Source organism: Mya arenaria, chromosome 6, assembly GCF_026914265.1.
Source record: "Mya arenaria isolate MELC-2E11 chromosome 6, ASM2691426v1".
NCBI classification, from domain to species: domain Eukaryota; kingdom Metazoa; phylum Mollusca; class Bivalvia; order Myida; family Myidae; genus Mya; species Mya arenaria.
Window position 1 is genome coordinate 52,393,472 of NC_069127.1, and position 144,179 is coordinate 52,537,650.

The 144,179-nt window shown below is 34.7% G+C and overlaps 8 protein-coding genes across 10 annotated transcripts in view; 2 read left to right on the plus strand and 6 right to left on the minus strand.

Annotated features, from left to right (window-relative positions):
* The first annotated feature begins 14,302 nt into the window (after positions 1 to 14,302).
* LOC128238511 (uncharacterized) lies at positions 14,303 to 20,421 on the plus strand. The gene is made up of 7 exons (XM_052954499.1): positions 14,303 to 14,439; positions 16,173 to 16,292; positions 17,653 to 17,715; positions 18,018 to 18,183; positions 18,382 to 19,201; positions 19,373 to 19,580; positions 19,996 to 20,421. The coding sequence occupies exons 1-7, from the start codon at positions 14,404 to 14,406 to the stop codon at positions 20,233 to 20,235; spliced, it is 1,653 nt and encodes a 550-aa protein (XP_052810459.1). The 5' UTR covers positions 14,303 to 14,403; the 3' UTR covers positions 20,236 to 20,421.
* Positions 20,422 to 20,956: 535 nt separating this feature from the next.
* Positions 20,957 to 50,127, minus strand: LOC128238510 (uncharacterized). Its single transcript, XM_052954498.1, has 30 exons — positions 49,935 to 50,127; positions 48,593 to 48,785; positions 46,250 to 46,371; positions 44,955 to 45,140; positions 42,844 to 42,999; positions 42,419 to 42,541; positions 41,765 to 41,959; positions 41,121 to 41,333; positions 38,409 to 38,582; positions 38,010 to 38,132; positions 37,034 to 37,249; positions 35,743 to 35,885; positions 35,142 to 35,388; positions 34,426 to 34,659; positions 33,618 to 33,782; positions 33,245 to 33,373; positions 32,298 to 32,477; positions 31,920 to 32,059; positions 30,561 to 30,741; positions 30,098 to 30,271; positions 29,228 to 29,371; positions 28,815 to 28,955; positions 28,164 to 28,349; positions 25,986 to 26,173; positions 25,670 to 25,773; positions 24,296 to 24,527; positions 23,367 to 23,600; positions 22,995 to 23,215; positions 22,452 to 22,682; positions 20,957 to 22,223 (listed from the first exon to the last, which is right to left on the minus strand). Exons 1-30 carry the CDS (start codon positions 49,984 to 49,986, stop codon positions 22,079 to 22,081), a joined length of 5,172 nt encoding a protein of 1,723 aa, XP_052810458.1. The 5' UTR covers positions 49,987 to 50,127; the 3' UTR covers positions 20,957 to 22,078.
* A 3,937-nt stretch (positions 50,128 to 54,064) lies between these two features.
* On the minus strand, positions 54,065 to 60,762 carry LOC128237003 (uncharacterized). Its single transcript, XM_052952174.1, has 3 exons — positions 60,627 to 60,762; positions 58,948 to 59,829; positions 54,065 to 56,212 (listed from the first exon to the last, which is right to left on the minus strand). Exons 2-3 carry the CDS (start codon positions 59,816 to 59,818, stop codon positions 55,365 to 55,367), a joined length of 1,719 nt encoding a protein of 572 aa, XP_052808134.1. The 5' UTR covers positions 59,819 to 59,829; positions 60,627 to 60,762; the 3' UTR covers positions 54,065 to 55,364.
* A 2,157-nt stretch (positions 60,763 to 62,919) lies between these two features.
* Positions 62,920 to 77,526, minus strand: LOC128236497 (uncharacterized). Of its 3 annotated transcripts, XR_008261377.1 has the most exons (7): positions 77,418 to 77,525; positions 75,705 to 76,631; positions 72,203 to 72,296; positions 70,751 to 70,857; positions 70,449 to 70,562; positions 69,656 to 69,735; positions 68,093 to 69,323 (listed from the first exon to the last, which is right to left on the minus strand). XR_008261377.1 is itself a non-coding variant. In XM_052951383.1 (3 exons), exons 2-3 carry the CDS (start codon positions 76,618 to 76,620, stop codon positions 64,530 to 64,532), a joined length of 1,764 nt encoding a protein of 587 aa, XP_052807343.1. In that variant the 5' UTR covers positions 76,621 to 76,627; positions 77,418 to 77,526; the 3' UTR covers positions 62,920 to 64,529. The 3 variants fall into 3 exon arrangements, 2 of the variants coding, with proteins under 2 accessions (XP_052807343.1, XP_052807342.1); XM_052951383.1 differs by lacking the exons at positions 68,093 to 69,323; positions 69,656 to 69,735; positions 70,449 to 70,562; positions 70,751 to 70,857; positions 72,203 to 72,296 and adding an exon at positions 62,920 to 65,377 and having other exon boundaries at positions 75,705 to 76,627; positions 77,418 to 77,526; XM_052951382.1 differs by lacking the exons at positions 68,093 to 69,323; positions 69,656 to 69,735; positions 70,449 to 70,562; positions 70,751 to 70,857; positions 72,203 to 72,296 and adding an exon at positions 62,920 to 65,377.
* Positions 77,527 to 80,489: 2,963 nt separating this feature from the next.
* On the minus strand, positions 80,490 to 90,173 carry LOC128236498 (uncharacterized). The gene is made up of 3 exons (XM_052951385.1): positions 90,068 to 90,173; positions 88,421 to 89,302; positions 80,490 to 82,298 (listed from the first exon to the last, which is right to left on the minus strand). Exons 2-3 carry the CDS (start codon positions 89,289 to 89,291, stop codon positions 81,451 to 81,453), a joined length of 1,719 nt encoding a protein of 572 aa, XP_052807345.1. The 5' UTR covers positions 89,292 to 89,302; positions 90,068 to 90,173; the 3' UTR covers positions 80,490 to 81,450.
* Positions 90,174 to 101,076: 10,903 nt separating this feature from the next.
* Positions 101,077 to 103,263, minus strand: LOC128239274 (uncharacterized protein MAL8P1.12-like). Its single transcript, XM_052955846.1, has 2 exons — positions 103,199 to 103,263; positions 101,077 to 102,919 (listed from the first exon to the last, which is right to left on the minus strand). The coding sequence occupies exon 2, from the start codon at positions 102,730 to 102,732 to the stop codon at positions 102,034 to 102,036; it is 699 nt and encodes a 232-aa protein (XP_052811806.1). The 5' UTR covers positions 102,733 to 102,919; positions 103,199 to 103,263; the 3' UTR covers positions 101,077 to 102,033.
* Positions 103,264 to 105,182: 1,919 nt separating this feature from the next.
* LOC128237024 (uncharacterized) lies at positions 105,183 to 116,236 on the minus strand. The gene is made up of 7 exons (XM_052952199.1): positions 115,958 to 116,236; positions 112,125 to 112,259; positions 111,700 to 111,834; positions 111,030 to 111,231; positions 109,401 to 110,208; positions 108,893 to 109,103; positions 105,183 to 108,234 (listed from the first exon to the last, which is right to left on the minus strand). The coding sequence occupies exons 1-7, from the start codon at positions 115,994 to 115,996 to the stop codon at positions 108,022 to 108,024; spliced, it is 1,743 nt and encodes a 580-aa protein (XP_052808159.1). The 5' UTR covers positions 115,997 to 116,236; the 3' UTR covers positions 105,183 to 108,021.
* A 22,187-nt stretch (positions 116,237 to 138,423) lies between these two features.
* LOC128238545 (ras-related and estrogen-regulated growth inhibitor-like) overlaps positions 138,424 to 144,179 on the plus strand; it is a 17,495-nt gene continuing 11,739 nt past the window's right edge. Inside the window, exon 1 of the mRNA XM_052954578.1 lies at positions 138,424 to 139,487. Coding sequence (XP_052810538.1) covers positions 139,346 to 139,487 — 142 coding nt within the window. The 5' untranslated portion in view covers positions 138,424 to 139,345. The remainder of the gene's footprint in view (positions 139,488 to 144,179) is intronic.

Below are 144,179 nucleotides of genomic sequence, written 5' to 3' on the forward strand. Positions count from 1 at the left end.
TTGTAAAAGGCGTTTGTGTTACATATACAGAATGACATGCTGTAAATAATGCATGTATGGTTAAAATCAGACACTAAATAAGATTTGAAATGTAATGAGTGAAATACGATAACCAACATCCTTAAATTACACAGGTAAACAACTTTACGTACATGTTTCGTCCGTATCTGCATGGCAAGTCGTTGAATGCAGATTGAAACTATTCTTAATATTGGTAAAAGGTTGTATTTATATACACAAATAATGGTTTGATGCGAAGTAGTTGCATTACCAATGTGTTTTGTGCTAGTACGTACTTAAAGCCTTGAACCTTTTAGTGGTCTAAACTACTAACTTAATGGGGCAATAACTGTTTATAAACTTTATACCTATTGCTTCCCCTAATTTTAATCAATAACGGCTGACTGCCGATTTACTGAAATAAATGTATTAGAATACATGAGAAATCATATATTGACCACTTATTATGAATGAGAAAAATGCATGTAAATAAATGTATATCTTTCATGTTAAAGTCCCGATCGTTTTGCTAGCACTGAACTATTTGACTGACTTAATAAATACGTTACATAACTGTACAAAGGAACAAGTTCATTTGCATATTAAGTTCTTTTTCTGAATATATGCCTACTACTATAAAATAACTTCAGCTAAATTCCAAATACTTATTGAGATATTGTTAAGAGATCGAAAGTTGTATCTACTTTTGTCTATCTCAGTATTATGGTTTATTTGAAGCTAATGGTAAAATGGCACATCTTGCAAAACTCCATATTCTTTAAAGTCTCTTTTGACAAATAGACCATTTTGCCCCCATTTTGTATCAAATGTGAAACACCCTTGTTATCTATATAAGTTGAGGATGTTTGTGAATTTAACCTACCACTTTATTCAAATTGGTTTTATAACAGAAATGACCATATCTGAGAGAAATAAATTAATGTAAAATTTATTCATTTCTATTAAAATTTCAATTGCTATTTTTGTTACTCAAAAGGTTTAACATAACTATGTTTAATACTCCAACAAACATTCCTCCGTAATCTTCACCACACAGCCATCTAGCTTATATTATCCCTACGCACCAGAATGTTCTTCGTAATAAAACCGACTGTTGATGCATGTTTGGGTTTAAAAACTATTTTCGAGCATTCTGGCACATTTGCTTCATAGTTTGCTTACATACAGTCCAAAGGCCGATAATTTAGGAATGTCGTTTAAGTGCCTCGGTGTATACAACTTTTATACAGCGACAGTTTTATTCTGAATGACTCGACATGAATAAATAAGCGATATGCTATTAATAAAAATGAACCCGTTCGGGATTCCAATCATAATGAAATTGAGTTAATTACGCTACAATTGATTAAACAAAACAGTCAAACACGTAAACAAAATTTTGTCAAATTTGGGTATATCTGTTCATGGTTAAAAAACGTATGTGTCATTTGAAACCTTTCACATATATATATGTATAAGCAATAGTTTTGTATGCTTGTTAATGGGCCCTTGCACCAGGGATATTTATATGAAATCCTCACATGGCATAAGGACATATTTGCCAAATAGAACCTTTTCAATGTACATTAAAGTGTGATAGGCATTTGGAAAATGATCGATTATATTGATTGACTTATTAGAAAGTTTCAAACTATGTTCTCATAAATGTTAATATTTTTTTCAACACATACACCCTCAACCTTTAAACTCAGTTTTCTCGGAAGTATGAAACTTTAAGATTTAACGTTTTTGTAATGTTGTATGTCATCACCGGAGGGTGCTGCATTCCCCACTTCGCTACGTGCACGCGGCAGTGGACTGAATAAGAAAAGCCACACTCTCTTTTTTAGGTTTTATCTTAACATAAGGGCGATTTGCATTTATGATTTTCATACCATTATGGCACACTATTGGGCTGTTTCATTTCCTCTTTGTAACGCTAATGTACACTTTTAAATTGTAAAGCTAATTTAGACGTCTAAGAAGTGCCGTCTCATATTAATGGAGCTTTTTTAGATGTTAATTTTCTATAGCTGTTCAAGTCTTTAATATTCTTATATAGTAGGAAAGTCCAAGTTAATGATATTTTCTTAAAAAGGCATGTCCGAGAACCCAAGTTGTTATTATTTCTCTATAGTCGGGAAGTCAATGCTGATATCTATATATTGCCGGAAAAGTTGTTGATATATTTCTATGGCTAGAATGTTCCAGTGATTTATACTTTCTATAGCCGGGAAGTCAAAGTTGTTCATTTTTCTATAGATAGAATGTTCCAGTGATTTATACTTTCTATAGCCGGGAAGTCAAAGTTAATCATTTTTCTATAGCTAGAATGTCCAAGTGATTTATACTTAATATAGCCGGGAAGTCAAAGTTAATCATTTTTCTATAGCTAGAATGTCCAAGTGATTTATACTTTATATAGCCGGGAAGTCAAAGTTAATCATTTTTCTATAGCTACAATGTCCAGGTGATTTATACTTTATATAGCCGGGAAGTCCAAGTTGTTCATTTTTCTATAGCTAGAATGTCCAAGTGATTTATACTTTATATAGCCGGGAAGTCAAAGTTAATCATTTTTCTATAGCTAGAATGTCCAAGTGATTTATACTTTATATAGCCGGGAAGTCAAAGTTGTTCATTTTTCTATAGCTATAATGTCCAAGTGATTTATACTTTCTATAGCCGGGAAGTCAAAGTTGTTCATTTTTCTATAGCTAGAATGTCCAAGTGATTTATACTTTATATAGCCGGGAAGTCAAAGTTGTTCATTTTTCTATAGCTAGAATGTCTAAGTGATTTATACTTTCTATAGCCGGGAAGTCAAAGTTAATTATTTTTCTACAGCTGGAATGTTCCAGTGATTTATACTTTCTACATCCTGGAAGTCAAAGTTAATCATATTTTCTATAGCTGGAATATCCCAGTGATTTATACTTTCTATAGCCGGGAAGTACATGTTGTTGATAATTTTGCTGATATATTTTTACAGCCGATAAGCCTAAGCTGTTGATTGTTTCTACAAATTTGGCCTAATCAAACCCCATAAAGTATTTCGCAATTCGGAGTTGGCTTTCCTGCTCTACTAGATGACCGTATTGGTCAGGCTACCTTTCCCCATTAATAAAATATGTTTATTTTTTACTTAATAAATGAATAGAAGATAGTGCGGCCGCCTTTGGGACTACTTTTTTATTTTAATCTCCCTTGATCAACCTACTATTACTCATTCAGAGGTTTTTGATTTTAGCTATCTAAAAATTCGTAGTACACATAGAAACCAGAGACAAAACACATATCTGCAGCAAGCACGCATTATTTGACATGTTGATATCTGGAAGTAAAAACAAGGCAACACACCCATCATAACATCATCAGTGAGTTCTAAGAAACAGTTTTATTGCCACAGAATACTGGAAATAATTAGTTTCCTAAAATATCATCTAACAAAAACAAACTATGAGGGGTGTTTTCTCCATTATTTTCAAGGTTAGTTTGTTTCTAGTTGCTATTTTTAATTGAGTTCTATTCCAAGTGTACCAACATCTTAAAGAAGGTTTTCCTTCTCCTTTGTTAATGAATACAATTATCATACATGTTGGCCTGCTAGCCTGTATAAGCTATGGAGGTCGGGCTTAAATTATTGACCTGTTATAAATGTATTGAAGTTTGATATTTATAATATTTTTCAGACATTTTTACTATCAGTGATTGGCAATTTTTGATGTCCAGTTATTTTGTTCGTTATAAGGCATTCTGTGGTAATAGAACTCTTAAAATTGATTCCAAAATTCCATTTTGGCTGGTATTATATTGTTATTCGGCCTTGATCTTGACAAGCATGTCAGTCATCGGCCCACTACCAAAGCCTCTGTATCAGTAACCTTTGCCAACAGCTACTTACCTTATTTGTTTCAAATACATCACTTAAAGTTAAACTTAGCATTCCCTCTTTAAGGTTGGCCGGAGGAGAGAAATATGGAAACGAAGGAAGCATCAGCATCAATGATTCCGGAAGCTCATTCCTTTCGTGTTTAGCGAGGTACAAACCTCACGTGATCGCTAACGTTGCTGTGGTTTATTATACACAAGACAGCCACTTTATCCTATTTTGAAATTGAAAAAAAACGCGCGGCTTCCTATAAAACCGGTATATCTTTGTTAAAGACACGTAAAGGCATATCTTAAAAGTACAGTACTTCTACTATTTCAAAGATGTTAGCATGCGCTACACTCAGAAGCTGAAGAATCTGTTTAAATAAAGGAGTCCGACACACAAATCAGCCCAATCTTTGAAATATATAGAGCTGTATATAAAGTTTACTTTAAAAATGGATTGCTAATGAACCATTTATTTTGGTAGCAATTGAAAGCATTTGAGGGCTGATAATATTTTAAGTTCTTAAAGTTTGAATCATTGGTCCTTATTTCAACCAACTGAAATCGATCTTTTTAGCAGTCTTTGACGACCAAAAATGTTAGACGATTGTTTTTGGTGAAATAGTTTTCATTTTCCTGTTTTTCTATACATAATACCCTTTAAAACGTCACCAAAACATATGGGGTCATTGCCATCCATAATTCAAATATGTGTTGGTCGAATTCCTTAACCTGGCAGTGCCCTTTGACCCTTTTAATGAAATATTTTGTTTTGTAACTATACGAAGGGGCAACATATAGTCGCCGCTTTGTTCATCTATCTGCTCTCCGTCCTTCCGACCGTCCGGTACACCATTGTCTGTAGAATAACTTCTTATAGTATATCAAATAATCAATGCTAGAAACGTGAAGAGATTTGCAGTGCGAAAAAACCATAATCCTAGCTACAATCTCTGCTGAATTATTTCACCCTTTTTACCGTATGCTGTCCGAAACCTTGGTATATATATATATATATATAGCACAGAGGGGAAGTGCAGTGTACAAGAGCTTTAATCCTACCATCCATGTTTACTGGATAATATCCTTTTTACCATATTTTTGTTTTAGGATGCGTGCTAACTGCTGATGTGATTTCAACAAGACATAACACATAGCAAGAGGGCAATTTCATAAGAGCAGTGCGCAAAAAACCCATAACCATACCTTCAGTCATTGCTGAATTATCATTCCCTTTGACTTTCATTGTATGTAAGAACATTGCTTGTATTACCATAATTCATAAAGTACTAAATATATGTAAATGAATCTACATACAGAAAGCAATTGGAAGCAAATTCAGTGCGCGAGAGCTTAATCATAATGATTTCAAACTTAAAAAAACAAAAAAACAAAACAGATTGATTTAACGGAGGGGAAGTGCAGTTCATAGAAACCTTAACTCTGTCTTTGTTTTTTTTTAAGATAAACTGCGCGTTGTTTTCTTTTATACTGATTACTTGTCCAGGGCAAAACCCCGAAATTCTTTGAGGTATTGCCTTTAAACGTCATATACAGTTATTTCTTTAAGAGAAGAGTAGTGTATATGACATAAATATTTCATTGGTATCATGTTTATCTTCTAGTATCTTAACATTGATTGCATATATGATAAATGACTTTTCCCTGCTCTTGCAAACTCGCCAGATTTTTGTGTTCTATTTCAGTCCTTGACTAATTCTTGTCCAATTTGCACGTTTCTTTAACTGTCTGCTATTGATAAACATTATTTAAAAATCACTTGACACAAATCCGGTCAGCATTGATCTGAAGTGTCTATGATAGTGTTTCTTTCCACAACCAATTTCATTGCCATATGTTAAAATGTTAGTTTCAATAAAGAAACACACTGAAAAACATAAAAATGCTTACACTTGAACTCTACAATATTGAATGGACATCAACCAAACGATCATAATACATATGATTTGGTTGTTAACATCAACATTTGTATCCCTACCACAGAGAACTTTGCAAAGTTGTCAACACTTCTGACACTAGGCGAGTGAATCAAACTTTGATATATTGTATTGCATTGCATGGTAAGTCACTGAACACCTCATGGGCTTTTGATTATATAGCATAGAATTAAAATCAAATGATTTACCGCGCAGAAGAAATACACAGTAACTGTATAACAGGGGCGTAGCTACCTATAGGCCGTGTAGGCCGCGGCCTACACATTTTTCAGAAAAACCGAAAAAATAAAAATGCCAAATCTGCAATAAAAACTGAAGGCAAAGAGGGCGGGGGGCTAAAATATGAAATTCCGACAAATGAGCTTTAATATATCGGAAACCGGGTATTTTAAATATTCAAATATATTGTTTTCTTTGCTCTAAAATACATTTTCAGGCGACATTAATGTTTCGTATATAATTTATCGAAAGTTGCATATGGTCAGTACTCTGCGCGTTGACGCCGTTCATTAAACATTTCCAATCGGCTTGGTAAAAGTTTGCTGGCGCTTTATTTTTTTGAAATTGTAAACGGTCCGGCGCCAATATTGCCGAACATAGTCCTACGTATCCTGATTTTGAAAGTCTCACTTTGACTTCAATAAATGAAGATACCAAACAAGAACTGCTAAAAGAAACTTGGCAATCATGTCTCCATTACCAGTTTCCACCGAGTGTCCGAACTATGATGGCAACAGTTCAGGACATCGGATTTTTATTCAATTATTCAGCAAATCGTACCAGCGTTCCAGGACGAGCTTTCTAGAGACGTCGCAACGAAAGAGAAATGAACCGGTGCGATAAACTTCGCTCGTTATGTGAGACACGATGGTTCAGTCGTGCGGACGCACTCGAAACGTTCTAAAATGAGTTCCCCGTAGTGGTACATGCACTTGAAACTATTAATGGAGACGGAGACAAGAAGGCCGGCCAGTATTTGTCCGCTGTACTGCCCTTTGAATTCATAATCACACTTGTATTGGCGCAACACATATTGGGTACTACCGTGAACCTGACAAATCTTCTTCAGGAGTAAGGCAATGATCTACTACACGCTGTTGAAGAAACAAATGGCATTGTCAAATTGTGCAATGACTTGACGGCTGATCCTGATGTGTGGAATGGACTGTTCATAAAAGCACCGGATATAAGCTCAGGCTCAGCTAGGCTTCGACATTCAACCATCACTGTCAAGAAGAGTTGGTCAATAACAAAACCAAGCAAATCCTAAGGTGCAAACACCAACTGACTACTTAATAACCTTGTACAATGGCTTAAAAGAGAGAAACAATGCACACCATGTATTGCCTTCAAAACTGGGCATTCTGCAAGACGACACGCTGCCATCAATTTATGCTGCTAAAGCCCCTGATCTCCACGAAACATTTGACACATTTCAAACAAAAATTGAACAGTGGAATATGAGAGTGAGCTATCTAGACTACAAGAGACCATGAATTAGACAAACAAGGACCTGTATCCGTGCATATTTACAATATTCGAGGTTCTTCTTACTATGTCATCTACATCAGCCTCTTGTGAAAGGTCGTTTAGTGGAATGAAACGAATATTCTTATTCATGCGAACGACAATGAATAGCGACAGGTTGTCATTCTTGGCCCTAATCCACAGCCACAAGAGTATGATCATACATGTTGACCACGTCATCAATGTGTTTTCGTAGCAAAAAATGCCGAAATCTAGAGGGTTTTTTAATGATCCCGGAAAGTCAAATGTGATGTAGAAAGCGACATAAAATAAATATGGCATTGTTTGTGCAAATACACATATGATTAACTGTCATCAAAATGCATTAATATTGAGTGAAATTTAATTGATAAAATTGTCAAATTTTTATTTCTATGACCTGTCTTCTTTAACAAAAATGTGTACAAAATTAATTTAAGGTAAAACAATGATATTGTTGCTCTCATTAATGATTTAACAACAACGAACTATACGCTAAAACGCACCTACGATTACCCAGCTAAACAAAATTTCCGGGGGCGCCCCCTGTCCCCCCAAAAAGTGGCCTACACTCATATTTTCGTCAAGCTACGCCCCTGTATAAGTGTTGTATCTTGTAATGGACATTATTTTATTTAACTTATTGATAGATGCGCTTCGCTTGTATTACATTCACGTTATGTTTAACTTAGTAATATAAAGTTATATTCGCAAAACTAAACTCCATCAATGTGAAATAGAATTGACATTAAATTCAAATGTTTCACCACGGAAATTTATAGATATATAAAAAACAGTTGTTCAACCTTATAAACATATTCAGTACACAATTTCTTAATGCAATTTCAACACGGATGCAATATCACGAAATACTTTTAGGTCGTTTTAATATCAATATCTGCCTCGCCAGGTTGTTTCCTTTTACGAACATGACACGGCATGATTGCAATCTATGTAAATTATACTCTCTTTCTGATCGCATTCGGTTAAGTTTTATGGCAATTTTATATTATATTATACCAAAAATTCCATATTTCGAAGTTATTTCTGAGGTCCCTACGACTTCGACATAATGATTTTTAATGTATCTTCTAAATGCGGTATGGCAAAAACCTCCTTACCGCCCCTCGTGTCTTTTTTTCTATCCAGTCCGGTGGCAAATATCATACATTATCATGCTCATATTTCATTGGTCTTGGTTTTCTCCTACTCATGTTCCTGGTATATAACTTGCCTCTCTTGGTACTCGTATAAGCAGTAACAAACAAACGGTTTCACTGAGAAAACTGGGGAAAATCCAGTGCCGTCATTACCGACTTATCATTTCGGTGTGACGTAAGAAATAATTTTTCCATTGAAAGAAAATATTAAAGCAGACCAGTAGCGCGTCTTTGTAGAAAAAAAACTTTTTGCCAAAGTTGAAACACAGCCCTTACGATTTAATTGATTTTAAATGACGCACAAAAGTAGTGAAAATTCTATTTATTGCATTTTAAAGTATAAAAATGACATAAAAAGAGCGGAAATAAACAATGAATATTATAGATGAAAAAAGAAACAAGCGATCGAAGTCATCAACGACTGGCTCTGTTCAAGTCTGCCTTGTATTCAATAAACATTTTATTACTTAGTTTTGAGTTAAACATGCCATTAATGGGAGTCTTTCGATCCGAAAACAAATCCACAAATGGTTATTTCGAAGTAAATTTAGTGCCTAGTAAATCATTGTAGCTCCAATAAAACTCATATAGTGTCAAGCCCTAGAAAAGCCTACACAGTGCCAAATAGACCACATAAATATTGACAACCATAAAGCCCCTTAAGCGCCAAACAAACACATATGCAACTCTTGTTCAGACAACTCAGTGTCTTACATACCACATGTTGGCACCATAAAAGCCATTTAGAGCCAAACAAACACATACACTCCTACGCACAGGGTACAGAAGGTATAATATTCAGCTCTCTATAAGCTTATCAAATAATGCTCACAGTGAGCCAATTTCTGACCACTGTGCGCAAGAGTGCATATGCAACTCTAGTTAAGACTACTCAGTGTCTTACATACCACATGTTGGCACCATAAAAGCCAATTTAGAGCCAAACAAACACATATGCAACTCTTGTTCAGACAACTCAGTGTCTTACATACCACATGTTGGCACCATAAAAGCCATTTAGAGAGGTTATGTGTTATCAAAGTAAGCCTTATTAATCGGGTCTTGGTCGCACATTGTGGCACCAACATTTGACAACATGTAGTGGTATTGCACCAGTTGTTTAAATTAAATCTTGCACTTTTCTCCGATTACTGAAATAATATAATGCACATATATGACGGCCAGCTCTGTAATCATATTGTGAATGAACATGCCATGATAAACTTTTAAAAAAAACTTCTAAAAAAGAAGATATAGACACGAAAACGCAACTCTTCGCGAATCTTACAGCTATAACAATCGTGAGATCACCATTTGCACTTTGTAACGTTACAAATCAATGGTGATTTAATAAATATAAATAAAAAGATACTCTTTAACATTATATTAAGTGAAATAACATACAATTTACAGTTTTTCAACAACTGTTCATCGAAACTAAACACAAACAACTTTGAAAGAAGAAAAGTATACAGAAAGTTTTGGTTTTTCGGTTCTTCCATCTTGAAATGACCTTGACCTTAACATTGAATAGGTCAATGTCATATTTCACTTTTAAGTAAATCACGGAAGAAGTAATATCCATGTAAACATTCACTTGTATCCTTTGAAGGATAATTGGCATATTCAACTATAATATTTAATATGAATATGCAATTTATGGTAGCAATCTATTATCTTGAGCGCCATCTTGGGTGCCATCTTGGATTATTTGGTCAGCACCGAGTTTTTGAAGTTTAAAGCACCAGTTTTAAAAAACACAGAATTTTCTGAACAATTTGGAATATAACACCGCTTAATCTACTTTTGTTGCCTTTAATCATCTTATTGTCACTCAGGTTTTAATGCCTATAAAAGTTTTAACATTCAGGTGGTATGTAACCTTTAGATGACCTCAATAGTGGACCATCTAAATTTCAATGATACATACATGACCATGATCACAATAATTAAATAAGGATTTGAAGCATCAATGTAAATTGACTTAAACATCAAACTACTAAATATCCTTTAAAGTCTATTGAAATATGTTACTTGTATTATAATATTACAATTAGAACATTTTTCAGCAAAAATCAGAATAAAGTGGTGGTACGTAATTGGCTGGTTTTCATTACCATTACACCATATGCGGTCCTCTGTTGGATTATTATGATAGGAATTAATTACATGTTACAGTACTATGCACTTTGAATGGAAGATTTCATTAATTTGTATATTATTAAAAACAATTTGAGGTAAATAACTGATATTTTAGCACTTTTCTCAATTCGACCTTGAAATGACCTTGACCTTCACCTTTGCCGACCTTAATGGTCTGTGTGTTAGAAAGCTTTGCACATGTACATAACTTACTTCGAACATTTAAGTCAATATATGTTTGTGTTAAATAGTTATAATAAATATTGTAAGACTAGTCATTTGCTAAGAAAACGGCGGCCATCTTGGCTGTTGTCTTGGTAACCATGGTAACCTGGGGGATGCCAGCTGTCCACCCTTGCTAAAAATGAGCTTCAGACATCCCCCAGCACAAATATACCAAGATACGCTCTGGACAAAAAATGCACACAAATACCTCTAGGGACTGTACTATTACGGCTCGTCTAGCTGTTTACGAGTCCGAATGTACCCCGTATTATTCAGGACAAAGTTAAATAACCTATTTAATGTATAATTACAATATTCCAAAAAAAAAAATGATTTAATGACAACATTTTGACGTTTTGACATTTGATTATGGTTATAATAGAGGATTTATGTCATTCTAACTGTAGAGCTTCTGTCGAACTCAATTTTCTTTCGGAACCTTTACACGCGTTCCGGTCTTTATCGTTGATTTAATGCACCAGTCAGTTGTAACCATGCCCACCCCCCACCAAGGTCCGGGGATATACGGGGGTCCGGGGATAGCGGGGAAAATGTGCCGTGTTTTTACCTTCCAGGTGGCCCTGCGGTGCCGATCGACTGCAGTGTTTTTGATTTCGCGCCAAAAACAGCGGGGAATGAGCCTAACCTAGGATGACCCTGGGGTGCGGGGGCTTTTTGCAGGGATTTTACCAGCACTTTGTCCCAGCAGGACGGGGTTTTTACTGTGGGTGGCTAGAACGAAAGTCAAAGTCCCCGCTATTCCCCGTGGGCCGTGGTTCCGATTGACTGGTGCATAACATGGGGTGTTTGAATCGTACGATACGGAAACATATTAGATATTTGTACGCGAATTTGAGATTAATTATACGGTAATGATTTTAAAATGAGAGTCTGCGATTGGACGTATAAATTAGGTACAGAATAAAAAAAAACATTGTTTTGTTTTGTTTTGGGGATTTTCTCTGTCAGCTTGTTCCACAATATTTCTACATGGTTTCAATCAACAGTTTTATATTTTAATAGTGCGAAATTGGAACATTAAGCTCAACCCAGAAAAAGAGTATAATCATGCCGGTAAACAGGCGGTTATTTTTATTCCCGACAAAATAAAAGCACTCGATAATACTGGTTTTATCTTAAATGTAAGCTTCTTGATTGGTATTCAGCTGAAAATTGGTGAAAATGTTCTACTTTTGTTTATAAACAAGCATTTGTTTGATGGGAGAATCGGTTTTATAACTCCATAAACAATATGTTTACAAAATAACCGAAATACGTGTGAAGATTAAACATATTTATATGGCACTGCATTCCCCGATTTCTCAAATAAGCCCTCATAATTGTGATATAAGATAAAATAACGAGTCATACTTACGTTTTACGATGATATCCGTACTTTTGCTCTAGCTCGGAAGTGGCATTGGCTCTTTTTTATACACAGCTCCTAAAAGAGCACCCGTGTAACAGTGAGAAATCGCCGTGTGGCGTTCATTAAGGAAAGGAAGATGGTCACAACAGATCCTGTCATAACATTTAATTCTAAAAATATGCTATCAACATCGAAAAATAATACTTTAAAATGCAATAAATAGAATTTTCACTACTTTTGTGCGTCATTTAAAATCAATTAAATCGTAAGTGCTGTGTTTCAACTTTGGCAAAATGAAGTGATGACTACGTGGCCAATTAGGATTGACAGTAGACAAAATGTGGTTGATTAAGCTCTGGGTTTGCCTTAGTAGAACCTGGGGTTTTAATAATAAGTAGGCTTGACCGAACAAATTAGAAGGGAGTATTGAGCTCTTAAAAAAGTTGTTGAGTACCCATTGTATCTAAAATAGACAATTTGGAATTGGCTTGGCACTGAGAAGGCACTCGGTTAGCTTAGGTAGAAACATTTAATGGTTTGCTAAACAGTTATACATTAAACATTAGCCAAAATACTTTGGGGTTGTTGGTTCCAAACTGTTTACAGACTAGGTCGTTAAAGCACTGAAAAGCCTCTTTGGAGCAGCCTGTCTTTAACATATAAATTAAATCATTTAATTGCCAAAAAAACTTAAATGAATATTGTTTGTTGATTAAAAATACAATTAGAAATTGTTCAGAAAAGTCGATATAAGTAGGTGGTACGTAATGGTCTGGTGTATCTTACCAGAATATCTTATGCGGTTTTCTTTTGGGTTATAATGATTTGAAATGATAACATATTATTTAAATATGCTCTTTAAATGCAATATTGCATTAGTTTGCGAATGATTAAAAACAATTTGAGGTAAATAACTGATATTTTAGCACTTTTTCAAATTACGACCTTGAAATGACCCTGACCTTTGCTGACCTTGATGGTCAGTGTGTTAGAAAGCTTAGTATATGTACATAACATAGTTAAAACATTTAAGTCAATAAATGTTTTTGTTAAATAGTTATAATAAATACTGTAAGACTTGTCATGGGCTAAGAAAACGGCGTCCATCTTGGCTGTTGTCTTGGTTACCATGGTAACCTTGGGGATGCCAGCTGTCCACCCTCGCTAAAAATGAACTTCAGACATACCCCGACACAAATATACCAAGAAACGCTCTGGACAAAAAATGCACACAAATACATATAGAGACTAGACTAGTAAGACGTTAAATAACCTTTAATTGTTTTTTTACAAATAAAAAATACAGTCCAACGGGAAATGCAATTTTAACCATATGTATCAACATCATACTATTGATATCATTGTAACCAGGCAAATCATCTACTTGCTACTTCCATTCTGACCATTTTTCATTTCAAACCTTTTTTTTTTTTTTTTTGAATAAAAGAAGAAGAAAGATTGCCAGTTAAAGCATCAAACATACCAAAAAACCAGCATTCGTTCATTCGTTCCGCATGGCTGCTAGATCATCGATTTAGAATTTTGCGACACAAAATTCTCATCATTTTAAGTATATAAATAATAAAATGCACCACTTTAAATTATTGACAAAATATCTTTATCTACGGTATTTCAAAACTTATTTTGAGTTATGCTCGGATCTTTTATTTCACTGCAAGTTAAAACGTATTATCACTTTATTATTTTTTTTGTAAACAATGACATTTACGACAAGGGGTTATGCCTACTTCTTGTCTTATATAAGTTTGTGCAGATTTTTCAAACTAGTTTATTCTCGTTATAATGCTAAGTAGACACGGGTCAACGCCAAGTAGCGTTAAGTTACGCAGGTCTTACGCTCTACATATGTCAGGTTTGAAACCCCTATATAAAAATGAAAATTGGAAAAGTTTTCTGCATTTGATATTCGAGTTGATTAATGTGTTTTCTGTTTGTGGGATTTGCTCTGACTATTGGCGTTGATGTATGTTTTTTACGTTTTATGCCAAGAAGAAAGTCTTTAAGCAATACTGGAAAACTGCCACACGTATCATTTTGCTTGAGAAGTAAGCAAACAATTATAATTACTTTTCCAAGGGCAAGGGCATGTTTCTTTCCTATTTTTCCACCATCGACAGTCAGAAATATTCGGATATCTGTGAGGATGAATCTAGGATACATTAAGATATTCTTTTTACTAGTGAGTATTTTATTCATTGTCACTGCAGAATCTTAACATGCAATACATATTTATTGATAGCATAAACATTATTTTCGTCAATTTAATATTGTGTCTGACATTGCACAAACGAATCACTTCTCGATTAAGGCTTTTTTTTGACAAGGTCAGTTCATGAAAGATAATATCTTAAGTGTATGCTTAATTGTATTTATGAATTCTTTCTAGTTTATTTGATCATTCGAATTCTGAAACACAAATATTTTATTTGTGTTGATTTCTGTCCTTTATTTGTTTAATCCTGGCTGTGGTTTTCTTGACAACAAAACATTTTTTAAACCTCAGGTAGGTTTTTGCCCCGTCTGTCCGTCCGTCCGTCCGTCCGTCCTGTGAAATCGGACAAGTGTACTCTATCCCATAACTCCATATCTTTTTAAGATATTGACTTTATATACATATTGACTGTGTTAAGAGAAGTACTGTGCAAAAATAAAATAAAATGGTACTTTGAATGTTATTGCCCTTTAATTATTTGTAAACTTATATTTTTACCTCTTTCCTTCGGGTAATCTTGTCCGGAGCATAACTACAAAATTTAATGTCGTTAATGTATTGACTTAATATACATTCATCTCATTTAGGAAAAATGCAGTGCACAGGAACCTAACTCTGGCTGCAGTTTTCTTTTTAGTTATTGCCCTTTGCTAATTTTCATACTTTTTGTTCGGATTAAACCTTTGTTATTTAGGAGCAGTTTAGTGGCCAAGAACCACAACTCTGGGTGCATTACTTTTAAAGCAGTATCTTTTATTGCTCTTTGGTATTTTAACTCTTATCTTTGTCCAGACGATAACTGTCTTTCAAGTATTGACTACAAACTTCATATAGAGATATAGCTCATTTAAAAAAGTGAAATATAAATAGTTCATTACTCTGATTGTTGTCCTTTTGAGTTCTTGCCCTTTGTTAATTTTCATATTTCAGTTTTGTCCGGAGCATTTGAGGAATTGGCTTCAAACTCCATGTACAAATATATCTCATTCATTAGAAATGCTGTGCACAAGAATCATAACTTTGGGTGCAGTAGTCTTTGAACTATTGCCCTTTGTTAACTTTCATGCTTATTTTGTCCGAAACATAATTCGTAAAACATTTGTGGTATTTACTTCAAACTTCATATATAGATATATCTCATTTAGGGAAAGTCAAGCGCACCTATCTTTGAGTGCAGTTTCTTTTTAGTTTATTGTACATTGTTAAATGGTTATTCTTTGTCGAAAGGCGAAGTTGATACTGTTCGTAAGCGGGGGTGTGGCAGTCTGTGACTGCTATTGTTAAACATATTTTTTTTTTATTTCTCTCCAAAACTCTATATGTTTTTGAGGAATTGACTTCAGATGTACAAAAGAAATATAATTTTGTGTTTGGTATACTCAATGAAAAACTCAGCTATGCTGTTAAAAACTAAAAACAAAACTACATGCATTATTTTACAGATGTTACAATCCTTATTTCTATACAGTAGAATTAATTTGGGATGCAAGAACACAATATTTTTTGAAGATATAGTTCATGGCAGAAGTTTGTTATCAAAATATTTAGTCTTTGTTTAACTAAGATCCTTATGCCTTTAAAAAGAATATTTGAGGCTACTGAGCTTGTTCTTGTTGCATCCATTGTCTTATCAGTAAAATGTGGAATAATCTTTATATGTTTACAATAGTTGATATATTTTGAATGATATCTTTGACTAGGTCGCTAGTCGTATACAGCTGAGTTTTGGAGATCATGATAAGGCTAATGAGGACAAAGCATTATGGGGAATTCAACAAGAAAACCAACGGATACTGAGGCAAAATATAAGATTCCGTAAGGTAATTTGTCAAGTAACTTTTAATTTGACTTAACTGAACTCAGTTTATTGGATAAAACATATACACATGCGTACATCAAAAACAACGTATTTAAATACCATTAGACGGGAAGGCATAGAAAACCTGACCCCAATATCACGAAAAATTTTTAATTCAAATCTCAACTCATTTTACCATATGTTTTTACAGATTTTTAAACCGCATTCTATCGCTGAATATGTTGATTGAAACCTTTGGTCTAAATTCCAATTGAAAAATATCCTACAGCAAAAAATGTACTTGATTACAATTCATTGCCTTTTAACAATTACTCAACTCTATTTTTTGCTCTAGAATAAGTTTTCTTTGAAATATTGTCAAAATCTCTGAATAACACATTCTATGAGAAAATACTTTTTCAAAAAGTATAAAAACATTCTAGATTTTGAAAAATACTATGTTTTTATGTGGTAAAATGAGTTGAGATTGAGATCGAGATCGAGATTTGACTTAAGTATTTTTGTGATATTGGGGCCTGGTTGTTTTAATACACACAAGAAGTACCGACCACTGATTGACACATTTATCAACTGGAACCGGATGTTCAAACTCATTTATTTTCTTTCAATAAAAAAACAAACCCTTATAATTCCAAACTAAATATAATGATGCCACGAAACATATTTCTTTCATCAATATGCAATTTGTAATGTCTATATATTTTTGTGCGTGAGTGTATATATATACAGTACAAAGTGCATATGTATGAAAAACTTAAAAAACAAACAATTGGAATCGCTATTTTTGGTTTGAAATTTTAATATTTCTTATCTTTAAAAAAAGTGATTTGAGTTTGAAAATCCGATGCCAGTGCATTTTTCTTGTGTAGAAGGTATGAAGTTCATGTACAAGGCGTTCGTTTAATACTGTAATGTGATAATTTATCAGCTTTCAGAATGATTTTATTTTTTTTATTTTTCCAAATAAAAATTCATCATCAAATTCTTTATCCATTTATGTGTGGTAGAAGTGTCCATATTTTCTCATTATAGTTTCTGTATACTATGTTATTTAATCATTAAATTATTCTAGTTTGAAGTATTGTCTAGTATATGGTATAAGTGCAGATGGATTATCTATAATTGCAATCCGATAGAAACCTTTAAATTGTCGTACGTATCTATTTTCCTTTTTATGAACTTTAACTTTATATAAGCAAAACATGACTTCTTATGTTAAGGGTATTTAGATAAAAAGACTACACGAGGTTCTCTAACTTCTTACTGATGTAAATCTAGATTCAGTATGTAAGAATGGCGTAGTTTCAAATGTGTTTACGTTCGTACTGCATGATGATCTATCAAATTTGTTTAACCCATAGGTATTCGCGGAAATGCTGAGTGTCTGCCAGTCGCTTTCAGTGAAGACCTGCAAATGTGAAAAGGTATTATCCATTTGTGTTTCAATTTATGGCAGTTGATCGAATGATTATTTTCACAGGTCGATATTGAAACATAAATGAATAGCGTGATATATTATTATGTGAACCAAAGGACGGAGAATGTGTATTACATATATCTTAATTAGCATATCAGGTACATTGTTCGGAAGTTGATTTACCTATATATATGAGTTGTTCAATCACTTTTCATTATTACAGTTAATGTCTGGATTAGGATTGATATTGAATGAAAGTACGAACGTCGTTTAATTTATCTGAACCATATACATTGTTTGCGTGTTTAGGACAGTTCAAATGAAGAGCACGCCTCGTTATCCCTTGTGTCGATTGAATCGTCAGGCAGCGATGACAACATCACCACAACAAATGTAACAGTCACTTACCTGGCCCCGAAGGACCATACACTTTTCTTCGTAGTATTGTTTTCTACATCTGCTATATGGCAGACAGGTAGGACGATCATAAAAAGGTTTCCAGCACATGTCAGTACTTTTCCTTAATGTACATAGTTCAATACGAGTTAATATATTACATAAATTGCGAATGTGAAAGTTGTGAAGGTGTAATGATAGTTCTCTTGTAGCGTGAACGTGAATGAGTAAGAATACTTATGGCATTCCAATGGTCAATATTTGTTGCCCCTTACAGGTGGACAAGAACGGGAGACTTCAGATGATATTGTCAATCAATATGCAAGGACTTTGGTGTTGTCTCGTGATGAAATTAAAGATATTGTTCACATTGAAACCAGCATCACAGGCCACGGTGAACAATACAAATTGATTCTTGACGTTGAAAGTATCAAATACAAACATATTGACCACTTCGCTGATGTGCAACCCTTCGTGGTAGACTTACAGTACAGTAATTTTCATTTGGCCGAAGAGGGCTTGAATGTGACAGGACTTATACGCGCGGATTGGAATAAGTACGAGAGAAGTATAGATTTGACTGAGTTGTGGTGGTCTGGGTATGATTTGTCATCAACACCACCATCTGTTGTTGAATTTGTGCATCCGTCTTTTGATAAGCAGGGAAACAGTATGTTGAAAATCGCATTCTCGTTTGTAGATGATAGCGTTATGCAATTTAATGCTGTCATTGATAAAGAAGTGTCTAAGTACGGGGGTTATTTCGCTGTTCGTTTGACATATAAACAGAGCTCCTATTTGATAAAACATTTCTATGTTGGAAAAGACCATATATTAGAACCAAGAATGACAGAAATACCCGACAACCTACTGGCCCTTTCCCCTCTTCCAAAGGATGTCTTTATATGGAGCCAAAAGTATTCGTTTCAATGTTTAGCCAATGGAAATCCTACTCCAGAAGTATCGATTGTACGAGTGACGAAAGACGGAAAGGAAAAGAAAGTAAAGACTGAGAGTTTTGTGTTTGATAAAATGACAAGGCAAGAGACTGTTACATTTGAAGAAGGCAATCAGAAACCTGGGACATATATATGCAGGTAACGTGAACAATACCAATTTATGTTATAACCTGCTGTTTTAATAAACATATATGCTTAAAGGACATACACATAAATTAATATGAAGCTTTATTTTTTAATTCCATAGATGTGTTTCATGTGACACAAATGACATGTATATTCAATGTATTAATATGGACACATTTGCAGAGCAACCAATGGGAAAACAGTCATTAATGCGACGACTGAGGTTACGTTTTTTAAACACGCAACTTTTGAATACGAGAGGACAGGAGTCATAAAAAACTCGAGTAAGGAAATAAGAGTTTCTTGCAAAGCATCAGGGAACCCACGACCAACACTGAACTTTCTTCTTTACGAAAAAACCGGGCCAGCTCTGCTGCCTCCAGATTTTATGGTAAAGATACGGATTTACTGAAAAACAGATACATTTGTGGCGAAGCTTTTGAATTTTAATAAAACAAAATGATAAATTATTATGTTTTAGTTCGCCATATCGGATAATGTTGTAATTTGTTTAACAATGATATACATGTTTGTTAGTTATTTATTGTGTTTAGTACCTAAACATACCAAACACTCCATGTAAAACTACCTAATAATCTTTCCGCATGTCATATTAAGTCGAAAATTATTACGAATTTTAAAATTGAAACAAACTCAAAGCGATATAACTCTCATATTATTAGACTATAGTATTTCCGCCGAAAAGTACAAGAAATACGTATTAATAATGTACCTATTTTAATTATTTTGTAAGTATTGTGTGTGGAAAATTCTAAATAACCTAAGGATATGGCTTTTGATTTTAGGTTGCAACAACGAGGAAAAGTGAAGGCGTGACCCGCAAAGTATTAACACTCACTGTCGAGGAGAGCAAGAAACTGCATACTCTTGTTTGTGCAGCGGAGCAGAATTTGACAAACGCAAGAAATGATGCGATTGCTTTGACTACCATTTATTTGTATCCTGGGATGTCGCTCGACATGGATTGGCAGTTTTATAACAGACTTGCAGCGACGGGCACTAACTATACAACAGACTTGCCGTAGCGTTCTTGTGTAGTTAGTAGTCTTTAAGATTGAAACTATGCTTGTTTATATCGTTAGTCATATGTGCGGCGATTAGCATAATTGGATCATCTAGTTAATAGTTGAAGTTGTCAGTTTTAGGCATGATTTTAAATATGCTGTACATAACATATGATGAATTTAACGGTAAATAAATGTCAACGTATATACATAACATTTTACCCAATGTGTGCCGCAATTTTGTTGCAGTCACAGCTAGATATGAAGTCAAATTTTCTGCGCATGTCCTGTTTACGACAAGATTTCTGCTAGACGCTGTTCGTATGATAGTTAGAAATGGCTCCATAATTGTAATGTTTAGCTTTGTACATGCATTTTATATGGAACTGAGACATTCTTTTTCAAACACGATTAAATATTGATAGTGAGTTTTATAATAATATATTTTATTGACGTGTGGCATTATAATTTTGCATAATGATTATAACTCAATAAGTTCCTTCGTGCTTGCTGAACAGTAAAAAATGTTGGCGACTGCGAAGACATCTTTAACTCATTCCCCTTGTCCGTGCGACCTTGGTCAATAGAGTTTTCAACATTATCCTGGTACGCGGGACAACTTAAATGCCTCGATGTTTTTAAAAAAAAAATGTATAATACTTTTGTCACGGTTATATGTACCATCCTTTTCTAGTCTACGAATAATAACTTGAATATATAAGCTTCCAATTCAATACATGTATAATAAACTGTTTTTTGATTTCCATATGTAATGCATCTAAATAGTCAGTCACTATGCATAATCAATCAGATTCTTTTTTGAGTTTAGACTTAAGTTATAAAAATGGAATGGATATGATATTAACATAGATATAAAGCTTATGTCAAAAGCGGCCATAACTCCTCCATGGAAGCATTTACCACATCAAAAAGCATAATAAAGTGAGAACATAATACAATATTCAATATCCTAAAATAATAGTGGAAAGAAATTAGGATTAAGCATAATAGCAAAGTTATTATTAAGAATATGTCCGGCAGAAAATATTTATATAAGAAATGGGTTGGAGGGAGGGAGAAAACAAACGTCCGAGCCGGATTATAACTAAAGAACAAATGAAAAGGGGCCAAATTAAGGAGGAACAACTTAACCGACGGCAATGAAAAAGAGTTCCCTCCTTGGTAATTATGAAATTTCCTCAAAATTTCGCAATTTTAAAAGAACTGTCTGAAGAATAAGCATTAAATTTTAATACAAATGTTTCAAGTATATTGTTTGAAGTTTCGCAAGCTTTCAAAATTTCAATTGAAATATAAACATTCGAAAACACTGAAATTATTTAAGTAAAAACATCAACACTATTATACATTCGAAATATTATTCAAACTGTTTCAAGTATAACATTCTGCTTATTAATATAATTCGTTCACGTATAAGTGATGGGGACATTACTTGAACCTTTTAAATATATTCCTATAATAATTATTTTTTAATAGAATTGCTTTAAGTATACTCGAATAATACATTCGAAATTTTTAGATGACTGTTTCAAGTAATGAATACTGATACATTCGACCTTTTTTATAGAATATCTAAAACTAAATTTATACCATACAACACTAGTTAAAGTGCAATCATTTGGAGTATAAAATGAACTGCTTCAGGTGTAAGCACTCGAATTATTAACAGAAACGTTCAATGCAAATGCGTAAAACGTTTTCATGTATTAAAATATACATTCAAAATATTATCGAAACAATCAATAATGATAATATTTAATATTGATACAAAGTTTGTTTTAGGCAGTATCATTCGAAACAATTATAAAATTGCTTCTAGTTCATTGAAAAGCATATTTAAATATTAATATAACTGTTTTACGTCCTCAACCGAACCGGGCAGACAGCCTTGCACGTCTGATGAATACAATGGCATAGGAAGGTCTGAGAACATTTGGTCAGATGGTAGATTAGTGAATGAATGTCTAGTACCACCTTGTAACCGTCTTCTGAAATAAATATAATAAGTTTTCGATTATTTAAAAATATATTTAATTGTTCTTGAATAAGTTCGAGCATCCAAACTTTCTAAGCTCTGGCTCGTTCTCTGTCGCTATCGATATCAACGCGGAAGAATTTACTGAATTTTGACTCCCTTTGTCGGTAGGAACAAAAAAAAGGCATACTTTATTTTAATTATATATAGAGAGCACCAAATGCTTTGATCTACAATTAACCTTGAACGTTGCATTCTGATCTCTGGTTCGTTCTCTGTCGAGCTGTCACTATCGGTATCAAACCGGGATAATTTACTGAATTCCGACTGCCTTTGCCGGGAGGAAGTCTGTAGACGTTTTTGGTTTGTCATAAAATTCGTTGTTTCCAAATCTGGCTGTCCTTCTATCGCTATTTTGAACGACGGTCTTGTTTTAAATCTGGTGTTATTTGGCATATTTGTAACCCTTGATCTGAAAGATAAGGGTAATTCTACGAGCCATTCTTTTAATAAAGACTTTTAATGATCTGCTCTTTTACATATTAATAAACTCGTGCACTATGTTAACATTTTCGTATTCATCAACATACTTTTATTGTGCTCATAAAGCCAAAGTTTCCAACATAGTCACTGTTTTAGTTAAACATAAATTATTTGATAGTGATCTGTTAGAGGTATGGGAAATAAATAATTACAATGACTATTCCACCTAGCATTTATATAATTTGTTTATTTCCGCAACTTGTCAACTCGAACATTCCAAACAAATCAAACGTTTACATACACTGTTAATCGCCGTCCTCTTGTTACGGACCAAACAAAGTGAATCGCAAGAAGAAAAACAATAACACATTCAGTTATCAGGACACCTATGAGCGTTCTTCCAGTCTTCGATGACGTAAGGCTTGATGTAACGTCTGCAGCTTCAGGTGCAGAAACTAAGGCTGTGTAATTGACAGTGATTGCCAATGCGGAAAACAATGATTGTTTAGAGTTGTCTGTTACCTAGAGAGTAAAATCGGTTCATATACAATAATCAATAAAATAACATTGCAGTGATGTTTTCCATATTGATGATTCCTATGCGCGGTAAAATACATTTAAACCATTACTACTTTCATAGTCATTCAATGTCAATACCGCTGCAGCTACTTACCTTAATATTAAACGTAAACTCTACGTTGTAATTAAAATCCATTATTTGTCTCAGATACAGACTCATTGCGTTTGAAGTTGATCTCTTCCGTTTTGCATCTGCCCGAAATTCAAATAGTTTCTTCCCCAGTCCATTGCCGAGAATGTCTGCCCTGCATTGACCATCATCATCTGCATCCGCGTCGACACATTCGACGGTTAGAAATTTCGTGCTGAGATCTGTAGTTCGGTTGATCTGAAGTTGTGTGTTTGTAGGGTCAAGTGGTTGAGATGTTCAGCACATAATTTATTGATAAAAAAGGTGTATAAAGAAATATTAAAAGGGAGAATGGAATATGTACTAAATGCAATATGAACTGTGTTGAAAATGAATTCCACTTCCTACTTAAATGTCTATTATCGTGACCTTAAAGCACCTCCCTTGCCTAAGAAGTATACACGATGGCCATGTTTATCCAACTTTGTAACATAACTGTCAACAACAAACGTAAATATCATGAACAAAATTGCAACTTATTTATATCAAGCTTTTTAACGGCGAGAATAATAATCTTTCATGTTGATAAACTACTGAAATAATAAAACGTTTAATTTTGAAGATGATCTCATTACCCATATAGTTTGCATACTTTTTTCCATAATATTATGCTATAATTATGTTGATTTGTTGTAAATTTCACAACCATGCTTGCTTGTTCAGTGTTATGGCAATGTATTTACTGTATTTGCCAAGGACTTAACTTTTTTGTTTGTCATGAGCGTAGTAAATAAGAATTTTTCGTCTCAAGTTTGTTAAAATGCCCTTTTATAAAGTTTATAAAGTCTCGATACCACGGTTATTCTTTTTTCTTTGTCATGTAAAGACATTTAACTGTTTGTTTACAAAATGTTTAAATTTTAATTAAAACCATCTGTCCTATTTCAGCTTACCTTTAAAAATGGCTTTCCGGCACTCGTTGTTTCAGACTCTCCAAGAGTAAACGTAAACGTCGGTTTCATGTCATTGACGTGTTCGACGTTAACGACTATATCATGTTCAGAAAATAATCCACCGGCGTCTGTGCACCGAAAGGTTAGCGTTGTAGTAGATGGTAGACCAAGCGAAGAGTCATCGAGATCCCACTCTTTTGTCAAATACAGTCTATTGTCTGACACGTTGTAACTAAAAAATCAATTATTAGAAATGTATAATAGTGTTTGGAATCAAACTTCGTATCATAATAGACTAGTTCGTTTCCCGGTTATTCAACAATATCAAAGAACAACACATTTGCCAAGACCGTGACTATGTCTCAGAATAATCAGACAAACGAACTCATTCAGCGATGTATAAGGCAAGGCAGTATTTAAAGAATGTCTATATATACATTACTGTATATTGTACGAATAAACACAGGTTGTTTAATGTCTCAGAGAGTATGTGATTTGCAGCCCCGATTGGTTATAATTATTGTTTTGCGGCCCGCCTGTGAACCTCTTTCGTTTTCATATACAATAGTTTCCAGCGAAATCATTGGATGCAATATTATTTTTTGATCGGGGTATGAACGCAATTGGGCTGGTCTAAGTGTGTGGACTCCGAAGGACTCCACGCGTACTTTGACCAGCCGAATTGCGTTCATATCCCCGATAATGACATCAACCCCGCAATTCATTCCTTATATTTACACCATTAATTCATTATTTTATTCAAGAAACGTTAAAAAATACTTCATTTCATTTCGGATTACCTTTCAGTAATCCTTTCTTACCCATTCTGTAAATAGGACGACCCGACTGTTACCGGAAACATTTTTTTTCAAATGACGTCACAATAACGCGGGAAAAGATCAACCACTTGAAATTACTTTTAAACGTAAAATTGAAACACTTTTGGCAACAAAATGTTTAAAATATAATATCTTAGCACTTTCTAAAATGTTGATTGATATTTTACGGGACCTGCTGACACATTACAAAGACTTACAAGATCAATAGTTTTCATGTATATTGTTATGCGATGAATTTCGATGCGAACATATCCGAAAATGTCGCGTTCATCGATTGATAAACGCAATTGCCGAAAGGCAGTTCATTTAGGGAATGGAAGTTGAGGTGTAAATATATGGAAATGAAAACAGGAGATTAACTTTAAAACTCCTACTAAACTTAAAAAGGTATAAAGACTAAAGTATTTATGAGATGGAAGCATGGTGGAGCGGGGATATTACGTGATAGTTGGCCCTAGAGTACGTATCGAACCGTGTACGCCATGTATTAACCTGTTATTAATAAAAAAAGATCAAGCTTTCAATTAATACATACACGAAGTAGTCAACGTGTGTGCCACTTGCGAGGCTTATTGTGGTTGTATCTTCATGATCAACATCGCTGCATGAAAGTCCTGTCTTGAATTTTCTGCCAACTTTCTAAAAAAGACCAGTAAACAAATATATTTTATTATTTTTCAAAATTGATTTATAAATAGCCTTCATATTTTGAGAACATTTACTTCGAAGTCTAAATTATGAAAACACTAAAGTCATATCATGCACTAGTGTAAACGTTTTATGTTATAGGCATTCTTTGAAGAGATTCTCATAGAATCAACTATTTGGTTAATAATAAACAGTATATTTACCGCGCTCTCCTTAAAGTTAATGCTGGAAACAGAAGACGTTAGAGTATTGCCTTCGTTAACGTTGGTAACGTTGATAAGTAGAACATACGATTCTTTGCTTGACAAATAATTGTCACGTACAGTAAAGAAGAGGGTGTACTTGTTCAATGTCTCGAAATCTAAGACCTTTGTCAAAGTCACAGCTCCACCTGAAAAAAGTTATTTATATTTTGACAAAAAATCAAACAAAGTCCTAGGCAGTCATCTCCCCTTAGAAGTAGATATGAAATCAGCCACCATGTACGAAAAAATACAGTACAGCTATACAAACTTTTGTTGTTTTTTCTTAAATATTTGCTATAAACAACAAGCAATAAAACGCGGTTTTCAAAGTTAACAATATTTGTATCAGTACCCCCCCCCCAACAACAACAACAAACATTTTGAATGACGTCAAGCAATTTTGATCACCACCTGCAGTGATAACTGTACGACAAAAAGGAAGTAGCCGCTATTTGCAGTTTGTACGCACACAGGTATTCCAATTTTGTATCACTGTTTGATTGATTTATTAGGAAACGACGTGGAACAATTGATTTTGTTTTGTTTTTAAAGATGCCCTATAAAACTTAAATATAAAAAAAAAAAAAAACATTCTGGGTACTAGCAAAAAGTAGAAAATAGGCTGTACCTCCAAAAATGTATATTAATTATATTTACTCCGACAAAATGTAAGTTTTCTTTATATATTATTCTTATTTGTAAATGTACTGCACCAATTCAAAAATCTTTTTTTTTTTACTTTAACCTTTAAATATGAATATCATTATTTGTATCTGTTCATTTCATCAGCGGCAAACACATTGCATTTCTACATGTTAATTTTCATAGAGGCATTATCAAAGAGTTTAGGAGTCGATATACATTTAAAGTTCTTTGTTTAATATCGTATTGAATAATACAATAAAGGTGAAGGCATATGCTTACTTAAAATGCCATGTATGCACAGACTGAAGTGGTGTAAAAACAACAACATTTGCCTTATCTTTCATAATTACTACCTGTGTCTCGATATTTGTTCGAAATGGTTATTTCTTGCAGTATTAGGTCCCAGACATAATTTCAGACAAAGCGATGTGACATTTTTCTCAGGGGTTACCATGTTACTGTTATATTCCAGTACCGTTATATTCTACATCACCCGTGGGTCATCAGGTCAAACTACTATTTTTGCTTTAATCAAATAACATCATAATGAATGAACACTTGAATAATTGATTTTAACCTTAAATAATTGATTTAACCCTTGAATGACTTGAGGCCACGTGAAGGCAAAATCTTACACGCTGTATTCGTTTTAAAACACTAAGTTTTGCTGCAGAATAGAAATGTTTGCTTACATATGGAAGAAACTATGGTCAAGTCTTTAAACTGTTATAATTATCGATATCTATATTCAGACCGGGGTTGATCATTATGCACACGTCTTCATTAACTTTGTATCGTATTCTTTGTGTAGGTTCTTACATCACAAACCTGTATATGTTTTCTTTATAGCGAAATTTTTGTAAGTGTTATTGGCTTATTTGTAAAACCATACATGCTGTATTTGTCAATCATCGTTCTATTAAATTTGGATTGTTTTTGCAAACGTGAATAAGGGGTCGACAACCATAAAGGTTGAAACGGTTTATACACATGCTGCCCCTGTTTCATATTCAGTGAATCTCCACACAACGGTAACTTCCCTTTAAAAGACAATAATACTAATTTGTAAAGGATAGTCACTGCGAATGAAAACTTCTAAAATATTGGAACTCAGCCTACGTGCGGTCGCCATTTTTTTTTTTTGCATTTTGGAAAATAAGTAGGTACAATAAAGCCAACGAAAGACTTTGGTCCATGGTTAAAAAGTCTCAAGCTCGAGTCAATACTCAGACTCAAAATAACAGTTGAATTTATAATATAACAAAGAATCATCGTTTTTGCCTTAATTATAACAATAAATGTTTATTCTTGTAAAATTATAAACAGTTATAAGATTCAGCAAATATCATCATCAATACTGATCTACAAAACATGCTACAATAAAATTCAGATTTGCAGTTTTGCCACTTGAGTCTGAGCTCAGACTTGAGACTGTTCGTTATCATGGCCTCTGACCTAGTTGTTGTCACCTTGTGTGATCAATGTATTTACTTGTTGGGTCCAACGTGAAATGTCCTATTGAGGTAGACGGCACTACAGACATTGAGAAGACGTGGCTCTCATTCGGGAGGTCATCGTCAGCAACAATTGCGGTAAACAACACTGTACCGATCGGTGTACCTTCGCTGACGTTCTTTGTTGCTGGCAAGTTGCTAATGCTTGGGTATGCGTGCGTAGCTACAATTCAAAATACATGTTAAGGGTAAAATGGAAAGTAGATAAGCAGTAGTTGAAACATACGAAGACACTAAATACAAACGCACTAGTACAGTTTAACACTCGCATTTATAAAATAACAGTGGTATCGTATCTGTATACTCGTATTTCTCGACAGTGTTGACAGATAAGAAACATGGGTCTCGAACACAACAAACAAAAACTAATGCTGATAGTATTGCAAACAATATTGCGAACAACATTACCAACGGCGACAACAAAATTATACAATTTAATGCATTCAGTTCTTCAAGAGAAAGGCAATGAATAAAGGAAAAACCGTATTGAATTGAATTTCAGTATATTCGATTCAACTAATATACATATGGATCAACCTTTACCATCGTAATACAATCAATGTAAAACAGATACATGTATGTATATCATTACTTGTTAATTTAATTATACAATACTATACAATCTTACTTTCAAATGTTATAACAAGTGTTCCACAGTCGTTATTATAGTGTTTTTCATCACCGACACAAACACCAATGGAAAAAATAAGGCCGTTTTCTCTGTCGATGCTAACGTTTCGTCGTAGTTGTATCGTTATAATGTTGCCCTCTGGAAGGCATAACAGTAGCAAAGTTATCGTACCTAGTAAACAATAGTATAATACCCGATACATGATTTAAGGGGAGAGTAGGTCTGGGTGATTAAATATCCCTAAAGTAGGCATTGGCAATATTTATGTTGTGAAAATTTCCGATACACTGTATTTATTTTGTACTTTTCTTTTAAAAGTTTATATTTAATGTCTACAAAAACCGAAACGATTGTTTTTTACAACCTATGTTCTTATAAACAGGTAGCAGCCCCAGTAGTAGTTAAATTACCTATGAAGCAGGTTAAAGGATTATTTGTCGAATCTACAGTGCATGTGTAATTTAATGCATCGTTTTCCTGGTCCGATGCCTCTTCTGTTAGAAGTGTTGCTCCGGAGAACACCACTGATTGATCCACTTGTTTGTTTACAGTACCTGAATAATGAATAAGCATACATTTGACTGTGAGTAAGCGTTTGCACCCCAACCCCTATTCTAAATGGTTGGTACAAGAGCAAATACGACTGATAAAGGAATATGAGTCCCACTGCCTAAACGGCAGATGGATCGTTATACCCCTAGATAACATTACATTTACATTTCCTCCCTAAACTGACCTTATTGGTATGTAAAAATTAGTACCAGTTATTTAATATTGATAAATTGAGATCAATTTTGAGATTGTGTACGTGCACCTTTATAGGTAATCATTATTCATTAGAATATAGAAGTGAAAGCACTTTTATTCATTATTCTATATCGCAAGTGCATGAATGAACTCGCGTCTTCATACATTATCATATATCATATTAAGTAAATGCACGTACAACCAAATGAAATCCTTATCCGCAAGTACGTAAAAGTGCGTGCATCTTTAAACATTATCATTTATCGCAATTCAGATCTGAGTTTATAAGAACAATTCTAAAAGTTTGTTACCAACAATAGTGTACGGGTTTGTCATGTTTTAAGAATGATGCACCTTCAGAAATGATCTCATCTCGCAATTAAGATCGTAGTTTATACTGACTTGTACTAAATGTACGTTACCAACAATTGTGTGCGGGTATGTCATGTTTTCAGAATGATGCCCCTTCAGAAATTATCCCATCTCGCAATTAAGATCGTACTTTATACTGACTTGTACTAAATGTACGTTACCAACAATCGTTGTGAGGTTAGGTCCTGTATTCAGAACCACGTTGATAGTAAGTGTTCCTGTGTCATTGACTCCCAATCGATCTTCACATGTAATGTCAATAGTGTATGTGGTCTTTGCCGATGAAAGCTGTCTTGAGGAGTCCGTACCCGCTACGTGATTCTTTATAACGTAGACTGAAGTAAAACGAATATCAAGACATACTTCGTGATATGAATAACCATTCAATTTTTATGTACATTTGTAAGCGTTGCTGTTGCTGATGTTGTTTTGTAAGTAGAAAATGCTTTAATACCCCCTATCCGATCCCCCCCCCAAATTTAAAGTCATGAAGTGGAATTAACATTTAAGGTATGGATACACTATGCATATTTGACGTCGTCAAAGAGCATAAGTCCTGTTGAAGTAGTGAACACATTATAAACCAAGAGAATGAAAAAAAAAAAAAACATATATCATACGCACCTCCCGAACCTGAAAATGTTTCCTCTTCATAGAAAGGTAAATTATCGTTAGGATTCGTAATATAACACGTGATCTCGTCGTCAGCATTTGAATCGAACGTCTCAACAGTGAATAGCGTCAAAGGGGTGTTTTCGTCCTCATGTATGGATACATTTGCCGGTAGGTTCCCAATTGTCGGAGCCTGTAAAACGTTAATAGTTCGAAGTTTTCTTTAGTGATCCTTAAATTAGAATTACTAAGAGTAATCGTATTTCAAAACGTAACCGAAGGTTTCTTTAAACTCATTTTCCGACATATGGCTTTGCATATTGAGTGTATAATGCAAAATTGAACTTTTGTTGTTAAATTATTATTGCAATACACAGATTGAAGACCTTACTACTTTTTTCTATCAATAAAAGAACTATTCTCTTACAAGGTCTGAATAAATGTTTATACTTTTTAGTTTTTAATAATACGTAGGTTTACTTCTGTTGAAGGCTTCCAATTATCCGCTTAACCAGATAGCGAAATGATTTAAGGAAAAAGCGTTTGCCCTTAAGTAGTTTTATACAAACACGTATTTGGTAATGTAAATGTTGACAAGAACCAATAATGGGACTGTACTCCGTATGATGAAATAGCGAAAAAAGAGAATATTTTCGAAAACTGACATAAACTTGATATCGATGTGTACAATGCATTGAAACTTACTCACTGAATTTCCACATAGTTAACCATTAATTTATTTTTTCGCAGTTTTTTTCATATTTTTCCATTAAAAAAGATAACTAGGTATGTCAACCTAGTAGAATTCATTCCTTATACTTGATCGGCTAGTCGATGTTATCACGTGATATTACCAAGTTAGGTATAAAGCTTAAATATTTCAACCATTTAAGGTAAGCCTTCGTAGTACAGTGGATACAACACTGGACTGCAATTTTGGCGACACCGGTTCGAACCCGGTCTCAGACTCGATTTTTATTTTACATTTTGGTATTTTCTTTACAATTATGATATCAAAGAGTAAAACGTTTTATCAAATAATTGTCCTGAGATTCGTTACAGAACAAAAACTTTGTTTTGGTGCCAATCTGATGTACAGTGCCTTTAATGAGCAAACATAATCAGTACAACTTAACTTGCTATGTTAATATATAAATGATTAGAGAAATATAATGATGATGATTTCCATTTGTTCAAATCTATCAAAATCAGGGTTGGTGCCACAGCGTAAAGAAAAATCAACTAACAGCGGTCTACAGTACGTCGTTTATGGTATTTTACCATTTTGCTTCACACATTGCTTATTCGCTCAAAATTATCTATTAAATGACTTTTTAATCTTTATATTTAAAACACAAAAAGGTGTCTTACATAGTTTACGTATGTGACGTAAAGCTTTAGAGGGCACACGGAGTATTGTTGGCATGAAAATTTGTCAGACACAAACCCGTTTAAAGAGTATGCCGTGGATGGATAACTTGCTGGTAGCTTGGCCGCTGTTGTGACTTTGCCTGAAGAAAACAATTTTGAAAAGACATACTGGAATGAAACATTATACAATTCAGTCATATTTTAAGCTTTCGCGATTGTCGCTTTTATTACCTGGCTTCTCAGTTCCAATCGAAATAACATTAAGTCTTACATAAAAAACACATTTTTTGTACATTATTCGGTCATTAGAATAGTCTTCATCATATATTGATATATAGAACAACATATATTCACTGAAATACATTATAATTTAATTACCGTTTGCTTGGTCAACAACAAACAAATCCAAATGCTTTGCCGTTAAGCTGTATGTGATTTCCGAAAAACTGTCTAAATTGGTCACAAACGTAGAAATATCAAAGATTTCTGATCCAATCGGCGTTTCCTCAGTTACTGTCTTTTGTTTTCCGGTACAAACTGGCACGCTACCACAATAATCTATTTTGAGTAAAGATAATGCAATGTTACTTAAATCGTCAGAAAATAAAACTTGTACCGGGAATATTGAAATGACATACGTATCCTAAATCAATACACACTATAACAAACATATATTTTGAGTGATAAACTTAAAAGGCCTTCTCAATAGTGCAATTGTAATGCATTTATGGAAAATATTGATTACTGATTTCAAGACTGTAGCCGTGTATTTTATAACTGAAAACGCACACGTATAATATGACTGGCGGGTCCTAAAAAATACAGTGATCAACATAAGGTAGAAATGCCGTGTTTTCTGCACCCTTTTACAATTTAACATGGTATCCTTCATGAGAACCTTTGTTTTCGATATTAATTCGTCCTTTTATGTAAATTAAAACTAGTCTATTGTTTGTCTTCCATCTTAATTGGTAGTAAGAGTGCATATTTAATATATTTTCCTGTTCAAAGAACAGTCCATGAGAAGTGAATGGTGAATAAGAAAACAATGGACTTTTAAATCTAAATCAAATACGATTACCTGGAAAATCAAAAGGGAAGGTATAACTACCTAAATAAAGTTTAAATCACATCAAAATTATGCAGTGGCAAAGCTTCTTAAAGTTACTCAATTTATTAAGCATTAGGGCGGTAAAGTCAATGGGATTAAAAATAATTTTAGCATTTAGAACACAACAACCGTTGACATTATGTTCGTGTATGGATTGACGGTATGGCAATGGTAAAAGTAACAAGGAACTGAGTTAGTAGGTTTGAAACTTTACCTTGAAGTTTAACGGTTAGGATCTCACAAATTTCATTCCGTCTATCGTGTCCACATATTTGTATGTGATATGTGGAATTCTTTGGAACATATTTTAAAAAAGTTGTTAAAGAAATGTTTCCAAGCTGATCTGAAATTGAATTATGAAAGTAAGCAGAGCTATTAGTTTTATTCCAGTCCGTACATCTGGCGAAAGGTTTTAATGTAAAGCAACACACATCAATATACATACAATCATTGATTCGCATACAAGCCAATTGCCAGTACATTAATGGAAATTAATCGGTTAAACCCTACATTAATTAAAGTAGTTACAAACATACACCTTTTGCTATGTAAATCATGATATTAACATAATTGAAAATGATTACAACCGTAATAATTTCCACTAGAGTCTCCTTTGAAATACGTAACGGCGCTTCCGTTGTCCATCAAAAATTGATATTCATAAGTAAGATTCTCCTTTTCTGCGTCCTGATACATAGTTGAAAATATGACGTCATGTTCGCTTCCAGTGTTCAAGTCAAGTGTAACTTCGTCTGAAAGTTATGAGCCATACATTAATGACATGTCGCATTTCAGTATAAGGTATCCATGAGTTGAAATATATTGTAATTGGAGAGTAATCGCTCAGAGATGGAATACATAAGCATGTTATCTTGTGATTTCTTTTCAACGATGTAAGTAGATGCGTCTTCGGGCATATCGAAAACAAAATTATAGTAAGTTGAGGTCCGAGCCTAAAACTTGATAGATGCCTACTTTTCCTGTGGAAAAGTAACAATTAATTGAAAATTCCATCGAAAAAGGCTTATATATTTCATCTTTACACAAATCAATGTTTTATTTTGTTTTGATCATGTAAATCATAAAAATGCATTAAAATAATACGGTTTTTTCATCTTTAAGGGAAAACCTATATATCGTGTCCTTTTAAAGGATCTACGTACAGTTAACTGTGCTTCAGCTTCTGTTTACATTCCCCTGGTCCTTTGAGTATTATATAGAGAACACTTGATCGAAAATCATGGAAGTTATTTGTATTTTCATGCTGTATGAATTCACAAGGGCATGCAAGTAAAGTCCAAGAAGCGCGCTAAAATTTGCATCATAAAATTAAACAAGAACAAAATGCGAGCAATGCTTCCACAAAATTATTGACAAGGTGCATAAAATACCTACTTGGTAAATTTCTCCAGGTAGGAGCTTCGTTGGGTAACGGAAAGAAAGTGAAGTTCTTATTGTCCGTTTCCCCATAGCCGTCCTTGCATGTAATCGACACGTTATACCACTGAGTCACGTTGTGAGTCATGCAGCCAGAGTGTTTGGGACACGTGTAATTATCTCGCTTAAAACCGCACGGTGGCGTGAACGGCGAATTTTGTACGGTACACTTCCGTTTCCACAAAGAATACGCTTAAAATAGGATGTATATATATATATATAGAGAGAGAGAGAGAGATCACACCTACAACATAAATGATGCATCGCCATTGGTCCAGGATTGGTCACGCGGTGACCCCATATTTCTCCATATTAGGTCACCAAATCTATATCGTACTAAAATGGCGTCTGTTTTCCGATTCCGATGAATAAATGAACTATTTAAACATGTTAACAGGTTTTCGACGTGATATGAACGTTACGTGGTTAGTAGATGACCCGATATGGCATATACGGGGCGCAGGAAACCATATTCGGATTCGAGCTTTGCGATTTGCTATACGAGCCCGTTTATCCCATATCGGGTCACCTACTAGCTCCGTAACTTATTATATCTACAGAAATGCAAAATAAACAAATAGTTTTACTTACTATTAATCACTGAAAATGGGAGAATTCAATCATCTCTCTTCATATTCAGATATAAAAGAGTTTTGAAATGAAATCAAATTTACCATCCCATTGATGTGGCTTTGCTGAGTTCATTTTAAGTTCAAACAGTTCCGTGTCATTGTCACCCCACTGATCAAACACTTCTTTTATCCAGCACGTGGCATTATCCTCGATATTATGTCCATCTGAGCTACGTTCGTAGTTGTAATCGTAAACCTTTAGCTCGTGTAAAAGGGTTTCTTCGTCTACGTCTTCATGGAGACTTATTTCACGTTCATTCTTATCCAGTAGGCTCGCGATGTGTAGGGGCTGAGTAAGTCATTAAAGAAAATTTAGTTTCTTAGGCATATTTTACATACTACATAACAGAATGGTAACTGCAACTTAAAAATGTAGTGTATATAAGATCATTGCAAGCCGACGTTGCTGTTTTTTTTTCTTTCTGGATCATATGTCAGTGTTTAATCTACGATCAATGAACAACAATAAATATTTGCATACATATGTATACTGACAACAAATACACACGGCACACATGAATGCGGCGATGAATAAGAAACAAAACCGAGACTGCTGTTAACATACTTTAAATATAATCTGTACTTTCGATGGAATGTATTATTCAAAATAATACTTATAGGGAACAAATAGCATGGATCGTACCCAGTTCGTATACAAGATTGTAACCTCCATATTGCAGGTTGAAGTGTAACAAGACTCAGTATTTTCCACTGTCACCGTCATGTTGTAGTTGCGGCTAGGATACGATGGCCAAATACTGATATTCGTAGTCAGATAAATCTCGCCTACAATAAATTATAGTATATTTCATTTTATTTTGCATACATTTCTGCACGTGTTCAGAAGTATGAAAAAGGCGAAAATTCCTTGTTATTTCAGTTGAGTATCTTTTTCTAGGCATTTGTGATTTTCATCATTTGCTTAAGACAGATGATGACAAAGAAAGCAAACATAGCGAAATAAATGGAATGTAAAAACATGTTATAGAAAAAGTCACTTAAGAGCTTTGCCTACATTCTCTCTCTTTAAAGGGGCTGTCTCACGAATGATAAAATAGCGAGAAAAAAAAGAAAATTGTCGAAAACTGTCATATACTTGGCATCGATGTGTACAATGCATTGGGACTTACTAACTGAAGTACCACTTAGTTTATAATTTATTTAAGTTTAGCAGTTATTTCGTATGTTTCCATTAAAACAGATTACTGGGTATGTCTACCAAGTAGAATTCATTCCTTATGCGTGATTGGCTAGTCGGTGTTATCACGTGATATTACCGAGGTAGGTGTATTAGCTTAATTATGTCACCCGATTTGAATAAGCCTTTGTAGCTCAGTTAGTAAGACGCTGGACTACAATTTTGGCGACGCGGGTTCGAACCCGGTCTTCGGCACATTTTTGTTTTACATTTTGGTACATTTTTTTTTACAATTATGATATCAAAGCGTTACACATTCTATTAGATTATTATCCTGAGATTCGTTACAGATAAAATATCTAATAGAATGTAGATTTAAGGACGTTGGTTATCGTATTTCACTGATTTCATTTCAGATCTTATATAGTGTCTGATTTTAACCATTCATGAATTATTTACAAGATGGCATTGTGAATATGTAACTCATACGCCTTCAGTGAGATTCGTTACAGAAAAAACATTTTTGGTGCCAATCTGTGACACAGCCCCTTTAAGTTGTGAGCGTGTTTTGTTTAGTAATATAAAGTGTTTCAGAAGGCCACATTGTAAATAAGGCGTGTGTTATGTTTATTTATAATATGTTACCTATGTGTTACCTTCTTTAAATAAAGTTTTTTTTATTATTATTGTTATTCTTATTATTATAATTATTATTATTATTATTATTATTATTATTATTATTATTATTATTATTATTATTAACAGTTGTGACATATATAATGAAATACGTTATTACCACTAGTCTTATTTATTGCTGCTTCACCAAAGTTCCCATTGTCAAGGTACCAATTCAACTGTGCCCATGTTGGTCGGAAATCTGTGAAATGACCGGTTGGAGGAGGACTCTCATTTTGGAAGAGGGAATTGTTAGATTCATGGCCATCGATACCATGGGTGTCCTTCAAATCCAGAATCACCTGATTAGAACAGTTCGGTGTCTGGTAACAGCCCCCTGAAGTATAAATAATGCTGTGGTTTTATATCTTTCATATCAGGTCCATGTTGTTGGTATTTTTCGGCCTTTAAACTGCCTGAAATCACAGATGAAACTGAAGGAAATTAACTGAATACAAATAAGATTTACATTTTTCAATATAAACTCTAACTAGAAATCTCATGGATTCATGTAAACTAAATCTTATAAAATAAAGGACTACCGGAATCTTGCTCTTCAGATCTCGAATTGCTTAAACAAATGAAGAATTACAATTCACCGCGAACTATTTTTCCAGAAAAGTCAGACATATCATCTTTTAAGGTCAAACAAAACTAGTAAAACGCTGAAAATAGTATACACATTGTTTACGGACTTAATTGTTTTTGTTTAAAAAGCTGTATTGACTCTGGAATTACCCAACAGCAAATTAACCAAAAACAATCTATATTACAAGTCCAACATTCAAACCATTCGGATACTTGACATCCCGATAGTTTACCACGGCGGAGTACCTAATTTACAAGAAACCTTTTGTTCTTTTTAGGTTATCATAATCAATGAAAATGATCTAAATAATCTTGAACATAAGGCTAATGCTTAAGCTAGAATGCGTTAAAACAGTTAGACACACATCACCCATGCTGTCAATTAAACCGGTGCTTTCATTTATTATTATTTATTTATTTGTGTTTCCAAAAGGATGTTTTCCTTTTCACTGAATTTGCTCACTATTATCTATATTAACTAATGAAGCATAATTAAAAACTCTACGTACACAATGTTATGCTTAATTTTTTACAGACTTTAAACTGCCGTCTGTTAGTAATGCATGTTTCCATTTCAAACGTATATGAAAACTCTTTTTCCAGGGATTGATTAACTTTTATTTCTCCAGTGACTGAAAAGGAATGTAACAGTATTAACAGAAAAATACTACTTTACTAAATAAGTATATACTGATAGTTTGAACAATAACATGCCAGAAATGGTTACCAATTTTGTTGAACATTTACATTCCTCAAAACTATGACATTTGTTTACTTAATAACCGAATTTGAATTCATGACAATCAATTTTCTTAAGCAAACTTGATTAAGCAAAATAAACACACAGCTTCATTTGAAACAAAACTGTTTCATTATAAATGCAGTAAATGCTTTGTCATACTACCTACCTCTATCTAGATCAAATAGAATGTTAGCATGTATCCAAGAGGGTCGTGGTGGGGTTTTAAGACTGTAATTCAGCCGATCATTGTCGTCCGGCTCATCTACGGGGTCGCTAACAATTTTGTTTATCACCGTTCCTTCAACTGAATTATTCTTGAAAACAATGGTAGCATTTCCCTCTGGAAAAGGCCAGGGTGTATAAATGGTTTGTAAGTTAGTTCTTATAGTAGTTTATAATACCTGCATCAATTGTATGTTTTTTCTTTATCTCATTTCTACATGGTTGCAACTTCCTTTGTCATTTATTAATCCAGCGGGTCATTTTCAGAGAGTTTTGTAGTCTTGAAGTCCCAGTGCCATTTAGGAATAAATATTTAAAGGAAAATATAAAAGTGAGTACACCATCGCGGAAAATTGCGGCGATATATTCCGCAGTAACCAAACGTGGTGGTGCGCGTTATCGCCGCGGGCAAGATTGTGTCATCGCGGAAAATTGCGGCGATATATTCCGCAGTAACCAAACGTGATGGTGCGCGTTATCGCCGCGGGCAAGATTGTGTCATCGCGAAAATTGCGGCGATATATTCCGCAGTAACCAAACGTGATGGTGCGCGTTATCGCCGCGGGCAAGATTGTGTCATCGCGGAAAAAATGCGGCGATATATTCCGCAGTAGCCAAACGTGGTGTTGCGCGTTATCGCCGCGGGCAAGATTGTGTCATCGCGGAAATTGCGGCGATATATTCCGCAGTAACCAAACGTGGTGGTGCGCGTTATAGCTGCGGGCAAGATTGTGTCATCGCGGAAAATTGCGGCGATATATTCTGCAGCAACCAAACGTGGTGGTGCGCGTTATCGCCGCGGGCAAGATTGTGTCATCGCGGAAAATTGCGGCGATATATTCCGCAGTAACCAAACGTGGTGGTGCGTGTTATCGCCGCGGGCAAGATTGTGTCATCGCGGAAATTGCGGCGATATATTCCGCCGTAGCCAAACGTGGTGGTGCGCGTTATCGCCGCGGGCAAGATTGTGTCATCGCGGAAAATGCGGCGATATATTCCGCAGTAACCAAACGTGGTGGTGCGCGTTATCGCCGCGGGCAAGATTGTGTCATCGCGGAAAATTGCGGCGATATATTCCGCAGTAGCCAAACGTGGTGGTGCTCGTTATCGCCGCGGGCAAGATTGTGTCATCGCGGAAAATGCGGCGATATATTCCGCAGTAACCAAACGTGGTGGTGCGCGTTATCGCCGCGGGCAAGATTGTGTCATCGCGGAAAATTGCGGCGATATATTCCGCAGTAGACACACGTGGTGGTGCGCGTTATCGCCGCGTTCATCTCCTGCTACTGCGTGATTCGAAAACGTGCACGTGGCATATCGCCTCGATAAGGCTTACCGCGATTTGCAGGTATTTAATTAGGTATCATACGTACAAATATAAAAGTGTACACGTAAATTGAACCGTGCTCACAGAATAAATTTCATTCGATTGCTAGGATAAAAATCTCATCCACAAAACTTGATAAATATGTCGCTGGAATTTTGACTGTTTGTTTAAAAAAATAATAATTAAGTATTTTTAATTCAGAACATTGCTCTGATATAAATACTTAATACACAACCAGGACATAAAGCAAAGTTAAACGATTAAAAACTTGCTCAGTTTTATTCACTACATTATTTCTTCACAGTCACACAAGTTTAACGAAAACATTCGAAATTTTGATTTTTGCGAATAAGGTGCGAAAGCGTCTGAATACTTTCACAGTTACAAGGCACAAATTTAAGGGATCAATACTACGAATCAAGATTTGTAGATTACGTGTCGAGTTTGTATGAGTTTAAAATTGACTAGAATTATATTTATTGGACGGAAACAAGAAAAAGCCTTCAGAAATTTGACAGCTACCTTAGTTTCCTACATTACACTTATTAATCACTTCGCAACGACGCGCAAACGAGAGTTGACGCGGTTGCACGCGGGTAAAATAATAGAAATATACGCAGTGGACATTATGCTTCAATCGCGGCGAATAGCAAAATGTAGATTAATATTGAGATTATACTTTTTTTTTATTTAATTATTTTTTATTGCATGAGCACACTTTTGACAATGACAATATCAATACAAATTTCAACACAGTGTTAAGACCGACATTATAAAATCAAGCATGCAAAAGGATTGGGCCATACTTTTATGCTATTTTGTATTAGCAATAAATACATTTTTATCGTTCAGGGAGTTGAAAAAGGTCCAAAAGGTAAAGAGAAGTCATTTGGATAAACATGCACAAACAATAGTATACATTATTAAATCATAACGGGACTTAAACATTATGTTTTTATACCCGTACCGAATATTAATTGCACATATTTCCCTCGTTTTGACCACGCATTTCGACCCTATTCTGTAATACAATTCTAAACCATATTATCGAAAACAAATAGCTAACATAAAATGATTATATTATCCTATGATTGACTTCTGCAGAGCGCAAAATTTCAACTTCGTCTACTGCGAATGTAAAAGCTCCATACATATTGAAACTGAATCACTGTTGTAAATTCAGTTGTGGTTTAAGTATTCCAACACAAACGTTGTGAAATACGAATGTAGTTACAACAGTCATACGACGCAATTCCAGTTTTAAAATAAAAGTAGAGTTCAGAACAAGAGACTGTATCTGAGAATACGTGTCAATGAAACTTTACTTACTTTCGTATTCAAACGAAGGAGCTTTATCTGCATAGAAAGTCACACTTGCTGACTTCGATGCAAATCCAGTTGTAAAACCAGGGTAGTTGTTGTCGTAGCTTTTGCTACAGGTGACCGTGTAGGGATATGTTTCATTTTTATCAACACAGTGTTGGGTAATGTCGCATTCATCACACAATTTGTCCTTGCATTCACGTTTGAAAACTCTTGATCCTGCAGTAATAGTGTTTTGAAGTTAATTGGAATATGGCAACAGTAGAATGATATTGAAACCTGATATTTGGTTTAAACAATATTTATTTCGATATAATATTAACAATTAGTATAGTTCAACATATTATAGCATAATCAAAATTAACAAAGACCAAATATGTATTGCATTGAAACAAAGAACATGTAACTAATGCACAAAACAATAGTGTACACAGAATTGAGAAGAAAGCCTTGAGGCTAATACTATGTCTCGCTTCTGTTTACTATGTCTCGCTTCTGATATTTAATACATGACCATAAAAGAAAACCAAATGCAATGTCTTCATCACGCGATTGTAGTTTGAAGTGTCCTTACCTCAACGTAACCATATGTTAAGCGTAACCCTTACCTTAGCATATCAAAATTAACGCAATTGTGAACGCTTACAAACCTGTACTAGTCACGAGGTCTACACCGCTATCGTTCACCAAACAATGGTCAAAAGCAGATAGTTCCGAACAAGTATAAATATCGAAGCACGTGTAAGTTACATCAACTGTACCATTAACATCCCACAAATCCTTGGCGGCGTCCGTATTCTCGTGCAGTGAAACGTTATATGGTGAATTTGTGATTTCGGTGCCATCTATAAATATTGATATGAATGAAAAAGGTGTTGAAAAGCAGCACTGGATTGACTCTTACTCCCAATTAAGATTTATCACAATTAATACAATTGTATTATATACCAAAAAGGATGAATAAATGTCGAAAACAATGGTACTTATGAAGGATACCGAGTTTATTTTGAAAGAAACGTGCAGAAAACACGGTATTACTACCGTTTGAGGCGATAGTAGATCGCACAAAATCTTGTAGCATTTACCGATCAAATATTAGTTATGCGTGTTCAGCTATTAAATACAAGGTTACAATTTTGTTATCAGTTATTAATATTTTACATAAATATATTTTCTAGGAAGTAGTTAATCACTCAAAATTTAGTTTGTTATACATGAGCATGTACTGATTTTGAATAAGAGTGTCAATTTAAATTGTTATTTTAGTCTTGAACTCAAATCGCTGACCAGTTCAATAAACTTACAAATTGTAATGGACATTGAGGAGCAGTTGGTCAAATTTCTCCTGTTTTGTACGCAAAACTCTATATTATGTGATGTTTCTGCTTCTGACGCAAGTGTTGAATTCACTGTTATTGCACCGCTGGCTGGAAAGACATAACCAATGAAAAACATCAATGTAAAAACTATCATTTTAATCCAAACAACTGGTTTTATGTGCGCCATATGTCTTTTAAAAGTAAGTTAACGAGTATTTCTGATAATGGAGTTTGCATGTAAACACTACAATTCTGATATTGCTCCTTATGGGTTGAATTAAAAACAGCATTAATTTCGATACCGTACATCGAAACAAACAACAAATAACATAGGCAGTTTCATCAGAATATACTTTAGCATGAATATCACTTCACAATAATAAGCATACTATACAAATAAACATTCCGACCTGTATTTAACTCTAACCAGCTTGGGTTGGCACTTGAATTGAGAAAGAAGGTAACAGAGTCTTTGTCATCCGTCTCATCAACGTATGTAGAGTTAATCATGTTGACCAATTGACCGGTACCGGCTATGCTTTTGCCGATCGCAATACTGGATCCGCCTTAAATTAATACATGTAGACTTTATCACGTTGACCAATTGACCGGTATCGGCTATGCTTTTGCCGATCGCCCTACTGGATGCGCCTTAAAATAAATACATGTAGACTTAATCATGTTGACCAATTGACCGGTACCGGCTATGCTTTTGCCGACCCCAATACAGGATCCGCCTTAATATAAATACATGTAGACTTAATCATGTTGACCAACTGACCGGTAACGACTATTCTTTTGCCGACCCCAATACTGGATCCGCCTTAAAATAAATACATGTAGACTTTATCATGTTGACCAATTGACTGGTACCAGCTATGCTTTTGCCGACCCCAGTAAGGGATCCGCCTTAAAATAAATACATGTAGACTTAATCATGTTGACCAATTGACCGGTACCAGCTATGCTTTTGCTGACCCCAGTAAGGGATCCGCCTTAAAATAAATACATGTAGACTTAATCATGTCGATCAATTGACCGGTACCGGCTATGATTTTGCCGACCTCAATACTGGATCCGCCTTAATATAAATACATGTACACTTAACCATGTTGACCAATTGACCGGTACCAGCTATGCTTTTTCAGACCCCAGTAAGGGATCCGCCTTAAAATAAATACATGTAGACTTAATCATGTTGACCAATTGACCGGTACCAGCTATGCTTTTGCAGACCCCAGTAAGGGATCCGCCTTAAAATAAATACATGTAGACTTAATCATGTCGATCAATTGACCGGTACCGGCTATGATTTTGCCGACCCCAGTACTGGATCCGTCTTAAAAGAAATACATGTAGACTTAATCATGTTGACCAATTGACCGGTACGGCTATGCTTTTGCCGACCCCAATACTGGATCCGCCTTAAAATAAATACGTGTGGACTTTATCATGTTGATCAATTGACCGGTACCGGCTATGCTTTTGCCGATCCCAATATTAGATCCACCTTAAAATACATATATGTAGACTTAATCATGTTGATCAATTGACCGGTACCAGCTATGCTTTTGCCGACCCCAATACTGGATCCGCCTTAAAATAAATACATGTAGACTTAATCATTTTGATCAATTGACCGGTACCGGCTATGCTTTTGCCGAGCCCCATATTGGATCCACCTTAAAATAAATACATGTAGACTTAATAATGTTGACCAATTGACCGGTACCGGCTATGCTTTCGCCGACCCCAATACTGGATCCGCCTTAAAAAATACATGTAGACTTAATCATGTTAATCAATTGACCGGTACCAGCTATGCTTTTGCCGACCCCAATACTGGATCCGCCTTATAAAAATACATGCAGACTTAATCATGTTGATCAGTTGATCGGTACCAGCTATCCTTTTGCCGACCCCAATACTGGATCCACCTGAAATAAATACATCCAAAATATTGTTAAATATTATACCTTAAATAAATATATCCCTTCTTTGTGTATATAAAGTTGATCGGTATATCAATGAATTTTAATAAAAATCCAGTTATTTATGACGTCAGCGGTCCATTTCAGAGTTTGGCCGGTCCGGCTAACGCCTCGGTCCATAAACACCTTCAGGGGCTGGCTGGCCGGTCCTTATAATGTCATATGACCCTCAGTGGTGTGGAATATTTATTGATAACGTAACTGATTCTGCCTTTATGACAGCGATGATAATGGCGATATGTAAGAAATAAAACCTTTAAAGATGCATTCTTACTGCCAAAAAAGTTTACCACAATTAATACAATTGTGATAATAGACCAACAAGGATGAATAAATATCAAAAACAATGGTTCTTATAAAGGATACCGAGTTTATTTTGAATGAAAGGTGCAGAAAACAAGGTATTTCTACCTTATAAAACGATAGTAGATCACAGTAAATATTTTAGCACTCACTAATCATTTAATACATTTTCATTTACAGCTATTAAGTAATAGAATACGTAGTTTTAATCAACTGCTTATACTTACGTTTATAATATATGGATGGTGTACTGTCGCGTGCGACATTCAAAGTCACTGTTTTATTAACGGAATCAGATTCGAAGTTCTGTCGATCCTCTGTATCAGTATGCGTACATGTGACTCTGTAGCTTATTGGAGTATCACCGGTCAGGCATGCGTTGCTTGTGCAATTCTTCTTATAGATGGTGTTCCCTGAATTAAAAGTCGAATGCAATGTAGCATTTAAATCAGTGTGTGTATACCACGTGATAAGTTACGTCATACATGCAAAGTCGGAAGGCAATATATTATTCGAATGAAGACTTTAAACAGGATACCTCCACTATTTCCTCACAATTTTAAATGAAACGCCGCTAACGGAGTCCCACCTTCGGTCTATAACCAGAGTTTGATTGAGAGTTTAGTTTCTTAAAACACTTCGACAAAGATTTTCACAGTACGGCCGTCTGACGTAGCACTGTCAAATCATCATTTTGGAAACAGGTTTGTCGATGTGTTTGATAATACTAATCACCTTATCAATTTTAGGTAATAAAAAATGCGGGGCTCTGTAAGCGGCATAGACTGCCTTTTGTTTTATATGAAATGGTTTTGTTAATGAAAAGTTATTTCTGAATTAACTCTTTATTTTAAGCAAATTATTACCTTCAGACGTAGCATATATGACTTAACTTATCACGTGGTATACACACACGTTTTAAATATCTAGCGCCATATTGCAGTGGTCGTTTCGTTGACACTATTCGAACGAAATACAAATATTGAATAGATCATTTACATTGTTTTCGTCTATATTGCTTTTGATTAAAATCATACAGTATCAATAAAGTTTACACCATTTTCAGAGCTGCACTCTCACAGATTTTCCATTTTTATTTTTTTTTTTTTATTTTTTTTTTTTTTTTTTGTCATGGAAAGAGCAAATTTTGCGTACATATCTGCAAACCAATGATATAAGATTGCTGACAAAAAATCAGATCTTCGATTTTCATATTTCCGTTCGAAAATAAATGTTTTAAGGTTTTAAACCGTTTCTTACGGTTTAAGTAAAAAACATAAAACATCAATTTTCGAACAGAAATATAAAAATCGAAGATCTTTGTCAGCAGTCTTATTTAACTGGTTTACAGAGATTTTCGCAAAAATTGGCTCGTTCCAAGACAAAAAATAAAAAAAAAAGTTGTCAAAAGGTTTAATCTGTGAGAGTGCAACTTTAAAGTCAGAAGTTCTTTTCTAAAACTCAATAGTTGATCGTGTTAAATTGAATTGACGAATGAATTCTTGAATTGGACAATTTTTACCCTCCATGATCAGCACGTCCGGGTTGTTATCAAGGGTGCAAGAGTTGCAAATCACAGTTTCGTTACAACGTCCGTCCAATCCATCCGGACACGTCATATTCGAAACGACAGCATCGTTGCCACTACCAATAAAAATACCTTTGAAGACATCGGCATTGCTGTGTTCAATGTTTCACGTGGTCAGAACTAAACGCGACCAATACTATAATACGATCTTGAGTTTTAATAGCATTGAACTATTAATATCAAAAACGTTTAAAACCGTTAATTGCAAATAAATAACGAAATTCTGATCAGATTTGATAGCAATTGTAAATGGTTGCATCATTTCTAAACTCTTTTAAAAATGACTTCGCAAATGTTAAGTACGGTAAACACCAATAAAAAATACTAAACAGTCTGAACCCGCTATGTCGAACTTTGGACTCTCGTGTATTTTGAGTCAAGTAAGACATTTGTTTCGGTTATATCGACCGTTCGTTATCTCGAAATATTTCTCGAGGTCCGAACGACTTTGACATAGCAAGTTTTGACTGTATTGTAAAAGAAACACACATTTTACCGAAAGGTACATGAGTTATTGAACGAGTCCGTATTATATGATACAATGATACAATGAAAACTACAGGGACAAGCCTGTAGTCACACATTCAAGTATAAGCCCTGATTATTGCGCTCAGGGAGAACAAAGACAAATGTAAAATTAAAATTTAATTTGGCCGAAATAATGGGCTGCTAGATTGGAATTAAAATTAACATAGATATAAAGCTTAGGCCTAAAAAAAATATGTCCGTTTCGGGTAACCCGACCCTACCTATAAAAATGCGCCGACCCTAACTATTTTTTTCCGTTTCTGAGCAAAAAAATATACGTTAGCGAATAGAGAGTTACGAAGGGCGGATAAATGCAGATTTTAATCAGAATTATTGTTTATATGATAAAACAAAGTCAGGCAATGACAGTAATGTAGGAAAGACTGCCATGTGCAAGAAAACACTCTGAACTTACGACAGATTTTGATTTTTAAAAAAAAAAAATCCCTACCTAGAACATAATACAATATTCAATATACTAAAATAATAGAGGGAAAAAATGATTAATCATAATAGCAAAGATATAATTGAGAACTTGTCCGACAAAAAAAATATTTTAAGAACCGGGCGGGAGGGAGGGAGAAAACACACGTACGAACCGGATTAAAACTAAAGAACAAGTGAGAAAGGCGCCAAAATAAAGAAGGGCGGACAATTGAAAATTCGGCAATGACAAAGATTTCCCTCTCTTAATAATTATAAAATTTCCTCAAAATTTGTTAGATTAGAGCCACAATGTAACTGAAGTCACACATTCAAGTATAAGCCCTGATTATTGCGCTCAGGAAGAACAAAGACAAATGTAAAATATAAAATTAATTTGGCCGAAATAATGGGCTGCTAGATTGGAAATAAGATTAACATAGATATAAAGCTTATGACAAAAGCAGGGGCACAATGCAACTGATGGGATTAAAGATGCACTCTTATTTCTGATTAAGCAGTACTAATAAATACACTTGTTTTAATTTACCGAAAAAGATGAATAATTATCGAAAACAACGGTTCTTATGAAGAACACCGTGAAGCTGCAGAAACACGATGTTCCTGACGTTTGAGATGATAGTTGATCACAGTAAATATTTTAGCACTCACCAATCATTCTATATTTTTTGCGTTTTCAGCAAATAAATACACGGTTACAATCTTGTTATCAGTAAATCTTATCTGGGAGTAAGAGTGCATCTTTAAAGGTTTATCACTCAAATTTTATGTTTGTTATACATGTGAATGTATTGATTTTGTAAAAGCGTGTCACTGTAGAGACAAGAATTCATCAGTACAATTATACAAACATCTTAGTGCCATAGCTTATCAGTTTGTTCAGTAAATTATTCTACGGAAACTCATACATTATTGTAAAGCTGCACTCTCACAGATATACCGTTTCTACAACTTTTTTTTAATTATTTGTCTTGAAAAGAGCAATTTTTGCGTAAATATCTGCAAACCAATGATAAAAGATTGCGGACAAAAATCAGATCGCAGATTTTCGTATTTCTGTTCGAAAACTAATGTTTTATGGCTTTAACCGTTACTAACAGTTTAAGAAAAATGCATAAAACATTAATTTTTGAACTTAAATATTAAAATCTGTGATCTAATTTTTGTAAGCAGTCTTGTTTAACTGGCTTCCATGGATTTTCGCAAAAATTGGCTCGTTTCAAGACAATTTATTTTGGTCAAAACGTTCAATCTGTGAGAGTGCAGCTTTCAAAAAAGCAATGTAATTGTCTATCGGATACGTACTGTTCTTCCTTCAAATTTTCCAAAGTCGAACAGTTATTGCAATTTACATATGTATCATTGCCCTCGGCGTAACATGTTTTCGTGCAGTCCCATTCTATATAACACGTTGCCGAGACTGTCCATATCAGTTTTTGGTCATCGGCGTTCTCGTGAATAGACGTCACGCTAGGGGAAGTCGTGAAACTTGCTGCCCCTTCAAAGAAATAAATTCTAGCATTTATGAATAGACTAATGATTGTACAGAATATTAAGTATTCTAAGAGCAAAAATGTCAACTTCGAATGTGTGTAGACCAAATATTATTATGGTTTCATTTAAAAGGTTGTTACATCTAAGGAATGAACATGTAAACATGTATCCGAAAATAATATAAAAACATATATTTTTGGTTATCAAATATAGCCAAATAGGGTTTTCCATTTCGATCTTATTTATTATAAAAAAAACAGAACTACATAATTGCCATAATTTTGTATGAACAATCAAAACTCGCTATGTCGAAGTCGTTTGGTCCTCGCGAAAAACTTCGAGATAACGAGCCTTCGATGAAACTGAAATACAAAATACGAATAAATTTGCCGAAAGTATTCAAAAAAGTTCGGAATAACCGGAACTTCGAAAAAGAAGACTTCGCCATAGCTTACTTCGACTATAGTGTAGTTTCGGCTGAGTATTGTTAATTTAAGTCATCAATCAGCAAAATCTTTTCAAATCATAATGAAAATTCATTATATGCTTTCCTTTGGTTTATACAGATTTACCGGTAAAATAAAATTGATATTTCACTGTTTCAAATAAATACACGTTAAAACGTTACAAGTATCTAATACTTTTATTGTCACGGGCCACAACCAATGTTGACAAACAAGTAAGTGATGTTAACTTCTGAATAACATTTCTTAGCCAATAAAAGACTATACTAGTTTTTGCTTCTCGAGATAACTATTTTAGATTTGCTTTTATTTTAATGATGCAATTCATGGCCAATTTTCAACTTGACGGAAAATTGTAGAACGATGCAACGTTGAAATTTTGGCAAAGGATTGCATCATCGCGCCAAATTCTATGCGAACGTAACGTCATCTCCAAAATGACGTTGTTTAAATTGTGTCAAAGTCTTGTGCGCGATGACGTTTGATTTCGATATGAAAGCGGGCTAAAATTTAAAAACAGTGAAAAATATCAAAATTTTATATCACTGTTTTAAAAAGTGAAATATCATATTTATTTCACTGATAACGCTCTAAATATCACCGGAAAACATATCGTACAAATATATTTTTGTATTACTGATAGTGACTCATTATGATTAAATCCATCCACCAAGCACACGTATACTTACAGCATGGGTTCAACAATATTGAAAATATAGCAATTATACTTTCCAATAGCATACTGCGAAATCTTAATTTTCATTTATATAACATTTAACCAAACCCTCTTTAAAACACTTTCATTCCCCTCCGTCGTTCTTTCAAAACGATACTAGACGAAGGTTACTTTCCTTTGTTTTAAATGTTTCCAATTGCTTGCAAGGTACAATGCGCTCGTACTTTTTCGGTTGATCAAATTTCCCACACGAGAGTAATTTGCCGATATGCAGTATTGTTCTACCTGGATATGTTTTCGTTTGTAAACCAATAAAGCAATATTCAACGAATTAAGAAGAGATTACGTTTTCAGAAAATGATCAAAGTAGGTGATAGGTGACACTTTTGTTTTTTGTAGTTCTTTAGACAATGCGCCGTTTATGTTTGTAAACCAATATGCTAATAATCAAAGATTTAAGAAGTGATAACGTTTTTAGGAAATGATCGAAGCAGACAATATCTGACACCTGTGATATGTCAAGTGCTTTAGACAATGTGCCGTTTATGTATGCTAATGATCAAAGATTTAAGAGGCGATAACGTTTTCAGAAAATGCTAGGCAAAAGCTGACACCTTTAATATGTCAAGCGCTTAAGACAATACGCCGTTAAATAAGTATCGTTTTTGTTTTGCAGACGTTGCAAGTTTACAATTAGATTACAATAACAAATTATTGTTTTTCCGTTGTCCGTAAACAATAGTATCGATTTCATTTTCTTATTGTTCATGTACTGCTTGTTGTACGTTCGATTGACGTGTATATAAAAAACAACACAAAAAGGTATTTTTAAAGCTCCACTCCCAAAGATTCACACCTTTTTACATTTTTTTGTCGCAGCATAAAATATGTATATATAGAATAACACACAGTACGAGGGAGCTGCATCCGGCTCGAGCCCCCCCCCCCCCTCCTCTAAAATCTTCAAAGTTTACTTATAATTTCAGAATAGAAGAATAAGATAAAGTTAGCAATAAAATACGCCCATTTAGAATTGGAAATTGTTGAAGAAAAATGCTGGAAGACCCCCGAACCCCCTATCTACACTTTAATCATACAAATTTCGGCTTTGAGGAAATGGCGCATTTCAAAACGTTACGCCCCTCAGTTACACACACTTGATTCACCCCTGATATACGATTTTAATCAAAGAATTAACCATTTGAGACGTCGTCTGCAAACATGAGTACTGTAAAGGAAATCGTATCATATGTTTTGTTTGCGCAATGTAGTTTTGAGCTTATTCTTCACCCTATCATATCAAGTTCAAAAGCATATGTAATCAAAGCTCATTCAAGTCCTCGGCTCGCGGTATCAGATTATTTGTTTGCGACCAAGTGGAGTGATTTCGATATTTTTGGAAAACGTGACTTTGGCAAGCGAATGCATTTTCTTTGTCGATATTTAATGTTGTAAACAAATAAACATATTGGAATTATTTGATAGGGGGTATTTGAGCACAAGCCTATCTGTCGTCTTCGTTGTTCGAGCGAACCCATTTTCTCTGTCGATATTCATTGTTGTAAACAAATAGAAATAATGGAATGATTTGACGTGTGGGATGAGGAGGGTGGATGGGGGGTGGGGGTATTTGAGCACAAGCCTATCTGTCGTCTTCGTTGTGCATGGATTTTACGGAACCTACTGAATAAATCCGCGAGTAAATTGACTGATACCAATAGCGGATAGAATAGAATAACACAGGCTAAAGATTGATGGGTGTAAGCGAGATAGTTCTAACTGCTGCTTTATTTAATGTTATTTAGAACCATTTTGCTAAGACCGTGGGTCTTGAGTAGCTAAAGAAGAATGGCCATGCAATCGGAGAACGCGGACACTCGCATAAAGCATATCCTTATTAGGCTTGCAGCGATCTTGTTTAAAGGGACTAGACACCAGATTTTCCAAAATTCGGCAAATACAGTACTAAATTGTATTTCATCAAACCAAGTCTAGAATTGTTAATGAGAGCTAGTCGGAGGCCGATTATACAAGATTTTACAAGGTTAAAATGATAAACACAATACTCATGTTGCTGTCTTATATGTGTTCCCCATTTAAAATATAATGGTTTCCCAGTTAAAATCATACCTATTTATGAATACAGATAATTATAACGACGATATTTTAAAACTTATTTGGATTAACGTTGTAGACAACACTAGTATATTTCATATTGAAACTTACCTTGATCGAAATTTATTAAACGCTTAAGAGTAAATACGAACAGTAGAACGATCTCTGCCGGCAAAAATCGAATATATTTTGTTCTGAAAACAAAATTCGAACTTACCTGTTATATATCAAAGGAATATAAACTATGTTACAAGGGAAACAACTGTAGGTAAGAGTGTCATTTAACTAAAGTGAGTTGTCTTTACACGTCGCAAAGTAATCATATTACAAGAAAATCGGTCTGAAAGTGACCGATGTATAACTAACAAAAAATTAAGTGGTAAACCTTTATCTTCTTACAACATAATGCAGTTATGGAAAATACCAATGACTAAACTACAAGATTGTAACCGTGTATTTAATAGATGAAAACGCAAAACTATTAAATGATTGGTGAGTGCTGAAAGATTCACTGTGATCTACTATCGTTTCGTTAGGCAGAAATACTATGTATTATGCACCTTTCTTTCAAATTAAATTGGTATCCTTCAGAGCCATTGTTTTCGACATTTATTAATACTTTTTGGTATTATATTAAAACAATTTAATTTATTGTTGGTAATCTTATTTAGGAATAGTAGTGCATCTTAAAATTATCTGTACCAAAGGTGTTGACTTAGTTCTCCCTTGTACGTAGATTTTGTTGATACTCTTACAATTTAAAACAAAACAAAACATGTTTCATATTTTGTAAATGATGCAGTATTACCAACCAACAATGGAAAAAACACGATAACAGTGGGGACGATTTATGGCAACGCCCGGCCCCGCGGAGTGTTGTGTCCTGGAGCGCTTGCAGCACAACTTTTGTCGGAGTTTCCCTCGGTGCCACACGGGACGAAACGTTCTTCCGTTATGGGTCCGCGGTCTAGACCTCATTGAACACAGCGAACAGAAGAAGACTGCCCAGCAGGGCGAAAGGGCAAAGAGTGAAAGATGCTTTTAACTTTTAACAATTGCAATGTCACAATTTTACAAATTGTTACCAGGACACAGCGGCCGGTTTGAAGAACAATCTAGAAACAAAAGAAATTGTAACGTTTAAAACCCTAAATTCCGATTATACAGTTAAAATAACAATGCAATAAAATAGCCAAAAGCTTATTCTGTTATGGCCTTAAATGTTTTTCTTAGACCTTTGTCTTCAAACAGACAATTGTTTTAGGGTAATAATTCCGTTACGTCTTTGCAAACATAGTGATAATAATTTTATAATTATAATAACATCTTTATTTTTAAGAAGGTAACACAGTTTGACATAATTACAGTGTCAACTTACAACATCATATAAATATTATGTTCAATATGCGCAGCTTTTCACAATTCACACATGTTTATATACTTCTATTCAAATATCATCAAAAGCGATACACAACAAGGCATTTAAAGCATATAAATAATAAAAACATGTTAATTATGTTATACACAAGTACAGCATTCACACATGCATACTATCATATAAATAGCAATAGGATAAAAGTAAATCATATATAGTATTATTGAATAATAAATACATGTATCATTTCAGTGAATTTCAAGCACTTGCCGACAAACACCCAACTAATTTCACAATAAGTCAGAAATATAATAATAAATATAACGTTTCAATAAATTGCTTAAATATATTCATTCGGATTTCAAGTCTCCTTCTAATAGTGAAACTTTTGAGTTAACTTTTTTACAGACAGATTCTATCTGTGAATGCCACTTGAGATTATTATCAATGTAAATACCAAGTAATTTTCGCACTTACATTTTGTAATGAAGTTTCGTTTATTTTTAGATGCAACTCGTTTCGTTTTAAATGATGTTCCAATTGCCATGCTTTTTGATTTAATTGGATGCAGTAACAAAAATATATACGTCCCTATACGATACCATCATTTAGGTCACATATATATATATATATATATATATATATATATATATATATATATATATATCGAATTTCAGTTTTGTTTAAACAGTCCAAACGCGCCATGTCGAACTCTGATATCTCGACATTCCGGTTATGTCGCGCTCTCCTCGAATAATCTAGGTTAATTAGACATGCTTTGTATTTCGGTTATATCGAATGCTCGTTATCTTGAAGTATATCGTAGCATCCGGTTCTGTTGTCTTCAAGAAAGCAAATGGAAAATATTTAATTGTTTCTAATCGAACAGCTATATCATCCAAAGTTAATCCTCTGTGCAACTATACGCTAGAAAATAAAAAGTAACTACGAAAGTCATTAACAGTGGAGGGAACAGTCAGTTTTTGATGTTTTTGTTCGAGATAATTCTCTCCAGGTGTTTTTAATATGTTCATATTAAATACTGTTACGGTTTTAAGTTTCATTGAGTTTATTTCCGAAAATGACTAAAAAAGAATACAAAAAACAAAATACAAAATGTGATTGATAAATTTAAAAAAAAGAAAGAATGGTGGACCATTTCCTATAAAAACAAACGATCATATTTTAAGGGTCATTCCATTTAACCCATAGACGATTTTTTTCGACAAATATAAAATTCACCAAGTTTTGTTAACAATATAATACAAAGGTATCATTCAAACCCCTGGGTGCACATTATGTAAAACAACAATAGTTTCACCTTTCATAACAATCATCTAAGTAAAATTATATTTTCTCCAAATAGTGTAATGTGGTCAGACTGAGCCACCGATCATGAAAATTCGGTGACATCATGGCCAACAGAGACCGTGTATCCTCTGATCTCGTTACAAATTTAAACTGATTAAACAAAGGATTTACCTGAACGATATTTATATAACTGGTGATACAAAATGACGACATATTTATATAGTCATTTTTTTAAACCATAGCACACACTAACAGTAGCTATAGTAACTTATTTTTAACATCTGTTAAAGTTTGATTTGTCACACTGGTCACCATTTTAACTCATTTGTGTATATTTCATCTGAATGCATGCAGAGTTGTTTAGCAAAGCTACGATCTCTTCTTGTTTTGTTCACTGTAAATCACTTACTTTCAAACACCACAGTTTTGCTCGTTGTATCAAAATCATATTTAGACAGTTTCCTTCTCAAGAAATATTAAGTGGTATGCTTCATAACTTTTGTCCAAATAAATTCACAAATTTATTATTATAACATTATGTCAATTATATATCCACGATTCATTGCAGATCGTAAATCACTGAAAATATTTGGTAGGTAAATGATTGCCGCTTTTGTCTGAACACTGACCATTCATATCAGTTCATTTTTCCTTGTACACGTGCACATTGTTGTCCAAGTCATTTTTTCCGGATTCGTAGCTGATGATGTACAGTTTGTTTTGTTCTGGGCTGTAGACGGCTCTGTATGGGTGTTGTATACCATCGCTTTCTCCCAACAGTTGGATCATTGTGCCACTGGACATGTCAAGACGAAAGATTTTGGTAGTACCATAACTACATATAAGCAGTTGATTTCCAAATGCAGTGAGGCCCCTCGGGTTTTGTATTGCAGGATCATTGAATGTTTGGAGAATATTTAAGTCAATGTCCAGCTTGGTGACTGTGTGGTTATAGTAGTCTGACACACAAATAGCAGCATTCCGACCATCATCCATCAGTGTCATATTAAAGCAACTCTTAAACAGTGCTTTTCCATTAACAGTGTCCATCTTTTTGATAGTATTGCCTTCCATATCCATTTTCACGATATTCCCACCTTCAAAGGAGACAATCAGCTGGTCGTTATGGTAGGCGATATCATAACACTTTACTTCTACCTTTATGCTGGTTCCTACGGAATTTTGTCCTCGAGTATCTAAGAAAACAACACTACTTTTATCGAATAAACAAACAGCTACTTTATCCGCAGGGAGGACACACATACCAAACGGTTTACCTGGCAGCTTGATTTGGGATATCATTGAGCTTGTTTGGAGGTCCACCAACTTCAACGTACTATTATTGTGGTCTGACACTAGCAGCCTATTTCCAGATAGTAGAAGCATGCTGGTCAGCCAACATTCTCCGATGTCGGTTGAAGACTTGACTAGAATGCCTGAAACTTTGGTGAACTTCAGGCTTGTCAGATCAATTGGTACCGTTTGCTTTCCTGAAATTTTAATATGCTATGTACTGTAATCAGAGCTTTCAACGGATATCTATAGCTGTATTCATCAATGAACAGCACTTAAAACACAGATGCCACGTGATACGCATCGGTCATGTATGTATCAAACTTACTAAAAACACCAGAAGAAATTCAGTCAGATATATGTTTCGACCAATCGTCGAATTCAAGCAACCATTTAAAGCTGCGACCGACAACTTCACTGCGTAAACACCGGCATAAAATTATATCTAGCGATTGGTCACCGATCGGTTGTACGACAAAGTATTGAATGAGCACAATCCAGCCAGAACTGAGTTTTGAAAAAGGCGTGTGCGTATGTCTGTAATTAAGAAGCTGGCAATAAATGCCGATTATTCGGCAGAAATCAACAACAGGTTGCAGGCCACTGATTGGCATGCGTGTCAGATTTGTTAAAGCACTCGACTATCTTTCTTGACCAAAAATTAAATTTCCCGGAAATACATCTGTTAATCTTTAAATAATAATTTTGATCTATGATATCGAAAAAATATTTTTATAAAAAGAAGTATTTTGGTTTTAGTGGAACCCAAAAGTCAAAATTGAATATCTTGTACTGTGTTTTAGTTATTTAGCGACGGTGAAGACGCAAGTAAGGAATTTATTAATAAGACGTTTTTTCTTCAAAGAACATACGTGCTAAACTTATTTCTAACCGCTTGTGAATGTATCAACAATTATGAAAATTAATGTACATGGCCACGCTCGTCCGAACAAAATGTAAGTCGACCGATGTTCATAAACTTCGTACAAACATTTTTCAATATATGAACTCACGTGAACAAACATTTTCAGAATATTGACGTCAGTTAGTGGGTTACAGCGCCCCCTAGAAGTGGACATGCCTTTCGGCGCTAAGGTTGATAAACCATAAAAATACCAATTTTACGGCCGGTTATAAATATTTACTAAATTTTCAGAAAATTGCTTCTTATGAAATATATAAACGATTTCGATATTTTGAATGTGTGTTAATAAAGTGTTATTGCTGAAAGCGAAGTAAAAGTTTTCAATTTTATATTTGCTTAAATAAAATATTGAGGCTTTTTCTTGAGGTACTTGACGCGATACTCGAGCAATCGTACTAACGAATACTTTAAAACTTTTGTGTTTCCTTGTTATGAAAGCATATTTGGGATGACTAGCCTATACAATTCTTCAACCGGTTTGTAATTACAGTTGTGATTTACTTGTTAGTGGATATTTTTACAATTATTTTGGAAACCGACAAAATGGACGACGAAGGTAAAGACGTTTTTTTTTTTTTACTTTTGGCAAACGATTTACGAAATGATCACGGAAAGATATGCTTCCTTAAAATGTTCAGTGAATTCGGCTTTATTATCAAGTCTGTGTTATTTCACTATAAAAGATGCATGTCAAAATCAGCAAAGTCTGGAGAAGTAGAATCCATGAATGAAAAAGTGAAATCAGCTTCAATAATAAGGTAAGGTATTATAATGTGTTTAATCAATATGTCGTACCATTCGTAATAGTTTATTACCAGAAACTAATTACTCAGTCAGCAGTATTGGCATTCCCCTTCGAGCTCAGACCAATACAGCTGACCTGGCCGATATTAGATCACCTCATTATTTACAATATGTTGATAGGTAAGCAGTGGATGCAGTAAATGTCTTTAATAAGTTCAAGGTCGAATTGGAAGTACTTTATAATCTGTTATAACTATTTGTCCTAACTTTTGATATACAAAATAGTATAAACACCCATTTGCAAATGATTTATACAATATACATGCAATCAAGACAAATCAATAGATTATATAGAAACTATTCCAAGCGCGTTTATATACATCTGGAACACCTACTTCTGTAAATGTTCTTTCCAGGTTAATGGGTAGCGTAAAAACGACGTGTGTGACGTTATCCTAAGCGCGTTTATATACACGTGAAACACCTACTTCTGTAAATAGTATTTCCATGTTAATGGGTAACAACGACGTGTGTGACGGAATTTCTTACACTAATTAATTTACATTTTGAAAGTGTTTTTGAATAAAATCAAAAGTTCGCTTTCCATATTGTACTAGAATTGTGGAAACATGCCGTTTAAAACAATCGACGTCAGATCTTCAGCGATTTCCTTCATTTTCTACAGATTTTTCATCAGCGCTTCCAAAACATCGTCAAGAAAAGGTCTATGTACATGACTGTATAATTTCTTTAAAATCTGTCAAGTGAGGTTATTTCTTGACAATTAAAACAAACGATATGTACATTTATTCAGCGAACCAAACGATTATAGCATACGTCTTTACATTGACGTCAGTGGAATACTTCATATACATATCACATCGTTACAAGAAAAACAGTTACTACTTAGGAATGTTCGTTTTATCAGTAAGGCAAGTTTTGGAATTTTTTTTTATTTGGAACAAGTTCTACATTAAAAACGTATAAATAAATATATACAAACATATATATATATATATATAAAGGTTTTATAGACGGCAAAAGGCACACACGTTGCTCTAGAGGAAACTGTAACTCTATAAATGACGTCATTATTCTTAAAAAAAATTCTAAGTCGGAGTGCATATATAAAGAGTTATTTGTAACAATTTTCATAACATTCGGCCGACTTTCATTTTTTTCGTACCGTAATACCGGAGGTGTTTTTTTGGTTAATGATTTGTATAAAAGAAAATCATGTCCTTATATCTAAATACAACTTACCCGTTTTCTGATCTTTACTGACTATGCCAAGACTGCTGCTTGCTGCAATCAGTTTCTCAGTGGCCGTGTCCTTTATAAATTCGTATCGTTGGACGATGTTCTCCTTGCTGATATCATTCAAGGCCGCTTCCAGACATTCAACCTGTTTCCTAACTTTCTTCGCTTCAATAAACAAGTTGACACTGTTTCTTTCCTGTGCATCAAGCTTACACTTCATTTCGTCTAATTTAGCCTTAATTTCATCACATTTTGGTTTCAGAGAGTCCAGTCTTGATTTGTCCATATCTTTTATTTGCTCTATGATCTCTAGAAGGGATTTTTCCCTTTCATCGAAGTTGTTGTTGACCTTTTCTCGATAATCCTTAAGCTTTTTAATCTCGTCTTCACCTATCTTTAAGACCGTTTTAATGTTGCTTTCAACGTCACTGATACAGTCATTTACGTCCTTGAGTAGCTTGGAAATTAAGCTTTTGATATCTCTATAATCCGGACCATTTTTAAAGGAATCCGATATTTCGGAAATGATGTTTATCTTGCATGACCGATGTTCAATTACTAAACAATGTCCACAGTTGACAGTCTCGTGGGAGGAACAGAAGTATTTGATGAACTCCTTGGGATGGATATCGCATGGCATATTGTTGTTTTCTTCATTGACTTTGTCCGTCATCGATGTTGGCATACTTGTCTTGTCCAGGAGTGTGTGTCGTTTGGTAGCCTTTAGGGCTCGGTGTTCATTTATACAGGTAGAACATAGGAACTCTTTGCATACAGTACAAAAGGCATCGGCTGTGATGTGTTCCCCTTCTTCATAACATGGCTGGCAGTAGGCCCGGTCTTGATCCGAAAGTTTCTTGCCTGACACCTCCATTATACTTCTTGCTTTAAAAAAACAAGGTAAAATATGTTCGTAATATTTTACTCAATTATTTACTTAATTGCATTCAAGGTAACTGTGACATATGTTATTTCTAGAAAGGTATATATTTTGAAATATAATTGCAGTATGTAACATTATGAAGTGATGAGTTGAGGTCATTGTTTATTTGGAGTTCTATATAAATATAAATATTAATCGCTCGTCTGGCTCTTCCAGAATTAATTTGATAAGGTATACTATGATTGAAATCTGTTTGTCGTCACCAACAAGGCCTTATTGACCTTTGGTCGTATTTATAGTTCACCTTTTTAACATAATATGTGTTTGTGTAAGAAATGAGGCAAAATGATTTATAAGCATATCAAGTGTTTTGTCAATAACACACTATTCATGATATTTTTACGAAAAGAACGCATGTATTTTGTTCAACACTATTACTGTATATTCCCTGTTCAAATTTCATTTAAAGCGTCGGGTTTTATTATCCCTTTTACTCACATACGGTTAATAGACAAACTATAGACTTACACCGTCGACAGGTACGAACCAAATGTTGATGAATCAACATTTAAGTACGGCTAGTAATTCTTCGATCAATATCAAAATTAAACGTCAAATACTTGATCAAAAACAGTCATCACAGAGGGTTTACCATAAACGTACACTATACGAATACATGTGATAGAAAATCAAAATTATAATTTTCACTTCCTTTTCAATACCATTCCTAATTAATAAGTGTAGATTAATAGGTTTACTGTACTTATAAATGCATTTGATATATAAGACAATGGATTACCTGATATGTCCTTTTAAACTCTCATATAAACTACATCCGTCGAAAACTTAAATAGCACGCGAAGGTCATACGTTTGTCACTACGATAACACAGACGAGCTAACCCAGATAAACCATACTAAATATTGAACCTTATACTATTCATATTGCTGAAACTCGATTCGGGTATGTTTATACTTAATGTGACAATCATTTCAACGCACGTATCGTATTATATTGTGTATGCAAAGTTAATTTTGCTAGTGAAATATTGAAGAGGATATATTTGACTTTCATCTCTCAATTAACCAGCTTGTGTCACCCTAAACACTTGAATAAAGTCATAAATGTTCAGTTTATAATTAGAATAGCAGCACCTGTGATTTTGCAACATTGGGTGGTATAAAGTTATCTGGTCGTCGGTCCAAGTGTGATTGTTCTCAAAGATGCTTCTGGGCTGTATTCATAACTCATCTTGAGTCATTTCCTAACTTGAGTCATTTTCTTAGGTTAAATATCGCACATGTCATATGTTTTAATAATTAAAATAATATTAACACTATTTATGTTCATTATTGTATGAAATATACATGCTTCTATGTTCTGTTTGCCTTAATTAGACCATAAAACAAATTTAATATCTTACAAGGCAGAGTATAATGTGTGCGAGGAATGCATGCACATATCGTATAATCACATGTTTTATCGTTTTATCTGGGTATTCCATTAACATTGTATGATAATGTTAAATGCAATCAACTGTAGAACTGAAAATGGAACTGGTTATTGTTGTATGGTTGTTGGTCTGAACATATTATCCTTTTATTCAATAGCACAGTGATGCAAAATTGTTACATATGTGTGAGTCCAAACTACATACAGCAACTTCTTCCATTTGCCGAAAGTAACCACTCCAGGTGGTGATTAAAATTGCTTGACGTCATTCAATTTTTTTTTTTTATTTTAAATGAAAAAAAGAGTTTTTTAACCTGATCGCTGCAAGCCGAATGTGAATATTCTAATGCGTGTGAACTTGTTCTTTATTTGCATGGCCATTCTTCCTAGCTATATTTATGCGAAAAACTACAGAAACAAGTCCAGTAGCAAAAAGTTTGAACATAAACTCGGTTTAATGGCATTGGGCACTCAAGAAACACGGTCATAGCGAAATGGTTCTAATGTCTCTATCACACTAGACCACGTTCCAACTACGTCTTCAACGTAGAAGGAACAAAGAGGACATCGATAAGGACGTGGTATGGTCTTAATGGACGTGAAAGCGTGGTACTGGACGGGAAATACTTAATGGCGCTTCCATCGCGTTGCCTCTAGGTTGTCATTACGTTCTTGCTACGTCAATGGAACTCACATCAAGCTCTCCATGCTTTAACTACGACTATGGTACGTTCGTTCCATGATAATGTGTCAGGTTCTGTCAGGTAGAATATATAAATACGGGATTCAACTCTCATATAACTTCATTTTATACCAACACTAGATATGAATGAAAAAGAGGCCAGTTATAAACAGAACACTGTAATGCCATCTCGATCACATTTACAAATAAATTCAAGTCATACGGACGTTATGAGGACGAAATAAACACTTGGTAAGCGCGTGGTGCAATCCTCCCGGTCGTAGTCAGAATGTACACAGAACACATTGGACGTGAAGCGGGGGTATTAAAAACGCATTGGACGTGGTGCGCGCGTGAACATCCGCGCAGTAAAACGTATTTGAAACGTGTGCAAGGACATAGTGTGGTATTCGTGGTCTTCGTCTAGTGTGATCGGGGTATAAAATTGTTTTCTTGTACACAAGAAAGTCAATTTTATGTTAGAATTTTGACGATTTTCTTTTTTTCTTAAAATTTTCTCACCTGGGGTCTAGACCCTTTAAAACCTAAAGACTAGCACTCAAATGTTCGATTGCTTGACATATTTCAAGTGTTAAAATGTTGGACAAATTTCATATTCGAATCTTATTGGCAAACCATAATGATTATCGAATATCGTTTTTTTAATTTGATTTGCTAACTTTGTATTCATGAATACCTTTGAATTATACCTATAGTGCTAACGTTACGAATTAGGTTGGCAGACTGTTTAAACTTAAGTGTTTACACCTTGATCTAAAGTTTAAAACGCTTAAGAGTAGAGATACGAACTGTAGAATTATCTCTGTCGGTAGAAATCATTTTGTTTTACACAAAACACATAAATAATAAATAATGAATATAATACAAACAATAATACAAGGGAAATAAACTGTAGATAAGAGTATCATTTATCTAAAGGGAGTTGTCTTTACACGTCGCAAAATAATCATGTTACAAGAACATCGGTTTGAAAGTGACCAATGTATAACTTACACAAAGTCAGTGTAAACCTTCAACTTCTTACAAATGAATCATTTATGGAAAATATTAATTACTGATAACAAGATTGTAACCGTGTATTTAATAGATGAAAACGCAAAAATGTTAAATGAATGGTGAGTGCTAAAATATTTTCTATGATCTACTATCGTTTCATCAGGTAAAATACCATGTATTATGCATCTTTTTTTCAAATGAAATTGGTATCCTTTAGAGCTATTGTTTCCGAGATTTATTCATACTTTTGATATTAAAACAATTGAATTAATTGTGGAATATCTTATTTGGGAGTAATAGTGCATCTTTGATGTATCTTTACCAAAGGTGTTGACTTAGTTTTGCCTCGTACGTAGGTTTTGTTAATACTCTTACAATTAAAAAAAATCATATTTATGTACATATTTTGTGAACGATGAATTATTGCCAACCCCAAATGGAAAAAAAACCCACACGATAAGAGTGGAGACGCTTAATGGCAACGCCCGGGCTAGCCGAGTGTTGTGTCCTGGGGCGCTTGCAGCACAACCGTTGTCCGAGTTTCCCTCGGTGCCACACGGGACGAAACGTCCTTTGGTTATGGGTCCGCGGCTTAGACCTCATTGAACGCTGAGAACTGAAGAAGACTGCCCAGCAGGGCGAAAGCTTCTTAAGTTAGCGAACTGCTTTCTAGCATTTACCTTTAAAACGCACTGACAAATTTATTAAATAAATATTACGTAAAAGATGCATTTTTACTTTTTACAACTGCAATGTCACAATTTTACAAATAGTTACCAGGGCACAGCGGTCGATTTGACGATTAATCTAAGAGAAAAGATTGTAACGTTTGAAACCCTTATTTACAATAAGACAGTTATAATAACAGTGCGATAAAATAGCCAAATGTGTTTTGCTTGTTCTGTTTTGTGAAACCTGACCTTTTGCCTTTCTTGGCAAACATAGTAATACTAATAATATATTAATAACGTCATTATTTTTAAGAAGGTAACACAGTATGACATACTTACAGTGTCAACTAAAAATCATCATATACTCAATATGGCCTTCTGTATCAAATCAAAATGACATTCAGCTTTACACAATTCGCACATGTATACACTATTATTACAATTTCATCAAAAACGATATTCAACAAGGCATAAAAAGCAAATAATAAATAATAATACATGTTAGTTATGTTAAACACAACTACGCAATTCACAAATGTTTACTATCATTTATATTCTGATGTTTTTAAGGTTTTTTCTCAATGTGTTTTAAAAATGTTAGTATGAAATATTTTAACGGTTTTAAGTTTGATACAGTTTTTTTGTCCGAAAATAACTTAAAACGAAAGTTTGTAAACAATATTCATTTAAATAAGAACAATAATACATCGGTTAATTATACACTTTATAAGATACAAAATGTCCACTTAAATTCGCACGTTTATTTTTTAACATAATGTCAATTATATATCCACGATTCATTGCAGATCATAAATCACTGAATATATTTGGTGAGTAAATGATTGCCGTTTTTGTCTTAACACTTACCATTCATATCAGTTCATTTTACCTTGTACACGTGTACATTGTTGTCCACGTCATTTTTTCCTGATATGTAGCTGGTGATGTACAGTTTGTTTTGTTCTGTGCTGTAGACGGCTCTGTATGGGTGTTGTATACCATCGCTTTCTCCCAACAGTTCGATAATTTTGCCACTGGACAAGTCAAGGCGCAAAATTTTGTGAGTACCATAACTGCATATAAGCAATTTATTCCCAACTACAGTGAGACCTGTCGCGTTTTGCATTGCAGGATCCTTGAATGTCTGGAGCATATTTAAGTCAATGTCTAGCTTGGTGATTGTGTGTTTGTAGAAGTCTGACACAAGAATAGCAGCCTTTTGACCATCACCCATAAGTGTCATATTAAGGCAACTTCTAAACAGTGCTTGTCCATTATCATTGTCTATTTGTTTGATAGTATTGCCTTTCATATCCATTTTCACGATCCTCCCTCTTTCAAAAGAGACAACTAGCTGTTCGGTGTGGTACACGATGTCATAACATTTTCTATATAATTCAATGCTGGTTGCTTCGGACAGTCGTCCTCGAGCATCTAAGAAAACAACACTACTTTTATCGTGTAAACAAACAGCTACACGATACCCAGGGAGAACACACATACCCCACGATTTACCTGCCAGCTTGACTTGGGATATCATGGAGAAAGTATGAAGGTCCACCAAATGTACTGTGCTATTATTGTAGTCAGCCAGAAGCATCATGGATTCAGGTAGGAGGAGCATGCATGTCATCCGACATTCTTTGGTGTCATTTGGATCACTGACTGGAATGCCTTGAGCTGCGGTGAACCATAGGCTTGTCAGATCAATGGGTACCGTCTGCTTTCCTGTGAAAGTTAATATAATATACATTGTAGTTCGAGTTTTCTACGTTTAAGCGTATCTTTATACGACATGTATTACACTACATAAAAAATAGATGCTACACGATAAACGCTGGTCATATATGTAGTAAACCTAACAGAATGTACCCGATTCAAACAACTATCAATTATAAGTTTTTATGACGAAAATGTATTAATTATGACGCTAAAAACATATGTACTTAAAACGAAATGACGAAGTATGTCGAAAATGAGCCCGATGAGTCCAATTTTTATTGCATGGATAAAAAATCAAAACCGAATAAAAAATATATAAACAATATCCAGTAGCCTTTTTTGCAGAAAATGCCGGAAAAATAATATTTATAACTAAAGAATGTTCAACATGTCGGCTCCACGCAGCGTCATCAACGTAAAGCCATTTATCAATTTCCTAAGGGCGCAAAGTTATTAAGTTTATTAGGTCCCAAGTACTCATTATTTATAGTGCAAGCTTTATATATGGCAACTCTTAGACTATTCCGGAAGTTAGTATTCTACCTAGCGACAAGATTTTACAAGACAATTTGGACAGTATTGCTTATCTAAATGAAAACCTTGACGCGCTAAGTTTAAAACACAGTCTAGAAAACAGAGTTATACAGGTAATATATATAAAGAAAAGGAGGAATATTATAACAAACGCCGGTATGACACAAAATGTATTGGTTATAGATATCCTTTCCTTGCTTTGAGCGAAGCTCTCAGTTCTATTTGTGCTCTAATGAATACTTGAAACTTTTTGGAATTAATTGTTCGTCCCTACTTGTAAGGTTAACCAGCATTTTATTTAGGTAATTAGGTGGTTAATAATTGTCTAAAACAATTTAAGGCCGCTTTGCCATCAACTTCATGCCGTTATTACACGCTGCTAGATCGACATTTTTGAAAATTCTAGAACTCGCTACGGGGTGTTGATTTTTGCATAAACAGCGATATTTGTTATTGTTTCCGAAGAAAACGCATCAGAAATTCTTGATATACTACGAAAATGTAGGTTTCTACACCTCAAGGTCAGCAAGCCGCTAACTGCTCTCTGCTAGGCCGCCAGGCCGATGGACTGCCCGATCTTCTTTTTGAAAATATGCTGATATTCACTAGAGGATGTTAATTTATGTAAACATCGCTTAATTTTTTACACGCAGTTAGGCCGCCAGGCAGCTTACCTCACGCCGCTAGGCTGCCAGACCGCGAGAAATTTAATTGTAGATACATTTTTAAACCTATAAACACGCGAAGTCATTTAGGTATAAATATGAACTCAGATAATACACGATGCATCGTTCAAGATATTTAAAGCAACGTCAAATCTTTCATTTATTTTGAGATAATTTATTTCTAATTTATTCACAAGAGGTCTTACACAAAACCGACAAAATAGCATTCTAGTTGCCTGATCAAAAACATATTGTTTCCATCGAAAATGATTTTTTTAACTTTTTTATCTTTACTCTTAAAATGGTTCAATGCCTATACACACGCAGAACCTTTATAAAATTGCAGAAATGGTATGGCCTTATGTAGCACGGAGCTTGTCAACGTTATTCATGTACATGTCTGGTGTCTCTGCCATTATTGTTATTGATACTCTGACCAGTTAACATACTCTTTACTTCCTAGGTTAATTAGTAAGCCACTCGCTGTTATATAGGATTAATCAACTATTTATCAACTATTACGCATATGACGCGATAATAGAACAAATAGTTCTTATGCATTACAATGGACGACCATACATGCCAAAACTCGCCTTAAACGGACCGAAGTCGGCTAAATTAACACGAATTTTACCGTTTTAATTGGCCTCAACTCGCCAAACACGTGATTCGAGGATTGGACCATTTTATTTGCAGTTGAAACTCGTCCAAATATGAAAAATTTGAGCATAATTAAATTCAACAGCCATTTCGTTAGCGACTGTTTTAAAAAGAAATGTATGCCTTGTTCAAATATTAGATTACTTAAACCACTTTTACAGTTTGTTATTACAGTTGTGTTTAACTTGTCGGTGGATTTATGCCGTTATTTGAACGCCATACGTTTAAGCAGGAGGCTGGTTAAAACATCTTTTATATCATCCATCGTCAAGAATAAATATATGTTCATGTATATGTACAAGATACACTGTTAAAATTGCATTTAGATCCTAAACGTTTTCCTAAACGCATGTTTGGTCTCCGATTTTCAACGCGTTTAGATCTAAACACTTCACGAAACGCTTAGATTATAAACGTGTTTAGAAAATCCACATGTAGATAATAAACGTGTTTAGAAAATTCACATGTTTAGAATGTTAAACATGTTTAGGTAATCACAACTACAGCTATCACTCTGGTGATTAATACCCCCGAAGTATTAACTTGACGTCACCTGTACCATGTTCGACCTTGTCTTGCAGCGTATCACAAAACAGTTACATCAATGGTACTTGAGATTATGACCATTTGCTTAGTACAAAACACCAATTAAGTCTCGAAAATTGAACAGTACAAGCATTTTAAATACAGTACAATAATTTTAATTTGTGTATATATACATACGATTATCAACCCAGATTTACACACATGCCCATTATGGTTATATTCTTAGACATCAACCTTACGCCAACTGGTGATAGTGTAAATGCTGATCAGTCTGCTGGGTAATTTATAGAACAGAACAGAACAGAACAGACCAGACAGTTTATTAAATACAACTATGTAATAATGTAATCTATCAGTGTCTAAACCTATAATTTTAACAAGTGGTTAACAATACCTTTATTTTCCCCAAAGTTTGGAGAGCAAAACTGTGTATCAAATAATGCGAATGAACATATGTACAATATATGTTAGCATACGACAAAGTCAAGATAATTAAGAACATGTATATACAGACGCATATGCCTTCCCATTTTTTCGCTTATTATAATATTCATTTTCAGACAAAAACAAGGAATAATTCATACCACAAAGTTAATTCTAGTAATAGAACCGATCAATGCGTAAACATTTGATAAACAATGTTTGTCAAATTCAAGTATTTAGAATCATTATCATCACCTGTTTCAATTGATAACATAATAATAGATTTGCTCTGTATTGAAAACGACAAAAAATCATTGTAACATCACAACAGCAGAAATTTCTTTCATAATATCGTTCTTATTTGACGAATACAGTAATTCATGGAACTAAATACAGATTGATTAACATAGTAATATCGTTTAAAATGTGATTTTCTAAGCCGAAGAGAGGTCCAATTAACAGAGCTATCCGAAAAATAAGAGCAAATGTTACACTTGCAAAAATATACATTTTCCAAGAACATGTGTCATTCAAATGAAAAGATTAACTGTAAGCATAATTGTAGGTCTCCTAACAAACATTTGCAGACATACACAACTGTCAACAGCATTGTTAAATAAAATAATATGATGCAACCACAACATAACTGAAATGCTATAAATATGGTCAAATGAGGTTGACCCTGAAATAAATGGCTACTAGTTAAATAAAAAGCTCAGTGTTCAACAACATATTGTCAATGATGTTAAGGCGATGCAGAAGGCATCAGGCAGTAATATGCCTTCAACTAAACAGTTGCAATCATTAATTTATGAGGCATTTTCCATTTCCTTAACAATCTTTACATACCCTGAGCTTGTGTAGAATTTATTGTATTGTCTTCTAGGATAAACTGTTTAAAATAAATCCCAAAAGCTGAAAGTGCTTGGGGTACGACAAGTCCCATACAGTATAAAGTATGCAAACATTAGGCCCGTTTGGCCCTCAATAAAACCATCAAACACGAGCAATGTCTTTGCCTCACTAATGATGGCACATCCTGCCCTGGTCCCAACGACATTCATCACTAATGCCAAACTTGGAGTTGTCCCTTTAGGTACTTTTGAAGTTTCCAACTCACTGGCCTGTCAATGAACATTTATTTTTTTTAAAAAGCTAAATAATCAAAACAGACTGAAACTTTAATAAATTACACATAGCCTGTTCATTGTATAGCAACAATGTTATGACTTGTGTATAGAACCTAAAAATAATACTCAAGAGTTGAAGAAAACACTTTAAACCTAGCAAGACCCCTACAATTAACATATGGATCTGTTTGTACTATTAATTCTGTAAGACTTTTACCACATGGAATCCTTGCTGACAGCTGGCTTCATAAAGTTAAGGTCACATTCTTCTGGCCGATCATCCAGTTAAGCAATTTGAATTAGGACGGAGAAGAGTTTTGACTTACCAAGCATCGGAAAATCAATGGTTGGGATGCCTTGGACTTCTTTGCTGTGTACTTGATCCTGCTCTCGAGCTGTTCCAGCACTAGAAAATAATTTGACCCTTCAGGACAAGAACCTCGCCTTGTCGCGATACACAAGTTAAAAAAAAATCCTACCAAGTACCACACGTGGTGACCTCTACACCTGCCAGCACTATACTATACATTCAAGCAAGGCATAGTTCATTGCCCAGGGTGATAAAATTACTTTAGTTACTAACAAACGTTTGGATGGGACTTAAAACCGAGGGTACTACACCACGAGCATGTAAGAGAACCTGGCTCCAATTTCTCGAAACTTCTTAAGTCCCTTATAACAGGATTAAGCTAATCTCATTATTTTTTGTTTTCAATATATTGCGTAATATTAACTTCTTTAAGAGTTTTTATACTTTAGATAGAAATTATCTGTATGATAATCACACTAAACCATTTTTCATTTATCAAAATTCAATTTAAGTATGTATTTAGGCTAATTGAAATAAGCTACTTAAGCCTGTTAAGCCAACTATGACTGGTCCAACTACTAACACACGTCTTGGGGTATTGCCCACTATGGATATTGGTGACAATGAGTATCATTATTCATCCATACATTTAACAGAATGTTAGGTCGGAAGATTTACCAACAGCTTCGTTGGATTTCCCGTTGCAATGACTGAAAAAAGCAGTTGATCAGTCACAGTTTTGCTAAACTGGCCAGTGAGCTGATTAATAATTGACTGAACAAATCAAAACAGATTCAAGATGAAGTTACCTGATCTTCACTGAACCCAAGCAGTTTACACAGTTTGTCCAGGACACTAGCCCAGTTGTCGGAGATTGATGCATTGGATTGCGAAGGCTGCATAAGGAAGAACTCCTTCTCAATCTGGAAAAGTAGTGTAGATTAATACTGTGCCATGACAGTAGCAACTGCAAAACAACTAGAAAGATCCTATTTCAAGGCAAGGTAACGACTGTCTTTGCCAATATGTCTGTGACTTAAATCCAAATTGATATTACCTTTATAAATAAGATGAAATAAAATATATTACTTAATATTATTAAATTACTTACAAACTTCTTGTTTCCCAAGAAAGGGTATTTTTCAACGATTTTTGCAACACCCACATCCGGGTTGGTCCCGATGTATGTTCGCCTCTCCCGTAATGACCTCCTTTGAGCTGCAACGAGTAAGCAAGGCAAGGTAGACTTACATACAAAGATGTGATGTTGAAAAGTTGTAAGTTTTTTAACCACAACGAAGATAAGTAGTCGTTAGGAGCAGTAGTATAGGGGTTCACTGGGCCACTCCTGTCTTATCGAAGGTTTAAGTCCTGCAATGCCATAATACATTTAAACAGTAATGAGTCGACCATAGCAACATAAGTATCTCACTATTTGAAGAGTTGTATTGGGCTATTCAGACTCGACAGCTAAAGAAATTTCAATAGATACCTTTAAGAATCAGAGCCTGATCTTGATCTTTAGCAGGCTTCTTCATTTCATTCAGCATGATAAGGCCTTACCTAGGGTCCCTTGCGGGTGGGAGCATTTGGTGGGGATTTTACCATTAGTTCGTCCGCGCAGGGCGAGGATTTTACACGGGCTTGGCTGGACAGAAAGTCAAAGTCCCCGCTATTCCCCGGACTTGGGGTAGGGGTTGGGGGGGATCGTGGTTACAATTGACCGGTGCGTTAGTGGAAGATTATGGAATATTTTAATCTATGGTGTTACCTATTTTGCCTTTGCAACATGGAAGGCGATCACAATATCTTACAACCAGGGTCTGATCTTAGTCTACTTGGGTTGCTTTACTGCATTTGAACACAATTACAAAAAAACGACTGATCTCTGTAATACTTCAATGCCACCAAACCCAGTTCTATATTGGCAGAAGGATCAACATGTCTCACCTTTCCATATTATAGAACGGTCTATGGATCTTTTAAATTACCTCAGTATCATCCATTTTTATCATATATTTTTTCATTTGAATGCATATTGTATACAGACTTTAAACACTCATGATATTATATGAGTACTGAAACTCACACCTTGCAAATAATTACAAAGTAACTGATCTACTTGGGTTGCTTTACTACATTTCAAAACATTTACAGTAAAATGACGACTGATCCCTGTAATATGTCAATGCCACCAAACCCAGTTCTATATTGGTAGAAGGATCAACATGTCTCACCTTTCCATATTATAGAACGGTCTATGGATCTTTTAAATTACCACAGTATCACTATTTTTTTATTGTAAATTATTTCATTCAAATACATATTGTAAACATAATTAAAACATGAACACTCATGAGTAGTCTGTAATGAAACTCACCATTGCCAATAATTTGAAGTACCTGAGACAACAGTAAATATTATGGAATTCTACCTGCTACCATGAAGTAACCTTTACAAACAGTGATAGTAATAAAATATTACTAATGCATGGCCTAATCTAGGTCTACCTATATGGCTTTTATGCGTTTTCAAAGAATTTTAGTTCTACAGTGTATATTACCTTTGATGAAGCTGACCCAATTTTCAGACACTCCCTTGTTTATCAGCCACTCACAAACATCATTTGTTGTTGAAGTGTCATTGAGTGTAGTCATCTGGAAAAAATACAAAGCTGCATTGTTGATCATAGAGAGTTCCAACATGATTCTCCTTTACCGTGTACCAGTACCATCCCGTGTTAAAAGGAATAGACAATGGTTTTATATGATTATAAGAATAAGTATTGTTACTCGTCAGAGGCTTCGGACAAGTGTGTTATTTCAAACACTGTTATGCATGGCGACTTGTGCAAAGCTTTTGACTTGCAAAAAAAACGTTGGTTTGGTGACAATATTCAACACAATCTGATAAAAAAGTTTTACCTTTTAAACAGATATGATGTTTCAATTTGTTTATTCTCCTGTGTAAAGTACGATACTTCAGCATATTAGTATAAAGCGGGTCCTTTTCGTAATCTATGTACACTGTTGATGTAGACACATTTGTACTTTTTTAAGTTGTTTATCTTTGTTTGATTGTTTTGAGTCAGAATTAAAAGGCACTGGTTCTTTTCTTGAGATAGCAGCATCACATGTTGGAACATCGTTAACATCAACAGTTGTTTCTCTTGAGTTAAATTTACATAACTTCGAACAAATTTGTTTTTTCTTTAACATTTTAGCTTGCTTTCTGCGTTTTTGATATGCAGATTTGGACTTGTTGTTATGACGTCCCATATTTAAAGGAAATGTTCTGCAATCACTTCATTTCTTAAATCTGTGAATAAAAATATTAAATGTTATAAAACCTCAAAATAGTTTTACAGATAAAACTTTTAAAAGGTACTCGCTCATGTTTTTGATAGTGAAATTGCAGATAAAAATACAGTTATAGGATAAAAACGTATTTTGGTTTTAGTGGGGTGCGCACCCACGCCGGTAAAGTCAAGAAAAAATTAAAAAAACCTAAACCACAAGGCCACCAGGACTTTAACAAAAAAGGTGGATATTTTGAACTCTTAACAATACATTGATAATATCAATCAACCAATCACGCAACAACAATGCCGGAATTAAGTGACAATTAGCATTGTAAACGCTTATGCAAATTGTGGTCTTCAAAGACGATATTTGAGCAAATATCAACATTTGCTGAAGGGTTCAAGCTTTTGGTATTTTAGTTTCAACACTCTTTATGATTTGCCACACTTTATTTCGTAATTCAAATAAGTTCATTTTACAAACCATGTGCGAGTTCTTTTAATGTTGAATTCTTCCATATTACAGTAAAGTTTAAAGCTGCACTCTCACAGATTTACTGTTTTTCCAACTTTTTTATTTTTTGTTTTTGAATTAGCAAATGTTTGTGTAAATATCTGCAAACCAGTGATGAAAGACTTCTGACAAAAGATCAGATCGCAGATTTTCATATTTCCGTTTCAAATTTAATGTTTTATGGCTTTAACCGTTACTAATGAAAAATGCATAAACATCAATTTTGGAACGGAAATATGAAATCTGCGATCTGATCTTTTGGCAGCAGTTAGCAGATATTTACGCAAAAAATTGCTCCTTCCAAGACACAAAATAATAAACAGTTGTCAAAACGATCAATCTGTGAGAGTGCAGCTTTAAGGGTAGCGAGTAAAACCTGGCCTTCCCATCCGAAATCACACCAATGAAAATTTCCGATAAATCACGGATAATAAAAAAATAACAACAATTAGGAATAACACGGGAGTGTTATGCAGCAAATGTTTTTGTGATTTTGACTTGTAACAGATTCGCATTTATATCAAGATTATTCATGTCCAAACTGGGTGTGGAAATGTTTCGTAAAATGCGAAGATACTTATCCTTTGATTCCTTATAACCCTAGAAGAAAATGAGCTTTGCTAGTATGTGGAAATATTGTCGTGTTATCATGATAAGATGTTGGGTAACCGGTACTTTCGGTAAACAAACTGTTAATCATTAGTGACCTCAGCTTACTAATCTAGGAACAAAGACAAGCGCATGGCTAATTAATGTTGTCACTTGATTGCAATTAAAATTAAATTAGTTGCACCATCATTCTTGATTACCAATGTTTAATTGTTTATTTAAATTTAATTCTGATATTTAAAATAAAATTATATCTACATTCAATTATAATTATTTCCTCTTTACAAACTGTCAAACAAAATTTTACCGAAACCTCCGAGCCTTTCATAATAAAATCAGTTTATCGAACTGGGGATTTATCGAAACCTCCGTAAATCAGTTGTTGTATTATGTCTCATGATGTGATAAACAGCCCAAAAGTGTGGCTCTGCATCATACATCCTGGTGTCTGTGTGCATCTTGTTTTTTTGACACATCAGGTTCTAAATGTTTCTGTGTATTGGTTACAGGCTTATTGCCAATAAGGCCGTGTTCAACTCAGACAACTGTTCAAAGAAAAGGGGCTGCACCGGTTATTATTGAAATCTCAATATTCCGATTCATGATAACAGACACTAGAGGGCAATACAGATTGGGACTAATAAACAACCTTGTCAGAATACTTTGATTTGGGGGCAGGTTTAAACTGTGCCTTAAACATAATTTAACAACTCTAAATATTCACTATTTCCCCACCCACCTATTACGAAATTCACCACATAACCACAAATGATGAAATGTACAACTAAACTGCTAAAACTTACATGAGTAAGATAGAAAATAATACAAACTAGCATAAAACGTAAATACATAACAGAAAATAAATCTTATTACCTTCAATTTGTTGATAAAGCGATGAAAAATACCCAAATTATTTTACGCGCAATCTTCCTTCCAAACGGAATTGTCGTTCTTGGATACTCGGTTGAAACATGTTTAGATCTCGGACGCGTTAAAGAAATATATGCTTAGATGTTAAACACTTGAAACGATATTAAACACGTTTAGAATGAAGCATTTAGATTTTAAACATGTTAAGGCGTTTAATATCTAAACGCAATTTTTAGAGTGTAGATCCAGTAATGTAATGTCTTGACAATTTAAACTTAGGGTATATCAATTTATTTAACAAACCAAATAATAATAGCATAAGTCATTACATTGACGTCAGTGGAATACTTTATATGCATGTAACATGCCATGTAATTAGAGTATTGACACATGAAAAAAACAGCTACAATTTAGGATAATTCGTTATTTGTAGTATACCAAGTGTCGTATATCAATTCGAAATATACAATTTTAACAAACTCTACATTAATCACGTATCCAAATGAATATATAGGCATAACAGTTTATATAAAGGTTTGATCAACGGACAACAGGCACACGTGTACTTATAGAGAGCGCTGTAACTCCGTATAAGACGTCATAAGTTTAAAAGATATGCATCACGTAGGAGTATGTATATTGAGACCAAGTTTTATCATGAAAATCGACTGACTTGCATTTTATTCGGAGAAACATGGTCATGCATCTTAAGACCAGGAGTGTAAATCATTTGTAATGCTTGGTATAAAGGAATATCTAAATACAACTTACCTGTTTTCTGACCTTTACTGACTTTGCCAAGACCGCTGCTTGCTGCAAGCGTCTGATCTTTACGGACTATGCCTAGACCGCTGCTTGCTGCAATCAAGTTCTCAGTGGCCGTGTGCTTTAAAAATTCGTACCGTTGGACTTTGTTCTCCTTGCTGATATCATTCAAGGCCGCTTCTAGGCATTCAATCTGTTTCCTGACTTTCTTCGCTTCAATAAACAAGTTGACACTGTTTCTCTCCTGTTCATCAAGCTTACACTTCATTTTGTCTAACTGAGCCTTAATGCTATCACATTTTGGTTTAAGAGATTCCAGTCTTGTTTTGTCCATATCTTTCACTTGCTCTATGATCTCAAGAAGGGATTTTTCCCTTTCATCAAAGTAGTTGTTGACGTTTTCTCGATATTCTATAAGCTTTTTAACCTCGTCTTCGCCTATCTTCAATACCATTTTGATGTTGCTTTTAATGTCTCTTACACAATCATTAACGCATTTGAGTAGCCTGGCAATGGAGTTTTTGATGTCACCATAATCTTGACTAGTTTTGAAAGAGTCCGATATATCGGAAACGAGGTTTATCTTGCATGACCGATGCTCAAATGCTAGGCAATGTCCGCAGTTGACTGTCTCATGGGCGGGACAGAAGTATTTGATAAATTCCTTGGGATGGATTTCGCATGGCACATTGTTGTCCTCTTGATATATCTCGTCCGTCATCGATGTTGGCATGTAGCTCATGTCCATGAGGGTATGTCTTTTGGTAGCCTTTAATATTCTGTGTTCGTTTTCACAAGTTGAACACAGGAACTCCTTGCATATGGTGCAGAAGGCATCAGCCAGGATGTTTTCCCCTTCTTCACAACATGGCTGGCAGTAGGTATGGTCTTGATCAGAAAGTTTCTTGCCTGATACCTCCATTCTACTTCTGGCTTAAAAAAGAACACAATTGGTTGTACTTTCTTTACTTTTCTGCATTTATCATTTGAGCACTGATAACTGTGACATATTATGTTATTTCTAACAAGTTGAAGATTCGGAAAGGTAATTGCAATATATAATATTATTAAATGTTGAGTAGAGTTCCTTGTTTATCTTGAGCTCAAAATAAATATTAATAGCTCATCTGTCTACACCAGCCTAAAACGATAACGTAGATTATGATTGAAATATGTTTGTTATTTAAAAGACCCCGCCTTATTGACCTCTGGTTGTTTTTATCGTTCACTTTTATCGTAGAATATGTGTTTGTGTAAGAAATGAGGCAATACGATTCAGGTATTAGCATAACATTTACATATTTTACGAAAAGTACCCACGTACTTCCTTTAGCACTGTTACTATATATATCCTGCGGAAATTTAATTTAAAGCGTCCAGTTTTATGATACACATTGCCCACATACAGTCGATGGAAAAACTATAAAGTTACTCCTTAGGACGATAGAACGAACAATATAAATGATGATGATTCAACATATAAGTACAGTACAGTAATTCGTCGGTGAATATCAAAATCAAATGTCGATTTTGTTTTAAACATTACTGTCATCAAAAAGGTTTTAAAATAATTTCAACCTTAATTGTACTAAATACATCAGATAGAAATTTAAACGTTTATCTCTACTACCTTTTCAACACCATTCCTCATAAAAAGTGTAGATTATTAGGTTAAATGTACTTCTATAAATGGATATGATATATAAGACCATTGCTTACCTAATATTTCCTTTTAAACTCTCATTAAACTACAACTGTCAAAAACGAAAATATCTCTCTAAGGTCACACGATTGATAAACAACGATAACACAGACGAGCTAACCCAGATAGACAAGACCAAATGTTGAAACGTAACACTGTTTATTTTGCTGAAGCTCATAACGGGAAGTAAATACCTATTAGAGAAGTCTTATTAACACACGTATCGTACAATCGATTTTCTGAATACGTTTAAGCAAAGTTTATTTGATTCTGCTTGTGAAATATTCAACACGATTTTTAAACTTAACCTGTTAATGAACTTAATTTCATGATACATTAATATTTACTTCTATGTCACTTTTGCTATTTCTTTAGCGACTGTATTATTTATTAAGGTATTCGAGCCGTTCTGCCGTAGCTCTATCAGTCATGTTCGTATAATTTGAAAGGTTAATGCTTTATTGTAAAAAAAAGTCGTTAATTTGTTTTTTTAATGTAAATTGTACTTTGAAATGAATGACATAAGATTTAACTCTAGTGACTGTTCATCCGAAATTCCCTTTTTTTTGGACAAGCAATGCAATTCATTTTCCAAGCATTTTGTTAAACCGTAGCCTGATGAATGTTAAAATTATGGGCTTATTTGATAAAATTAATTACGAAACCGATTGCCGAAAGTACTGTTGACAGCCCGAAAAGACACTTTATCTTAAGTTGTTTAACTTTCAGCAACTGTGACAATGCAGCGTTACTTCCGACTCTCCAGTGAAATGTGGATGTAATACATCTTGGTTTACCTGCATTTCTGCTATTGTCGTTTTCCTTCGACATCATTTGAATGAATATTGAATGGGGAAAAATACTTCGAGTCCCGGAGTCCCTGCAATACAGCCGATATCGTAGTGCCCCTCGGCGACACACTTGTAACAGATGACCGGTAATGAAAAATGTTTAGATTGCGGACGCTCTATGGCCGCGCCTAACGACGGCCAATATGTTAGGTCCCGGAGTCCTTGCAATACAGCCGTTATCGTAGTGACCCTCGGCGACACACTTGTAACAGATCACCGATCAGAAAGAAGACAACACAGCAAGACCAACGTTACTTACAGTGGTAGCCTGTTTTGTAGACTTTTTTGTTTTTGAACCGTGATGTGAGTGTTTTTCATGTCCGAGGATGGGTTAAAGGTGGGTCTTGTTCAGTAGAACAGAAGTTATAGATAGGCATGCTTTTCTACCATTATGATCAATAATAGTTTATCTAGAAATCAAACGTTACATGTTTTCCAATCAAAACGCTGTATTCCGCAATTCTTTTCCTTCACACAAATTAACGTTGAAAACAAGTAGCCTTGAGGATAGTCATAAGTGGGGAATGTCAGCTTGTGATTTTATTGTTTAGAGTAATGTTTTATGTTTCTTTGCATTATAAATGGCGTCCCTGTCATGAAATAAAGTCATTATATACTTTGTATATTACTAGTGTTATTACCATGCATATTCGACGTAACATCATGAATTAATAGCGTTGAAAGTAATTGCGCAACATTTCTTTAGTTTGTTTTGAATAGAACATACCGTTTAGTATAAATATTTCTGTTACAGTTCCTCTTCATCAACATAAATTCATGTGATATAGGACAATTTCAATAGAGATACAGAAAATGAGCGCGAGTTAGTAAGCATGAATCAAGCAACATATTACTACGAGCCAAATTAAAATAGGGACGATTACAATTAAATAGATTAGTTCTGATTTTATATGCCTCCTTCACATATACGATTTTTACAATATAATGCCTCTCTTCCTAATGTCATAATATTGCACATACTTAAACATATAGTGGAACTCGTTCTCTTTGTGACTATAGTTGAACACCTGACTTAACGTTCTCGTCAGTTTTAACTTTTCTTTGCATATATTCCTGTATCAACTCTCAGCCAATGAGTGGACGTTCGCATCTGAACAATCAAGCGACTTTTATCAGCAGATCTTAATATATTTAAAGGGTGCTTATACTCTAACTTCGTTTTCAAATGTTGATTTAACAGGCGGAAGTACAATTTTATTTACATTGTCTCTTTGGCATTCTTGGTAATATGATAAGGAATATAACACACATTTTTGATTCCATACACACAATTCCTACCCTTGATGCCAAGTTAAATTAACCATTATTACCGTTTTCTATTAAACAAAATATACCCATTTTAACACAGGTTTGAGTTTTAACCACCATAAAGCATTTTTTTCTTATTCTTCGGTTTATCCAATGGATACCTTTGTCATGTATCGTGAACAGCTGCATATCTACATGTCTATTTAAAACCTTATATTCTATAACCATCATTAAGTGACTTCATTAAAATTTCTTAGACTGAACAATATCCCCAAATTTGGCATCAATAATTCAAAGTAGAAAATACAAATGAATACTTTGCTAAGTATCTTGTAATTGAAATCAATGTGTTCATGACCCTTTAGCTTTGCTATCAATGGTGCTTTGGTTTGTAGTTAATGCACGATTTGCAATTTAAACATATCTGACGGAGTAAAATGCGTGTCCTACTTTATGTATAAAGTCCATATACAACCAACTTTGAATTTGTTCATCTCTCTTTGTAAACACGATACATTTGATTATATCTGTAATGACGTCCCCAGCTCGTACAATACCCACTCATTTGATTAAACTGTTTTGTTTCCGCTATAAGAGCCATGTCATCTGCGTACAATAAGAGTATGCATGTAAGTGTAATGTCGTTTAATATTAATGTAAATCCGCTTTCGAATCTCGATGATTTGTAAATTCCTGATATTCAATGTCTCTGTTTATAGTTCATTGTTGCTACATTTTTGCAAAGTGAAATGTTCAGTAATGTATTCGTCTGATTTTAATGTATTGTTAGTGTGATACATTCATGTAAACGCGTTTAAAAAAGAACCTAATAAATACTTAAACGTTTATAAGTTTCATTAAATACTTTTAAATAAAACACAAACACACCGAATAAAAAGGTTTGTTAAGAAGGTTTATTTAAAAAAAATGTCATTATATATACAAATGCACTAATACATTGTTTAATTTTAAAAACCATAACTAAGATGAAGATCAAGTCCAATGAGTGTAGTATACTTTCAATTTTGAGAATAATGAAACATTCTCTTTTAAAGCAAACCTTCACATTTTAAGAACGATAATATTTAACCCTTAAAGGGTTCTGTCGTATAAAATTCGATTTTTTTTAAGTTTTGTTAACAATTTAATAATAAAGAATCATCAAAACCAAGGTTCTACAGTATGTTAAACAACATTAGCTTCACTTAGTTCGTGAAAAAGCATGAACTCCGATTCATATTATTTCAAACTGGCAAAACTGACACTGGCCTCGACATATTATCACAATTTTATTATTGCAATACAATCATAATCAATGGAACATATAATTCAGTATATGTTTAAGTTTAACTATTCACATTGGTCTTTATTGCAACTCATTCGTGTATAAACAAATTAATGCCTGCAGAGTCGTTTAGCAAAGCTAGGACCTTTTTGCTTTGTTCACTGTTAACCACTAAATTCCAAACACCTTTTACAGTATAATCTCAGTGCCGAGAGTAATTCTGTCCATTTCCTCTTCAAATTAATGTGTTTTTTCCTAAATAAGAGCAAGATCATACCTTCACTTATTGGGTAGTATTTGCTGTGGTATCTTGATAAAAGGGAATTAGCGAATGACTTGTTCTCACAATGTACAGTATTTCAATATTCTCGCCAACATATGATATATACGTGTTTCCTGTATTTTTAAAAACTTACTTTGATGGTTTTATACCCGACAAAACTCAAATAATAATTATGTTTTATAACCAATGTTTGGCCTCTATGCGCACATTTATCATTTGTACATCATTTTGACTATATATCCCTGGTTCATTGCATTCAGATATCCATTTATCATAAATTACTGAAAATAATTAGTTAACAATTTGTTCTGAAGATGCTTATTGTCAAACAGCGATAATCATTGTCAACATTAAATTCAAGTTCATGAAGCCTTGAACACTTGCACTTTATTGGTCAAGTCATTTGTTCTGTATCCGTTGCTGACAATGTGCAGTTTGTTTTGTTCAGGGTTGTAGACGGCACTGTATGGGTGTTGTATACCATCGCTTTCTCCCAACAGTTGGATCATTGTACCACTGGACATGTCAAGACGAACTATTTTGTTAGTACCATTACTACATATAAGCAGTTGATTTCCAAATGCAGTGAGGCCCCTCGGGTTTTGTATTGCAGGATCATTGAATGTTTGGAGAATATTTAAGTCAATGTCCAGCTTGGTGACTGTGTGGTTATGGTAGTCTGACACACAAATAGCAACATTCCGACCATCATCCATCAGTGTCATATTACAGCAACGGTTAAACAGTGCTTGTCCATTAACAGTGTCCATCTTTTTGATAGAATTGCCTTCCATATCCATTTTCACGATATTTCCAAATTCGAAGGAGACAACCAGCTGGTCATTATGGTAGGCGATATCATAACACTTTGCTTCTACCTTAATGCTGGTTCCTATGGTGATTTGTCCTCGGGTCTCTAAGAAAACAATACTACTTTTATCGTATAAACAAACAGCTACTTTATCCGCAGGGAGGACACACATACCCCACGGCATACCTGGCAGCTTGATTCGGGATATCATTGAGCTGGTTTGGAGGTCCACCAACTTCAACGTGCTATTATTGTGGTCTGACACTAACAGCCTGTTTCCAGGTAGTAGAAGCATGCTGGTCAGCCGACATTCTCCGATGTCGGATGAAGACTTGACTAGAATGCCTGGAACTTTGGTGAACTTTAGGCTTGTTAGATCAATTGGTACCGTCTGGTTTCCTGAAATTTTAATATGCTATGTACTGTAATCAGAGCTTTCAACGTATGTCTATAGCTGTATTCATCAATGAACAGCACTTAAAACACTGATGCCACGTGATACGCATCGGTCATGTATGTATCAAACTTACTAAAAACACCAGAAGAAATTCAGTCAGATATATGTTTCGACCAATCGTCGAATTCAAGCAACCATTTAAAGCTGCGACCGACAACTTCACTGCGTAAACACCGGCATAAAATTATATCTAGCGATTGGTCACCGATCGGTTGTACGACAAAGTATTGAATGAGCACAATCCAGCCAGAACTGAGTTTTGAAAAAGGCGTGTGCGTATGTCTGTAATTAAGAAGCTGGCAACAAATCGGCAATTATTCGGCAGAAATCAACAACAGGTTGCAGGCCACTGATTGACATGCGTGTCAGATTTGTCAAAGCACTCGCCTATCTTTCTGGACCAAAAATTAAATTTCCCGGAAATACATCTGTTAATCTTTAAATAATTATTTTGATCTATGATATCGAAAAAATATTTTTATAAAAAGAAGTATTTTGGTTTAAGTGGAACCCAAAAGTCAAATTGAATATCTTGTACTGTGTTTTAGTTATTTAGCGACGGTGAAGACGCAAGCAAGGAATTTATTAATGAGACGTTTTTTCTTCAAAGAACATAGTTATTACGTGCTAAACTTATTACTAACCGCTTGTGAATATATCAACAATTATGAAATTTAATGTACATGGCCACGCTCGTCCGAACCAAAAGGTAAGTCGACCGATGTTCATAAACTTCGTACAAATATTATTCAATATATGAACTCACGTGAACAAACATTTTCAGAATATTGACGTCAGTTAGTGGGTTACAGCGCCCCCTAGAAGTGGACATGCCTTTCGGCGCTAAGGTTGATAAACCATAAAAATACCAATTTTACGGCCGGTTATAAATATTTACTAAATTTTCAGAAAATTGCTTCTAATGAAATATATAAACGATTTCGATATTTTGAATGTGTGTTAATAAAGTGTTATTGCTGAAAGCGAAGTAAAAGTTTTCAATTTTATATTTGCTTATATGAAATATTGAGGCTTTTTCTTGAGGTACTTGACGCGATACTCGAGCAATCGTACTACGAATACTTTAAAACTTTTGTGTTTCCTTGTTATGAAAGCATATTTGGAATGACTAGCCTATACAATTCTTCAACCGGTTTGTAATTACAGTTGTGATTTACTTGTTAGTGGATATTTTTACAATTATTTTGGAAACCGACAATGGACGACGAAGGTAAAGACGTTGTTTTTTTTACTTTTGGCAAACGATTTACGAAATGATCACGGAAAGATATTCTTCCTTAAAATGTTCAGAGAATTCGGCTTTATTATCAAGTCTGTGTTATTTCACTATAAAAGATGCATGTCAAAATCAGCAAAGTCTGGAGAAGTAGAATCCATGAATGAAAAAGTGATATCAGCTTCAATAATAAGGTAAGGTATTATAATGTGTTTAATCAATATGTCGTACCATTCGTAATAGTTTATTACCAGAAACTAATTACTCAGTCAGCAGTATTGGCATTCTCCTTCGAGCTCAGACCAATACAGCTGACCTGGTCGATATTAAATCACCTCATTATTTACAATATGTTGACAAGTAAGCAGTGGATGCAGTAAATGTCTTTAATAAGTTCTAGGTCGAATTGGAAGTACTTTATAATCTGTTATAACTATTTGTCCTTACTTTTGATATACAAAATAGTATAAACACCCATTTGTTTATGATTTATACAATATACATGCAATGAAGACAAATCAATAGATTATCGCAGATTAAAAGTGCGGACTTATTATATTCATCATCAGCGATACAGAAACTATTCCAAGCGCGTTTATATACATGTGGAACACCTACTTCTGTAAATGTTCTTTCCAGGTTGATGGGTAGCGTAACAACCACATGTGTGACGTTATCCTAAGCGCGTTTATATACATGTGAAACACCTACTTCTGTAAATATTCTTACCATGTTAATGGGTAGCGTAACAACGACGTGTGTGACGTTATCCTAAGCGCGTTTATATACACGTGAAACACCTACTTCTGTAAATATTCTTACCATGTTAATGGGTAGCGTAACAACCACATGTGTGACGTTATCCTAAGCGCGTTTATATACACGTGAAACACCTACTTCTGTAAAGAGTCTTACCATGTTAATGGCTAGCGTAACAACGACGTGTGACGTTATCCTAAGCGCGTTTATATACACGTGAACACTTACTTCTGTAAATATTCTTACCATGTTAATGGGTAGCGTAACAACGACGTGTGTGACGTTATCCTAAGCGCGTTTATATACACGTGAAACACCTACTTCTGTAAATATTCTTACCATGTTAATGGGTAGCGTAACAACGACGTGTGTGACGTTATCCTAAGCGCGTTTATATACACGTGGAACACCTACTTCTGTAAATATTCTTACCAGGTTAATGGGTAGCGTAACAACGACGTGTGTGACGTTATCCTAAGTGCGTTTATATACACATGAAACACCTACTTCTGTAAATATTCTTACCATGTTAATGGGTAGCGTAACAACGACGTGTGTGACGTTATCCTAAGCGCGTTTATATACATGTGGAACACCTACTTCTGTAAATAGTCTTACCATGTTAATGGGTAGCGTAACAACGACGTGTGTGACGTTATCCTAAGCGCGTTTATATACACGTGAAACACCTACTTCTGTAAATATTCTTACCATGTTAATGGGTAGCGTAACAATGACGCGTGTGACGTTATCCTAAGCGCGTTTATATACACGTGAAACACCTACTTCTGTAAATATTCTTACCATGTTAATGGGTAACAACGACGTGTGTGACGTTATCCTAAGCGCGTTTATATACACGTGGAACACCTACTTCTGTAAATAGTCTTACCATGTTAATGGGTAGCGTAACAACGACGTGTGTGACGTTATCCTAAGCGCGTTTATATACACGTGTAACACCTACTTCTGTAAATATTCTTACCATGTTAACGGGTAACAACGGCTTGTGCGACGTTATCCTAAGCGCGTTTATATACACGTGGAACACCTACTTCTGTAAATAGTCTTAACATGTTAATGGGTAGCGTAACAACGACGTGTGTGACGTTATCCTAAGCGCGTTTATATACACGTGGAACAAATACTTCTGTAAATATTCTTTCCAGGTTTATGGGTAGCGTAACAACAACGTGTGTGACGTTATCCTAAGCGCGTTTATATACACGTGAAACACCTACTTCTGTAAATATTCTTACCATGTTAATGGGTAGCGTAACAATGACGCGTGTGACGTTATCCTAAGCGCGTTTATATACACGTGAAACACCTACTTCTGTAAATATTCTTACCATGTTAATGGGTAACAACGACGTGTGTGACGTTATCCTAAGCGCGTTTATATACACGTGGAACACCTACTTCTGTAAATATTCTTACCAGGTTTATGGGTAGCGTAACAACGACGTGTGTGACGTTATCCTAAGCGCGTTTATATACACGTGGAACACCTACTTCTGTAAATAGTCTTACCATGTTAACGGGTAACAACGGCTTGTGCGACGTTATCCTAAGCGCGTTTATATACACGTTGAACACCTACTTCTGTAAATAGTCTTACCATGTTAATGGGTAGCGTAACAACGACGTGTGTGACGTTATCCTAAGCGCGTTTATATACACGTGGAACACCTACTTCTGTAAATATTATTACCATGTTAATGGGTAGCGTAACAACGACGTGTGTGACGTTATCCTAAGTGCGTTTATATACATGTGGAACACCTACTTCTGTAAATATTCTTACCATGTTAATGGGTAGCGTAACAAAGACGTGTGTGACGTTATCCTAAGCGCGTTTATATACACGTGGAACACCTACTTCTGTAAATATTCTTATCAGGTTAATGGGTAACAACGACGTGTGTGACGTTATCCTAAGCGCGTTTATATACACGTGGAACACCTACTTCTGTAAATATTATTACCATGTTAATGGGTAACAACGACGTGTGTGACGTTATCCTAAGTGCGTTTATATACACGTGGAACACCTACTTCTGTAAATATTCTTACCATGTTAATGGGTAGCGTAACAACGACGTGTGTGACGTTATCCTAAGTGCGTTTATATACATGTGGAACACCTACTTCTGTAAATATTCTTACCAGGTTAATGGGTAGCGTAACAAAGATGTGTGTGACGTTATCCTAAGCGCGTTTATATACACGTGGAACACCTACTTCGGTAAATATTCTTACCAGGTTAATGGGTAACAACGACGTGTGTGACGTTATCCTAAGCGCGTTTATATACACGTGGAACACCTACTTCTGTAAATATTATTACCATGTTAATGGGTAACAACGACGTGTGTGACGTTATCCTAAGTGCGTTTATATACACGTGGAACACCTACTTCTGTAAATATTCTTACCAAGTAAATGGGTAGCGTAACAACGACGTGTGTGACGTTATCCTAAGCGCGTTTATATACACGTGGAACACCTACTTCTGTAAATATTCTTACCAAGTAAATGGCTAGCGTAACAACGACGTGTGTGACGTTATCCTAAGTGCGTTAATATACACGTGGAACACCTACTTTTGTAAATATTCTTACCATGTTAATGGGTAGCGTAACAACGACGTGTGTGACGTTATCCTAAGCGCGTTTATATACACGTGGAACACCTACTTCTGTAAATAGTCTTACCATGTTAATGGGTAGCGTAACAACGACGTGTGTGACGTTATCCTTAGAGCGTTTATATACATATGGAACACCTACTTCTGTAAATAGTCTTACCATGTTAATGGGTAGCGTAACAACGACGTGCGTGACGTTATCCTAAGAGCGTTTATATACACATGGAACACCTACTTCTGTAAATATTCTGACCATGTTAATGGGTAGCGTAACAACGACGTGTGTGACGTTATCCTAAGCGCGTTTATATACACGTGGAACACCTACTTCAGTAAATAGTCTTACCATGTTAATGGGTATAGTAACAACGACGTGTGTGACGTTATCCTAAGAGCGTTTATATACACATGGAACACCTACTTCTGTAAATATTCTTACCAGGTTAATGGGTAGCGTTACAACGACGTGTGTGACGTTATCCTAAGCGCGTTTATATACATGTGGAACACCTACTTCTGTAAATAGTCTTACCATGTTAATGGGTAACAACGACGTGTGTGACGTTATCCTAAGCGCGTTTATATACATGTGGAACACCTACTTCTGTAAATGTTCTTTCCAGGTTAATGGGTAGCGTAACAACGACGTTTGTGACGTTATCCTAAGCGCGTTTATATACACGTGAAACACCTACTTTTGTAAATAGTCTTACCATGTTAATGGGTAACAACGACGTGTGTGACGGAATTTCTTACCCTAATAAATTTGTTATAACATTTTGAAAGTGTTTTTGAATAAAATAAAAAGTTCGCTTTACATATTGTTCTAGAATTGTGGAAACATGCCGTTTTAAACAATCGACGTCAGATCTTCAGCGATATTGTACATTTCCACAGATTTTTCATCAGCGCTTCCAAAACATCGTCAAGAAAAGGTATATGTACATGACTGTATAATTTCTTTAAAATCTGTCAAGTGAGGTTATTTCTTGACAATTAAAACATACGATATGTACATTATTCAACGAACCAAACGATTATAGCATACATCTTTACATTGACGTCAGTGGAATACTTCATATACATATCACATCGTAACAAGAAAAACAGTTACTACTTAGGAATGTTCGATTTTTTTAGTAAATCAAGTTTTGGACAAAAACATTTGGAACAAGTTCTACATTAAAAGCGTATACATAAATATATATACAAGTATATATAAAGGTTTTATAGACGGCAAAAGGCACACATGTGCTTCTAGAGGACACTGTAACTCTATATAAAGAGGTATTTGTAACATTTTTTTATAGAATTCGGCCGACTTGCATTTTTTCGTACCGTAAGACCGGGAGTGTTTTTTTTTTGGTTTATGTTTGGTATAAAAGAAAATCATATCCTTATATCTAAATACAACTTACCCGTTTTCTGATCTTTACTGACTATGCCAAGACCGCTTCCTGTTGTAATCAGTTTCTCAGTGGCCGTGTCCTTTATAAATTCGTAACGTTGGACGGTGTTCTCCTTGCTGATATCATTCAAGGACGCTTCCAGACTTTCAACCTGTTTTCTTACTTTCTTCGCTTTAATAAACAAGTTGACACTGTTTCTTTCCTGTGCATCAAGCTTACACTTCATTTCGTCTAATTTAGCCTTAATTTCATCACATTTTGGTTTCAGAAAGTCCAGTTTTGTTTTGTCCATATCTTTTATTTGCTCTATGATCTCAAGAAGGGATTTTTCCCTTTCATTGAAGTAGTTGTTGACCTTTTCTCGATAATCATTAAGCTTTTTAATCTCGTCTTCACCTAACTTTAAAACCATTTTGATGTTGCTCTCAACGCCACTGACACAGTCATTTACGTCTTTGAGTAGCCTATTAATGGAAATTTGGATGTTGCCATAATCCTGACTTGTTTCGAAAGAATCCGATATTTCGGAAATGAGGCTTATCTTGCATGACCGATGCTCAAATGCTAGGCAATGTCCGCAGTTGATTGTCTCGTGGGCGGGGCAGAAGTATTTGATAAATTCATTGGGATGGATATCGCATTGCACATTGGTGTCCTCTTTATGGCTTTTTTCCGTCATCGATGTTGGCATGTTTGTCTTGTCTATTAGAGTATGTCTTTTGGTAGCCTTAAATGTTCTGTGTTCGTTTTCACAGGTTGAACACAGGAACTCCTTGCATACGGTGCAGAAGGCATCGGCATCGATGTTTTCCCCTTCTTCAGAACATGGTTGGCAAAAGGTCCGGTCTTGATCTGATAGTGTCTTGCCTGATACCTCCATTCTACTTTTGGCTTTAAAAAAGGAACACAATTGTTTGTTAATTCTATACTCTTCTGCATTTATCATTTGAGCACTGATAACTGTGACAAATGCCATTTCTAACAAGGTGATGATTCGGAAAGGAAATTGCAATATTTAATATTATAAAATGGTAAGTAGAGGTCGTCGTTTATCTTGAGCTCAAAATAAATATTAATCGTTCGTCTGTCTACGCTAGCCTTAAAATGATAACGTAGATTATGATTGAAGTCTGTTTGTTACTAACAAGACCCTGCCTAATTGACCTCTGGTTGTTTTTATCTTTCCCTTTTATCGTAGAATATGTGTTTTTGTAAGAAATGAGGCAATACGACGTAGATATTTGCATATCATTCAAATTATTTTACGAAAAGTACCCATGTACTTCCTTCAGCTATATTACTGTATATATCCTGGGCAAATTTCATTTAAAGCGTCGGGTGTTATGATACACATTGCTCACATACAGTAAATATACAAACTAAAAAGTCACACCTTAGGACGATAGGACGAACAATATATGTGATGATGATTCAACATATAAGTACGGCAAGTATTTTGTCGATCAATAACAAAATCAAACGTTGAATGTTTTAAACTATACTGTCATGACAAACGTTTTAAAATGACTTAAACCATATTTGTACAATTTACCTATGTTAAAAATGAAAACGTTTATCTTTACTTCCCTTTCAACACTATTCCCCGTAAAAATTAGTTAGCTGTACAACTTAACGGTACATAAGACAAATGCTTACCTTATATTTCCTTTTAAACTCTCATTAAACTACAACTGGCGAAAACGAAAATAGCTCTTTAAGGTCACACGGTTGTTTAACTACGATAACACAGACGAGCTAACCCAGATAAACAAGACCAAGTGTTGAAACCATACACTATTTATATTGCCGAAGCTTGAAACGGCAATCTTAATAACTCATGTATATTGACATCGCGTTTCTGAATAGGTTTATGCAAAGTTTATATGATTTGCTAGTGAAATATTCAGCAGGATATTTGACCTTCACCTCACCATTAACTAAATTTCATGATGGTACGATATTAATTATAATGTCCAAGTTGCTTTTTCTGTGGTGGGTGCAATATCTATCAAGGAATCCGAGCCGTTCTGTCATCAGCCATAATGTTTAAAGTGCTGCGTTATAAGAGGTTACCCTATAACAATGTTGGTTTCATTTGAAAGGGTATTGTTAGCTGATTATAAATACGTAGGCAAAATAAATTACCAAAAGTACACAATAGATACGCCTGTTGCAGTTTGCATTTTTGCTGTTTATTTCACGTAACTCGGATTTAAACTTATAATCTCGTTTATAATAATATTTTCGGTACAAATTTAAAAAAAAAATAGTTCTCCGACATAAATCCATTCCAAATAATTTCAGTATTATATGGGCTTCACCAGGTATAGAAAGTTATAAAGTTGTGTGTCGGATACATTGAACCTCGCAATGACAGTCTTTCTTCTGACGTTTATCCTTTGACAAGCACCAGCTGTTGCTTTAAACTTTGGAAATGTTGACAAATACATTCCGTTTAATGAAGAAATTTTAAATTGAACCAATGTTCGGAATTAATGACTAGTATTCACTCTAATAATAATCATAAGTACATCAGGCGAATATGTTAACAAAAGTTTTTTCTAATTTTACTAGCAGGTGTTATCATGGAAGTATTTTTCCGAAACTAAATCCAACAGTGAAATACTATTTCGTCACAGACTGGCATTCTGTTCACAGCTGTATCATTTGAAACCATTTTTGTGACAATAAATGGCTACGAATTGCCCGTTACATCATCAATCTATGTCTACTAGTATAATCGCAGTGTTTCATATGTAAGTATACTAAGGAAAAGCGGAAAGTTCATTACATTAAGTTTTCTTTAATATCATTGGTCACACAATAATTCATTCTGTGTGAAATAAAATAATAAGCAGTGGTTTCATAACACTTTTAATTATTGGTTATACAAGTGAAAGAACAATCGTAATAAATATGTTGTTTACATTTTGTCAAACATACTTCACTTGACAACCAACATGAAACAGCTAGAGTGGGACTGTCGTGAATTGTGAAAACAATATGGTCAGAATTTTCGAAGTTCATCATCAATGTCGTCAACAGTATTACTCTATCTTTATATAATGATCACTTAAATGGTCAGTAGTTTAGAACGTACATCGAACATATAACATATCACAACAAATTATCACTGAAATACCATAAACCTTTAATCATGCACAATAAACTCTTGTCTATACAATAGGTATAGGTAATTCATATACATGAAATTGTATAATTCAATGAGTAACTTTAGGCAAGTGATCAGATAAACATTTACAATCAACATACTTATATAACAGTATAAAAAAGTACTAAATCTGGTTGTGATTTGCTAACAATGATATAGTCAAGAGATTATTGTGCAGCATTGAAGGTATATGGTATTCCAGTGGTTTTTCAGTTCGTTAAGCTGTTTTTACACATACAAATCAACGAAACAATGTGTTTTAGGCATTAACTTTTTCCTTTGAGTTGCACGTGAATATCACCACTAATCATTATGAACCATTCAGACGAATATATGTCATATAAGCGTTGAAGTCATCAACACACTCGTCATAATCATAATTCACTGAAGGTAAGTTTCAACTAAAAACGAATGTATTGGCATTTGTATTATCAACATTTGTGTATTTAATATCAGTTATGCGAGTGGATTTAGCATTAAATATTTAACATACAATGCTTAATTATTTTTGTGTATGAAATACTAACACCGCATTTGCCAGAAGGAGTATATATATCTACAATTTCACAAACAGTAGTTGCCCTATACCACTGAGATCAATCGTCCCCTATTCCACCGAGACCAATCGTCCCCTATACCACCGAGACCAATCGTCCCCTATACCACCGAGACCAATCGTTCCCCTATACCACCGATACCAATCGTCCCCTATACCACCGAGACCAATCGTTCCCCTATACCACCGAGACCAATCGTCCACTATACCCCCGAGACCTATCGTCCCCTATACCACCGAGACCAATCGTCAAACTCGTCAATTCGCAAGTTAAAAGAACAGCGGAAAACAATACCAATAAAAAAGACCATAAAAAGGCAAGAAATATTTAGTCCATAGGAAATATCTTATTTAAAGTGTAAACTGATCAAAATTTATGCTTTTATTGTTGCTTATGTTACTATATCAATATTAACAATGTTAATGTTTACGGTTTAGACTGTGGCCAGCATGGAAAGTGAAACTTATGGCATTTGGTCGTTGTGGAATGACATTCTCAACGTCCAGGATGCTACTTTTGGTCATTCTAGTACTCCAACACCGCGTGTGGTCGAAGATGAAATGTTATCGTATGTAGTTATAGTCCGTTCTAATGATGCTACACCAGAAATACTCACAGTTGCTTGAACTCCTGCTTTGGTGTGATATGACCTGTACAAGATTTACCGACATTTAACTTAAAATAATTCAATTTTTCATTCAGGTTTATCAAAGGGGTCACTCCTAACAACGATCTGGCATAAAGCAACTTTGAATACCTGCAGTTTGATTATACAGAAAATCTCGAAAGGTCTAAACCACAGAAGTTATTTTGCTAAGTGCCTGTGTTACTTGACATTATCTGCTCATAATATTTCTGATATGTAAGGCTATGAGATACATGATTCACTGGAATAGTAGCTACATGTACAACTAGTGTATTAATTTGTGATGAAACAAGTCAAACGGTAGAAATTGCACGGTAAGAAACTTATTGTTTATGCCTTAACTTAACTGATATTAATTTACAATTGTATGATACGATAAGAAAATCCTCGTACGTTTGTTTCAAGAATAGAAACTAAGAAAGCGATTAATGGACATCCAATCGTCAACTTAATAGAATCAATGTTGTTCTGTGTTCTGAGAAGGGCTAAAACTAATGTTGTTACAACTTGTTGCTTAATCCATTTACCTTTTTTGTGAAATTTGTTTGTAAGCGTTTGCATGATTTGTATGTCTTGATCCTAACACAAGGGGACAATACAGTATGATGATAAACTAATGTTTCGTTGCTTGATATGTATTTAGAAGATATTAAATAAAACCTAGGTATGGTTGTATTATACATTTTATAAGGACACCATATTTTGCTATTATTATGTCTTTAAGGTAAAAATGTCTATCGGAATAATGGATGTTTTCAAACTATTTTTTACTATTAGCAGCAGTTGCTTTTCGCGAAAATACATTCAAACTCGAAAAATGTGGCATTGTTTTTCAAATCTGTTATACATATGCTGTAAACACGAACATATATAAGCGCTTAATTAAGTGAGAAATTTACCTTAACTGTAAATTTCATCAAGCATGATATATGTTCTCCGGAAATCTGCTGAAAGACATCGTGTACTGAAAACAAGAACATCACACTATCATAATACGATGCATTAAGTAAGAGCCCACTAAAACTTTTCCTATAGATTCTTTAGACGATTGAACAATAATCAAGCGAAATAAAACTGAATTCTAATGTTTCACGACCACCAACACCATTTATGGCAGAACAGTTCCACTTAAGTACTAAACATTATACAACGTTAGAGAAAACGTTACGTTTCTTATAAGAAAAACATAATTGTTGGAAGGTAGCAACATCCAGTGTATTGACCATGCGGCTAAAATGTTAACAAAAAAGTAGATGACGTATATCCAGCTTGTTCAGCGAGTTTTTCTTCACAATCCATTCAGATTCAAAACCTATAATGATTGAAGCAGTCAATGACCTAAGCTGATATAACCATGCTTTGAATAACTGTAAAGTGTTATAAAAAGAAATATGCATGTAACACTGAGTAGTCTCTTCCCAGAAAACACACGACGTCGGTATGATGTCGCTCGTCGTGAAATTCTGGTCATGTCGTCGCCGAGCAAAATCGACCAAAATCCCACGTCGAGAAAACGCGGAAACATGGTGTCCGTGCAAATTGAATTTATGAAGTCGATAATTGAAACTGGATATAAGTTGCTTTTATAAATAGTTTCATACTATAAGTATTTCCAAGTGGCCTTGAGCTTGACCGAACATTTCATGCCAACATCTGTGCGTTTGGCACAGCTCATCAAGTCCATTGTGTCAACAGTGGAAAGAAATGTGTTAAAGAATGTAACAATGATTAATAGAGAAATAAGAAATCTTAATATAGTATTTGTACATATGGATCAAAATTGTCGTTATTGTGACGTCGCCTCGACGTCATGTTTTGAAGCCAAACGTAAAACCGACGTCAAAGAACAACGTCAAAGTGACGTCAAATGTTTGCTGAATTTCCCATATTGGTGTTCTTTGCCTTCTAGTTTATTGACGCAAGAACAAAATAAAAAATAACAATACATTTTGAGAAGAAGTATGAAACACTAGAGTGGTTTTCAAAAAAGAATATGGAGCAGCAGTGAATATTGTACACAGCTGAAAACCAAAGATCGACTTAATTCCACTTATAATTTATTCTAATGGTTTCTGTAATTTAAAAACAACAATATTGTACAGAGCGTTACCCAGCCAAATCTGACAGGTCCACTTAATCATAAGGCATTACAATTGTTTGTTCTAAAAAGTCACATTTAATGACAATATTACACGCTATTTATACCAAACAATACAACATTGTATCGTTTCATTTGTTTACATTTTTTAAAGCTCGAGGGTCAAACTTTTCATATAAATGGTCGAGTTTTTTTCCAAATGACTGGGGAAACGGTGATATTGTAAATGAAACCAAATACCTAGTACATGGAATTCATAATGACAGGTCATCTTGCACATATCACTGCAAGATGCATTTTAATTTATCGATTATTTTTACGAAATTTCTTACCTCTGGTCGTGTTTACCACCCGGATCCAACGTTATCACACCACTAACCAAAGCCACCTCCACCACGTTACGATTGGACACGTTGTATATGAGGAGTGCAACGTATTAAAAAAACCATCATGGTTTTGCTTTAGTTCATATTCGCTGACACAAACAATGTCAATGATGTTTGATTCCAGTAAGTAGTTAAAGGATCCCGATGAAAACATAGTGCCACGGACGTTCCAGGTGAGGAAACTGCACTACAGAGATGCTGGTGTGTCCGTTAATAAGTTTGTAATGCATAGTAAAGCAATGACTTTCTGAATAATCAATTTGTTCATTGTCTCTATTGAATACGTTGGATGGTTATAAGTTCTGCTATTAGGCCTACTACTTACATGAACTTCAATGTGTTTCGTTTTATCCGTTGCATTTGATGATTGTCGATTGGCAGTATCAAGGGTCTGCGATATGACAGATAATCTCAATAACGATGGTATCTGCGTTTGTGGGATTGAAGAGGTAAGTAGTACTTTGTGTGAGGTCAGGCATTACATTTTTAAAAGAACAAAGGAATTTGAATATATTATCAAAATATCGCAATAACAATTTATTACTTTAAAATCACGTGAGGGTATCAAATCAAACATACACAGAAGCGACATTAATAATCTTATTAACTACATTTCATGAAATCATGCGATATTGTAAAATACCGACGGAAACAAAAATAATTACTTTTATTAAAGGCTAAATCATGAATAATTTTACGTATTAAAATAAAGACGTCATAAGGGTGTAACGTTTTACATATATTGAAAATAAAACAGTATCATACTTGCGTTATTATCAAAGTCGTTTCGTAATTCATATAGATAAAGAATCTATAGTTATATTTTGGAATGATATACGGCATTATATAGCGCATAATTTTACAATAAGACATAGCTATTTTAATCAAACAAAACAGACCCTACAGATACTAAAATCGACATACATAATGATGTATTCATGTTAAAAAAACAAATATAAAAATTACATACAGCTGCTTAACAAATCTGTAATTGTTAAGTCTCAATGTTTGATAAAAAGTGTATGGTAACAAAACACTTGAACATTTAGTAATTATATTTTCGGAAAATGTCATTAACACTGAATTGGAAAGAACGTACCGTTTTACTTTTTTATATTGACCAGTTTTAATTAAAAGAAATACAATTACAATTTGAATATACTTTTGACAACAATTCAGCTACAGTTATTTGTCGAAGATTTCAAATCAATCATTCATATACAAAAAAATACACAAAGAGATGACAGTTTAGTTCATAATATACAAAAAGTAAATCAAACCACAATTTCTAACTACTATTTAGTTATGAATTAACTTAACTGCTAAAAAGTAATGCTTAAAAAGAAATATTTTTATATGATTTTGATTTTTACAATTTGGATTCACTCAACAATATGTATGCATTTTTCAGCCAGTGTTCGGTATTGAATAGAAGCACCAAATTAAAACATCATTTCACTTATGTCATGAAAAAAATATCTGAGAGTGATTGCTTGAAAAAAACTAATTGGTCAATACTGACACTTGACTTTAAGACCTGACGGTCAAGGAAGATTCCAAAATATCTAATCATTTTGTCAAGAGAAATCTCAATTAGGGTTTACTTATCATTGTCGAACCAGTCAATACCGGGGATAAAAGAGAGAAATAAAATCCTTTGTCTACATGCTTGCCTTATCCCAATCTATCGAATGTATTACAGTCAAATTCTTGCTTTGTCAAAGTCGTAGAGACCTCAAGAAATACTTCGAGATAACGAGTATTCGATAAAACCTGAATACAGAGTACAAATTAAACCAAAACAATCAATGTATTCAGGTTTTAAAAAGCTCGACATAACCAGAACATCGATATAACCGAGTTCGACAAAGCGAGTTTCGACTGTATTACTCTCACATTAACTTTTCTGTTTATATTTTTACCAAACCGACATAATTTTATATCATTTTTTTTGTATTTTTTATTACCACACACTCGTATGAAACGTGGAATGTTTTGATCACTCGTAAATTACTATTTTAGTTTGATTGGTCACCGTCGTCCCAACAACAACTGTTTGTCTATTTGTTAGTGGCTGCAAGAAAACTAGTCCTTTCTGTATTTCTATTTATTTTGCACATGGTTAAACTTACAAGTTTCGTCTATTTGCCTGCACAGATTGCTCGCAAAGCTAGGTAAGCCTCTGTTACCACACAATGTTCTCACAAACACATTGTGACAGCGATAAATCAGTATCCCGAGGAAAGTTGTCAGTTTCGACCATCTGTTAATATTGTAGTTCTCTACTAATAACTGTACCACTCGTTTACTTGTATGTGCCGTAGTTAAAACTTGAATATTGTGACTTTTAATTAAATGTTGGACACAATTGTATAGTTTTTACAATTTACTTTTAATATCCAACATTCTAACATTAATATTTCACCAACTTTATAAAGAACATCCTAAAAAGTTTCTTACCCGACAAATAACCAAATGTGGTATCCTTTATCACGTAGTTACTATTCTTTTATCTCTATGTGCACAATCATTTTTAGGAAATTATGCCAACTGTTAATCGGTGATTCATTGCAGTCAGGTATCCATTAATCATAAATCAATATTAAATAGTTTGTCAATAAGTGTGGTACTCGGATGCCGTCTTTTTAACAATTGGCGATATTAATTTCACATTCATAAGACTTTGTAAACATATACCGTATTGTTCAAGTCATTGTTGCCGCGTTTATGACTTACTATGTACAGTTTGTTTTGATTTGGTCTGTAAATGGCACTGCATGGGTGTTGTATTCCATCGCTTTCTCCCAACAGTTGGGTCATTTTGCCACTGGACAAGTCAAGGCGCAGAATTCTGTGATTATGTAGAGTAGACTACTTATCAGCAGTTGACTTCCAACTGCAGTGAGACCATTTGACGATTGTATTGCAGGGTTCTTGATTGTCTGAAGAATGTTTAGGTCAATGTCCAGCTTGGTGATTGTGTTCATCTTGTAATCTGATACAAAAATGACCGCCTTCGGACAATCATCCATTAGCGCCAAGTTATCTCAACTGCTAAACAGTGATTGTCCTTTAACATTGTCTATCTTTTTAATAGTGTTTCCTTTCATATCAATTTTCTCCACCTTTCCTGCTCTGAAGGAGACGACTAGCTGGTCATTATTGTACGCAATGTCGTAACAGTTTCCATCTACATTAATGCTCGATCCTACTCTGATTTGTGCCCGAGTCCCTAGGAAAATAATTCTACATTTATTGTTTAAACAAACAGCTATTCTATCCCCAGGGAGGTGACACATGCCCCAGGGTTGACCTTGTACCTTAATTTGTAATATCATGGAGCTAGTTTGCAGGTTCAGCAACTTTAATGTTCTATTGCTGTTGTCAGCAATTAGAAGTCTGTCTCTAGGAAGAAGTAGCATGACGGTCAGCCAACATTCGCTTGTGTCAGGTGTGGATTTGACTAAAATGCCTGGAGCTGCGGTGAACTTAACGCTATTCAGGTGAACAATAGGTACCATCTGCTTTCCTGTAAATGTTAAGTTGACATACACGGTAATCGGGTTTTTCAACCAATGTTCATATCATTATAAAACATATAACATCACATAAAACCCTGATGCTACGATCATAAATAAACGATCATACCGTGTGATTTAAACCGGCCAAACATATATCAAACAAAAATGTACTTCATCAAAATTCAGTCAGATATCTGACCTTACCTTTCATCGAACCCAAAGACCATAATAAACCCCAGAAATTGGCAAATTTGGCCCCCGATCGGTTATACGACCGGTTGCCGGGTATTGCTCGATTATTATCCGACCATTATTGATTTTCAAAGGTTGTTTGTGCGTATGTCAGCAATTGACTAGCTGGACGTCACAAATCGGTGATGTGTCGGCGATAAACAACAATGGGTTGCAGACTGGTGGCCGACATTCGTGTTAGACCGGCAAGCTTTGATATAAAAAATATTCATGTCAAATTATTGTACTGCGTTACGCTCAAGTAACATAACATCAAAACCGATATTATGGTCAAATATGTTTAGTTTGGAATAGTCGTATGGGCATTGTTAATGATTTCGAACAAAAATGGATTTTTTTTTCAAAAATAAGTTTATCTCGTGAAAACATAGGTTTCATTATGTCGAAATTAAGAACAGCCATAAAAAGAAGTTGAAGTGAACGTAGATTTCGTTAAATCTGCATAATGAGAAAAATGAAGGCAAAATGACTTTAAACTCGGGTTTTGCAGAAAAATAGACAGAAATGGTGCTATGTATAGAGTCCAAGCATTATTATAGGCAGATGGGTATTCATATTTTCAAACAGTGTTCCCTAATTTCAATACTCTTTTGCTATAACGTTTTCTTTAGGTTTGGGTTTTGAGATTCTGTTTTATTTTGCTTCAAAGATATAAATAGCAATCGGGTTCAAAACCTTTGTTTTGATCTAAATCAATAAACTAGAATTTTAAACATGTATTGTTAAATTGAAAAGTTCAGACCTAAATATCAGTACCGGAAAATCTACTTGCTTTGCGTATCCTTTATGAGTGCTCAATATCTTAATGTGTTCTTTCCAAGAGGATAGTTGCCGAAAGTTGTCGATTTAAACTGATTGGCTTCTGTCGGTATGAAACCAGTCGTGTATCTGTAACCTACGTCCATGTTTGGCAGCGAACATATTTTGACGCAGCAGCGAAAGCCTCAAACCAACCATCGGGTAACCTTGTACTGCCATAAAACTCTTGATACAAAACACCCAACTGCCGACAAGTTATTTAACATCCGCCAACATTCGATGCCCCTCTGGCCGAGCGGTAACGGCTTATTCTGCAGATAAAAGAATCCCATCGCCTATTTAAACACAGAAATGTTTTCAAACTTAACAACAATTTATTACCTTTGACTACATAAAATATGTAGCTTAATATGTGTTCCTATCCATTTGTGATTAGAATAAATACTCCTATTTCATTTTTAATCATGTTGGCCAGACTGGCTTCAAACACAGTTTTGAAGTTGCAGTTACAGTCCGCCGATCAAAATATTAAACCCCAGAACAACTGGTAAGCATGAATATATTAACTATAAATCAGCAAACAATGAATACTGTTGTAATCTTTTCATCATTAATTTTGCTGTTTTAGGCTTTTTTGAAAGGTAAAACACCAAACTAGAGTTTGAATTCTAGGTTAAAACATATGCCTCGGCCGCCCCCTCACCAAACCATACAGAACTTCACAAATACCACATCTCACGGTCATCAGTTAGAACAAAATCTTTTTGTATACTGTATCAAAGGACCATATCTCAATGAAAAATCATTCCACCTTAACGCGCTCACAATAAACAAAACTTCATATGATAACAATCACTACTATGAAGTGTCAATGATTTCTAGCAAATGGCTGCTGAGAAATAGATCGGCTAACACTAAATAACAAAGGGAAGTAATTCGAAATAGATTGGAGGTATAATAAATGTAAATGTTTAAAAATACGTAAAACATGTGTTGAGTTACGTAGGGAAGAATTACGATTCTTTAAAAGGAAAGAGAAAAAATGAAGGAAATATCCAATCAGACTGCAAATCGGGTTCGCTTCACAACACTACGACAAAATTCAATACGGCCGCCTGTCACCAATCTTGAATACGAAAAACCTTTTATTAAACACACATCTAATTATCATGATTAATCACTGTGGCATGGTAGTGAAAGCAAATATGTTCTACTGAAAACTATCAGATAGAAATTTATTATCACTATAGTTAAAAAATAAAGGGCCATAACTCAATGAAAAGATACACGAGCTTAACATATATTTTTCTGTTAAGTTATAAAAACTCCCTCCAGCAGTGTTAGAGATTTGACTCGGGCAACTAATTTATATACGCACTTTATATATATTAAAGAAAGGACCATTACACTGAAAAATCTGCCGAGCATTTTATACCAATGTTAGTACACAACTAGGCATAGTACCTATTATTTCTGTGAAGTTTCATTTACCTCTCTCCAGCAGTTTTGGAGATTTCAAGCGGATGGTGTCTATCAGTCTAGACAAACGGACAGATAGAGGGAAAGCACATCATCAAAATATCACCTAACCCTATAGGGAAAACCATACTAAGGAGGACTAGACACATTTGAATGGTATGCTTTGTTGAACTTTACATGAGAATGTTAATGATATCCAGCATATTATTCCGGTCCGAATACAAAACTCCTACTCGGTGACACGTGCGGAGGCCGGCAACGTTCCTGAGGGTCGTTTTTTATCCGGACCGGATTAGTATTTCTTTGATACCCTAATTATCTATTTGTGTAAACATTGTCGTAGAAAACGTTTTTGTACATTTCGCCAAAACAGAAACAACATGCGACGTTGTTTACTGAGTTTTAGTGTCAGTTTTTTATTAAATGTCTTATATTGTTGATGCTGGTGATTGATAGTTATATATAATTCATCGAGCTCAATGAAAATCCTATTTTTTTGTTCCCTAAACTATACATGAAAACAAAAAAAGAAATGGCGCTTTGATGTTGGTGATTGATTTGGCATAGATGGTGCCAGCCGGTATGTTTCTGTACGCAAATTTGTACCGTTATTGTTTGTTTTTTCTACCAATGTAATTGTAGCGTCTAATGACGACATAACACAATTTGACAACGGAATTTCACACATGGGCCTATTTCAACTGAAATGTCTTCGATTTTATTCTATCAACATAAAAAAGAAGTTATATTGTCTATCCGAAGTGTGTCCAGATTGTCTGATCCTCACTCACTATGCCAAGGCCAGTTTTTGCTTTAAGCAGTCTCTCAGTGGTTGGGTCCTTTATAAATTTGTATCGGTGGACAGTGTTCTCTTTGCTTAGATCATTCAGACACATTTCAAGACATTCAACCCTTTTCTTGACTCTTTTTGCTTCAATAAACAAGTTCCCACTGTTGTTTTCCTGTGCATCAAGTGCTAACTTAATTTGGTTTATCTTAGCCTTAATGTTATCACATTTTGGTTTCAAAGAGTCCAGTCGTGTTTTATCCATATCTTTCATCTTCTCTATGATCTCAAGAAGGAAATTTTCCCTCTCATTGCAGTAGTCGTTAACCTTCTCACGATAATCCCTAAGCTTTGTAACCTCGTCTTCGCTTAGCTTTAAAATCATTTTGATGTTGCTTTCAACTTCATTGACACAATCATTAACGCCTTTCAGTAGCTTGGCAATTGATTTTCTGATGTCGCCGTACTCCTGACCATTTTTGAAAGAATCCGATATCTCGGAAATGAGGCTTATCTTGCATGACCGATTTTCAAATTCTACACAATGTCCACAGTTGACACTCTCGTGGGTGGGACAGAAGTATTTAATACTTTCCTTAGGATGGATATCGCAAGGCACATTGGTGTTTTCTTTAAGTGATTTGTCCGTCAACGATGTTGGCATGTTTTTCTTGTTCAGCAGGACATGTCTTTTGGTAGCCTTGAACGTTCTGTGTGCATTTTCACAGGTTGAGCACAAGAACTCTTTGCATACAGTGCAGTTATGTTGTCTCCATCCTCAAAACATGGCTGGCAATAGGTCCGGTCTTGATCCGATAGTTTTTTGCCTGATACCTCCATTCTACTTCTTGCTTTAAAAAGGAAGTATAAAAATGTCTTAAGGTAGGCAGGATATACTCATTTGCATATATTATGTGAGCACTGATAACTGAGACGTATACTATTTTTTACCATGTCAAATATGTTATGGAAAGCGTGTAATGCAATATTTGACAATGTTTAATTACACTGTACAATGTAAAATTAAAGTAAATTAAAACGTTTATCTCTTCTTCCTTTTCAACACCATTCCATTCCAATAACAGTTTTAGATTAATAGGTTTACCATTCTTATATATGTAAATGCTTACCTTGTAATTCTTTTTAAACTCCTACATAAACCACAACTTTCAAAATGAAGATTACTACCTGAGTTGACCCGTCTATTTATCTATGATAAAGCAGACGATCCTATTTAATAAACCTTAACAATATGAACCGAGCTAAAATATCAATTGTCGTGTAGTATTAATAGTTAACGAGGCAATCTTATCAGCGCTTGTATCGTACGATTGCTTTTAAATAGATATTTCAGAAGATATTTACGCAATGTTTATTTAATTTCGAAATTGAAATCTTCAATTTGCTGTGTGACCTTTCTATTTGATATATAACCTTTCTTAATTGATATGTGACCTTTCTATTTCATATGTGACCTTTCTATTTGATATGTGACCTTTTTATTTGATATGTGACCTTTTCTATTTAATATGAGACCTTCAGTTTATGATAGACTTAAATTCAAGCCCTTACTCTATTTTATCGTGCTCTCGTTGATAATGTATAGTTTGCCCTTTCTGTGCTGAATTCGATATGTATCCTCTTGTTATAAGCTAGTTCTGTCATAGGTCTGTTCAATTGTGTTGTCTGGTAGGTGGTTGCTCTATTAGAATGTTGATATCACTTAAAAACGTATTGCTAGCGGATAACTTATTTGCAAAATCATTGTTTTGATGTACACCATTGATTGGGTGTTTGCTGTTTGCCGTTTACAGTTTGCTAAACTGAAACCGACTTTAGAAATCATACTTAGTAATTTTTGAAGGCCAAAATATATTGTTTGATAAAAATGCTGATGTAAAGTGTTAAGAATTTGTTTTATTAACAGATATTAACAAAACCATATGGGTTCAACTGGTATCCAAAATCAAATAATTGTGTACCGGATTAAAAAGTTGCAATGAGAGCCTTACATGGCAATTACTAGCTGTTGCTTTACACGTGAAATAAGTACTGATACATTATGCTCTTTCAAGGTGATTTGTTTTATTTTGTCTTCTGTTTGTAATTTATGACTTGTCAACATAGATTTTTGTTCATTCTTTTATTTTTAAAAAGTCATTTTCTTCACGCTCGTTTTGCTTTCATAACCATCAGTTAAAGATTACATGTATTTTCACTCCCTTTCGTACATTCAGACAAGCGCCCTTATCGGAAGTAGACACGTTAAATGGAGGTATTTAAGGACTCAAACAGTTACAAACAATACTTTATTCTCATATGCACTGTTTTTCCACTCATTGTCATCTATATATTTGAAGTTTCATTTAAATCCCTTTTATTATTTTTTAAGAATTCGGCCAGTACTAATTCCCATTTCAAAAAACTATCAGATTAAGAAGAGTTTATGAGGTGATCACAAGTGACCATACTGGTGCATGATTATTATGGTCCCTGCTTAATTAATTAGTTTGCAATTCTGGGGCTAGTCCACCATTGAGTTACAATGTACAGTCATAGTGTTGTTTTCAACAGTGGAGGTGAGCTTCGGTTTTCAAAATAATCTTCGCACAAAATCAACAAACCTCTTATTAAACCTCCTTACATCATTTGTACGGGTGGGGAAAGTTTTAAAAGTAGTGATGCCGTAGGTGCAGAGGAGACGTGAACAATAAACATTGCGGGTAGGAGGCGGACATCTCCTTCATGGTTATGCATTTTTTATTAACAAACTGTACTTAAACTCTTGCTTTACTTACTTCTTGGTAAATTGAGTACTGTGAGCAACACCAGAAAGTGTTTCCATCCTTTTTATGAAGTACGCGTAAAAAGGAAGCTATGTTGACTGCCAGTTAATCTTATATGTTGTCACATATGTATATAGTGTGTATACATAAAAATGAAGTATAAATGCTAACTGAGGGGAGTGCAGTGTTAAAGAGCCATACTCTTTTTTAGTTATTGTTATTTCCCTTTCTTCTGTTTATTTGTGTTTTTACGCATTTGTCCATACAAAATTTCAAAAACTACTTGATGAAATTTATTGAAACTTCATTACATGGTAGTGCACAAAGAACAGAAGTACAGTTAACAAGATCAATACACGTAGTAGTAACAGAGTTATTGCCCTTATCTATTTTTTCTTATCGGGAGCGTAACATGCAAACTACAAGGTTGAATCTAATTTTACCTTCATACAATGGTGACCCACAATCAGAAAATGCAGTTTTCAAGCACCATAGCTCAATATTAGCTCAGTACAGAGTGGAACCGGTACAAATACATTGTTCACAAAACAGAATTACCAGCATTTTGTTCGGAAACCACATATCTTCCAGTCATTCGAAAAAAATCTAAAGAAGCTTTCTGTCGTAGCTTAGTTTGGAACCGGTCAAAATTGAATGTTTACAAAATAGTTTGTTCGGATACGACATATTTGGTAACTGAATTGTTACGTGTGTTCATGCTATTACCGACGTAAGTACGCGACCAAATTCCCTTAAGCTTCCTAGAGTGTAAACGTGCCCTACCAAGAAAAATGAAGAAATTTCAGCATAACATGCACATCATGCATATGTTGCATTTCCAAAATGTGTGTAGAACCTGGTTAAAGTTGAAAATGTGACTTGATTCATTGAGGTTGATTGCAGGTCGGATCGGCGTTTCCGATCACAGTCTTCGGCTATGACACATCCAGACATTGCGTTTATCTCTTTTGACGGCATTGTCATCAACTTTCGCCTGATTGCGTTCTTTAAATCATAGTGTTTTTAATATGTAGTTTGAGCTTCGAAGACTGTAGTACCAAGGGGTTTGTTAAAATGGGTTATATTCAAATCTAATCAACATTAAACAAACACATTTTAAATATTTGTTCGAAGGTTTTATAAATAATGACTTTTATATTTCTAAAAATAATGAACAAAAAATTTCAACAGATTCGACGGGTACAGCGTAGTGATGTTATTCAGTTGGAGTGTCAAACTTTACGTCAATGTGTTACGGTGAATTTAAAAGTTGTCGCCCTGCTTATATCGCCCCAAACTATCAGTTATGAGTATGAATCATGTAAAAGGAGTGATACATTTTCCTATTGAATTAAAGGGAAATACATATCTGCAGAAATTATTTAATTCAAAATCTAAGTTCAATAACAATATAGGTCAGTTTGGCGATCCGGCTGATGTTGACAGATAATGGCGATTAATTGATATGCCAAAGCACTGCTTACATGTTTGGTAAAGGTTAAATAAGAAACGAGCAAGTTGACATACTAAGGGTCGGCGTTATGTCAAGTAAATAAGCACTTTATTTAGCTGTTCATTTTTAAACGTGCGTATCCGGTGCTTACCGATAACTGGCTTGGTTAAAAAGAATGATGCTCATTTCATAGTTAACAAGAAAGCATATATTAGTTATTTCTTGGGTAGAACACAGATCAGCTTAACTAGCCAGGACTTTCTTCTGTAAATTAAGGTCATTAAATTGAATTATGTAGATGTGATTGCGAGGGGACGGGCGGTTGAGATTTGTTAGCATCAGCAAGTCGTTGCAGGTCCGTAACTCGGTTCTTGATCGTTGGATTTTAAAATAATTTGGTAGATTATTTGTTAAAATGCATTGTTTTTTATTTATCCAAGTCGTAACCTGTCCGTGCATTGGGGAAGTTCAAAGTTACTTGGCATACATGTTAACCAGAGGAATTCGTTCTGATAAGTGCAAGATCCGTGTCCGTAGTCAAATGTCAAAATATCTAAATAAAGGGTCGTTGTTCAAAATTCCTTGTTATTTGGCTGGTCCAGCATGTAACTTGACAATGTATATGGGAATTTAAGAACTACTTGAAACAGATGTGTGCCGAGAGTAGCCGGGTGTCACGTGCTAGACCCATGTAAGTATGTCAAAGGTCAAGGTTTCCTTTGTCCATTGTAATGCATATCAACCACTCGTTTAGTTTGTACTAACTGTGAATAATGAAAACAAAAGATATAATCATGCATTATCTCATATTATGTCTTGAACTTGATCGATAGACGACTAATGCTTCTTCTGATTAACATATCGCAAATATTAAACATTTGTTTGCATTACATATGTCAATTAACTACAACCATGAACATAGCTGCTCGACTGAGTTACCTGTATTAGCCCGAGTATTCATATATACCACTGACATATTTTATCCAACCTCTATCCGTTTCATAGCGACATTTAATGCCGTTCTCATCCATTTGTCTGATTGCACTGCGTTTTATAAGTTTACTGAGTTATTTCTGTTATACGTATGTATACTTCTCATATTAGGCAATATAGTTCGCCGGCTCTCCTACAAACCCGAGAAAACATAGGTTTGAATGTGATGACGGGAAGGGGGTCGTTTCTCTAGACAAAATGGCTAGTAATATTCTGTATTATATTAAAACTTTTTCAACAATACCTGCATACCTCAAATACTGCAATTTAAGTGAGGGGTCACCCTAAATCCGCATTTGCCATCTTAAAGTGTCCGGTTATCTTACTTATTTCTAAACGCATAAACTTAAAAGAGTTAATTTTAAAATATACTTAAACAGTCATAAAATAACTAACTAATCCATACATAACTAAGTGGGATGCCATCTTGTTCATTAATCAAGAGGAAATATTTGTACTTTTTAACTTTTTTAAATTGCGGTCAACGCATCATCAAAGACAATAAACAATTATTTGTATGATATTTACTCTACATCGATATGCAAGAACAAATTAAAGCAGAGTGATTTTAATAAATGAGCTGATATGCTCAAATTTAACGATGAAAAGGCTGGCTAAAATTGTATAAATACTCTTTCAACCGGCCTTATTTAACGATCGATTTTATCTAATATACAGTAATGCAGTTTTTGTACTTAAACATACATGCCAATTATTCAAACTACAGACGCACTGCTTCATTTAGTCTATTGTAAAGGCCCATATCGAAATTAGCCTTGCCGGGATGGACCTCAATCTTGCGAGAGTTCGTGAATGCTCCTCCTGCTCCACCTTGACTTGATTCACAAACTACCGCGGTAATGGCTGCGTCCTCTAATGGGGATAAGGTCAATGTCACTCTAGATGTATCCGGCTCTGGTCCATACTTCCAGATCTGTGTTGAAAATAATGGCGCAAATCGTTTTGAATAGTAAATGAATTAGAATAAAACATGTACTTTACGATACGCGTCTATTCAAAAGATAATACTTCATGTGTATATTTGCTCATGTGCAAGTGAGGCAAGGGTGCAACCTACGCAACATAAATCACACTTAAGCATTTGATGTTATATTCCACGTTTGTGAGAATTCACCCCCTTCAGCCGAGTTGGAGCAAAACACAACAGGCTTTGATATAAATAATTTACTAGTACTAGTAAACGTGTGGACAACGCAATCAGAAATCATGCTTTTTTTTATAAAACACATTGAATATATCAAACGTTTGCCTTGTTTAAGAAATATAAACAAGGGTTGAACTATTATCCTTAATCATTCAGTCTTCCAAGTAAAATGCTTTTTAAAATATTGATATATATTCTTTACATTTGTCAAATTGGCTGCGAAAATAAGTACTTTAAAAGGGAAATGTACATATTTGCCTTTAAACTAGTGAGCATAGCTGTATTTCAAAAAATCATTTAGTGAGTTCCATTTATATCCATAAAGATTGTTTTATGATTTAAAAATATCATAGATTTTCTATAACGCGACAGCCTCCCAACGGCTTATGTTCGACAATTGCATAGTATGTGCATCAAAAAAACAAACCCTGTATAATCCTGTTGCGACTAAGTCAGGCCCAAACTCATCATACAGTTTCAATTTTAGCTGTGGTTTTGGCTTTCCTTTCGCCTGACAAGAGATCACGATTCTATCCGACGAATTTTGCACTACAGCTGTCATCCGATCATCAAACACGGCAGGCTGAAGTACAATGACTTCTGTCGGGGCGTCGATTGTCTGGAAGCTGTTTGAAGCTCTAAAATGCGACACAAGAATATTCATCAAGCATTGCGCGTCGGAATGTTGTCATTTAATGCTGAACCTTGGGGATCATTGAAAATAATTTAATGCTACATACAATTAAAATTATGCTTAAAATACAATGTGAACTACAAGGACAAGCTCAGTGCCCAAAAATCTAAATTATTGTTTCATCATAAAAATATGAATTATATTATTTTTTGAGCACCAGTAACTGACATTCGGTTTAAGATTGTTCGCAAACGTAACAAACCACAATAACTCTTCAAGCTCATGCACGAAAAACATATACCTGCAAAAATATCGTCCCTCTGTTGTGAGCGGGTTCGATGCATCAAAAGTGTGTACAATCATGTTCATGGTGCTATCAAGAATGACAGTCTCACTCGGTATCTCTACCGATGTTCCTCCTTCTCCTAGCTTGAGGATAGAAACCTCTGGACGAGGATTTCCCATCGCGGCGCAGATCACTGTTTGCGAGGGAGGGATCACGAGGGTTTGTCGTGCTATGGGGAAAACTCCTATCGTATTCGGTGGCACAACTGAGTCTTCGCCAGACGATACTATTTTAATGAAAGGCCCGTAGTAGAATTCCTCAATGACACCCCCAATGACTTCCTGGTACGGCATTCGAACGGTCAGAATGCCACCATATCGAGCAAATGGATAACGAAGAGTAATGTTAAGATTTGAGCTAGTTTCGGTAAGGGGACTAACGGCTAGGTTTATCCCATCGGAGTTGAAATGCATTATTTCGAAGATTGCTGGAGGGCTTGAAGATGTATTGAGACCAGTGAAGAATACCTCGGCGAATTCAAACCTGTCTGGCTGCTCAGCTTTCTGGTTCAAAACTGCAGGAATTACCAGGTCTGTTTCATTGGGTGCTTTAAATTTCGTCTCAACTTTGAGATAATTTCGTTGAGGTTTGGGCAAAACCTGCGTGCTGTTTATCAGAATCTCGGAAATATTCAATCGGACGTTAACGCTTTCTTCGTCATTGTAAAGTCTGAAGAATAAATTCCTCATCGTGTCAATATCGCCGATCTCTGCCTTAGAGAAATACGTGTACTCGTTTGTTGGATTGTAGACACGTTTGCCGGCTGTAAAACAAATTGTCTATTTAACGGTTGTAATTATCGATTTAAGTTGCAGTTCGCCAATAGCCAAAAATGAGTATTCTGAGCTTGAAATAGAATTGTATAGATCAATTATAAAACAAATATTGTTTTCTCCTCCGTGTTTAACCAAATTTATACGTGGACAACTTACAGTATTGGGGTAATAATTGAAAACAGTTTAACTGAAAAAATGCTTGTGAACTTATTAAACCTTACATAAGTATGATCCTTCGTTACTAATATAGGTTACAGGGTGTTTTAACATTTGGCTTAGCGGACACTATAAAAAAGTGACCGGTCAAAGGCCTGCTGAAGAATAGTTGTGTGTAACCGGCGAATTGATTTTACAAGACAATTATTTCACGAGCTGTTAATATATTTTGACAATTTGTTTATTTGTTTTAAAAAAAAGTATTGACATGTTGTCAGTTTCAAAATGTGATTGTTATGTTGCAACAAATGATCTTTTGCACAAAAACATTCTTTTTCTAGCTATATTTAAGCAAAGGGCGTTATAATATACGAACTGGCAAAGCCCATTTCGGACCTGTTTGCATTCAGTCATTAACATTAAACAAACCTCAGCCTTCGGTTTCGGTCCGTTTCTAGGCTTACTGGTATGTCACTATTATGCAAGGAGACCCTCAGTGGTCTTTACTATTTCTTTTTTAAAAAGTTTTGTACTATTTTCTTGATCCTTGTGTACTTTTAAGAGTTGAACACTTCACAAATTACACAATAAAAAGAATACAATCATGTAATACTATGTTATGTTCAAATATTAATCAATCAGTTTCACTTACACGTTCTCCACATTCCGCCATTTTTCCTGAGACCAATCCACTCGGTCGTGTGTAGTGGTGACGCTACGTAACCTACAGCGACGTTGACACTGCCAGGTTGTTGTCCGGAAGAAGACGTTGAGATGTTAAGGAGGCGCAAAGGACCTGGTCCAAACAACACTGGGGCTTTCGTAGTTGTAGGTGCTTGCGTTGTGGTAGGAAGCTGGTTCAATTGTACAAATGTAAGTGCATGTTTCAATTTCATCTGATACGAATTCGAATGATAAATTGTCTTAAATGGGTTTAGTAGAAGTGTTTATTTATAAGAATATAATAACAGGAACAAAAGGTTGCATCGGCAAGATATTCATAATTTTAGAACAGTAAAACAATGGCAGCAGTAACGGTACAGCTGATGTAGCAGAAGCAGTTGCAGTAGTAGTGGAAATAGGGTAGGAAGATGAAGGAGAATATAGAAGTATAAAAATTTATATTTATTAATTGAATTTATGTCGTCTTATGCGTGCAACATATGATTTAGTTTAGGTATCTTTTTTGCTTTTTTATTAAAAAATAAAACTCGTATTCGGAGACAAAACCTGTCAGATATGCGTTGCGTCTTATAATATTATTTAATTTATTTATCTGTGATCTGTGTTTAGCATTAAAATTTCCTTGGCGTACTATATACCTCAGTGGGAGCAATTGTAGTGGAGGAAATTGTAATGGTGGGAATTGTTGTAATGGTCGGATTCTGAGAAGTTCCCGGACATTCACACATCCTCTGATTGAAGGCAGAGCACATCAACTCCAGTCCATGCCATACCTGGAGAGACAAAGACAATAAAAAAAAGTTATCAAAACGTTCAATCTGTGAGAGTGCAGCTTTAAGTACAAGTTAAAACATATTATGCTTTTTGAAAGAAAAAAAGTTAATTCTAGTAAGTATATATAATCTAAAGAATTCTTTGATTTTAGAAAAGCATTTGATATTATCATTGCAGTATCAGTTAAACAAACAAGCAAATGTTCAATTATAAAATACGAGTAATATGTACGTCGTTATGCAATAGTATGTACGTCATAGTGGACAATTATAGATATCGTATCACTCACATGTTGCATTCGGGTGTTCTGTCGTACCAGGCGACGGTTTTGTTCCAGTACTGTTTTCAGCATATCCCGCAAATCTTTTTCCGTGAGTATATTCTCCCCGGCTTGTCCTTCCACGAGAAGGGATTGAAGAATAGCCTATAAAATTAAAAAAAGATTGTTATAGCATATTCGTTTTTGTGTACACTTAGCTATACTAGCTGACTGTGTAAACATACCTACAGTTTCTGAAATTATCTAAGGAAAAGCATTTTTTATAGGAGTCATAATTCTGAACATTGTTGTTTGATTTCAAGAAGTGTCTCCCTGTATCCTATAAACATCTATACATTTATGTGTCAAATTATTGAAATTTTCGAGCTGTACTCATCGAAAGACATGACATTTTATTTTAGACAATTTGTAATTATGAGCATTTCTTTTTTCACCTTAAATATATGAAACAAGTATTCACAAGTGCATCAGCTATTTAATTTTCCCCTTGTTTTACTGTGTATTGTATTTCTTTCTTATAAGATCTAAATTGTCGTTCTATGTTACTTAATAGTATCATTTTATGTTCAATGTTTCGTTCCGATATTTCTTTATTATTGATGGAAAGAGAAACTCATTTACATGTACGTGTCTTAATGGAGATCTATAAATGTATACTACGTGTGCAAAATTTAAGTTCGTATATTAACGGTGGTTATATCGTAATTAAAATGGTTGATTATATTGCACATAATCAGAACGTAGAAAACTTGTGAAAATAATCATAAATTAGCATAATAACTGTTTTAAATATTCGTCTTATTGTATTTTGATTTATTTAACATCTGATAAGGGCAATTATGCTTAAAAAGCTGTCATTATAACTGCAATGATAATGAAACCAGCAATACACGTTTATGTCGGCCTCTGTCAATATCGATAGAGAAAAAAACCCTTTTTTTCAGTGTTATAAAGCAATTTATTGTATGCTTTCCTCTACTTTATAGTGATTAATCAGTAAATATAATGGTATTTCACTCTTTATAACAGTAAAAATATATATTTTGATATTATGTTTGATATTTTCACTATTTACATTATAGCCCATTCTTACATAATAAAAAAGTCAGCGCGCACAGGGCTGGAACACAATTTTAACGACGTCATCTCCTAATTGACTTTACGTGCGCATTCAATGACATTGCCACTCGTGAAATATTTACTTTTGGGGGTTAAAGTATGTTTTTTTATAACATTGAATTAATCATTTATTCTATTTTAGTTCATACTCAGAATTCGAACAGTATTTATTTAATCTTTTAAATACTGTAAAATTGCACAAATATTTGCAGACTTTGACTTCATAAAAAAATGATGTCTATGATTTTTCTCCCATAACTATGTACGGGTACGTGTGTGACGGGCTAGAGTGTCAGCCACAGTGATTTAATATGTTGATATATATGATGTCAATAACAACCGACATTACTCAATTAATCTCCTAAAAGCGTGTAACAAATGTAAATACCCAAAACATGATGAACTGCTGTCAAATCAAGTGACTAATTGAGAATATTGCACAATTATACGTATTCAAAAGATAAATTGATGACATTATTAAATGGAGGATATTTACAATTAGCTTTGGAATGAGTTAAAGCTGCACATTCACAAATTGACCGTTTTGACTCTTTTTTAAAAAAAAAACGTCTTTGAATGGGACATTTTTTGCGTAAATATCTGGAACCCAGTGATATAAAACTGGTGACAAAATATCAGATCGCAGATTTCAATATATTAACGTTCAAAAGTTGACGTTTTGTGGCTAAAAGCGCTACTAACGTTTTAGGGAATATGTGTTTTTCGGCATTCCACATCAATTTTGATCGTATGAACAACTGCCTTCTGATTCTTTGTCAGCAGTCTTATAACTGTGGTTCTCAGACATTTACGCAAAATTCCCTCATTCTAAAACAATTCTATTACTGATAATGAGATTGTGACCGTTAATAGCAGAAAGCGCAAAAATATTAAACGATTGGTGAATGATGAAATATTTACTGTGGTCTTCTATAGTTTTATAAGGTAGAAATACCGTGTGTTGCTCATTTCTTTCAAATTCAACTCGGTATCCTCCATAAGAACCATTGTTTTCGACATTTTATCATCCTTTTTGGAATATTAAGACAATATTATTTATTGTGGTAAATCTTTTTTGGAAGTAAGAGTGCATCTTTAAATAAATCGTATATATTTTAACACTCGACAGGGAAGAAAATACATCAACGTCTTTGCTTTTATATTGAGACCCAGACCAGAGGGAGAATGTCAACATAAAGGGGATACCTGTTTGTTTCAGCTGAAGGTATGCAAGATATTTCACTGAGCGAGCACCAAAAGTAATATTTTACACGAGTGGCTGTGGTGTTCACGAAGTGATATATATATAGTAATCTTACACTGAAATAATCAAGTTTTCTTTTCATTTCATCTTTATAATCTAACAACAAAATCAAATATCTAATAGGTAAACCGTTCGCGAAATTTTACCTAAATGACGTCTTTCCGGAAAGGAAAAAGACGTCATTGCATTTACTTCCCGGTATTGTATTCATTTATGTGTTACCATTATAAGAATTAAATTCGTAAAATCTTAAAACGCACTAGTATTAAATGATTGGTGGGTCCTTAAAGATTTTTAGTGATCAACTACCGTCTCATAAGGTAGAAATACCGTGTTTTCTGCACGTTACACTCAAACTTTACACGTTATCCTTCATAAGAACCATTATTTTCGATATGTATTTATCCTTTTCGATAAATCAAAACAATTGTATTAATTGTGGAACTGCTTAATATGGAGTAAAAGTGTATGTTTAAAATTTGAATGAGTCATCCAAAAACTTGTTATCTATTAGACGTTAAATGGAAATTAAGTGAACATTGAAATTCAGTTGAATACACTTCCTCATCCATCAACATAATCCCAAAGCTTTATGCAGCAATTAGCTTAAATGCGCACAATATAGGATGATGCAAAAAAGGCTTTAAAGCAACACTGCACCAGATGATCAATTTGCAAGCAAAAAAAGAAAATTGTCGAAATCTGTCATAAACTTGGTATTAATGTGTACAATGCATTGAAACTTACTTACTGAAGTACCACATAGTTAACAATTTATTTAATTTAGCAGTTATGTCGTATTTTTTCACTAAAAAAGATTACTGGGTATGTCTTCCCAGTAGAATTCATTCCTTATGCGTGATTGGCTAGTTGGTGTTATCACGTGATATTACCGAGTTAGGTGTATAGCTTAATTATGTCACCCGGTTATGGTAAGCCTTCGTAGCTACGACGCTGGACTGCAATTTTGGCGACACGGGTTCAAACCCGGTCTCCGACACTTTTTTACATTTTGGTCCTTTTTTTACAATTATGATATCAAAGCGTAACACATTATATTAAATAATTGGCATGAGATTCGTTACGTTTTTGGTGCCATCCTGGTGTACAGTCCCTTTAATGATCAAACCGAAAAAGCGTGTGATTTATGTATAGTTTAATATGCTAGCGATATTTAAGCGCCTTTTTAACTGCCACGTAAACATTAATTAAAAATAACTCATGTATACATGCTAATATTTCCTAACTGTTCACAAGTCATATGCCTATTTTGTTTTGATATTTAAAGTCAAATTATTTAAATCTTTAAATTAATCAAAATTGAAAAAAAAAACCTGCATTGTGCCCCTTTAGAAATTTGTTAAACATTATTCAGTGTTTAATGAAGAACTAAATCGATAAATAATTGTTTTTATTTATTTTTTTAATTACAAATGACAATACAAGTTAATGAACTTACCAGTGATACTAGTTTGATTATCCATCTGAAAAGCTTCATTTCTTAAAAAAATAAAATAAGTTCTGTAAAACCAAAACGACAGTTCCGTATTCCAATAAAATAACAATATCCAAAAATATCAAACTTGCTGGCCTTCGTATAAACGTTGCTTTTAATACGACGTTTACGTTGCATGCATAAACGTTATAGTCAATAGTTAACGTCGAACGAGTGTTGATCAAATAAAGCCCGCTTGTCAAAATTTTGCGGTCTTTTCGGAACAATATACAACAGTAGTATAGCTGTCAGGCCGCATAAGTGGTGTTCAAAATTATATCATTAGTATAACATGTGAAAAGTAGACAGCTGACAAGTATTTGATCTCTATACCCTCTTAATTGGCATAGATAAAGTGTGGCAAAATACGATTCTCTTTATGCTTATAACTGATAAATACAATTACTTTGCTAACCAGCTAAGGGAGGTTTTACATAACTAGGCTCGTATTTCCTTTTATACCTGGATTCCTGTTATTTAATGTAATTATACTAAAAAAGATAGCTATATTTCTATTTTATAACGACACTCGAAACAACTATATGATGTTATATCATTCATGTTTAATTGCTCCAGAAAATTGTATTTCTGTACTCTCTCCATTCATTATTATTATTAGTAGTAGTATTGTATGTTACATGCTATGAACATTGTATAATGTTTAACGCAATAAACTTATCGTATCGTATCGCATCGTAACTGAAAGAATGACAAAATGTAGTACACTGTATTATCATGGTACGGTGGAATATAACTGCCGTTCGTTAGATAACCTGTTAACGTTCGTGAACTGTGTCTTGTTAACCACTTAATGTTCGTGATAATTATCTAGCTATCTACTTAATATAGGCGTTCACGTTTTGGTTAGATACACATAGAACGCCTTGATGCCTAGAACTCCCATCTATTACCTTTTTTAGCTGTATAACATGAACAGGTTAACTAGTTACGGTTTGCGAATTTCACTAAATAAGTAACATACTAACTGGTTAACGTAATGCGATTCGATTTACCACTTACTAAGTGAAATTCGCAAATCAAAAGTAGATAACCAGCTGTATAAACACATTTATAGATAAGTGGTAACACAAAGATGAAATAATGTCATACTGCGATACTCTTTATTATCATAGATAAAAGACTGGCACCACGCGATACTCTTTATTCTCATAGACGAAAGACTGGCATAATACGATACTCTTTATTCTCATAGATGAAAGACTGGCACAACGCGATACTCTTTATTGTCACAGACGAAAGACTGGCATAATACGATACACTTAATGATCTAAGATGAAGACTGGCATCACGCGATACTCATTATTGTCACAGACGAAAGACTGGCATAATACGATACACTTAATGATCTAGGATGAAGACTGGCACCACGCGGTACTCTTTATTGTCACAGATGAAAGACTGACATAATACGATACACTTAATGATCTAAAATGAAGACTGGCACCACGCGATACTCTTTATTGTCATAGATGAAAGACTGGCATAATACGATACACTTAATGCTCTAAGATGAAGACTGGCACCACGCGATACTCTTTATTGTCACAGATGAAAGACTGACATAATACGATACACTTAATGATCTAAGATGAAGACTGGCACCACGCGATACTCTTTATTCTCACAGACGAAAGACTGGCATAATACGATACACTTAATGATCTAAGATGAAGACTGGCACCACGCGGTACTCTTTAATGTCACAGATGAAAGACTGACATAATACGATACACTTAATGATCTAAGATGAAGACTGGCACCACGCGATACTCTTTATTGTCATAGATGAAAGACTGACATAATACGATACACTTAATGCTCTAAGATGAAGACTGGCACAACGCGATACTCTTTATTGTCACAGATGAAAGACTGGCATAATACGATACATTTAATGATCTAAGATGAAGACTGGCACCACGCGATACTCTTTATTGTCATAGATGAAAGACTGGCACATCATCCTAAAATGTCCGTGTACTTTATCAATTTGGTTTTAGTTCATTTTCGCCTTTGAAATAACTATAAGAAGTTCAACAATACACGCTGAAAACTTTAAAATACATAAAATTTGCTTAAAATAAGATGTGTGTATGGATTATTTACGGCTAACATGAAGTAAAGCGATAGATTTGTCAAAAGCCGTGTACTTTGCCTTAGATTTCAACTCTGAGAAATCAGTTGGTCAAGATTTTCAGGAAAACTTTGGGATATTAGAGAAAGTTCTTTATTACCGTGGATAGAGCTCTTAATTGTGGGGTTTATGGTCTTTATTTCACAAAAAATATCCAAATATTAAGAAAGTTATCTTTAAAAACCTTACCTGAATCGAGACTTGTTGACATTTGTTGCCGTGCACTTTACCAAATAAGTCACGTGGGTTCTCCACCGTGGGTTTAGCAAAGTGAAATTGGGTCGATTGTTCAGAACTTGGTTTAAGTTAACAATGAGATCGTTCTTAACTTTAAAACGTAAAATGTTTGATAATGTGCTCATATATCTAAATAAAAAGAAGTACAGATGAAACAAATAGCTATCTCAAATCATGTTAGAATTACAGCATATCACATTGATAACTTTTAAACTTCCAGAGCATAAAATATTTGAAAGTTAACAATGATGACGTTAACAAGGTTGTTAACTTTAAAAAACAAGTTAACTGAATAATTGGGCACATTCAATCAACATATTTTTATCGTATAAATCATTCGAGAATTTTTCTATTAAGCTCAGGATATTCATATAAACATCATTATTATCATAAGAAGACGTGTCAGTCGGGCCCATTCAATAAACATATTTTTATCATTTTAATCGAATTGTCATTTTTTTTATAAAGCTCGGGTCTTCATAAAAAGATCATTACGATCGTAAAAAGCCGTCTGGTCTAGGTTAAACTCTCGATGGAGTATAAATGTATTGGTCAAACCCTAATTAATGTCACTGATATAATGAAAAACCTAATGTCGGCCATCCGACAATGGCTTTATCCATTAAATAAAATATATAAAAACAAATATATACCGAGGTGATAAGTTGATATATCAAATTAACTGTATAAGCATAATAAGGAAAAACAGAAAAAAATGTTTCGTCGACAGCAATGCTCAAAGGGATGTCCTCTATGTCCGCCTTATCCACATGACCATGTCAGACAGATGAGCTTTATGCAATTTTGAAATACAATCTACAATTACAACCTACAAATCTATAATTTACAAAAGGCCAACATTGAAATTGAAGTTGTCAACATTTGAATGTGTATTGTTATTGTTTTGAATTCTGTTATAGCTTGTTAGAATATGCTTCACCGGAGTACCCGGAGGAAATCCACTTGTCCGGTTTGTGGTCACCAAGCCGGACAAGTCGGTTTCCTCCGGGTACTCCGGTTTCCCCCACAACACAAGACCACACTCTCGCGTAAAATCGTGCCAACGAGCGTGATTAATACAATGTTGTAATTACTTGTTTCACAATCGTCGTAAAATAAATAAGTTTAAACTAGAATGTGATTGAAACAATGCATCTTTTTGCTAGTCGGTAACTAGTTTGGTACTAAAAAGACTTTCAAGAAGCCTATTTCAGATCCGCTGCGCTTTTCGTATACCAAAATATAAGCAAATGAACAAAAGCCGTGTATGCGCCTTTACAGGTAAATAGCTCATGTCAAGAAAAAACACGAGAAAACCGGCGCCATGATCGAAAGGCCAACGGGACTTTAACAACATTAGGCAATATTATGACCTCTTAAGAATACATTTATGACATCATAATGTCAGTCAACCAATTACGCAACAACAAAGCTGTAAATAAGAAGTGATAAGCGTTGTCAACGCAAATGAAACTTGTGGTTTTCAAAGAGGAGTCTGGAGCAAATATCAAGATTTGTTGGAGGGTTCCAGGTGTTTGTCTGTTTATTTGAGTTTATCAAGGTCTGCCCGCGCCCATTTACTGCATTATGGCTTGACCCCGCCGTGACGCCATCACGACTTAAACTGTGTTCAAATGCCATAAGTGACATGAGATAGAAGTAACAGCAATTCGCAGTCAAATCAAGACATTGAAAGACACGAAGAAACAGAGTGAGATACAAGAGATCCTGGTGCGATACCCTAGCTCTTTAACGTGCTCGGTGTAAAGCACCGATACACGGGATACAACTTTCCTGTGTTGAACCAGTACTACTTGTACCAACTTTTAACGTATTTTGGTATGACGCGGCCCGAGATCGAACCCACGAACTGCCGCTCCGTAGGCGGACGCCTTGACCACTTGGCCACGGAGACGGATGCGTGTAAGCTAATTTATACTCGCACTCGGGCTTGCCCATTCGGCGACTGCTCCGTTAAAATTGTTAGTCATTTTAGGTTTTTGGAGCATAGTGCACAGACAAAATGTAACTGCACTGTCACGCGGCACCCCAATTTCACGTCACTCCCGGAAGACGATTAGTATTTTTAGTGATGCGACGGGGAATCGAACCCGCGACCACTGGACTGATTGTCAAGTGTGTTACCACTAGACCATGGTTCCCCCACAGGGTAGCCGCTTTTGGTATCTTACGATTAAAACTCTTAAAGATTTGCCACACTTTATTTCGTCATACAGAATTCTTGCAGTTTACAAAACATGAGCGAGTACGTTTAAGGTAAACGCTTTTGTTTGGTTTGTTTGTTTAATGCAATACATATTTTCGCTTTTTAATGTACCGATTGACAAATGCAATGCGATGACAGTTTGATTAATTGTTTATTTCTAAACTTTGACAGTTATCAATGATTTGCATTGACAGCTCACAAAGTATATGAAATGGGGAGTGACTAAGTGCAAACGTAAGTATTTGAATACCGGTGACCTTGTCAGTCATATTCCAATGGACGCATTTACACATCATGTACTATATATTTAACAACAATGCTAATGTTTCAAATAATGGAAAATCATTTCAATGACACAATCAGGCCATAATATATCGTGTATATGTTTAGCGTCCGTGGACGGATATATTTTGGGCGTCCCGATCGAAAAAAAACACACAACACATTTTATATGATCAACGATCTTGCCGATTATTTTTAATTTCCTTTTACTAAAGGTCCGACTACAGAACACAAGCACAGGAATGTATGAGTATTATTGGCATTTGATATCAGAAAAAAAGGCATTCTGTGTGATTCCCATGATCAACACACTTAAATAAAGTTTTATTTGATCTCATTTTGCAGTAGAAATCTTTCTAACAATTGAGGATGGTCCGGAATGGTCATCAGAGGCGTTGGTGTCTATATTCTACATAGGATGTCACTCATTAAGTATTTTTTTCTCGGGAGTTCTTTTTTTTTCAAGACAGCTAAATAGGTTTACGTACTTAGTGTTGACGCTAACCATAAAAACAAACTATGCAGTCATGACGAAACATTACTTGATCTAGTGGTTTTATATTACCTAAAAAACGCAATGTTATAAATTTTGTATCCCTGCATTATATTTACTACGCTTTTGAAGCCGTTTTTATAACCACTACACGTCAATGGTAAAACAATACTTGCCACATAATATACATATCATTAAACGATAAAACCGGCAAAACCAGTAATTAATAACACTACACTAAAAGGTAATGTGATCATTTTCAAACCGTGTCTGATAAACATGCGTTAGGACTATTTAAGGAAACGTTCACTACTTATTACTTCACCAATGTCATTTTCCAAAATGTAATAAACTGAAGTCACTGTTGTACTGATCATTTTCTCCGGAGTAGTCTTAAAGGTACTCGCTCGTGTTTTGGCATTAATTGTTTTCCGCGGTTATGCATCTGAAAACACTTATATTATAATTGTTGTACTCTTGAAATACCGAAAGTACAGAAAAAGTATACTTTGTATAAAAACAGATATATTCTGGTTTTAGTGGGGAGCGAAGCAATGCCGGTACAGTCAAGGAAAAATAGAAAAATGACAACAAAACCACACGCCCACACTGACTCATTAACAATAAACATGGATAACTTAATCTTTAAATATTTTGTTGAAAAAACATTACTAATGCTTTTCAAAATCGCGGACCTCAAAGACAATATTTGAGCATATATCAATATTTGTTGAAGGGTTTCAGCCGCATGTATCTTAGTTTTTACATTCCTAATGATTTGCCACACTTTATATCGTGACAAAAAAAGGAGCATTTTATTAAAACATGAGCGATTTTCTTTAAATGGACATTAACTAATGGTTAAGGTTGAAAGTTATAATGTACATTCAAAGATAAATGGTTTGATGCGACACAGTCGCATAACCAATGAAAACTGAATATGCCAGCCACTGTTTATATCTATCGTTTTCACCTGATTTAATTGACAATTTTATCGGAGCATCCACCGAATGGTCAAGGCCTGAGTGCGAGTATAAATAGAGAATGGTAGTGTCATGGATGGAGGAAGTTTATTTGGCAAGGCGATAAATTCCGTAGCCGAGCCAGATAAACTTTCTCCATCCACGGCACAAACACAGGTCATGGTTCAGAATCACGAGTATTTACATGTTACGTGGATTTAATTCAGACTGATATCAAAGGATAAAGAATATAGTACCTTCCATGGCCGAGAGTGTAAGATAGGTTCATTCCGACCCGAGCGTAGGGTATTTTGCGGAAACGAGGTTTACCGAGTTTCCGCAAAACACCCTGCGCGAGGGTCGGGATGAACCTATCTTACACGAGCGGCTATGGTAGATGCTTTTTCTCCCACCTTAGTTAAACAAAATTAATTAAAAATGTATTTTTTTGCTGGAACTCTTTTGTGCTTAGTGAAAATAATTGCGTACGGATATGCATTAATTCGTGGTTGTCATGGATATTCGCGCAGTGATTCAGAGTATGTAAATGGTATGATCGGTCTTTAAATAGTTCTAAGAAGAGTGAAGCATTATTTCTTGAAATGTGCGTGAAAACTGTTTTCAGGTGACATTTGAAGCGAGAAATAATTAACTCGCGTTCTAAATATTGCCACCAAACAAGGTTTCCATGATGCGCTACAGACGACTGTCTTCAACAAGTGAGGTAATTACAATGTGGTGACCATTAAAAGAAGTTCCATACGGGCATTTTATCTTCGCCCGTGGGCAAGATAAGAATTTCTAGCATGGCTAAATTAATGGATCTACTTATCTGAGGTGGGAGAATTGGATCTCCTGAACTACACCGGCAAAGAGATAATTCATTTCTGTTGTAAGTGAGATTTTGTCATTCACCACAGAAATGGGATTACCTATCGTTGAATGTTGCACAGTTTCAGCATTTGCGGTCGGGATAGGTGCACTTATATATTCTGGCCAGTGTCATTATTATGCAGAGGGATGGAAATTTATGGGCGAATGTTAAGGTCGGTTGATGGCGGACTATTGATAAGATACTGAAACATTATTTGTGTTTTTCCTCTGACATTTCAGAATAGAAAAAAGTTCGTTTTTGCGGTCACATGACCAACTGACAGTAGATAAACATCACGTGGTATACTATCCTAATAAACTAAAATGTTACACGGTATGTACCGATTTGTATGCAAGTGACAGGATAAATAATCTTACACCAGTCAGCCATTCTGCAAACAAACTGTCGATCTAAGTCTGCGTCATGACAGGTGTACTGATCGTAGTTTATTCATTTTCTCATCGGCAATTAAAGGCAAATTGCTTATAGACGCTTATAAAATGAAGATCGCTGCACTGTTTAAGATTCAAAACGAATAAAATACGTCAATGCGCATGTTTTACTAACCAGATTATTTTATCTAGAACGCAGATATATAGTTGGAGACACATTTAGTAGTATACATATATTATTCTAATTCAAATTCTGAATATAATTATTTAAATTTTATTAATCATTTGTGGTGCATACTGTAATATAAGTCAGATTAAATTTTTGTTCATTCAATTAATGTGCGTCGAAGAAGAGATTTATGGCGTTTTCGTTGGTAATAAAATAGTTTTAGTTTTATATCGGTTTCAAGAACTGTGCATTTGTTGTAACAGTTTTCAATAATTAAAAATGAAAACTGGTTTTATATTTTGTTTACCGAAAAACGAAACTGGTTTTGATAAACCTATCGGTACCTCCTCCGGAGGGAATTTTGTCGGTTTCTTCCATCCGAAAACTAGTTCACTTTGAAAAAAACAAACATGGCGGACAGTGATCAAACACGCGTGTTGAAACACCATTTAGTTTAAACCGACAAACGACCTTCTGCGGTATCATTGTTTTGAAGACATTCAGAAATACTGTTTACATGCTTTTAGGCTTAACCATATTGTTGAAATGTAAAGAAAACGAATCGTTTGTAACTTCAAGCAAAACTTTCGAATGAGGTTTCCAAACCGCCGAACCCTTTAAACTAAAACTGAAACTAGTTTGGTATCAATAGAAACGCCCTAAAAGTATGTTTCATTGCCGAGAGTGTAAAATAGAGTGCGGAACATTCGGAACTCCTCGGCCTTTTCCCATCGAAAATGACCTCGGAAGTATTCCGGTATATGACTAAAAGAGGTTCGTATTTTTTTATAATAGTAGTGTTTCAACATTTATGTTGTGTATCAAAAGTTTTAAGTGATAGCCAAGGAAGTGAACTATTACTTAAAAAAATTAAGATTTACAAGAGAAAAGTCATAAGTTTAACTGCTCAATTGAAATTACTACGCGATCTACTTGAAGCGTATTTAAAATGTAAAGATTTCTGACATTGTAAACCGTCCATATACATCCGAGGTTGTTTCCGATGGAAAATAGCCGAAGAGTTCCGAATGGGTGCGGAAACGGGGTTTCTCAGTTTCCGCTGAAAACAATGTGCGAGGATTAGGATGAACAGATCTTACACGAGCGGCCATGGTATATTGTTTTCTTCCGCTGCAGTTAAACAAAATATAGTTTAAATGCGTTTTCATTTATTTGTTTACATAATGGAACTTTTTTATTTTTGCCCGTTGGCAAAATAAGGATTTCCAGCAAGACCATACATTTCGATATGCTCATCAGAGGTTAGAGAAATGAACGTGTTGTTTTGTTTTGTTCAGTTCGTGTCATTTTGATCTCTCTTTTTTTGGTCAAATAAAGTTATTCCATTTAAGTAAAGACTTTGTTGTTTTGCTTATGAATCTGCCTGGCATTTTTTGTTTTTTAGTTATACTATTTGTTGTGCGATTGAGCATACACATGCCAGCTTATGTAATTCACTCTTGAGTCACTCTCCACAGAAACGATAAGAGTTATACTTAACTCCTATAATTCAAAGAAGACAACAACAGGAAACAATTCGAGTTGTCTCCCTTCACACGTTGACCCGATGCGCTGTTGTTGCCCGCTATCGTCATTGGCGGTACGGTGAAAATACGGGGTTTACTGATATTGTCTAATTTAGTCCGTACCGGAACCAATAACCAAATCTTCTCCCAGTTCCGTATGCCCTAACTCTTAGTTTACAATATACAGGGAGAATTACAATTTTCATTGCATTTTTTTTAGCTGATTTTAGAAGATATATACACGTTAAGGTAAAACGATAACTGTTAAGATGGTTTATTGATTGACTTCCATTATTGGAGTATTGTGGCTTTCGAATTAAAAGCAGACGTATACGAGTATTGATAAAATAACTGTCATGACTAAGAGCTGTTCTGATTTTCGTAAAGATCATGCCTCGGTTCTACGACAATTCTTAAGTCTCTTAACGTATTAAACCTGCACTCTCACATATTTACCATTTTTACAACTTTTTTTATTATTTTTTGTCTTGAAAAAAGCATTTTGTTGCGTTAATATCTGCAAACTAATGATAAAATTTGCTGACAAAAGATCAGATCGCAGATTTGCATATTTCCGTTCGAAAAATAATGTTTAATGGCTTAAACCGTTGAAGAATCAAAGCGCGAAGCGCTGAAAGACCATCTGCGGGCAAATATGTGAGAGTTGCAAATTTTATTTGAACTATGGGAATGGGTGAAGGGCATATAGATAAAAGTGAAAAATGTGTCGAGAGCCAAGACCGCTTGTGCCCACACTGGGCGAGGAAACAAACATATCTTTATCTATTAAGGGCGTCTCGTGTCATTTTGTTTATGTAAATGGCACTTCAATCGTCGTAATACCCCTTCCGCATGTTTTTAATGTTACAATGCACGCCCCTTTCAATCGTTTTTAAAGGGGGTTCGCTGCTTTGATTGGATATCATACAATAGGAAAATAAAATACATCATATAATTATATCATTTCCTTTTATAAACATACACGTTTTGTTTAATGAAAATAATTTCTTAACAAACAACTCCAGCTTCCATTCAAAATGCACAGCTTATCACTTCAGTCGACGTATCCCACATCCACATGTATTTGAAATTACAATGCATGCCCCTTTTAATCGCTTCTAAAGGTTTTTCGATGCTTTGATTAGATATCATACCTAAGGCAAGTTTTATGAACATACACGTTTTAAATGTTTGAGGAAAATGATTTTATTTTTACGAGCAACTTTAGAAATAATTCCTATCAAAATGCAGAGCTTATCAGATGGTCGTTTTCCCGCAGTGAGGACAAACATGTGGTCAGTTAATGTACATGTAGAAACTATTTTTAGATTATCGGAAATTGTCTGTTCAAGAATGGGAATATGATTGTGCTTTTTCAAGTTTAATTGATAAATTAATGTTATTTATGTGTTACGTAAATATCTGTGTAGGAATAATACAATTACTGTTATGAAGGCTTCGCACACTTTAGATGTTTTACAGGTATTTAAAATCCGAACTACTTTGCTTCATCAAGCGTATGCATGACTCATTGTCGTATCAGGGCATGTGTGTTGGAACAAATTGAAAGCCTTATGTCCAAAACAATGGCAAGATTTCACCGGAACGAAGCTATTACGCAAAAAATGAAAACATCTTATAATAAAAATATACGCCTAAAAATCATAGAATTAATAGTATTTTGTAATTGTATAGCAGGCAAATCATAGTATTTGAAGCATTAGCAACGCGAATTTGAGACAACTATTTTGACTTTCAGACAATTATTTTTGTTTCTTATCTCATTAAAGTAATACCAAATATATACAATTACAAATAAGCGTGCTTCAGTGTCACTACAGGTTATAATAACAAACCCTGCAGGCGATGGGACACTTGCGGTCGGAAATAATTTCTGGAACATCTTGGGGTAAACTCAGAGTGAATATCAGAATGTTACCTTCCTACCAGAGCCTCCATTATTTTGACCCACTAATCTGATAAATATAACGATCTAAAATACTTATATCCTGCTAAAAATAAAACGCCGGGATACAGAAATACTGCGCGGAAATAGCCGAACAACCAAGAACTCGTACTCGGAACACAATTCAACTAATCTATTTTTATGATTATGACGTCATTCTGCTAAACATAGAGCGCATTGAGACAAAAAAATGGGTTAAAACGACATGAATAGAAGTAGTTCTTTGGAGTTTGCGGTCTTAAGACTACCCGCGCGCATGCGCAGATAGTCTAAAAAAGCATAAAACATTAATTTTTGAACTCAATATAAAAATCTGCGTTCTAATTTTTGTCAGCAATTTTATATCACTTGTTTCCATGGATTTTTTCAAAAATTGGCTGGTTCCAAGACAAAAAAAAAGTTGTCGAAACGTTCAATCTGTGAGAGTGCAGCTTTAAAACTGAGCTCACTTTTTTGTTTTTCTAGACTTTGCCTAAAATTTACTTATGTAATAGGCTTTAAACTTATAATAGGAATTATCTTTATGATAAAAACAATAAACCATTTTATCATTAAAAAACAAAACAATTTTGATTTGTGCTTATTGAAATAAGCTACTTTAGCCTGTTAAAGTTTGGAAGTTTCAAGAAATTTGAACCTGAAGTATTGTGATTTATAAATCTTAGAATTGTTCGGTATGATAACATAACTATTGACTTCCTTGAGGGAGAAATTGCATCTCCTCAACCCTCGGAAATCGAGCCGTGTTCCCTCGGGTTGAAAGGATGTCCTGCCTCTTTCAAAAAAGTCAATAGATGATGCAAACATTTGACTAATTTTGATGCATAATCTCTTGAACAAATTTGAATTTAATGATAAAGCAAAGCATGCGAAATAGGTAAAAATAAAACATATTAGCCAAGCTTTTATTTACATGTATGTATTTTTTTTCCTATTATGAATATCGACGTGGCCAAAAAAAAAACAATTAAAAAAGCGCCAAAATATTTATATGTTTTATCTGTTCCTTAAGCATATGCGACTTTTGGTTTTAATCATTGAATTAAACAAACTACTGCATAAAGGGTTAAAGGGAGCTTTGTTACATTAATTAAACTATTGCTCCCAACTTCAGAAACGCGCGAACAATACATATATGGGTCTAAAGCACAAACTATTGTATGGCAATCAATTCCATAATATGATCAGCGCATTACAATGTGAACACAAATATAAACACTCTCTAGCAAACTCAATTGAAAAGCATAGCGTAAATATTTCAATGACGGAGAAAGAAAAAGGTATGCTTAATTAAAATGTCAACTTACTGCCCCCCATAAATTCTGTATTTCTTATCTGCCTTAATCTAGCCATGCGTCCACTAGAGTAATAATCGCTGAACTAGGTTATGTCTCCACTACTATTGCACTGAGAGGAGAAATCGATAGAGATCGCCGTTAGCCTGATAAGCCCTAAAGTTGGCAATGGATAGTCGAACACAAACTAATCGAACAAGAAATGTGCATGTCCTATTTTGCCTCACGACATCAATTAAGTCGATGCCATGATGCTCACAAGGTTATACGACTGTTTTGAGACGAAACCGGATGACCCAAGATTCGCCAAAAATGTTCAATCTAGTCGTGGCATAAATGCATCGTGGGTTCGTTGTGACTAAGCCTTCAGTGCCTAGTTTATGAAGTTTGGCATGATAATCCCCTGCTGTGCATCTCCTGCTAATTGCACTGGTGTCACCGTAGGGGCCAATATCATATGTATTCGTTTATTGACTCAGGGCCATTTAGGGTCCATTTCTATCATAAAACATCCCAAACAGCACAGCAGGATACTTAGATCAGAGATCTGATGAGACAATTAGGCAATTTGATAAAGATCAATTAACAGAGGTTGGGAGGGGGGGGGGCTTTTTTCCATGTACACGCTATCTAGTAAAAGTTTTAGGTTTATTAACGGATACATCGGAACACCTCGGCCACTTTCCATCTAAACTTAACATATGATATATACCGGTATATCAGTAGAAGTAGTTCGTTTCATTTTAAATGACAATATTAATTAATTGTATTGTTTAATTGTGTATTTTGTATTAACAAGGTCAAATTGATTACCAGTGAAGTGCATTGTTGAATTAATAATTAAGATTCCCAAGAGTGGTGTCCCTAATTTTAACTGTTATAATGAAATCACTACGCGATCTACTTGCTGTGTAATGTAAATGTAAACAAATCTGACACTGTCAATCGTCCGGTTCGAGGTTGTTTTCAATGGTAAATGACCGAGGTGTTCCGAATGATCGCGGATAGGTCTAGCCTGCGCACGGGGGTAAACAAGCCCAACTCTTGAAGTTGATTTTGAATGATTTTCCATTTAAATAACATTTAAATAAGGTTTGAGATCATTTGAACAGTGACTACGGTTTTTTTTTCATTCTAGAGGTGTATGTTTTAATTAAAGACTGTTAATTTGTTCTTTACCCGGAATACCGTTATATCTTTAAGGTCCATGTTCTCAATTATTTTTACCGATTATTTGCGGTTATAAAACTTTCGATATTTAATTTAAAAGATGAATGTCGGGATGGAATATCGACCTAACTAATTTGATGATTACAGGATATCATATTAAAATTAAACACAATGCTATTTGTTGTATTTTTTCTCTCGATGGGTCCGTCTTTACTCTCAGAAGTATGACCAGTTTCGAACAAAAGCAGAAGGAATAGAAACATGATTTTCCCCACATTGTCTTAATTAGTGTATTTTCTTAACCTAATTTCCCTTATATTCCGTAAATTCCCGTAATTTCTACATTATTTTGAAGAGGCGTGGAAGAGCTCTTTGAGAGGAACACAATCAACCTGTTCATATCGTTAATCACATCATAACCTCGAACGTTTTAGATTAATAGACACTTGCGCAGCTCGTTTCTCAAGAACTTAATGCGATAATTCTCCTGCTGATAAATTGTGAGTGTTTAAAAATGTCGCGTTAAAATAATTTGCACAAGTAACACGGTACTGCAGAAATAGGAAGGTAATGAAGAAAACGATAATCAAAGTGTTTTATAATAGAAGTATACCACAAAAATCAATTCTTAGAACGTTCCCTTCCTGTCGCCCATTTATATCTGCCATATATTTTCATCTAATCCGCCCCACTTTCATTCCTCTTTTTGTCTTTCCCCTTTTTCTCGTCCCTTCCGATCTTTTTTCCCTACCTCCCCTTCCTATACCCTTCCCCCTTTCTCTCCTTTCCCTACCTCCCTTCATACCCTCTTCCGCTTATCACTCCTTTCCCTACCTCCCCTTCCTATCATCTTCCCCCTATCTCTCCTTTCCCTACCTCCCCTTCCTATCCCTTCCTCTCGTTTCCCTACCTCCCCTTCCTATCACCTTCCCCCTTTCTCTCCTTTCCCTACCTCCCCTTCCTATACCCTTCCCCCTATCTCTCCTTCCCCTACCTCCCCTTCCTATCCCCTTCCCCCTTTCTCTCCTTTCCCTACCTCCCCTTCCAATCCCCTTCCCCCTTTCTCTCCTTTCCCTACCTCCCCTTCCTATACCCTTCCCCAATCTCTCCTTTCCCACCTCCCCTTCCTATCCCCTTCCCCCTTTCTCTCCTTTCCCTACCTCCCCTTCCTATCCCCTTCCCCCTATCTCTCCTTTCCCTACCTCACCTTCCTATCCCCTTCGCCTTTTCTCTCCTTTCCCTACCACCCCTTCCTATCCCCTTTCCCCTTCCTTTCATATCCCCTTTCTATTTAAGTTTCTGTTAACCGATTTCCTCTCGCCAACTTCCTCTCTCCTTTCTGTCTCACTCCTTTATAAACCCTTTACCTCTCTCTCACTTCCTTTTACCACTTCCGCTATCATTTTCTTCTGACACATTTCCTCTCGCCCACTTTTCATCACCATTCCCTCTCGCACCATCCTCTCCCCTTTCCATATCTTACCCTTCTTATCACCCTCCTCAAGCCTACTTCATCACTAAATACAGTCTTGCCCCTTTCCTTTCATTATTTATTCACGTCCTTTCCTTTTCGCCTCTTCCGATCTTTTCCCTTCCTTCTTCATACCCCTTATAAAACATCCCTTCATATTCCGTTCTTTACTTTTCCCATTTAAATCCTTTTCCCGCCCCTTACTTCATTTCCCATGCATTTCTCGCCCTCTTATTATCGTCCCTTCATAATCCATTTCCCACTAACACCTTTCCCCTCGCCTTCTTTCTCTCTTTTAACCAAGTTTCCCCTTTCCTTCTCTCCCATTACCATCTTGCGCCATTTCAATCTCAATAACCTTTCCCCACTTCCGTTTCCCTTCCCTTTCCATTTTTCTCTTTCTCTCATCCATATCCCCTTTTCCTTCTAACCCCTTTCCTTCTGAATTTGCCTAAACCGTTTTTTTTCTCTCTCCCTTTCTTTCGCCTCGTTAAATATCCTTTCCCGCCTTCTTTCACCCCTTCATATCCATATATTTTCCACCTTTTTTATCTCGTCCCTCCAAATCTCATTTCCTTCTAACCTCTTTCCATCTCTCCACTTCACATCTCCCCCCTTTCAATTTCTCCCATTTAACTTTCCCACTCCCCTATCCCTATTACTTTCCCCTTTCTCTCGCCACTTAATATTGCTTTTTCTTTCTAACCACTTTCCTCTCGAGTGTGCCTTGATCACCCCCCCCCCTTCTACTCATCCCTTTAATCTCCGTTCCCTCACCCCTGCCTCTCACCTCTTTATTACCTCCATATCTCATTTCCTTCTAGTAACTCAAATCCATCTCGCCCACATCCCTTCTCCTAACCTACTCTCCCCTTTCCATCTCTCCAAAACGGTACTTAAGAATTTCTTTCCAAAATAAATTGCCAACATTGATGCTACTAGTTATTATTCCACTCAAAACCAATTTAATTACTACCTATGAAATATGCTGTTTAGGTTGACCGCAAAATGTGTTGGTCCATATAACAATAAATTTCATAATTGAGGATTTTATTTTTTGGTCTTTTTCATTAATTTTACGTTTTTTAATGTCGATCAATTCTGACGAATGCGCTAAAACATTAACAGTTTAATTCGAACGATTAATGCATCGTGCAACTTAAATTCCCAAAGCGAAATTTTCCAGAGGCGGATTATCAGCATCAACTTAAGCACATGCACTCTTTTAAATAAACAGCTAAGAAAGCACCTTAACAACTTATCCCAGACGTATTTATTGCTTCATTACTGAACTTGAACTACAATTACATTAGTAAAAATTATGTAGGGGTTTATAGTATAGAACTTTAACATCATTCACTTTAAGAACATAAACATAACCAAAAAAGCTTGGAAAGTATCACCTTAACCTTGTGTTTGGCACATACAGGTATGGTTGATATGTCCGTGTCCGTGAGCTAATTAGTACGACGTTATAAAGGCATCTTGAACTTCATTTACATCAGCTCAATTATGTTAGGGTTTATAGTTTAGTGGATTATCATTTTTCACTTCAAGAATAGAAACGCAATCGAAAGCCACGAAAGTATCACTGAAATACTGTATTTGACACCCACATATATGGTTTATATGTCCGCATCTTTGGCTTATTAGTGCGTAATGAATGCTTCTTGAACTACAATAATATGAACTCAATTATGTAGGGGTCTTTAGAAGATAAGCATCATTCAATTCAAGAAAAGAAACGTTATAAATAGTTTCAGCAACGTGTCACTTCAAGAATAGAAACGCAATCAAAAGCCACAAAAGTATCACTGAAATATTGTATTTGGCACCCAGATATATGGTTTATATGTCCGTGTCTTTGGCTAATTAGTACGAAATTAATGCATCTTGAACAACATTTTTATGAGCTCAATTATGTAGGGGTCTATAGTATAGCGGATTAACATTATTCACTTCAATAGAAACATTATAATAAGGCCAGGAAAGAAACACTTAAACCTTGTATTTGGCACCAATATATATGGTGTATATATCCGTGTCTTTAGCTTATTAGATCGTAATAAATGTATTTTGAACTTCAATTACATAAGCGAAATTTCAACATTCATTTCAAGAACAGGAACGTTCTAATATATCCAGGTAAGTATCCCATAAACCTTATCTTAGACCATTAGTACATAATGAATCCATCTCGGACCACAATTACAGCAGTGTTAAAATGCCGAGCATCTAAAATGTGAACAAAGAAACTCAAGAGACATCACTGAAATCTTATCCCAGACTAATTAGTACGTAATTAATGCGCCTTGAACAGAACTCACATCAACGGCTTTATGTACAGTGAACGTATTGGTCGGGTGGAACACATACTCTTTTCAAAGAACAGGTAATATATTTCTGATGAAGGGAAACTGACAGCTGTGAAAGCCAGGTATATCACCTCTGAAGATTCTCCCTTGTACGGCCGAACCTAATTGATTACATGTTTAATGTCATCATTCTGGCTTTTATGTTTTTGGTCTTCAAAACAAAAAGCAATTTCAAACATCAAAAAACACCCGTTATACTGCATTTATGAAGCTTGTTTATTACTAATTACATCAGAAAACAACAACAAAAACAACAACAACAACAATACCAACAGCAGCAACAACATTAACAAGAACAACAACAAAAGCAACATTGAAATTTAAAAAATACTCATGAAACTGCATTTATGACGTTTGTATTATTATACTTATTACGTAAACAACATCAGCAACAACAATAACAACAAAAACACCGCCACCACCACCACCACAACCACCACCACAAACACCATCACAACAAAAACAACAACAACAACAACAGCAACAATACGGAAACAACAACGACAACAAGAACAGAAACAAAACAAGAATGAAAACAACAGGTACAACTGTAAAACCAATTTGAGCAGCAGCAGAAACAACAACAGCAGCGGCATCGGCAACAAAAGCAACAACAACAACAACAACAACAATTACAACAACAGCAATGATTTGTTTGAGCAAAACGACGATTTGCAACAATCTGAATATAAGTTTCAGCTATATTTTGCGGGACTCAAATATGAATACTGAATTCCTACAAAACATATAATGAAAAAATATATTATTTCCTGTTCAAAATAATGAAGGAAACAACACAATAAGCTATTGTAGTTTAGGAGCCTGTAAGTGTACAGTTTAAACTGTTTTTAAGATTACATTTCCGAGCGCCTGCTGTGTAAACCATTATTTTTCGAAGAGGTTGATTTAAGGCCTAAATAATGTTTGTTAATCCCCAAAATCATTAGTTATGGTAGGTAGGATTCTTTGTCATTTTCTTACTATTAGCACTATTTCTTGCAAATGCCACTCATATTTTGCTTTTGTTTTGGAGCTTTATTCTCTATAAAAAAATAATGAGAGTTTATGTTTAAACCTTAATGTGTTTATTGCTGGAGGAACATTTTTTTTCTTTTTATTTTGAAAAAAAAATCTAGAGTCGGCGGGTTTATTAGGTAGAGTCGGGTTATCCGAAACAAATAATTATTTTTGTTAGGTCTGAGTGTAATATGCTTGTTTTGTTCTCTTTACATTTATCTGGTTGTTCCTGCCTGGTAGGTAGGCTTAGAAATCAGACCCTGACTTCAAACAGAAAATCAACATAGTGTGGCCTAATCTTTCACCGTGGCTGATGTATATCATATATAAACAATAATTACCGTAGTGGGGCTTATCAGTATGTTTTGTGTTTTATGAATGACTGGGTGCTTGTACATGCATTCTAGGTATATAGAAACGTGTGTTATTGTGTCTCGTCTGTCTTATGGTACTCCAAGTCACAAAGGTATTATAGCAAGCTTCGAATTATATAACCCTGCTAACATCCCCGTTTATTTGACAAATATTTCCAACTGGGGAAAATGAGCCCGACCCTACCCTCTGGGTAAACATGCCCCATAGGCTGACCGCAACATTTGTTTCACCATATCATAAATCGCAAATTTCAGAGCTAGTAAGAAAGAAATACCCTCTCCTAACTTACTCTCCCCTTTCCATCTTTCCAAAACGGTACTTAGAGTTTCTTTCCAAAGTAAAATGCCAAAATTGATGCTACTAACTGTTGTTTCACTTAACACGTATTTAATTACTACCTATGAAATATGCTGTATAGGTTGACATATCACAGCAAGTTTCAGATCTAGTACGTTAATAAATATCACATATGTTGTGTTTGCTTTTTGTGTGGGACAAAGGTAAAGGCGAATTTTTATTTTTGTTCTGTTTCATTCAGTTTACGAAGAATGTTTCTGACGAATGCACCGAAAAACTAAATTGTTTAATCAGTACGATTAATGCATCGTGCAATTTAATTTCCAAAAGCGAACTTATGCAGATTACCAGAATTAACTTCAAGAACAATAGCTCTATTAAATAAATATAAAAGCATCACTGGAAACTTATCCCAGACGTATTATTGCTTCATAAATGAATTTGAACTACAATTACATAAGTTGAATTATGCAGGGTTTTATAGTATAGAAGTTTAACATCATTTACTTTAAGAAGAGAAATGTAAAAATAAAATCAAGAAAGAATCATTTTAACCATGTTTCATTACGTATGTGGTTTTATATCTCTGTGTCGTTGGCTTATTAGTACGAAATGAATGCATCTTGAACAACAATGAAATAAGCTCAATTATGTAGGGGTCTATCGAATAAAAAAATAAAATCATCCACTTCAAGAATAGAAACGTTACAAAACGGCCAGAAAAAGAATAATTTAAAACCTTATATTTGGCCCGTATATATATGGTTAATTTGTCCGTGTGTTTGGCTATTTGGAATTGGTACGTTATGAATGCGTCTTGAACAACAATTATATAAGCGAAAGTATGTACGTGCCTTTAGTACAGTCAATTAACACAATTCACTTCAAGAATAGAATCATAATAAAAAAGCCAAGAAAGCATCATTGAAAACTTGTATTTTGCACGTGCATATATGGTTTATATGCCCGTGTCTTTGGCTTATTATTAGGAAATTAATGCGTATTGAACAATAATTACATAAGCAAAATTACATCATTTCTTTTCAAGAACAGAAACGTTTTAAAAAAATCCAGGAATGTATTAGTGAAACCTGATCTTAGACCAATTAGTACTAATGAAACCATCCCGAACCACAATTACAAGTATTTTGCAGAGTAAGGCTTCACTGAAAGTTTATTCACGACTCATTAGTACATAAGGAATCCACCCCGAACCACAATTACAGCAGTTTTATAATGCCGAGTATGTTAAATATGAAACAAACAAAAAAACTCAAGAGGCATCACTGAAATCTTATCCCAGACTAATTAGTTCGTAATAAATGCGCCTTGAACAGAAATTACATCAATGGCTTTATGCACAGAGTACGTAGCGGTCGGGTGGAACACATGATCTTATCAAAGAACAGGTAATATTTTTCTGATGAAGGGAAACTGATAGTTGTGAAAGCCAGGTATATCACTCTGACGATTTCCTTTTGTAAGACCAAACCTTATTGAACATATTCTGGCTGGTAGGTTTTTGGTCTTCAAACCAAACAGCCATTCCATAAATTTAAAACAAACTCATGAAACTGTATTTGTGAAGTTTACATAATACTAACAACACCAACAACAACAACACCAGCAACAACAACAGCAACAGCAACAACAAAGAAAAACAACAACAACAACAACAACAACAGGAACAACATCAACAACAACAGCAACAAAACCATCACCGCCAATGTCAACGACAAATAGAATAGAAACCAAACAACAACAGTAAAACAGTTACACGAATTTAAGCAGCAGTAGCAACAACAGCAGGAGCATTGGCAACAAGCAACAACAACAACAACAGCAATGAACTTCATCAGTATTATGCAACGGCAATTTTTAATCCGTAAATAAGGTACAAAAATATTATGAAAAATATATTATTAACTATTCGAATGAATGAAGGAAACAAGACAATTAGCTATTGTAGTTTATGAGCCTGTAAGTGTACAGTTTAGAGGGGTTTACGATTACATTTCCGAGCGTCTGTTGTGTATACCATTATTTCACGAAGAGGTTGATTAAAGGCCTATATATATTTGTTTAGGGTAACATCACCAAAATTATAAGGTAGGATAGGATGGATATTTTGTGTCGATCATTTTCTTGGAAAAAGGACTATTTCATGCAAAAGCCACTCTTGTATTGCTTTTGTTTTGGAGCTTTATTCTCTGTCAAAATAATGACAGTTTATGTTTAAATATATTAAGTAAATGGTGGGAGGAATGATTTGTATTTTAAAACAAAAAAAAAACAAAAAAAAACCAATAACATAATACTAGTATCGGCGGTTTTTATTAGGTGGGGTCGAGTTTACACAAAACAAACATTGTTTTGTTAGGCTTAAGTGAAATATGTTTTTTCCCTTAACATTTATCTGATTGTTCCTGCCTGGTAGGTAGATTAAGAAATAGGACCCTGACCTCAAACATAAAATCAATATAGTATGGCCTAAGCCTTCACCGTTGCTGATGTTTATCATATATAAACAATAATTATCGTAGTGAGGCTTGTCAGTATGTTCTGTGTGTTATGCACGACAGGGCACATGTACATGCAGACATGAATTATATGTATATAGAAAAGTGTGTTACAATGTCTCGTCTCTCTTATTGTACTCCTAGTCACTTTGGTATTATAGCAACCTTCGAAATGCGCATAACTGCTAATGTCCCCATTTACATGACGTATATTTGCAACTGGGGTTAAAATTACCCCTCCCCCCTTGGGCTTAATATATCCACCGGGGCAAATATACATCGTCTCTAGACAATGGGGCAATTTTGCACTCGAGTATAAATCTAACTCTGTCAGTGGTTATTTGCCTAAGGACCACAATTGAAATAAGGGAATTTTTTTGTGTGATATCCTTTGGGTACAATGTGGTTGGTATGGACTATTTGACTTATGGTTGATGTTTTAATCATGTATAATGTTACCATGTTTCAAGCATTTTATACAGAAATAAATCAATCTATATATCATTCTATCTAAACATCGAGGGTTAGTCTCGTCATATAAACGGGGTATTAGATGAACTACGGTAAAGATTCAGTAATATAAACATTGAACAGCCAACCTACCCTCGTAACACTGCTAACCTTAGTTACCCGGCTGTAATATGCCTCCTGGAAATCTAGGTATTCGTAAGTACAAAACAATATCTGATGGTTTTTGCAATCATTGTGTAGGCGCAAATCGTTTGATATATTGGTAGCAAATGTTCCTCTTGGATTAACGCAGTATTATATTCAACTACAGTGGAGGATTTTGACGAAAAAAAGCGATAGCGCAAGGTGAAATGCGAAAAAATCATATTTATGGAGGTTTTGTTATAGAAAAACGATGAAATACGAATATAACAAGACGGAAAGTCTGTGTATAATTGTGTTAATCAGGAAAAACTATTGTTTGAATGTATAACGAACTCTCAGGAAAAAAGTTGTACTTGTTTAATACCGCTAGTAAAACTTGTATTAGAAGGTTTTGTACCATTATATCGACATAAATTGACGGATATTAATTATTCAATAAAACAAGACTTACGCAGGAACACAAAATTTTCTTGACATATATAAAAATACCGACGGATATTAAAAATTGACTACATAAGTAATAAGCAGGAAAAAAACTTTCATGATAAATATAGAAATAAAGTACAGGACCATATTTAAGCGAAATAAAGACATGAAAATAAGTGTTTCTAGTATCTTTGCTAGTAGTGACTATAGTGTCTGACGTGATAAACATAAACAGATGCAAAATCAGACAACACGAACGAAAACAAACTTAAACGACACAGCGCGTGGTAAAAATGTGAACAATTAAAATCAGCATGATATGAGAGTAACGGCGTTATTGTTTACAACAGAAGGACCTGTTCTTAAAACTTTAAAACAATATCAATGCTCGTATATTTAATATGAACAATTGATAAATAAAGGTCGGGACTTAGCCACGACCTCGACCAATCCAGTGTTCTCGAGTTATTGCCTTTCGAGTTATCGCAGTTTTACTATTGGAAAGTACAATGAGTGTAGGTCCAGAAAGGAATCTTGGAGACAACGCGACAGGGGGGCAGGGAGCATTGAAGCCATACCTGAAACGGAAAAAGTCGTCTCTAGGTGAGACCAAAATAGCTGTCCTTGGAGCCGAGGGCGTTGGGAAAAGTGGTGGGTACATTTTATATGATGAAGTGTTTAATTATATATTCAAAATAGAACATACGTTTATTTCGACTTATGCTAAAAAGAATCTTGTCAAACAAATATATACAATTTTAATGCATGTGACCATCGTTACAAGGTAGCCAATATCAATAACAATTCAAGAATATGGATAATGTTCATGTATAGCAACATTGTGAATAATAATAGATATACAATCTGTATAGATAGTTAATATGATATATTTTTGAAATGCCGACTTATGGATAGTTTGACAATACATTGATAATATCACGTGGCACTGTTAATTATCTTGGCCAAATTTCAGCGTTGCACCGTTCTACAAATCCCAGTCAAGTTCAAAGTTTGGCAAAGGATTGCATCATTAATATACAAGCAAACCAAAATAGTTCGCACGTTAAAAATTAGAAAAAAAGACATCTTTTAAGGGAAACTTCTTTCTAACTTGCCTTGTTCCAAAATGAGTCGAAAACAAATATTTTTTCATTCCAATAACCTGACCGACCTTTTTTTTCTCCCGACCCTACACTTCATTTTGCCGTGGGGGGGGGGGGGGGGGGGGGTTCCTCCGTAATTTCATAAAAATGAGCATTTGTTTTGAGTGAAAATGGTAAAATTTGAACATTTTACATTTGATGTTTTCATCATCCAGTGATAAAGGTCGGTTTTGGTACAGAATCCTGGTTTAAAAAATAGAAAGAAGTTATACCTACCTACTTTCATACCTACCCTATTTTAATTGATGAAGTTAGTTAAAACTTAAAACTTTTTCCACCCGTGTTGAATTGAGTTAAAAAATATTTCGGATACGTGCATTCTTGCATCTACTATTGACCTAGTTCTTTTGTAATAAAGGAATTCTTTGCACTTGAGTTGATAACAATCACATAGCAGTAAATACCCTATATCTATAACATTAACTACTGCAAAAACACACGCCTTGGTTTAACGTGAAATTTTTATACATCTGCAAATTCTTATATATTCGTTTTCTTAAACTTCATAATTCTAGCCCTTGAAAACATATGGAAATATTACACACCATTTGTGCAATGAACTTTGCTATGCTACCTGTCTAACTTAGCGATTTAAGCCAAGATGATTAATTTTACTTTCCAAACGTAGCTTAAATATAAAAATGTATTATAACCGCAAGCGCAAAACAATACTTTGCTTTATAAGTAATTAATAACATCGACAAAAAAACTTAGCTACTATAAAGTTTAGAATATAACATATATTTACAGCCAAGGAAATTGCAGATAGGTATTTATAAATTACTTGGCTTATTCCTTAAAAATTTCAATTTTCGCAGGTGTTTAAACGTCCGTACACTGCTTCTTATCCGATACACAATCACTGCGTCACAGTTTGTGTTGGCAATGTGTCAGCCAATGAAGTTGTATTCTAAGTCGGTTAGATAACCTGAATTCACTACGCTCACTCCGCCCTATCAAATCATTACGATTTTATTTTACGTCATCTAACTATAACATAGAATCCAATATGTTTATATATTATGCGGTTACCCGACCGACTTAGTAAAATCGGCCCAATTTAAAACAAATTTTGACTGTCAACCATGTCCAATTTTAATCCCTGTCTTTTTCTTCTGAGGAGCGTTAGTAGCCAAAGGTGTCCACCACAGGAACAATAGTAAAAACACTTACTTACCTACCTGGTCCTAAATTTATAACGCATTTTGTTCATTTATTTATGTGTGGCCTGTTCTTTCATACAAAGAATGGCTTTAAACTCTGAGTGAAAACGAATGCATATGCAGCGGTAAACATTTCGTTTTAATTTCACAACTATCCGAATTCCGTAATATTTATTACTTATTCAAACTCGATTAAAGTTGCTTCAGGATTTAAAAAAAAATTTACAACACGCCCCATTTTCAGAAACATGGTCCACAACTGAAGTCTAGGTTGTCTGGTTATCGCGCACTCGATTCTTACTAGGCGATCAGGGTTCAATTACCAGCCTGGGTGCATGCCAGTTTGGTTGGTGGTCACCAAGCCGGAGAAGTGGGTTTCCGCCGGGTTCTTTGACTTTCCCAAAAGCACAAGACCACACTCTTGCGTAATATTGTGCCAACAAGAGTGACTTCGCATAAGTTATAAATTTCTTCACAATCGTTGAAAAATAAATACAGTTTAAATTAACAATAGTCTGAACTATTTCTACAATATAATTCATTTTTAAGTATTTGTAATTGGAAGTAGTTTGTTTAAAAGGACATATCTAAGGCCCAATAACAATAATTCAGACAATTATGTTTGACAAATAACAAACAAAGGTGTATCTATCGCCAACCGACCATCGCATGCGTAACAAGAATGTCTCCGATCCGTTTACCAAAGAGGTTTAACATTTCTTCAAGTTGCTTTGAATCAGTGTAAACCAGAGGCAACTTAAGTAGCATGTTATGTACAGGGCTTAGAGGAATCTAGTGTTTATCCAATTAACCTGTTTCTAGAATTTCTTTCTTCAAATATCGGTGATGAAAACTTCTTCTTCCTATCACTGACATTACGGCATCATTATTGCTTAAAAAAATTCAAGGCACTGAAAAGCCGAAGAATATGCAAAACGCATGGCTACACAAACTGTATCAATATACCACTGAATGTCTGTTCAGGTTTCCGATAAAGCCTATAAAACAATGAAATCTACAGGGAGTCGAGTAGTCATACATCCAAATATGAGGTATACTTGGAGGAACGAGGTTAGGGCATAAACGACACTGAACTAACAAAAACGTTAAGAAAATATGAATACTACACACAGATCATAATAACGCCACAGATAAATGATGGGATACCTGGAAATTGCTAAGAGTAAGTGTGAACTACAGGCAACTAAAGTAGCAAGCCTTACACGGCTTAGAGGAATCTAAAAGAATGCTTATCTAATTAACCTATTTCTACAATTTCGTGATTCAACAATCAATGATGAAAAATTAATCCTACCATTGACACCATGGCATCATTATTGCTTACGGAATTTCAAGGCGCCAAGTCGCCTAAGAAAGAAACAAAACTCATGACTACACAAACTCTATCAATATACCACTGTTCTGCACCAGAATGTATATTGCTGTTTTTTCGATAAGGCCAATTATACAATGAAAACTACAGGGACAAGCCCAGTAGTCTATCATTCAATAAAAAGCTCTGTTTAGTGGTAAGGGGTAAGGGCGCAAACGATACTGAACTAGGTACTTACACGTAAAAAAATAAACAAACCACAGCCGCATCATACTTACACAAATGATACATGATGGGATTCATTGAAGTTATGTTGAATAAGTGGTCACCAAGGCAACAAAAATAGCATGCCATGTACATGGTTGAGAAGTATCTAAAATAGAATTTATATAATTAACCTGTTTCTTGAATTTCTTTCTTCAACAATCAGTAATGAGAACATCCTATTCCTATCATTGACATCACGGCATCATTATTCCTGAAAAACATTCAAGGCCTAGGTCGCCGAAGAAGCAGAAATACACATTTCTGTACAAGCTATATTAATACATGACTATGCTACACCAGAATGTGTTTTGAGGTTTTCGGTAAGGCCAATTATATAATAATAATAATAAATATACAGGGACAAGCCCTGTAGTCAATCATAGATATAATCTCTGTTTAGGGGTACAATGTAAGGGTACAAAGGACACTGAACTAGGTACATAAACGTTATAATAATAAACAGACAACACACACATCAAAATAACGCAACAGATAAATGATGGGATTCCTGAAATTTCATAAGAATCAAAGGCAACTGAAGTAGCATACCATGTACAAGGATTATAGAAATTTAAATAGTTTTTATCCAATTAATCTGTTTCTAAAATTTCTTGCTTCAACAATCAGTGATAAAAACTTCCTTATTATATCATTGACACCATGGCATCATTATTGAATACAAAATGTCAAGGCGCCAAGTCGTCGTAGAAGAGGAAAACACATTGCCAAACAAGCTGTTTCAATAACCACTGTTCTGCACCAGAAGGTCTAGTGCTGTTTTTTCTATTAAGCCAATTATACACTGGAAATTACAGGGAAAAGCCCAGTTGTCATACATTCAAATTATTAAAGCCTTTTTAGAGACAGAAGCACTGGGCGCAAAAAGCAGTTGTAATACATTCAAATAAACCCCTGCTAAGAGACGGAATGTCTGGTTCCAAACGACACAGTGATTATCGACCTCTTTTAAATGGTCAGTGAAATACGAGATCACTGGAAGACGAGTTAAATGAGAGTATAAATAACTTGATCACTTTCATGAGCTAACCGCCATGGAATGGGCACTGGAATACGAGTTCACTGAGGTGTAAATAACTTAATCAATTTAATAAGAATAACGCCATTGAATGGTCACTGAAACACGTGATGGTTGAACTCGAGGGAAGTGAGAGTGTAAATAAATCTATCAATAAATGATGAGCTTAACCCCATGGAATGATCAATGAAACATGTGACGACTTGAACACCAGTATTCTTGGGAGTTTGAATAGCTTTATCAGTAGAGGATTGGATACCGCCACGGAACGGTCAGTTAAACACGAGATCACTTAAACACGAGATAAGTGGTGGGGGGGGGGGTAAACTAGTCATATGCGAATAACCTCACATTTGTCCCAACACAAGACTCACTTAAGAC

Bases quoted from the DNA above. Each gene is read 5' to 3' on its own strand.
- LOC128238511 (XM_052954499.1), top strand. From the start codon at position 14,404: ATGAATCTAGGATACATTAAGATATTCTTTTTACTA. The intron at 19,202-19,372 runs GTAACGTGAACA...ACACATTTGCAG, and splicing joins CCTGGGACATATATATGCAG to AGCAACCAATGGGAAAACAG. The intron at 19,581-19,995 runs GTAAAGATACGG...TTTTGATTTTAG, and splicing joins TGCTGCCTCCAGATTTTATG to GTTGCAACAACGAGGAAAAG.
- LOC128238510 (XM_052954498.1), bottom strand. From the start codon at position 49,986: ATGCTATTGGAAAGTATAATTGCTATATTTTCAATATTGTTGAACCCA. The intron at 41,960-42,418 runs GTAAGTTTATTG...CAATATTTATAG, and splicing joins CTCAATGTCCATTACAATTT to ATGGCACCGAAATCACAAAT. The intron at 23,601-24,295 runs GTAAGCTGAAAT...ACACAACTTCAG, and splicing joins CCGGAAAGCCATTTTTAAAG to ATCAACCGAACTACAGATCT.
- LOC128237003 (XM_052952174.1), bottom strand. From the start codon at position 59,818: ATGGAGGTGTCAGGCAAGAAACTTTCGGATCAAGACCGGGCCTACTGC. The intron at 56,213-58,947 runs GTAAGTTGTATT...TTAAAATTTCAG, and splicing joins CAGTAAAGATCAGAAAACGG to GAAAGCAAACGGTACCAATT.
- LOC128236497 (XM_052951383.1), bottom strand. From the start codon at position 76,620: ATGGAGGTATCAGGCAAGAAACTTTCTGATCAAGACCATACCTACTGC. The intron at 65,378-75,704 runs GTAAGTTGTATT...TAACTTTCACAG, and splicing joins CAGTAAAGGTCAGAAAACAG to GAAAGCAGACGGTACCCATT.
- LOC128236498 (XM_052951385.1), bottom strand. From the start codon at position 89,291: ATGGAGGTATCAGGCAAGACACTATCAGATCAAGACCGGACCTTTTGC. The intron at 82,299-88,420 runs GTAAGTTGTATT...TTAAAATTTCAG, and splicing joins CAGTAAAGATCAGAAAACGG to GAAACCAGACGGTACCAATT.
- LOC128239274 (XM_052955846.1), bottom strand. From the start codon at position 102,732: ATGCCAACATCGTTGACGGACAAATCACTTAAAGAAAACACCAATGTG.
- LOC128237024 (XM_052952199.1), bottom strand. From the start codon at position 115,996: ATGAAGCTTTTCAGATGGATAATCAAACTAGTATCACTG. The intron at 112,260-115,957 runs GTAAGTTCATTA...TTAATTTTATAG, and splicing joins TAATCAAACTAGTATCACTG to GCTATTCTTCAATCCCTTCT. The intron at 108,235-108,892 runs GTTTGTTTTTTT...TTTTCAACACAG, and splicing joins TCGCAACAGGATTATACAGG to ATCTGGAAGTATGGACCAGA.